The sequence below is a fragment of the Clupea harengus genome, chromosome 5 (assembly GCF_900700415.2).
Source record: "Clupea harengus chromosome 5, Ch_v2.0.2, whole genome shotgun sequence".
NCBI lineage: Eukaryota > Metazoa > Chordata > Actinopteri > Clupeiformes > Clupeidae > Clupea > Clupea harengus.
Window position 1 is genome coordinate 1,584,035 of NC_045156.1, and position 144,179 is coordinate 1,728,213.

The 144,179-nt window shown below is 42.4% G+C and overlaps 1 protein-coding gene across 1 annotated transcript; it reads left to right on the plus strand.

The window, feature by feature from the left end:
• Positions 1 to 36,484: 36,484 nt before the first annotated feature.
• On the plus strand, positions 36,485 to 107,825 carry LOC105909955 (contactin-4). Its single transcript, XM_031567255.2, has 23 exons — positions 36,485 to 37,499; positions 82,062 to 82,221; positions 84,673 to 84,799; positions 84,924 to 85,093; positions 86,534 to 86,629; positions 89,780 to 89,983; positions 91,158 to 91,260; positions 91,897 to 92,081; positions 92,801 to 92,943; positions 93,135 to 93,264; positions 93,390 to 93,540; positions 95,684 to 95,811; positions 96,605 to 96,777; positions 98,105 to 98,222; positions 98,664 to 98,822; positions 99,197 to 99,346; positions 100,299 to 100,369; positions 101,035 to 101,269; positions 101,418 to 101,533; positions 102,452 to 102,632; positions 103,288 to 103,400; positions 104,922 to 105,090; positions 105,570 to 107,825. Exons 2-23 carry the CDS (start codon positions 82,161 to 82,163, stop codon positions 105,659 to 105,661), a joined length of 3,075 nt encoding a protein of 1,024 aa, XP_031423115.1. The 5' UTR covers positions 36,485 to 37,499; positions 82,062 to 82,160; the 3' UTR covers positions 105,662 to 107,825.
• The last annotated feature ends 36,354 nt before the right edge of the window (positions 107,826 to 144,179 follow it).

A 144,179-nucleotide genomic window follows, 5' to 3' on the forward strand; every position in this document is an offset into this window, starting at 1 on the left:
CTGATTCATCTCTTGTGTTTGTGGTACATTTATAATATTTTCTCCTCCGTTCTTCTCCCTTCTCTTCAGCTGAATGACAAGGACAGTCAGCACCAGATCGGAGTGTTTACTATGTATTCCCAGCAAAGGGACATGGAAGAGCGCACCTCTGATTGAGAGGCCTGCTGTTTGTCGGCTTAATAATGACACCAGTCACTTTGACGGATTCCGCTCAGACCCTGTACCCTCTGTCACAGATGTTAAATTCCGCTTCTGGTCTTCAGGGACTTATAAGACAAAATGGCACATTGCTTATTCCAGCCCCTCTGTGTCACAGTGCTTGGACAGTTGATTTTGCCAGTGTCAGTGCTCTCCATCACCCAGCAATATAGCGACCAGATGTGCTGCTTGACATCATTCTTACATGATAGGCTCATCCTCTAGTGTCATTAGAAAGCAAATAGATTGCTCACATGATGTATTTTGTAGAAAAGCATACTGATATTCAAAGCACTACAACTTACCATACAACACAAAGGTCTGTAACATGGAGCACTTCTGCATGTTTGGTATGCATGATGCATGTTTGGTTCATCATGATACAGATTCACATCAATACCCAATAATGAGATCATTTATAACCAATGTGACTGCAAGGTGCTGATATGCACTCATATAATACCATGAACATCCAAGCCTTATGGTATTGTGTGATCTGTTTTCCATATCAGTTGACAGTTCTGTAGCTCAGAAAATGTAAGGTAAGTGTTTTCTGTTGAAGCCCTTGATCTAAGTCATTGACAGTGTGACAAAACACATCATAATTTATTCACCACCATGTTCCCAGCCCCTTATATCACCCCAATCCAGCTTCATCCACCCTGTGTCTCCTTCAACTGAATATCTCTGTTAAGCTCTGTTAGAGAAAAAACATTTCTTTACTCTATCCAACAAGCTCCACCCATACAACAGTGTAATTTCTGTCACTCATACGGTAATGAATCCAGATCCACCCAGAAACAGATGTTGTACTGGACTCTGGACTGGACTGGACTGGACTGTCTACATACTGTAAACCTGGTGACAAAGGAAGGGGCCATTGCACATACGCAGCTGACAGACAGGGATAGAGCAGAACCACTGCAAGCCTCTTCGCCACTGTGTGGACTCAGGCACTGCTGTAAAACATGCAACCACATTTGCTTGTCTAAAATTGTTTGCTTTCAGCGACTGCCAAGCAGAGGATGAAATGACTCCTGACAAAGGAATCCTTGAGGGAAAAAAACGAGGCAAATAAATGAAACATGACAAATCTCTCATTGGCAGGCTTAGGTGAGAAGAAAAGAGGAAGACGATAACCAAAGTCAACATGATAGAAACAAATTCCAAGGAATCATCAAAATGTTTTCTTTTGATAAAGTGAAAGGTGAGGCCCAAAACTGTTTCAGCAGAAGAGTTTTTTACAAATGTATACAGTAAAGAAAATGTGCAACTTCAGTCCTTATATGTACTTAATCTATGTAATGTAAAGAAGCTCCTATCCTGTGTATAATTGGTTTCAAAGTTTCATCATAGCATGATGGCAGGTAATTATGTTGCCTACGTGTAGCGTCATGGAGTTAAGGGGTCATTTTGGTAAAGTAATCCATCCATTGGGAAGGATTATTCTTTTATCCTGTCCAAAATTGCTTTCCCTGTGGCAAAGAAAACATCACCAATTTGCAGCAGCATGGATTTGTAATCCAGGTGTTCAAGAATCCAGAGAGTCAGATCTTCACAACAGTGTGATGATGTCTGAAAACCAAGCTTTCCTTCCTCTGTGCTGAACTCTTTCATTTCTTGCCAGCTCAATTTCAGACCATTTAGACAGCTACTACTAACGGATGAAATCAGATGAAATTCAATTTCATTACAAGAAATGAGAACCCAGATGTAGGGGATGGTGATAATGTAACCAGTGGCTCTGTATGTTTGGTATCTGTTGTTGTAATCAGGGCCATTTAACATGACAATATATCCAATATTGTACAATCTAAACATCATAAAAAAAAAAGAAGTATTCTTATTATGACTGCCACTGCTCCGGAGGGTGGTCATATAGTATTTGTTCTGTTCTGTATTTTTTTTTTTGGTCAACAGTTTCATATCCTGGCATATCTGGAATGATTGTAGCATCTCATGGCTGACACGGAATATAAGGTTTGTGTCCTGAAAGTGGGGTAGGCTCAAAGCTTGACAACTATTTCATCAAAAATTATGATATTTTTATGTGGTGCTACACCACAAATTAGTCATAATGAGATGATGTCTCCTCGATGCCAACATGCCCCTAGTGAATTATGTTCAATGCAAAAACTCCAGCACTTCACTAGCCAATATCTTGAGTCATTAATGATCCCCTGGCGACCTAGTAGGCTACCGTAAACAACAATCTTCTGACAGCTTGGGGAATTGCAACCGTTGAATTAACATTTTCGGGAAGGGCAAGGGGTAGTGGGCACACATTCACTACATTGATATCAGAGTAAGCCCTTGGTGTCCCTGTACTTCTCTCAGGATTGTTTAATGTCTATGTTAAGCCATTTCATATCATCATCCTCAAGTGGTTGTGATCACTTTGAGCGCAAGACTGTCTTGTGAGCTGATTTTGAGAAATTAAACTTTGCTTAAGGCTATGCAGCAAACAGTTTATTGGTTGCTATGGCTGTCTAGTTGCTATGCTAGATAACTCGCTAACTAAGGACACTTTTAAATAACCTTAAGTGGTTTAAATGGCAGAGTTCCATTTGCATGATTAGCTGATGTTACAGTCTCCTCAATTTAACTTGTAAAATTATAATAGGTGCCACTGTTAATGGCTAGAGCTAGAGATACCCATCATATGATAGGTAAAAAGCTACAATAGGTAGAAACCCTCGTGGTGTCTGTGCAGCTTCATATTTACTACATATTAAAATTAAGACGTATTACATGCCCTAGTGTAGCAGGAAGGGTTCATTTTAGTCCACCAGTCCGCTCGTCTGTGGCAAATTCTGTTTTTGTCGGGTCCTCGTTCCCGGCTGTCGGGCCGTTTCCTGATGCACTTGCCAGAGTTGGATCATCGTATGTTCATTATACACTGCGTGCAGATATATTCGGGTCCTTGCTCTGTGTATGATTGTCTGTTTTGTCCAGCTAGTTACTCGCCCACTCATTATACCCTGTATTGTTTTAGCTAATCCCTGAGCCGCCCCGCGTTCTGTCCCCATTGATGCTCGGTAGGCCACTTTTGTTTCTTTTTATATTTGTTAGTGACCTTTGAGTTTGTTGCTGTAACTGTCTTGCACCTCCTGTAGGAATTGGCCTGGGCTGGTTGTGGTGGCGGACATTGCTGCTGTTTTGCTTCTCGTCCTTCCTAGCAGCGCCTACTTCAATTGCCAGTGGGTGACTGGGTTCGTGGTGGGGTCACCATAACATCTCCATTAATCCAGCTTCTGCCTACTAGTGCTGCTGCTAATGTGCGTTTGATTGTCTGCATGTGCGTATCTTGTTTTGTCAGCCACTGACTCACTGGTTTAGTGGACTTTATGCACTACATTACGTTTTCTCTCCTTGTTTGCTTTTCTGTTTGCTATTTATTGTTGCTGTTTTGTTAGTTGCTTTGCATTTATTTTCTGCATAACTAATATCTTTCTTAATTTTCTACTGCATGCTTTGGCAACTGGGCCTAAATTTGTTTGATTTTGTTTGTTTTGCTTTCAATATCCTTCTGCTGGGTGCCCAGGGTCAGATGTCTTATGTCCTATGGTGGGTTATCTGTGCACTGAAGGTGCACTGTAGTCAGTACAGGGCCTTTGCTATGTCCAAAATGGTGTCATTGTTCATTCTGTCACTTTATGTGACACTCATATTACACACTGCTGTGTGGTACATCAAGTTTAGCACAGCACATTCTGTTAGAACACATTGGCACCCATCTCCCTCCACATACACCAGTACACAACATTGGTATATGACCACAGACATACAGACTACTGAGAGTGACCATATTGAATTTATTATGACAAGTAGACAAGAGATGAGAGAAGAATATTCATATTCAGTTTTATTTGTTGAAGCAAATCATTTCCCGTAATCAACATATTTGTTGAGATGATAGCTGAAGGACAGCTGTGAGAGCAGATGCCTCAGAAATGTCTTCAGCAAAAAATATTTCCTAGTAGTTATACAGCCCATACTGTAACAGCTAGTACTTTATTCTCATCTTGGTAACATCAGACAGCAAATCACGATTGACCTCTGAAAAATAACTAATTAGATAAACGGAGAAAACATAAAATCATGACACAGTGGTCAATTTTGATGTGAATATTTATTTAGGTATTTAAAGGGTACTATTTGTGTCTTTGTAGAGGTTCACAGTGTCGTGTCTTCACTCGTGGCAGCTTTGACCATTAAGAATGTTTGCGTCTTGTTACAATGCCCCAGTTGTCGTAGATTCGTGCATCAGGAGACAAAAATCTAATACAGGTCGCATAACTTGCTTATCTGCTTTCATGCGGTTTCATTCTTTCACCCAGGCCCATGCCCAGTTTTCAAGCAATTGATGACAAGGGTGGATTTACTGCATACTCAGACAACTTCCATACTTTGATACTTCATAACCTCACGTCGATGAGTTTTAGTGGTGAAATGAAAGCAGAAAATCCAGCTTCACTTTACTGTAATATTCAAAGTAACACTGAACGTGTGAAACTCCACTATGACAAAAACTTCGGAGGGAGAGAAATAGAAATCTTCGAGAGGCTAACATTTCCTCATGGTGAATGTAACGTCTGTGGTCCGGGTAAATGTTACCTCTGTCATGTAGCAGTTCATGACAATGGAAAAATTGCATCTTTTGTATTTTTGTAGGTAAGCTCATTTTTATAAATGTTTTATTTTTATATAATTCATTTTGATGGCAGATGGTCATGTGAAGGAGAAATAACCACACCTGTTGTCCCATGTTATCATTTTGTCCTTTGGTTTTAGGTTGTATCTTTTTTTAAGTAATGATGAAAACACATCAATAAAAAAAAATGTCATCGTCATAACAGGAAGCAATGCACCTAAACCCCGATCGTCAGAGACGAACCAGTCTGTGCTCTGTGCTCCAGATATCGGTTGGCTCTTTGAGCGAAGCCTTTCAAAAATCTTACGGCCATACATCCATAATGGATGAATTTGCAAATAGGTTTGACTTTCTCTATCACGTCTTCGAGAAATTGTAGAGCCTTCATTACTAGGCGAGTTACTCTTAACCAATCCATTAGGCCTTCTATCTGCATGTCCCGGGCCTGAATGAGTAAAACGTTGGCCTCACCTGTCTTTATATGCAAGGGGAGGAGTCGATCAAAACCCCGCCCCCCCCCAGAATCTCGATTCTAAAATCGAGAAAAAAAAAAAACCTACAAACAATGCAAGGCTTAGCCGTACAAATTACCTCAGTACATACCTGTCAAGCTGACTGAAATCCCGCCCACGCACACACACACAGAAACAGGTTCGGCCATAGAGACAAGTTGTTCAGTGATGAAGGTGCTTACCTACTGAATATTGAAATGCCTTTGACTAATATGACACTCTTCTGTGTTAACCCTTCAACACTTTAATACCTCAGTCACATATTTGTTACATGAGTTTTTGAGACGTCTACGTCATGATCAATACTTTCCTGAAAAACCTGTTGTATGCAATCTGACAGATGTCTTCTGCCCTATGGTGGATTATCCGTGCACTGAAGGTGCACTGTAGTCAGTACAGGGCCTTTGCTATGTCCAAAATGGTGTCATTGTTCATTCTGTCACTTTATGCGACACTCATATTACACACTGCTGTGTGGTACATCAAGTTTAGCACAGCACATTCTGTTAGAACACAATGGCACCCATCTCCCTCCACATACACCAGTACACAACACTGGTATATGACCACAGACATACAGACTACTGAGAGTGACCATATTGAATTTATTATGACAAGTAGACAAGAGATGAGAGAAGAATATTCATATTCAGTTTTATTTGTTGAAGCAAATAATTTCCCGTAATCAACATATTTGTTGAGATGATAGCTGAAGGACAGCTGTGAGAGCAGATCCCTCCATGAAATGTCAGCAATTAAGCATGGGAATTTATGGCCTCTGGGTTTCTGTTGATAACAGTGAAGAATCATTCATTTCTTCACTTGTCTACCACAGGCATCCACATCCAGCTGCTGTTGCAGCACTAGACGTTCTGCAGTGGCTTGGTCAGAAAAGAGTCCAAACTTCAATCATATCTTCATAATGAAAAACCATCTGTCACTATGGTCTTCAGAATGCGCCATCCCATTCAGTTGAATATGTTCAATTGAAATAGAAATACTGAGAGTAGGGGCCAAAAAACAGCAATATTTCTTTAGTGTTTGTCACGAACACAGCACCGATATCCATAAAAATAAAATATAAGAAAGCCTAAGCCTAATATACAAAAACAAACAGTGCCCTTAACTTTAAAGTATCCACTATGCACATGCAATTAGTTTCTAAATGATTGGTTTCTTGCAGTAAGTGGTTCTTTTTGATAACATGTTAATGACAGTACAGAGTGTTACAATTGATAATGGACACTGTTTGACCGGTTTGATTGCATTTTTTATGTGATCAAATACTGTTTTCTTCTTTTCGAACCACAGTATGTGCTGACGTTCAGTGGATAACATAACGTCTCCATCTAAATTCTCTTTCACAGATGGAAGATATACTTCAGTAATGCCATTTTAAATGCCCTCTGTGAAGTCAGTAAACTGGTCTATAACAAATGCCTTAAATAATAGCTTACTGGTTTAATGCATTCACATGTAAAGCTGTGTTAATGTTTTAGGCACTGTGAAAATTGCTGTAATGTAAGGATACTTTAAGAAATAATGAATGTGAATCATTTTCACTTTTCAAATAACTTACATTTTTAGGTACTTGGCAGGTAGGTTGTTTAAGCTATCCGTAAAATTGGACTGTTTTGGAGGGTGGGAAAAAGAAGTAATTGTTTTAGAAGATCCATATTAAGACATGTATGAAGGTTGCTTAAGATATGGGAAAAGGTTGTTATGGTCATATGAGACCAAAACAGAGCATTTTGGCTAACCCTCAAAGCACTGCATGTGGCGTAAATCTATCACTGCCAATGCCTCAACAAACACCATCTCCATCATGAAATATGGCAGTGGTAACATCATGCTGTGGGGATATTTCTCTTCTGCAATATCGGGTAAACCTTTTAGAATAGATATAACAAGAAAGCCTCTTGCAGTCTGTTGTTAAACTAAGCCTTGAGAGATATATTACCTACCAGTTACCAATTACCCAAGACACAAGTTCTAAAGCAACACTTGTGTGGCTCAAAAACAGTAAAGTGAATATTCTAAAATGGCTCAGGCAAAGCCCTGATCAAAATCCTACTGACAATATATGGCACTACAGTACAGGACCATCATCCCATCAACCTAGCTGATCAATACTGAATATTCTAAGAAGAATGGGGAAAGAACATTGCAGAACAATGTGAAAAGCTGGTACTGCCTCACTGCAAAAGTAGAGGGTTGAATACTTAGGGAAGCAGAATATTTAGTTTTTTTAATTCATTTCTTTTAAATTTGTAATACCTTTCAGCCTTTAGAAATATACAACAGTATAAGTGTTAACAATGAAAATACGGATTGGGAAAACATGTGAAAAGATCTTTTGTAATTGTGAAAATGGTAATGACTTTCACAGGGGTTGAAAAAAACTAAAGTGCCTAAAACCTTTTCACAGTACTGACAACAAGCATGTCTTTTATCACTTTCAAACTAGCGCATACCAGCAGAAAGGCTCCATACTCAGATAGTGAAACCATACAAGAAAGAGAGAGTGGATCCTAGTTGGGTCAGACCATCAGCCCACAGTTTTATTGTTTTTACACAAACTAAAACGGTATGGAAGTCTGTAGTGAAGTTACTAGTAGAACAACCAACCAAGGCTCCCACCCAGAAAATCAACAGCTCAGTTCAGACCCTTTGCCTGATTATGTGTGTTTGGCAGTTACCTCAGTCAGACAGTATCTCCTATGGCTGGGCCTCATGACGAGTGGTGGCTGGCTCTGAATGTTTCTGGGAAGAGTGAGATTTACAACACTGGCCAGTCCAAATCAGAGAGCTGCGTTCCACCGCTGTGAGGTTCTGTCCTCTCTCCGTGTCTGAGTGTGCTAACTGCCCTCTCCTAGAATGCTGCTAATCTGTCTCCCTCCGCCACAGCCTCCCTCCCTCCCTCCTTCCATCCACTGACACGTCCGCTCGCTCAAAAAAATGATGATTCAAAACCTGCGTAATTTGGTTCAGAGCACTGGGGCCCTATTCAGAATAATTACTCACGCAGCAGAAGCCCAGACAGCTTAAAAATAACTCATTGTACTGTGACAACGATAGGCTGACGTATCATGAAATACAAACAAGGCATGCAGCTTATCTAAAAATGCCAATTTAATAGACTGTTAATGTGCTGGGCATCCACAGGCTCATCACAGGGAGAGCATTACCTAAAAGAGAAGTCATGAAGCCATTTTTTGAGGGGGCGTCTAATAGCCTATCTCCATACTGCAATGCAATTTTGTTGTGTTATTTCAGTTTACGATTATTTTGTGAACCTGAGTGGAAGAACTAATCTGAGAAATAGAACCAAAATTTGAATGTAAATTAAGTCTTTTGACAAGGCCCCAGAAATGGAGGGGTAGCACAGTGCTGCATTTCAATGACAGAGAAACTCTACCCAACATTTTATGGGGCCATATCAATATTCCTGTTCTGTAAGTCTTGGAGTTTTAGACAACGAGCTCCCCGAGCCGCTTTGGGTTTTGACAAATGGCGGTACGGCCCAGGCTCTGTATGTCGGAGCATCAAAACTGTGACAAATGGAGCTCTGCCTGGTGATTACAAAGGCCAGTCAATAGTGCTGGTGCTGCCACGGCCTCATACAGACAAGTCCATACAGCGGCCATTCGTCTTATTCATGGCCTGATTAAACTGTTGAAAACATCATGGGGGAATTGTTGAATAGCGCAAGTCGTCACCGACGCCAGACGGACTTCCCATTTGTTCTCCACTCACGTGGTGCTCGCTGTGGAGCGTCTGTCTGTTCAGTCGTCTGGTGTGAACTTCCAGACCTGTCAACAAAACGTCACAGCACTCTCTGATACAGTTAATGTTGTAATTTATGGTTGGACTTGTGCTATTATTTACATCTGCAGTTGAATGTTTAATTTTTTTTTTTAAATGGTTCAGTGTCTTTAATCGATGGACATTATGTCTGACAGCATTGGTTATAAAATCAATCCTAAATGAAAAATGAGGGGAGCAAGAGATATGACCCTCCATATAATCTCATCACATCAGCACATGAGGACATGTTGCGATTGATGACTGGAAGTTTTCTGAGGAATAAAAAGAACTATAAAAAACAAGTTCATGACTTACATTGCACATAGATTTTTTGCGTTTGAAAGTGAAAGTAATTAATTGACATATGCAACTGTCATTGTTTCAATTCTGCATTTTCTGACATTGTTGTTGTCATATAATCATCTTCATCACCGTCATTGTCATCATCATCATCATCATCAAAATAGTATAATCTGTAATCCTCTAAAGCTCCTAGGTGTCTCTTAAAACCAAAAGAAATAGCTCTCTTACTTCACAAGCAACAGGCTCCATTCACAAGACACTGGCATGTGCAGAATCCTACTGATAATGAATCAGACATACTTTTATCCACCAGTGTGTCACTAAACTCTAATATTTCCCTCAACTTGTAAATGTAACCAAGATCCAAGCAAGGACCAGGGTCTTCCCTGTGCTCCAGTGTAAATATATTTTTGTCTTTTGTTCTCTTGCCAGTTGCTTCTACATTAACAAGTCAATGTAGTTCCGGAAAACAGTCAGATGCCACAGCAAAGTTCGAGAGTTCCCACTGGTCTTTGCCTTGTGCCCTCAGTGTGTGCGTGTAACTGTAACTGATCCAGAGAAGTCATGTGTCCTTGTAAGTCATGTGTCCTTGTAAGTCATGTGTCCCTGTAAGTCATGTGTCCCTGTAAGTCATGTGTCCTTGTAAGTCATGTGTCCCTGTAAGTCATGTGTCCTTGTAAGTCATGTTTCTCTGTAAGTCAAGCCAGTGGATCCACGTCCAACAGAGAGGTTCACAGCTAGCAATAGTATTAAGTGCAAAACATTAATGATTCCTCTGTGTAACATTCCCCCATCTTTTGTGTACAAAAACGCGCATTAATTAACCATTACAAATTGTTTCCATTTGTATCAGCATTAGTAGTGTTAGTATACACAGTACAGTGTGTGTGGTCTTGCAAATGACACCCAGCTTATAACTTTTTTTCTACTCAAAGACCTGAGTGTCTGTTAACAAGTATATTCAGGACCGCATTAGGGCATGACTACTTTGGGTGAAACTACACACAGCATTCCTCCTCAGTGACAGTGGACATGTATATTGTGTAGGGGTGCCCAATCACTGACATGAGTATGCTGGCCATCTAATTGTCAGGTCATCTGACCCCACAAGGTTGCTGTGGTGTGATTTTGAATCGGTTCTCTAATGCAAAGTTTGTGCTGTATAATTATCTGCAGTTTGCGCTTGTGAGCCTGTAAACACAGTACAGGACCTCAGTCACACAAGGGAGAGCATTTCTGGATTAAAATGACCTCGCTTGGGCTTTGGTAAGTGTGCCACTTAAAGCTATCAGGCAATGTATGAGAGAGCTCTGTGATTATATGAACTTAATGAATGAATCGGTGCAGACCGCCGCTAAATCAATATTTCTCTTTATTGGGACGATTAAGGCACAAAGTGTGGGCTGAAACCTTTATAACACAGGAACCATTAAAGCATCATCTCTCCAATTATCCTGGCCTTTTTTCCAATGTGTGAGGTCAGGTGGGTCTTTTAGTGCTTTAACATGATGTGGATTACATTAATTTAATAGACACTACAGGGAATATTCCCTTGGTATTGTAACTGACTTTGTATTGGGCACAGAGAGAAGCTCAGATATAGGACATGTCAGCACAGGCACTACCTCAAGCCACTAAAAATGATCAATGGTTTCAGGGGCTCGGGTTAATGATTTCATCTTTCATGCTAATTTTTTCTTTTTTTTTTACTGAAGAAGCGTGACTTCTTGTTCTCCTTCTGCTATAAACACTGTGAGTCCTGGGAATCTCACTAGCTATCTTTATGGCTGAGCAGTAGTTTTCCTTTGGCCATTCAGGATTTTAGTTTTACAGGAAACTATGCATTCCTCTACCTTCAAGCTATAGTCCGAGAAATGTAAAAGTTAGCAATTTTGTTCATCTTATTTGCTCATAATAAAAGTATGTTACTTATAGAGTAATAATTAATTTCATATAGATTAATACTTTATTTCATATCACCTGTATCGTGATCAGGCCTAACACACAGCCGGGTCAAATGTGTCAGTGGAGGTGCAGATCTCAACTCCCACAGTAGCTTTTATATGTCATTGCTCACAGTTACTTCAATGTCATTCAATTATGAGCAAAACAGAATGGAATGATTCAAATAATTGAGTAATTGAAAGCATTCCATATACGTAGAAATGAAGCTCCCTCAAGCAAAAGTGATATGTGATCATGTCAGAATGCGCTGAACATGCAGGTACAGTTCTAATTATTTAAATATAAATGCTTTTTTATTATATACTTTATAAGGGTTAAACATTATAGAGGGGTCAAAAACTCATTGAGGTATTTTAGCACATGTATATACTGATAGCAGGAAATACAGCATTTTTGGAAAATAATTGCAAAGACAATTACAAATTTGCCTCAGGACAAAGAATACATTGAACTCAAACCATTGTTTTACTAATGCTTGTTTTAGAATACATTATAATGAAGAGTGTATTCACCAGATAATCAGTGCCTGTTGGTTTTGTGAACTGAGGTTAATTAGAATCCAACTTTAGAAAAAAATGCAATTTGCCACGGAAATAATGATAGAACTGTGAGGTGAAGCCATGGAGAAACAAAATACACATACACTTTTTTTCACACACCACTCTACTAATGTAGCAGAGATATGGTCTTGGAGTGTGGAGAACACAGTTAGTGTGTAATTTACATGTTACTAGTGGTGTCCAGAGACTTCATTATCTGTTTATGTAACTGTATCTGTTCAACCAACAAAATTATCTGTCTTTGTATCTGTATTCACATAGAAGACCAGAAGTGGTTCAAACCAGAAGTCAAGTTAAATTGGGCAAATGTAGTTTCTAAACTAACATTCACTGGCAGTGCAGTTGTTGTGCCTTCAAAGCATCGCATTGATTTGATGTTGGTATATAATTAATTATGAAAGATATTTCCACATCCTACACTTTTCATCTCTCTCTCTTTTTTATTTTTAACTAAACTAAATTGTATGAACTGTCTCCTCATCTCGTAATTCATATGTCTCGTTATTCATATGTCTCATTATTCATATTCTTCATTATAAGCTTCTGTCAGTTAATACAATACAACTGTAACTTCGATCACTTTGATTTTATAAAGCAACTAAATACAAGGAAATATTGGAACAGGTGCTAAGAATGATAACCTACTTGCGTTTGTATCTTAAAGAGTTATCTGATGGTCTCATACTATTTGGAAGTGAATAACTGCGTGGTTTTTTCTATGCTTTCTAATGAGGAACGCTTTCTGAGACATACAGTATAGACTATTCATTTAGATTCTCACTATTTCATGTTGAGGACGATGAGATACTTTTTACAGCAAGTAATGGAGGACTACATCTTCCACGATCCTATAACATTTTATGACTGTGTTGGGTTAACAACAAAATGTAATGCAAGCAGAAGGTTTCTAAAAGGGTTGGAACTCGCACTGGCATAGAACACAATACAATGCAATATCCGGACTGATTGAATGTGATTACATACAATGGTGTTTGTTGAGGAATGAGATCAACACTTCTCATCAGGCACTCTGTCACTGCATTAAAGCTGTTCTAAATTAAATCTGTCAAAGTGAAGTATTGCATGTGTATATCCACTTTATCAGTTGTTTTTCAAATTATTTCGGTCCAAACATACGCATGAAGCCTTTCTCTGTGGATCATGCAGGGCCTTCCCCGGGTTCCTGCATGGGCTTATCGCTTCCGTGCCACTCCCAGCCGATTTGCCTTTTGCCACTTATCAATCCCACAGCAATCACAGCTGGGACTAAATTAATCATTCATAACAGCTCACGGAGTGATTTCGCCGAACTCCTCATCATAATGCAGGGTTCCCGTGAAGGGGACTCGGGAATGCTACCCTCGATCCGTTTCTTTTAATAACCGAACTGAACCTTACTGCGGCTGCCGTAAAGAGTGAAGATCTACGGCTCTGGGTTTAATAAAGCTGTGGTCATTAGGGTGAGCTGAGGGGTGTGAGGAAAATGCCCGAGCGAGATTGCACATTCTGATGAAATCAACTTGTAGGAAAAGGCCTGTGGCTTTCTGTAAGAGGCCCATGCGTACTTGCAGGACATGCAGCAGTGCAAAGGTCCCTCTGTATTTCTGCTTTATTATGTTTTGAAAATGTAGAGGAGAGATAAAAGAAAGCTGTTATTTCTCTTTAATTCAAGCACCTTTTGAGCTACTGTTTTGCAAGTGCTGACAGTGAGGTAGAGAATAGGGAATTACCTTTTCCAGAATTTTCAAATGAGAAGCAAATGTTTTATTCAGACTATTCAGGCTGTAACTGCTATTTACACATACACAGTGCACACGTATTTTGTGATGCCAGCAAGGTCACCAAATCAGCCGAATAACTGTGCTTCACATTCATTTCCCCACATTTGCTATGCTATTCATGAATACTTTATCCTTCTGTGGCTTTTGTTGTTTTTGATGATGTTTGTGTTCAATCGAAAGAATATTCACTGCATAACTGCATGCAATAATGGATCTTTCATTTTGTCTTTCAAATTTAAAATGTTCAAACATACTGCAACATAACAATGCCAAACATGCTATTCATGTAACAAAAAAACACACATACTGACAAAAAAACTAAACAAAACACAAAAACTCAAAAGCCAACGCAACAGCACACAGCATAATCGGTCACCACATCTCCCCCTCCCCTCAACACACAATCTAAAAATCCCCTCAATTGATAAATCTCAGGAAGCTACCCCACATGTCAGTGAATTTGGACACAGAATCCTGAAGGTTTGGCTAGCATTAACTAATATGAGGCTGTACACACCATGGGTTTGGTCCAGTCCTTATGACAAGGCATGCTTGGGTTTTTTCCAAGTCCTTAGTATAATCCTGGCCGCGTTAAGGAAGCCTGCAAGGGCTAACCCACGCGGTGCCTTAGTTTTCCCTGCTGGTCGGACAGATTTGTCTCAAAGAAGGCAAAGACGTGGTGAGCTTGGTAAAGGCTGATCCAACCACTCCTCAACTACCCCAACTACTCGGGTCCAAAAAAGGGTAAACCCAGTCCCACATGAGATATAGAAAAGTACCCATGACTTGAATTGGACCTACCAGTTTAAGTCTGACTGGAGTGCAATAGTATATATGAATTATTTAATAATGAATACATTTGCTTTTGATATCCCATGTTACGGCCAATGTTCTCCCAGACCTCTTGTTCAAGACTAGGTCCCTTTGTCATGGTATCCTCAGATTCTCACTTTTACCATGCAGAGCATTTGAGGCCATATTATAAAATACAGAAGATGATTGCACCACATTAGGAAGCTTTAAGAACCTTTGCAAGACACTTTCATCCTGTCCTGTGTTGTAACCCATACACTGTACACAACTCCGTAATTGGAGGTATGATAAAGTCCCCTTTATCATTTAGATTATATCAATCCCTTAGCCTGATAGGAGTAGAACACTTCATCCTCAATTAGATCAGCAATTGTAGCTATACCCTTAAGGTGCCATGCCCTCCAGCAAACTGTTTTCTTCCCTATCTTAATTGCAGGGTTTTCCCATATAGATAAGTAACCTTGTTTATTTTGAGACAGACCAAACATTTTATGGACTTTGTTCCAAACCTCCCATGAGTGCTGAAGTATTGGATTAATATCTCCTTCTGGACAGAACTGTGACGGTTTTTGAGACAGAGCATCTATAAATCTAAAAGCGCCCTCTCTATTTCCATCCAACCCAGATGTGAACCACTCCCTGACCAGTGTTTGCATAGTTGAACCAATTCAAAGGCAGTATTGTATAGTACTTTATTCGGCCAGGCCTCTTCTCTCTCTGGTGGGAAACAGCTTAATCAGACTAATTCAGGGTTTCTTCCCATTTCACAGGTAATCCATAACTGCCTTGATATATTGCTTAAGCACTGACACAGGAGAATTTTAAAGAATCATCACAGAGATATAGTTTATCTTTGAAGATACCATCAAGAGTATTTGTTTTTCCCCACAGAGATAGATTAGGCATTTTCCACTTGGCAAAAATAGTCATACCATTCTACAGCACTGGATTTATATTTATTTTTAACAATCTCCTGGAAGTCTGTAGTCGATCATATACCCAGATATTTCCCCCCTGATTGTAGACATTTAAATGTAAATGCACCAGTGACAGCAGGGGAGAAACCCATGAACACTGGCATTACCTCTGATTTTTGCCATTTGGTTTTGTAACCCGAAATCTCAAAAATGTCTACGACACCTGGAATAGAGGAAGCTGAGTTGGATAGTAACAACAAAATGTAATCCACGTACATGAACAGTCTATGCTCCCTACCTCCCGCCAGCACTCCCTTAATTTCTCAAATCCACCTCTGATGGAAACTGCCAGTGGTTCCATAAACAGAGTAAAGAGCAACGGAGGACAGAGGATCCCCCTGCCTAGTCTCACGTCCCAGATTATAGAAGGAGAATGGAATGCCATTTGTAAGAACCACTGCCTTCGGTGCTGAATATAGTACCTTAACCCATTTAATAAACAGCGCCCCAAAGCCAAAAGCCTGCAAAGTATACATCAGATATCCCCACTCCACCTTATCAAACGCTTTCATGGCATCACGAGAGAAAGCAGCGACTGGAACATCTTTACAATTGAACCACATAAGATGAAGCATAGGCGCCCAAGGTTGTCAGCTGATGATCTACCTTTAATAAAACCAGTCTGTTCATCGTTTTTAACTTGTGGTACAACTTTCTCCAGTCTTATTGCTAATATGTAGTCAATATTTTGCAATCTATGTTTTCCTAATTGGCCGAAAGCTACTTGGCTCATAGGGGATCTTGTCTTTTTCATCAATACATTGATTACTGCATCATTGAATGTTGGGGGTTGCTCTCCCTGTCCCTCCGCCAGCACCTCTTTATAAACCTCAGTCAGTCTAGGTGCTACTATGTCAATGTTTATTTTATAATATTTGGCTGGAAAACCATCTAAATCTGGTGATTTACCGGACTTCACTGACAATATAGCCTCCCTAACTTCAGACTCAACTAGAGGTGCATCCAACATCTACACCTGGGCCAGGGACACCACAGGATGATCAATTTTTGAAAGAAAATAAATCCTTATATTTGCCACCATCTATGACTCTGACCCACACAAATTCTCATAAACGTGTTGATTTTCACAGTGCTGGAATATGTGCAAAAACATATTCTGAACCACAGTGATAGACAAACCATTTTGGGGTCATTGAGGTAATTCTCTAAGGTCTTAGGTATGCTATAAGCATAAAAGCTCTTAATCACTCAATTTATATGAACCAGTCAATGGCCATCTAACATTTATGACCCTGTCATTGAAGTATCAAACGGTATCAATGGGGGGGCTAATGGCCTTGATCCATGCATATGCAGAGGGCAGCAGTTAACACCCCCCCCAATCATACAACAACACGATGCCAAGACAGACATCAATACTTCAGTTCTCTCCATATCCCCATTTACACGCGCACAAGTGGACATGTAGGCTATCTCCTTTGCATACTTGTCAAGTTAACATGACTGAAATCCGTCAGGTCAGTGATTGAAATCCGTGAAAATCCATGCAATCCGAGACAACTCGTGCAAGCTTATTACATCATAAATAGATGTTCCCCTCATAGAGATAAGAAGTTGCTCAGTGATGGTGAAGATGCTTACCATGGTGCTTACCCGCTGAATATGGAAACAGCATTGACTAGTATGACTGCCACACAGGCGTAGTGAGCCGCACAGTGCGAACACGGCAGTGTCTCTCGTGCATTCTATTGGACTTTTAATTATTGTGAAAGGCTGTCAGATTAAATAAGATCTGTAAGATTCAGTGTCATGTACATGAGACATGAAAAATGTTGAAAATCTGTGAGTCTCACGGACACAAGATTTGACAGATATGCCCTCGATGGAATTCCATATACCATCTATTTCCAAATGGCAGGATATGCCTCAAAAATAAATGAATTCTATTATGAATGAAGTGTGAAGTGTGTGAAGATTGGATTCGAGGTTACAGACCAAACTGATCTCACTGTTGTCTGCATCACTAACGACGCATCCAACCTCAGGGGGACCTGACTCGTCCTATCATTAATTGCTGGAATTAAGAAGCACCTTTTTGTTTCAGTTGTCTTGCCAACAGTTTGCCAGATTTCTCCTCACTTCCACAGAAGCTTGTTTTTAACCTAAAGAGGGTGTATTAGTCCCTTCTTATTGTATATCTCATATAACTGATTTTCTTTTATCAAGTACAACTAAATTCAGCTTCTAATGCACTAATATTGCTTTCTGAGCTTTGTGAGATTTCTGATAACTCAACCACTTCTGCTTTTTATAGGATTCTGGAATCCGTTAATACTCCATCTAATCATCTTTATGCATTTAGCCATTATGCATTCATACCTAATGTTGTGTAGAATCTAGTCGTGAGTGTGCCTGCATGAGAAGAAAGCGCCCAGGTCCATCACCTGTGCGGTGCATATCACATAAACCCCTGCTTTAAACAAACCATAACAAACAATAGGATGATCCCTACAAATGAGCCCCTTGTGCCCCCATCCCGTTCCATCAGCTTTCCCTTTTGAAGTGCCCAAAAGACATCCCCAGCTGCACATGGCCCGTGAGACGTAACAACCAGAAATCCCTCCACAATCCGCCAACCCTTGTTAGATACATGTCACCCCCATGTCCTAAATTTGTAACTACAACCAAACATCTTACTCAAACATAGCTAGAGCCAATTCATCATTCAAGCGTCATACTGTATGTGAATACTCTCAAATACGCTGTTCTTGTAAACATCAGAGAAAAGGAAAGAAAAATTACACGTTTTTGCGTGCAATGTGCATACATAAGTACCTAAGCTATAGGCCATATTCACAACCTCTGTCATCGCAACTAACTTGGTTGTGTCTGCACTGCCCTGCACACTCCGTGCCCACACACATAACTCAGCAATGACATTAATAACCCAGTCCAGTTCGAAACTCAAATATCCATTCAGGTCCTGACCTCGTGATCATGTTCGTGTGTCCCTTCCGTGGGTCTGACACCACAGAAAAAAAGAACTGTTCATCAAACACTGACATTGTTTGTGACCCTTGCCTTCCATTCTAGCTTTGACTGGAACCAGCCTCTGTTGACTCGATCCTTGAAGCTTATATTCTCGCCCTTCCATGTAAACCACAGCAAGCCAGGGTATTCTAACGTGAAGAGAACATCCAGATTACGCAACTTCTTCCTGACCTCAGTGAACTGTCTCCTCGTGTCTGCAACCTCCTGTGTCATGTCAGGAAACAGGGAAAGTTTAGAACCATTCCATTGGATCCTTCCACCTTCACAAGCCTTCGCCCCCACTGCAGACAAGATGCTTTCATTTTCCAAAGAACTATGAAAGCGGATGATGACCAGACGAGGCAAAATACCTCTGCTGGCATTTCAGTCAAAGATCAGAGCACCATCTGCAGCTCTGCTAGCTTCGGCTAGATCCACTCCCACAGCCTCGGAGAAAAAATGCTTTGTGCGCTCCAGAGGATTGACTATATTTTTTCTTTCAGCCCAAAGAGCTGTACATGGAGACACCTTTTTCTATTAGCCATATCTATCACAGCCTCCCGAAGCTCTAAACACTCTTTAGCAGCTGCTTCAGGCGTCTGTTCTCATCTTCCAATTCAGAGATCCGAGTCTCAGCCTAGACAAGTCATTGAAAAATGGCTGCCATTTTCATTTTATCCTGAGTAGTCTTGACACTGGTCACATCCGATTGCAGAGTTGATAAGGTGCCACTAAATTGAGCCACACCCCACTGTAGTGCAGCCTGCAATTCAGCAAACCCAGGTGGTGCCATATCTCGTACAGGTTGGTCCTTTTCAGCTGCCCTGGATGAAGCTCCTCTCGCCATGCTAGCATAGCTAACCCCTTGCTTAGCAGCTCTTGTTTTTTAGTTAGTTGGCCTACTTGCAGTTGTCATACTGAGAATCCACTAAACTAATAAGCGTTCAGTCAATTAGAGTCATTCACAGCATAATTATGGATACATTCGGGGGTTTGTGTAGAGCAACGTGGTTTGACATCCATCTTGTTCAGCGGTCCCAGATGGAAATGTTTGATGAAATTCAAAGAGCCAACCTGAAATGTATGGATCATGGAATTACTCTGTGAAACACTGAAGAAGGGTTTTGAGTTCTGTTTTAACAGCGTCTACCTGACAAGAGGCGTTTTATATGGCTGTAGCATTTTACACAATGACAAGTGATAGAAATGTACCTTTCAAACAGGGTATTGATAGAGTATCTGCTAAAAGTAATGGATGACAAAATTGTGTGTGACTTCAATGAAACACAGTTAACTTTCATTAACAGCACACTGCTTTCAACTTCTCTTCTTCGTTTAACTGTCAGAGAACATGATCAGCCCACATCCCACCATTTGTCATACCACCATTTCAAGATCAATAAAATGTTTGTTCAAGCAAACAAGATGTTTGCTGAGCGAGAGGTGAGGTGTTGTTTATTCAAAATATGCACCAAAGATATATTTTTCCACGGACTAAAGAGACATAATAATCACTCTGATCAATATTGCTTTATGGGTTAGCCAAGTCATAAATACAGAATAATCACTAAAAAGTTTTGTAGCTGCAAGAAGAAGAAAAAAATTGTCAGAGGGTGGAAGTTGCTCTTTGGCAGTCTGACAGCATTTTTATGGGAATACATTCATTATGTCCTGGAGAGATGCTGCAAAAAAACAAAACAAACAATGCCTTGAAACAAATCCAACAATTCATTATCAGAACAATAGTACCCGTGTTCCCCTAAGGTGGCATTTCTCATTTTTCTTATCTTTTGTACCTCAAAGATTGTCACGTCTGAGAACAAAGCGCCGCTCCTCTTCAGGATGGATTCACGCGTCTCCCGAGACGAAGCCTGCGCTAAGTATTGAACAGTCCAATAACTATGACTTTGAGCCGCGTCTGCAGCAACACCTTCAGCTGAGGCGTATTCACTTGAAAAGGCTGCGGCTGAGGGACAACACACTCCTTTATTTTACTCTCTGTTGGGCATCCGTGTGCTTTATCACGCGCTAAGTGCCCGGGCTTTGAGAAACACTTCGGCGGAGGAGGGAAAAGAAGAGCGCCGCACGTCATGCTCATTTGACAGACGTAATTACATAGCGCACAGAGCATGGAGATTGATGTGGGATTTCGAGCTACTGCTCAACTCGTCAGAGAGGAGAGGCGCATGCCATGGACATGCTCTAATTCAGATGCACTTTCTGATGTGAATGTTGTTCCAGGTAGCACTCATCGAGCTGGCTAGTGAGACTAGCTCAGCTAATTTGGGTTGAACCTGTGGCTACTGTCATCAGAGGAATTTACAGACCTCTTGTCATTCTCACTGCATAGCTGGGTGCCATCATGTACCTGCCCAGAGGCTGGATTGTGGTCTGCCAACCCAATTCCCTTAAGGGCAGCTTAACAAATGGGAAACTACTTATCTTTGACATGCATCCATCATAATTAACCACTGTATCTCAACAGTCCATTGTTTTGGTTAAAAAAAATGTGGTCTTAATGATTAACCATTACATTCAACAGAATCTCAATCTCAGTAGAATGTCAATCTCAAACATATCTTTACAGTACATAGTCTGTGACTCATGACACGCAGTACCAGTGCATATCTCACAAATATAAAATTAACAATCTTTACAATACAAACTGAATGAGTAGACTACCATAATAATACTATTATTACTAAAGTAATATGGTGGCATTATACCTCTACTTTAATTGTACCTAGAACACCATGCTACATTTTTCAAAGGCTTATGCTGGTCTGGGATATTTTCTGTGTATCTGCTGTCATTCACCTAGCCTTTAAAAAAAAAAAAAAAAGTTGTAAAGGTTAGGTTTGGTAAACTCATTGCTAGAAGGTGGGAAATGCGAAACAATGTGACAGGCGGAGGTCTCCCACAGCACAACCCTTTGATCTGCATTTGACTGCTTCCTATTTGACTTTTTTCAAAAACAACCTTGGCAGGTAGTGGATCATTTTATTTTTACAATGTTCACAGCCTGTGCTCCACTAACTGCAACAACATTCTTTTTTTTCTGACCCGGAGAGAGAGCCATTTTTGGACCAGTGTCATTGCTGAGGATGGTGGAAAATGTAAGAGGGAAAAGGTTTAGAGAGGAGGAGAGATGGCTGGACCTTGAGACACATGGAGGATGGAGTTTAGAGGAAGGCTTTGAAACTGTAACACATGTAAAACATTAGGAACATACTGGCCAAAAACAGCTGCTTACATTCATATATCTTCAAGGCCTGAACATATGTCAAAATCTACATCTATGCACAATTCAATCGTATACCTTTATATAATATAATTTATAAAAATATGTAACTTATCTGATGCCGAGCTTATTCAGGTTCTGTGTACTAAGGAGGATTAGACTTTTCCTTTTCAGACAAGAACAAGAAAAACAACAACAACAACAACCACAACAGAAAGTTCCAAATATAACAGACTGCACTGCTGATAACGTGGGTGCGGAGCACATATCCGGCTTTCAGTTATCTCTCTTGACAATTCAAGTGACAATTACACACAGGGTACTGAAACCGGGGCAGGGGGGGAATAAAATGACCAAGGATACCAGGCCTCTAAATGAGAATCCTGACACTGAGCTGCCCTAGGTCACTTCAGGCAATGATTTGCCAAAGACCACTTAAACAGCCTGTGGTTCAGTTTCATTCTGTGAGAAAAAAAATATGTTGCTACCGACTGTCTTGTTGATGAGAGATGCTGTGCTCATCCTCAAGGTAACATATTAAAAGAGCACCATCTGAGAAGATATAGCTCAGGCAGGGACAACATCAGTACTTTACACAGAATGGGAGCACTCAGACAATTGTCAAGATTGCCAGATTGTGCATCTGTGAACTCAACAAAGTTAATAAAGGTTGGATTCTGTAAGTAAACCTTAAGCCCACAAGATAACTTGTATATGTGAATAACACACCTTGGTAGATCATTCATGGATTATCAAGATTAGTAGAACTATCTGGAGCAAGATTCCACAATACCAGATATTTACGTCATGGGTCACACTAACATAGGGCACAATACACTGTTCAAGTGAGGGCGGATTCCCCTAAAAGAGTTACCAATGTTCTATTCATTTGTATGCTATGCCAAAAGTGCTATGAGGGTTTATAGAAGCGCTGGAATCCTATGATGACACTGACATCATTAAAGCAGTTTTTTTTTAAAGTTCTTGTAGATCTTGCCACCATCATTTATGTAAAAAGTGTTCATATTGTATGGAAGTATAGCTTACCCATGGAAGTTGTCATGGAAGTGCTGGCAGCCACTGTGAGCCAGTATACACTCCCCACACATTGCCAGTAGGTAGGGAAACAATTGGAGAACCTGCTGGGGCCAAGCTTTACAGTACCGTGTTCTGTGGTTACAGTGTGACTACACAAAGAAGTAGAGTTGTACAGTCTAACAACTGAACTAACAGTGAGTAACAGCACACATTTAACAATGCATTGATATCATATACTTATATGTACCCGAACGCCAACCTTAGTATGTTTAAACTGTACGTCATAGTGTAATTACTATGTAATAAGAGTGCTGTTACATAAAATTAGGTTAACCAAGCTGGCTCTAATTTGAACACTGTAGAAGGCCTTGATTGTTAATGAACCCATTTGAACATTATTGGCCAGAACAACAAGGTTACCACGCCTGGACACTGGAACTGTGCTGTAAATCGGTGGGTTGACTACTTCACACATTATAGACTACTCTACCCCTCACACCGTTATCACTTCTTCCGTGATGCGCCACCTTCGACAGTGCTGGTTAGACTGAGCTGTTGATGAGCCTGACCCAAGTCCTTCATTTTGAAATATCAAATAATTTGAGAAGTACACAGCTATAGAGAAATGATAGTAAGATTTAGATGTTTACAAAGCATCTTTAATATCATGACAGTGTAAAATGGTTCATATCAAAGAGGCATAGCCTATTTCATACATGCTCATATCAATCATGAAATCTTAATAAAATCCTTTAATAAAAAGTTTAAAATCAATAGTTATTAGGCAAATCATAGGCCCTTGAAGGTACAAATGTGTGTATTTTACTTGAATGTGAGACTGGCTATTCATATAGTCATACATCTCAAAAATAAGTAGCACGAAACATGAGGCCAAGCAAAAATAGGGCGGAAATACACAAATAGACCCCAGCAGTTAGCTCAGCTGGTACATAGAACCTTGCACATTTGAACACTTTTCAGAACTGTGCTTTTGCCTTTTACTCAAGTATTTTCTAGCCTTTTACTTTGCAACATATGCCAAAATGCCATTTATACCTTAGTTACAACTAGGCTATCAGCTATGCATTTTGCCTGCATTGACTGAAATGAGCTGTCACGTGTGTGTGTGGTTTATAATGTAAAAGCAAAAACGATGATGTTTACATGAGGAGACTCATAATCTCAGACAATCACATCAATAGGCTATGAAAGCACATGTTCATTATGTTGTAAGGAAATATGTAAGACAGAAATGAAAGTCAGACAAATTTAAGCATCAATTCTTTATTTAAGAAAAAAGAAAAAACTTTGGTGCAGTAAAACGAAACTGTTGAATGTCTATGTCACACCTACTCTGTGACAAGTGACAAGACAAGTGTCTTCAGATGGGAGGTTTGAAGGACAACACTCAACTGTTCAAGCATTGGGTTCTGTAAAGCACTACCGTTAATAAATAAATAACCGTGAAGTGAAGTAAACTGGACTGCAGTCCTTCGCCACCAGGACCACTGAGGCTCTGGGGTTTTAGATGCACAAATAATACATCTATATTTACTTTATACTTTTATATATACATATAATACAATATGTTTTTACTGATATAGTACTGGCATTGTACATATCATACCATTTATTCTCATGTTATACTTTTTACTTGATTAGGGATAATGGACGACAACATTCAAGTAACAAATGCAAGGTCAAGGTGGGAATGTGGCACAATTTAAAATTCAATACAACTATGGTATAATGCACTTTTCGTATAAAACACATAGAAATTACAATGAACAAATTAACATAATGTAAGTGTAGCAACATTGGCGAGTAATGGACTTCACGGCATCTGGATGGCCGAAAATGATGTGCTTTGTGTCATGGGGTGGATAATTCCTTCCTATCTGAATGCCATGTTGTTATTTCATTGGAAGCACAGACCTATGCAATGCATACAAAGTTAATTTGGGGTAATAGCACCAACCTATTTCATATTCCTTTGCAATTAATTGGGCTAGTGTGGCTAACACACTGACTTAGTAGCTTAAATGACTGTACTCTTTAGCCCCCCCCCCCCCACACACACACCAATTAACCACGGCCTCACAAATGAAACCACTGTAAGCCGCACATATTTGACCACATTTAATTGGCCTTGAGTTGGTCATCAATTCTTGTAAGGAAGGAAATGAAGAGATATAATTAGCGTAGCCTCAACCCTGTGCATCCCAAGCTTCATTATGGCCCTCATTACTGTTCTGCACACAACTCCCATCCAAGCAGCAAGATCCTTTCCTTTGGTTGCTTCACTAGTTTCCCCCTCTCCTCGTACATCAAAGCCACAAACAATTTGATTCATCATGAGGAGAAATCAGCCTTAATGGCTGTCCCTAATAGATTTTGTCATAGCTTCTCTCAGGTCGCTATGGATGTTGTGCTCAAAATGAAAAGAAAGTAATGAAAGTAAGAAAAAAAAAAACAAGGTAGGCCAGGCGTGTTTATGTATACAGCACAACTAATACATGCTACATGAGTGCAATGACATTTAAAACAAGAACTCAACAGAACTTTAAAACAGTTAAAGATAAACCAAGCAATAGAGCAATACCAGCTATAGAAATATGATTTTGTTCTGTAACAGAAACTTAAAAGGCAATTAGACATCCAAGGCTCAAAGTTATTCTCTCAGAAGGGCATCCTCCTCTTCCATCACTTCAGAAGCAGGGCCTGAGCCATCCTCAGTTTGGGACTAGTCCCCAACAGTGACAGCAGGAGTGGCGCACCGTTCGCCCATGACGAAAATTAATGAGACATGCATTGGTAATGAGATTACAAAGCTGTAGTGGGGAAGCCAGAAAGGAAGATTACCAGGAACATGCTGTCACAGACCCTCCTCCTTTGAGAGGGCTGAAGAGACACACCTGTGTGCCTCCATCAACAACACGAGCGCACACACTCAGGCACACACACACACACACACGCATACAGGCACACGCATACAGGCACACACACATACACATACGGATGTGTGTGCTCATGCACACAGTCACACACACATACAGGCACACACACATACACTGGTGCCAGTGAGGACAGAACCGTGGCAGGTGTGTCCTCATTTGGAGAGTTGGTGGCAGGAAAGGCCATTTGTCGCAGCTGTTCTGATATCTCCTAGGGGTATTTCCACGGAGAGTGCATATGGGCTGGAAAAGCAGTGTCACCCTTTTATATCATTCATCAAACGCGTAAATTTCACACACACGCACCAACAAGCACACCCGGGCCAGGTCCCCAGAGAACAGCAACCAAACATGAGAGTAGTTTTTGAGTGATATTTTGCATTCATAGGCATTCTGAGGCAGTCCAATCCAACCATATTTGCACAGCTACAATTTAAACCGTCTCTTTGAATTTCACTGGAAAGGTAATTTCAGAATGTAAATTTGATGACATTTTCAATGTCTTCTATTCAGGTGTCCATTCAGAGGAAGTGCTTTGGAATCTGCCTGGAAACCCTTTGAAAATAATTTCTCTCAAGAAGTAAAAAGAAAAAGAAAGTATTTTAGGTAACCAGTTTTAGCAGCATTAATTTGACATTCTGATGACCTGTTTTTATAACTTATGGATATATGTATGTAATATTGTGATTTCTATATTCGGTTTTGTGTTTATTCCTCTGTGTGTGTGTGTGTGTGTGTGTGTGTGTGTGTATGTGTGCGTCTGTGTATACCTGCGTGGGTATGAATAGAATGCTGGCCTATTTGTAGTGGTCTTGCTCTGTGCTTTATTGTTTCCAACACCTGCCCAGGGACTGCAGATGGAAATTAGCTAGTGGCTAAATCTGGTTCAAAGCATCTTTCCTCTTTTTTGAGATTAATGTATTTTGTATATGGTCCCTGATATAAATAAATTAATTGGTGGTACATATGGGCAGCAGCATGATACTGACCTCCAGTTTTATCTAGTCAATTACACCACCCACACCTGGAGGAATATACACATGTAAAACTGTCACAATGTGATCCACACAGATCATTTAAATACCCCTTTGGGCCGGGAGCTTACATAATTAAAAATGTGTCGTACTGGTTGGTAGAGTAATTGATATTAAGTCAAACACAGGCGTAAGGGGGTGGAGTTAAGGAAGGGGCGGAAATAAGTCGCCGTTTGATAACATGGACAGCACCTTCAGAAGAAGTTACAGAAACCTCTGCCTGTCCATGGACTGGTCCTCTGCAGTCTGATGTTTGCCTGCTCCAGCCATCTGTCCCTAACAGCAGCATTTGCCTCCTTTAAACCATTCATCTGCACAGCAACCTTCTTTTAGAAAACTAGTCTTTTAGTTGACTTCCCACTCAGAAATGACACAAGGGCAAAATGTTTTAAAGTCTAGCCATCCTTGCCTTGACCACAATATTGAATAGGAAATATGGACCATGAAGGAGAACTCACAAAGGGTCACAGCTTTTAGACTTCCAGCTTTTTCAGACCTCCAAAAATGTACCAGGAGTCTTTTGAAAATACAGTCTTTCATTATACGGCATTCAAATCCTTGCAAATGGCTTACCCAAATGGAACCCTCCCAAAAGCACCATAGTATTGTATCACATCTTAACTGATGAAATACCAACTTTTGCAAATTTTCTCTGAAATGGTTCATGTTTTAGGAAACATTCCCTAGAGAGGTCCAGTCTTCTCCAAAATCTTCTTTATACATTTCTGAATAAGCAACTAATTGAGTAAGTGCTTATTTAAACTGTGCATTGAAATGTGAAAAAAAAAACTCATAACCTCAGGCTGTCTAAAAATAGGAGAGTCTCATAAGGCATCAAACCTTAATTGTATTTGTGTCATGTTTCTGCATTGTGAATGAACACTTAGTTGGTCTTGCATTTTAACTGACAAAATATTTGATTCAGTGCAGCAACTGCTGATCCACCACATCAGTGGCATTAAGCCGCCTGTGGCACCATTCCTAAATGACCCAGGCCTTAAAACAGCATACTGTGCTGCTAGGAGGGAAGAAAAGGATTCATCGCTTGCATCGAGGGGTGCACCTGGCAGGAAATTCTGTTCAAATATCCTGGGGCACTCAAACGTGGTCACGCTTTCATGTGGTGGCCCCAGTGTATTCTGTGTAAACAAAATAGATACACCACCGCCAACATCCTACAGGGTTGACAAAGAACATGATAACTGATGGAATATGGGAAGATCATTCCTAATTATTGAGTGGTTGTGGATGTATAGCTTTTAAGTTGTCAGAGTATTGGAGAGTAGTAAAGGAATATTGGATTATTCTACTGGATCCAAACTATGTTAGTTTTTCATCAACTGCAGATGTGTGTGGTATGTGTCTGACAATTTGTGCTTTTATATAGATTGGACATTCTTGATGTCGGCTTTTAGTTGCATTACACAGTAGCACATCATTTCTTAACAGCTTTGACATTTGTATACTTTCAAAGTGCCCTATAGAGACTTTCCTATTCATTGGTATACTTTCAAGCTCCATGCGCAACCTTGAAATGTGAACTTTTGAACATAATTACATTAAATTACGTACTTCTGTAAATTACATGCTTCCAACCAATAAAGTATGGAGGAAGTTGACTATATTTTCTGTTACTCCATTTTCAACCTCATATTGTCAGGTAATGAATTCAGCAAATCCAGACATTAGGGTGGCTGAGGGTTAACATTGACATCACTGGACACACGGCACTCAACTGGCAAACTAGTGAAACCTTCATCCATTGCTAGTGAAGTTGGTTTGGAGTGTATTATCACATATATGAAAATCAGGTTTAATGTACTCCTCACATTAAGCAAATAAAGGTATTCAGTTGAAACTAATATTCCTGAAGCCATCAGGATTGACCTGGAATGTGCTGAGAAAGAAAAAAACGAAAATAAACAGACAAAAACATATTATAAACTCCGGGCCCCCCTTCTAGTTTTTCTCAAAACAAACATGGCAATAACTGATTAAGGATCAGTTTGCTTAAAGTCACCTACTTGCCATTCCTCCTTCCCTTGACTTCTTCTGCCTTGTTGTGCAAAATCAGCTGTGCACAGAGCTTTAGCTACGCTGTTCTTTTTTCTTCTGTTTCGAATTCCTCTTCTCTTGCACTCTAAGTAGCACTTTTCCTCTGATTTATCTGAACGAGGTGACCCAGTTCAGCATACCCTGCACACACACACACACGCACACACACACACACACACACACACGCACACGCACACGCACACGCACACACACACACACACACACACACACACACACACACACACAGGTTAAGTTTTCCAGACTGTCTGGTTTAATCAGACTGCAGACCTCCGAGGTGTCCATGATTTGTGCCCTTTGTTACTGAAATCATAGTCACCATTGAGCCATGATTGATGACGCACCTTTCAACGAAAGAAGGATTCTAATCAGGAAGAAATTAATAACTGACAATTTGACTCTTTAAGAGATGGCATAAGGCACATTGTTGCCTTGTCTGTGAACAATAGAATTTCATTTCATGACAAGGCCATTCAAAAAGAAAAAAGAAAAACATCAGAGAAGACCACTGTTTTAAGAAACATTTTCCTTCTGACCGTCTGTGTTAACCTAGAGCAAATAAGCAGACTGGCAAGGGTGACATGTTCAGTTTTGGCTGCTTGCTTTTAGTTTGCAACTAGGCCACTGAGGAGGTACACAATAGCAGAGGAGAATAGATACCCATCAGCGTAATACCTTTGCTCCAAAAACATAACAGGCTTTCAAAGGGGGAATTTTCAAATGCTCGGTTATTACTCCACTGTGTCTACCTGTAAATGTTCTGGATCAGGAAGACAAGGTAGGAAGAAAAGGGAGAAGGGAGGCTTTGATGAGCACATTCATTAAAAATTTTTGAAGTGCTATATTTATTTTTAGACAAGCCTAAACCATAGTTTTTATTCAAAATGATTGTCAATGAAATGTGTTGCATTCAGGTCAAAATTACAATTTTACCCAGTTGGCCTGTTGCGGAGTGAATAGTTTGCCTGCTGACAAAAGCAATGTGTTAGGCCTTCTGTGTGCTCATCAATTGAGGTAACTTGACAGTTGTGTCCTTTGCCCCACTTCAGTGGCTGCACTCTAAATCAGCTGTTGTGTAAACCCGTTTCTTTACATTGGCTGTTAAACTTTGTTAATTTATCGTTCTGTTTAACAGCACTGTTAGCATTTAAAGGTCATATGGTGAAATGCTCAGTGAGCCCAGAATGTTTGAAATTATGCTGGCACTGACTATGGCTACAAAAGCGGAACTCATGCGCCTCTATGCTAGCCCTACACGGAGCGTTATTAACCGGTATTTGATTCCAACCGGTTCAGAAAAGATTGTTTTAAGGTGGAATACAAGACCAGAAACGTTAAAATACTGATTCTGCTCAGAAAAAAACCTATTGATATGAATTCTGGTTTGAAGCCATTGTGGTGACCTTCACAAATGACATCACACAGAGGTGCGCCACCCACGATCAATATTTTATTCGTCAGCACTTTGCATAAAGCGATTACAATGTCTCATATTGTGGGGAGAGAGAATAGCAACTGTGCTTTCTTCTGCTTTGCTTGTCTGCTTTGTCTGTCACCCAGACCTTTAGGGTCTGTTCAAATATGAATGAACAGCACACACTCTGTAAATAACTGCCGGGCCCAGCACTGGGGGTTATTTGGAATGTAGAAAACCTGCTGTCACACTTTGATTATCTATGTATCTGCCTTGAGCTTTCGACTGCAGTGCTGTACAATCTGGCAGGAGTCAACTCATTATCACTCGTGTGAATACTGGCCAGGTCCCCGGAGTCAGTCAGCTAGAGGTTCATTTTGCAAACAGACATGTGGGTTGCTTTCTGTTTAGTTTACTCAGTGCAACAATGCCTTCTTCAAACCTCCTGTGCAGTTTTGCACATTTTTGAATATTTCATGGCCATTCAGACGGTGGAAGATGTTAACAACATATGGCCATCACTGCACGCCTTGGATGACATACCAATCTTCTTAACATTGTTTACCCCCACTATGTAATTGTAGTTAGGCACCTGAACAAGTGAAGAGTGTAAGATGGGTAACTCATTTACCAAAGACATTCTGTGGACAGTGAGTTATAAGCCTTGAGCTTTAATTATTCTGTGGCTCACTCTTTTAACAATAGCCTAGAAGGGGACTCCCCCGTGGGCGAAGAGCACAAGCAGATACGAGAGTTTCTGCCATCAATCAGAATGCCACTCGCTTGGTGTTTTACTGTGTACGCGCTCTACCCCAAGCTCCAGCCCATGTCTTCTTAATTGTCTGTCTTGGTGCTGATATTAGGCTATTGCCCCTTGCCCACAGTGAATACTTGATTCTAGTAAATTAGGCTGACCTAACTTGTATTCCTGCTTGTCGTTCAGTCAGACCCCATCTCTCTCTCTCTGTCTGTCTGTCTCTCTTTCTTTCTGGCTGGAAGTCTATTTTTTGCCACACATCAATTTTTCAATGGAAGCCATTTGTCCTTGGGAGCGCTGTCATCTCAGGACCAGAATGGCAGCCATCTCACTTCTCACCTCATCTGATATCTTCCCCTGCGCTGTAAGATAACCTCTAACCTCTCACCTTCCCAACCCCCACAACTGAAATAAGTGTTAAACATTCTCAGTAGCCGATTTATCAAGAAGTTTTCAAATCCAACACACTTTTGAGTGATTGGCTGTAAGATGTGGGAGTACACACACTGGCACTGTTTGTAATGTGCGTTTTAAGAGCTTTCACAGTTGCCTGTCACTTTGAGGCTCAGGAGAAATTGGTGGAGTACGCTGAGCAGTATGGTGTGAACACAAACCAGCATCTTTAAATGCCATATAACCTAAATCTGCATGCACATTTGGGAAGGAACAAAAGACAGAGGTATCAAGCCAAACACCCCTCCCCCAAACTCCCCAGCCTCTAGCAAAAGTGAGTGTACAACCTGGGCTGGCTCTCCTGATTTGCAATGCACTATGGAAATCAAACGCTATGGCACTAAGACAGAGCAGGTCTTCCCAGATGGCGATGTCCTTTACTGAGGGCTCCGTGTAATGAAGAATTGAAATTCGGCTTGCGGAGCCGCGAGTCTGCTATTCCCAAGACTCAGCACTGGGATCAGTCCAGGATGCAGTGGCTAATGAGCTCCCATCTCCCCCCCTCTGTCATGCTGGGACTTCTAGCTGTGTGTCTAGCCCTCCCTCCAGCTTTAACCACCCACGTTTCATCAAAGGATGAGACAGGGGAAGTGGGAGTCCAGTCCCTCGGAGCAGGCAGAGAGCCTCAGCTTCTCGGATACATGCCATGGACTGTTCACACACTAACCCAACTGTGCCTTCTGGACACAAATCAGACAACGTGTTGAAGCATTAAAAGGAAGGGCAAAGATGACAGTTTGCTTGAAATCAGCTTAGTTGCTGAATTGATTAAAAAATAAATCCTTGTAGAGAGTGAACTCATTATTGCTTGTTCTTTCATGAGTCCTGCCACCTTTTACACGCTTCATAATATTATACTTCACATAATCACAGCTATTAAAAAACTATTAATGGAGAAATTTTCTAAGTTTTTATAAAAAAGATAATGATTGTTCTAAGGTTTAATGAACTCCTCATAAATAATTCAATATCTAACAGAATAAACAAACATTTTAGGCATATTGTGACATAAATAAATAAATACAAAAGCAAAGAAAAATGTAGCTATTAGGATGAAATTTTGCTGATCTTTCTCTCTCTCTTCCTCTGAAGCCACTGTGACTGGGACAGGAGCTGCACATCTGTGACCAAAACCAGAACCGCTGTTGTTCATTAGCCATGCACCTTTAAGCCAACTTTATCACATTTAATTACTTACAGCCAGATTCTTTTTTCAAGCTCCATTACCGACACCGCAATGAAAACTTTAATGGAGCTGAAAGTGGAGTTTCTTATCTCCTCACAGCAATCTTGAGTCAGGGCTGTGTTAAATTGAGTGGGCACAGTCAGGAGGGGGCTCTCAGAAGAAATGGTCTTACCTGCTATTCTCCTCTCTCAGATTCCTTGTATGCATGGCCACAGTCGGTGTCCACAGAAGGAGGATAGCATTTCAAATGTTTGATGAAAAATAATGAAGTGACCGCGTGCCAGGTTCTGAGGACATGGCATTCAGTGCACGCTCCGGTGCAGCGGGAGGCTGTGTGGGAAGGGTTTCATCCAGTTGAAATGATCGATGTGCAGTTTTGTATCACTTTCCCAAATTACACAGAAGTCTGAGTATTTAGCACGACCTCAACATAATCCATAGACTTTAAATATTTCTAATAGCTCCAACTCTCATCACTGACATTGCACATAATCTAATGGTTCTGGTGTGCTGGAGTTTTAACTATTACTGGTTTTAAGATTATTATGTAACCATATTGCGTGTATATAGTGCACTTACCTACACATGTGCTATGTCAAAAGTGCCTGTTTTACAATAGTAATGTTGACAGTTCCATAGTCAGACATTGTTTGACTTAGTAAGCAGTAAAATAGCCTAATCAACAACAGTAGCTTTAATGTATGTAATTGTATGTGCTCTTGCCCTGATTATTCAAAGATGTACAAAATGTACAAATGTCCTCATCAACTGACTGTTGTTTTGTACCAGTTTGAAAAAGAAAGATAAAGCCCTCATATGCTTATCCCCGAGCTCACTTTATCTGTGACCTGTCAGGTAGTTGACTATAGTGTAGTACTACTAGTAATACTATAGGTGTTCATTCAGTCACCCTCAACACTGGGTCAAGGACCACAGTGCACTTCCTCGATCCTTAGGTTCCACACTCAGGGGAGACCAACAGGGGGAAGGCAAGGCAGCTATCAGCAGCAAATAGCAATTTAGAGACATTCTAGAGACAAACTTTTGCTCAAGGCAATGGAAATAATAAATGTTTCCTACCAAAATGTATTTTCGTGTGTGTGTGTGTGCGTGTGTGTGTTTTTGGCACACACACAAAGTACAATGAGTGCATGATTGGCTCAACAGAAGGTGACTTGATTAGCTGTAGTTCCATCTAATCTCACCTCCTAATGAGATTTGTATGCACGGTATTACTGCTACAGAGATTTGATTATTGCATTAACACATTCTTTGAATTCGCTTGTTTGAGCAAGTCGTGAGGATGTAGTAATGGTGGTCCGCTGCGATGGAAGAGCTCAATCTGTACCTGCTTTATCACACTGGCTCTGCAGGTGTCTCGGGTCCCCAGTGGGCCAATTCTGTTGCAGCCGCTCATAAATTACACAGGAAGTCTGGTATGTCACTTATTTCAGGAGGGTCAGCGACTGATTGAAAGGAGCAGATAAAAAAAGCTTGCTGTCTGTTCACAATGCTGAGCTTGTTTCCTGGAACAGGCTGATTTCTGCGCTTGAGTAAAAGGAACAAGATATTTTCATTTCTTGTCTTTATTTAAATTAGCCCTTCCTAAATATATATTCCTGTTAATTCCAGGAAGTGGAAGTAGAGACAAAAAATAAGAACAAAATGGCTTTGTGCATTAGTCGGTTAGTTATCCGCTAAATATCTGCACGGATAGAAATGGAAATGTGTGTTTCATTATGACACACTCACTAAAAAGACAAAACATATCATAGCAATTTTAGACTTACAGATATTTCCTTTTGGGAGGTTGAGCTTGTAATTTCATGCTGCCTCTTGCACCATTGAAGCTGGCTCTCTTTTTTGTAATCTTTGTATGAGAATTATTACAATGAAAATATCACATCTGCTTTTGTTGGTTGCTTATACCATTTTTGAACAGCAACTCAGTAAGAAAAGTAGTAAATAATGAATACAAAAAAAATGAAAACACACAGATCACAAAGGCCTCTGTAATGTACAATACTCTGCTGATAAATACTTAAGTGAGGATAGTCCAGGAGGTCTGTTATTACAGTGCTGCTTTATAATGTCCACTTTTGGCAGGCATTCTGTGCACAGAGCGAGCTCCTCTTACACAAGTCCCGCCGTCGCTTTTTAGGCTAGCACAGTCAATTTTATCCAAAAATGTCTGGAGTCTTAAGTAAGTGTCAATATAATTTCAAACAATATATTGTTACCGGGATATACAGCTCTTGCACAGGTTGTTCAATATGAGAGAGGAAGTCTGCAGTGTGACACTCCTCGTCCCTCTGGATTCAGTGGTAATTACTGGAAATGAATACTTTAATTATGTCTACAATGATGATGATGACTCCAGATTTGTCTATGTTCTAGTTTATATTGCTAGATCCTGAGCATATTCTTAGCTGTTATTGAAAATGAGATCTACTCTTGACACACACTTTCTATTTTGGGTTCATGGGCTGTCACAGAGAAGTGTGTGCTATTGATACGTCGGCACTAGGTAGGCCTACAGGGTGATATATTCAGGGACAGGTCCTAATGTAAATGGTGCTTCAGTCAGTATAAGAAGAGCTTCCGTCTGTGCCGGCAAAACGTCTTATTACACTAATTATTTCGTCATAAAGATAAATTAGGAATAAATGTGGGTGCAAATAGTGTGTGCATGTACATCCTCCCCTGACAACGCTTCACCTCAGGTATTTAATTCATCAGTGTGAGCTATTTCATATCAATAATAACCCAGCTTTACACAGGTCCACCATAACATTCCTATGGCGTTGTAATGTGAATTGCCAAATTTGAGTTCAGATAGCTATTGAAAAAAGAAAATGTGATCTCCAACAAGTCATTGCATCCATCGCTCAGTGATGTTACCATCGTCATCCTAACCTAACCATAACCCCCAAACAAAGTAGCTCTCAATTTCTTACAGTGCCATGCTCATCACCGCATGCTAATTTTGGCTCCAGCATTGACTACATCATGTGTGTTAATATAAGGGTTGAGTGAGTATCAATGGAAATGTCACGTATTAACATCTGTTTACACCATCTGGATTTTCTGAGCCTTACACCCTCAGTGTATCGTGACGGTAATTTCATATGACCAGTTCCAACCAGACCCACTGCATAGTGGTGGGTTATATGATCATCACCACATCAAGTGAGAGAATGAGCAAGAATTAAGTTCAATTAAGAGAGAGAACGAGATATTTTCCAAGAAAAGTGTGTTGTCTTGAATGATTAGGTTCCTGGCAACAATAGACTAAAAGGTTTGTTGTATGTTTTATTCTGTGTGAAAATGTAAAGCACTATAGTTTGTGGATGTCATGGCTATACACTATGTTGTGAGGCAGCAACCTATCTAGTTGTAGTGGTGTAGCTTGTTGTAGTGATATCTTATGGCTGATTTGTTCGAAACTGGGTTAATTTGTAATGGCTTCTATATACCATTACGAAAGAGCCTACAAAATTCTGATTGTCAAAGACTGGTCATTCACACAGGAATGTACTGGCTGCTGAATTTTGATTGGCCATTGGTGGCCATTTTGTTGATGTCAGCAAATGTAGCCAAGTATAGGCAAACCAAATTTCTAAATTGTAGCTTAAGCGGTTCCTGGGATACTGAAATGTGTCAGTTGCAGCGCCTCCTATGGACGAAATTTCACAGAATTTGGCATGCGTCCAAAGAATGTGGTTGTGATGCAGGGTGTGACATTTAGTGAACTTTTGACCTTTACATCACAAGAAATTGGCTAGTGAAGTGCTAGATTTTTGCTTTGAACACTATTCATTAGGTGGCGCCACTCCACACATGAATTATTATGAGTCAGTGTAGTGCGCCTCCTAGAGTCCAGCTTGCCATAAAAATCTAATTTTTGGCAAAACATTTTTTTTCGAGCTATTGCCCAAAAAGTGCTTTGACCCTACCCCACTTCAGGAGGTGCTAGCACGAAGGGAACCACACACCTAGGGACCAAGCTTTCTGTTCAATATCAGTCATGTGGGGCTCCAACCATACCACGTTTCATGTATATTGGTGAAGTCTAAGTATATGATTTAGTCGACTGAAAAAAAAAGTGGAAAAAAGGTAGAAGAAGAAGAAGGGGAGGACAGAGAAAAAAGACTTAGACAAACACTACATGACCGCCTGCGGGCATCTGCGTCTTAAAAACATCACAAGGCTTTTTTTCATGAAAAGCAGATGCTGGTATGTATTTAAGAATTCATGAAAAGGATGTGGATTTCATCAGACACCTCAGCATATGAAATATTTAAGCAAAGACAGAGAAACTTCCTTTAATACATCTATCATGTCATTTATCTCGAGATAAAATATGACAATTCTCAGAAGTTAAAGATTCAGAGCAAAGCATCAGATTATTAACTTCTCCAGGATCATTCCCATTTGTTGTACAAGCCTGCCACTGACGTCAACACCATAGGTTAATTTCATACCTCCATCTCATTCACAGCAATAAACTGAGTCTCCACAAACCCACCAACCTGATGAAGTCAGTTTCATTCATTTTTTCATAAGATGATACTGTGGAGATACATGTGTATCTTGGATGATAAAGATTGTGTGCAGCACGGAGGAGGAGGGATTTGCCGCCTGACTCTTATGCAGTAAACCAGACATTGGTTTTGCATCACAGTACTCGTGCATCAAGCGCCCCTGTACCACGTACCCACGGACAATCGCCTTATAACACTTTCACAGTCTCTTCGGAGGAAACGTACAGTGTTTGCTCGATTTAAGGTAAGACTTCCTGTCAGTTAAATGCTGATGTGGGTGACATTTACACTGTATCTGCAACTGGACTCTTAGTTAGCGATCATTTGAAAATTGATCAACGTGTGCAAGAGCAAGTACCTATCCTAACTCTGACTTGATAGACATGCTGTTGCTTTGTGGCCACTAGCCCGATGTCATCACGCATTGTAAGCCCCTGTAAGCCTGAAAGTAAATTTGAGATATGTTTACATGTCAGTAAAAAAATTGACATTTGTGTCCCGCACCTGTTTTCCCACGTAGCTTAATGCGCGCGCCACATTCCAGGTACGATTCAACCACTCCAATATGTTGTTACAATTCCTCCGGTATGCGTAGCAGTTACTTTTGTTTTTTTAGGGGAAGCTGTGAGGACACAAACTTCGAGTCGGTAATAATTACTTTGTGCAAATATCCCCCTCAACATGTCATCTGTTTTGCTGTGAAGGTGACTCGTACAGAGATGTTCAAATACTATGGTTGTTACTACAGCTGCTTGCAGTAGCATTTTATGATATTAATAGTGTATTCAGAATTTTCTATGTGTCTGTTGCATGGAGGAATATTCGACCATGATTTATTCGCTGTTTTTAATAATGGTACTCTGTCTTAAGGGTGTTTGCATCATCAGGTAGGCTGCCTCTGGGTGGACGCACGGGAAAGCGCCTCCTTAAGTGGTAGCAGTGCTTTCAAGTATATGCCTGTGATCCGTTGATGGTTATCTGAGTTGCAAATATGAGATGCCAGAATGTTTCATCATGGTGTTCAGTTATATTTTTATATTTTTAAAAAGTAGTGTGTGTGTGTGACCAGGTTTCCGAGTGTGTGTGTGGGTGGGTGTGTGTCTCTCTGTGTGTATGGACATTACATATTTTCTGTATATCCCCTAATTAAACAGTCGCCGTTCCTCAAGGAATTCGGATGCATATTATAATCAGCAACATGAACAAAACTTTACAGTCCAATTAATTTATTAGAATCCCTAAAACAATTATTTGTGCTATACCAACAGCACAGGCTATTATTCTACAACATTGTCTTCAGACACCAAAGTAATTTCAGGTGTGATACATATTTTATCATTGCCTCATCATTGTCTCTCTCCTTTGACTTACTGCAGCAGCAAGATGATAGACTTTTGGTTGGTTGTGGCTTAATTTCCAAAGCACTGACTTTATAAACCCGCCACGTCTGCCATGTCGATCGCTCTCAGGAGGGTGATCTAGTGAATACATACGGCCTGGTCTCTCTCTGCATACCTATTGCAGATGAAGGGGGGGGGGGGGGGGGGGGGGAGGAAATTAAAACAGATGTCAAATTATTTTGGCTCCTGGTACTTGCATTGAATTGGTGATGAGGAGCATTACGAAGTCATCATTTCTTTCCCCTGCCTTCTTTCCTTAGTCACGAAAACACACGTTCAGTTTTCTCATGTCTACTCTGCTTCACTCTGTATTATCAGTCTTCTGTAAATTTAACTGTAAGTAACTGCAGAGTTGAGTGAATTTGTTTGAAACGGCTTTTACACTAATTCCTTTGCTGTCCAGTTGATTTTAAATCCTCGCTTATTTTTTTTTCTGGTCAGCTCAGAAATACCTGATACCTTATCACCCCCATTGCGTGATCCTCAAATCCCTGTAGCTTTAATCCTTGACTGGTCATGCGTGTCATTCATTATGATAAAAATAATCTCACACATAGACATTAATGAAAGGTGCATACTGAAGCATAACATCCGTAGTCGGTACAATTAAGGTACAACCAGAACTTCTTGCAATATGGACTAAATATAATGAAGTAGACATCACAGCTGACCCATAAAATTAGAGGTGAAAAAGAGTTTAATGATATGTTTCTGTACCTCTGGAATGCAATGTTTTAAGGGGCAGGGAAACCTGCTGTGTTTGTATGAAATTAGTGGGAAGCTGGTTTTATGACCACTACCCCTTGCGGTGAGTATCATTGCCTTCTCAAACTAATGGGGTGCTGGTATAATGATCAGTTTCAAGAACCATTTAGATGTACAATGTAACCTGTGGTAGGCCATTGATAAGCTGATGTGCCAGTTAATGTAATTTCTTAAATTGACCAGTCATGCCAATCATAAACTTAGCTGTGTAATACTTTATTTGAATGCACTAGTTCCATAGTACTGTGTGTAAATGAGCAAATACGTGGTTCATCTGTTTCATTTTCTCTTTTTTTCACTAGACCAATTGTAGTGTAGCAACAACCTTCTGTGTATGTTTGGCATGCTGTAAAAGCTTCCTATCCAAAATACCATGTATTAACATGCATGTAGTCTTCGTTATTATTAGATTTTACTGCAGACATATCAGCTGCAAAGTTACCTCTCCAGTACACACATACAGCACTTATTTCTGCTTCAGTCTGTGTGGTCTGCGATCCCAACATTTGTTGTAGTGTCCAGACGGCTTGAGATTTCTCTAAGTGATATTGTGCAACTCCTGGACTTGTGGCCAAGGATGCAGCGCTCCATTGTATAGGGCATGGCTCTGAAAAGCTGAGGCCTAATCTTCTCTCCGTGATGGAGATAACAGTGATGAATAGAGCAGGTGGTGTGGTTTAACATCCCCAGGCTCAGTGTTGTTGAATGGGGTCAGAGCGCTGATATCAGTGGAGTAGTTTATCTAGCCTCTTCCCCCCACCCAGAAACATGTACAGTTCTTACAGTCACAGATCAGAAGTGGATCGATGCCCATAGTTCCAGTGACTTCTTTGGTGTGGGCATTGTGGTTGATATGGCACTTAAGTTGGGCGTGAAGCAGTACTGTCAGCTGACTTGTGTTTAAAGGGAAGTGTACCTGACATCTATAAAGGTTATCTTGGACCTGCTGAAACAGGGGCTCAAGGAAAAGAAAGAGTATATAAAGCCCTCATCTACCCTTCATTTAGAAAAGTGTCTTAGTGGAGAGTCATGTTAGCCTACATTACTTGGCTTTAATCAACTAATTACTTTTGCACTTACTCTTTTGTTGAACTGTTTGAACAACAAATGCTATTGTGATCTGAGATGATTAATGAAACTCGTCCGGATGGATTTATTATCGAGGGTCCCCTATTAATAAGTGTCATTTTATTCTCCACAGTCATAGTAAATGTGTTGAGCTAATACTGTGTTTTGCTATGGGCTAACTCTACAGCATACCAAGGGAGCATTCATACCGATGAAAATGTACATCTGCATTGTAGGCCAACTATAAGTTGCTTGGGATAAATGCATTTACTAAATGAATAAATCTCTACTGAAATTATATTTTATTGTGTTCAAAAGTAAGCTCCAAGAAAGACCAATTCTGTATAAACTTGGTACAGTAAAACCAGAGATCTGTCCAAAGGAGACTAAAAAGGGGACAGACAAGACCTCATCGAGGACAAATGGAAGTGGGTCAACTGCTTAGAGGGTACAGCTAACCATACTGCCACTGATACTGTAGTTTATACCAAGCCAATTTGCTGCCATTGTTTTCTGCAATTCAGAAATATTGTGTTCCCCTAATTTCAAGTCTCCACAATCACAGCTAATAAAAGGTGATAAGTCATGCGTTAGTCTTCAATATCTCAATATTTAATATCAATGTTTAAATGGTTTGGGGAAATCTTTGATAACTAGCCAGATATAAATGTAACACTGACATATATAGACTGTACGTAAAAATATAGACTGTTATTTATGTTTTGTGTTAAACCAAAGATTCTAGAGTTTAAATGAAATAGTTTGGGAAAATCTCTGATAAGCAGCCAGATCCATTGGTCTACAGCTGGTAGAGCGAGTATTTGGTAGTATCTATAGCCAGAGACACACCAAACCAGATATACTGAACTGCCTATCCGAGTGATCTCTCCCACCGATGGGCTCGGCCAGTGATTCAACATGTTCAATCATCTGAAAATCCGCTGATAGGGGTCTGACTAGTGCCAATGCTGCGGGGCACACCATAAAAACTAGGGGTCGTAGACGCCACTCATGACACGTCAACTCACTGACAACTGACAGTCTTAGGCTCAGAAAGATCACAACCACTTCTGGATTAGGATAAATGACTCCAAAAGACCCATAACCACTCCAGAGAGAATTAATGGGCAATGTCCCATGAGTCTCTAATCGACTTCAACAGGGCAAGGTCTGGTCTACATAAATCCTCTCTGATGGTTTGGATGGCTCAGTTTCCTGCTCGTCATATTGCCCTCTACTCCCTGGAGACACACATGACTAAAGATGACATGGGAAAGGGGTTTCTTGTGGTACTAGTGTTAAAACAGACTCCTTGGATTAGCTTTTTGTGTGTATTTGAGTGCATTCAATAGGTGTAGTAATTGTTAAGGAATGTCTAATAGATAAGCGTAAAAAGAAGCGTGGGCATTCTTCTCAGACAAGCCAAAGTCCCGTATAACGTCTCTGGACAAGCACACCACAAAGTACGTTATAGGAGAAAGTAATGCTGATGTAGGAAAGCCTGGCATGTGCAAATATCAATCACAAACAGAATGAGCACACTGTCTACCAGTGTGACGGACCAAGCCTCAGCTTACCGTCAAAATGTGGGTTTGGCCGAAAAGCTCAGAGACAGAGTAAGGGTTCAAAGATAAATTCTTTAATATTCTTCAAAATTATACAGGAGACCTGCTAAGCCCCTACATCAGCAGAGGACAAATATCAGCAGTCTCCGGAATGTAACCTGCTATGCCTCTAAATATGTAGAGGACAATATTCAGCAGTCTAAATACAAAACCCTGCTTAGCCTATAAATCAGTAGAAGACAACATTCAGCAGTTTAAATCTCTAAAAATACAATTAAACAATGGACAATAATCAGCAGTCAAAAGGTCTACATGGAGGCACATACCTGACAAGACAAGACTAACCAAACTAGACAGGACAATGAACGTATATACGAGGTGGCCAGCACCATTTCTAATGCCTGGCTTAGACTGATACGTTGTTTGACGGATGCCTGACGGATGATGGAGGGCGTAGGAGACGTTTATAATGAGATTGACAGGTCGACAAACAATTACATTTTTCAACTTTCGGCGCAAGCAACGCAGCGCAACTGAACGCAACTGAGCCACAATTAAGTTCGGCAACGCATGACATCACCCCATTCAAAGTGAATGGGGATCCGTCAACATTGACGGATCAACGCATCCGTCTGAGGCAGCCGTAAAGAAAGGGGTAGACACAAAAATCAAACAATACACAGATGATCAATCAATCAATTCAATCTTATATAGCGCTTCTCTATATACCCGAAGTCGCTTTACAGAGTCCAGAGTCCAGTCCAGTCATTCATACACAGTGGTGGTAAGCTACCTCAGTAGCCACAGCTGCCCTGGGGCAGACTGACAGAAGCGTGACTGCCAATCAGCGCCAACGGCCCCTCTGACCACCACCAACATTCATTCAAATTCATACGATGCAATGCAATGCATGTCTTTATGATGGTGGGTACCCGGAGTAAACCCACGCAGGCACGGGGAGAAGTCCACACAGAAAGGACCTGGAACGAGCTGGAACGACAGTGCTAACCACTGAGCCACCGTGCTGCCCAGTGAGATGAGATGAGACAGACCCTGAAACACAAACATGATATTTCTCAGTGTGCTAAAACAAAGAAATAACTATCTGACAAATAAACACATTTTCCCAGTATGTAAAAAAACACCTTATATTACTCTAACCTAAAATTAGAGTAATTAAGATGGAACCAAAATAAATGTTCCGTGTTTCCGGCGGGTACTTCCTTGTGTCGGACCGACCATCTAGCTGAGGCCACAAGCTGGTAATCCAGATATCTTTTTTCAGTGACCCACAGTTGGTGCACCAACCATGTCCACTTAAATAAATGGGTTTGAACTTTCTTGAAGTTCATGTTATCAGTTGTATGTTTGTTTATGTGTGCGTGTGTGTGCATACCATGTGTGTTTGTGTGTGCATACCATGTGTGCTTGTGTGTGCATACCATGTGTGCTTGTGTGTGCATACCATGTGTGCTTGTGTGCGCTAGTGGTTGCTAATATGGGGCAGGAGTGTGCTGTTCCTGTGCAGTCGCACCACGACCATCACAACCAGCATTGTAGAAAATGGTCTGTTGCACTATTTAAGTGATCAGAAAAAGGCAATCCATATGGAATTATGTTCATAAAAAGACATAGACAGCAGCTAGTATTTTCTCCAGCCTATAAAAACATCAGCAACCTATGATTTCACTGCCAGTCCAATGACTTTGCAATGTTCCTCTTACAATGTTTATGATTTTGGTAGCTCACTAGATCAGGGCTCTCAAGTTTTGAAGACAGGCAAGAGTGACATACCCCCCCGACCACGCCCCCATTCTGCCCGCCCCGCCCCTGCCGTATGCCCACATACCCCCCCCCCCCCCCCCCCCCCCCCCCCCCCCCCAATATTATTATTAGTGTTTTGTTGTTGTTAATAATAATTTGTTTTTTACCTGACATCTTTGAAAGACAGATGCAATGATGAATGCATCCATGGCCAGGATATTTATAACATGATAGTATGCCTAATGAGCTCGCATTCACAACTTCACCAGGCGTGAAGAAGCCTCGGAATCTAAATAGAATGTTCAAGCAAACACATTTACAAAAAATTATGCCCATAACATCATTGAATATTATGGGCTGCCTAATATTCGTTCGAATTATAGGCTATATATATTTTTAATAGGCCTACTCGAATTTATTATAGCCTATTAACGAAGTTCGGAGTCAAAGCTATAGTGAAAAGGCAGGCTGTAGCCTAAAACTGTGTTGGCTACAAACACTCATTAAAAACTGATGCTAATTATCTGGGAAATATTCTCTAACTGCAGTCAAGTTGTCATTGCTTGTGTCAAACCATTGTGAATTTGTTGTAACATTAAAACAGGAGACGACTTACTCTTTGTAGAAGACTGATGCTCGGAGCTCCAGTGGTTTCCTCAGGTGAACGAAAACTTTCGGAAGATCAATCGCGCGCAATTCCAGGATGCTTTATTTTCATTGGTTGCTGGATTAAATCTTACCCAGATACAACAGATACAAAAGATACGTTTTTTTCTGATTGGCTATTGTGTAGCCCATTTCTTTTTTTTGATTGGCTGATAAGTGGCACCTCACGGCAGAACTCCAGGGGATTCGGGGAGAAGTGTTTGATTCCTCCATGGTGAGGGCAGCGCGGCCAGGTCATGTTTGCGCGCTGCGGCACATTAAATAGTCTAAAGTTTTTTTCAGCGTGAGAAATACCATGTGTGGCGGGAGTGCGTGACTAAAGACCGAAATGAGTGACTGTCACGCTCAATGCGTGACACTTGAGAGCCCTGCTAGATGTAGGTGTAAGGTGTGACAAAATGGCAAAATGACAAAATGGTAGTCTCTAGTGTTAGCTAGCTGGATAATGTTACACCCCTGACTAGTAATTTTAGCTATGTAGCTAGTTTAGCTAAGCAAAGTCCAATAACCCTATGGCCTGTGGCATTGAGATAATGCCTCCAATTAGTTAGCCTGCTATGTAGCTAAAAATGTAATTCATTTTATAGCACACTTCCCTAAGACTTGTGCCTTGGAAAGCATGTAACATCATACAAATGGGCATAATAAGTAGGCTTGGCTATGACATTAGGAAGGTAATGGTACAGGTCTGTGAGTCAACACACCTCTTCAGCTGGGTGGGATGTGCAGGATGAGACTGCTGGAGGTGAATGTCTCAGCAAGCTGTAGAAAATACTTAGCAGCAGCGAGACCATAAGACAGACACAGAGTACATGCTATACCTGGCCTGCATGTTAGTCAGTGACATAATTCCACTGCCTGCTTCTATGCAGTAGTCTACACTGACCTATTTATTTGCATAGAGATGTTTATGTTACATGCATCATGCTGATGACTGCCTATTGCTTTTCCCAACCAAAATACAGCAGTATATCAAAAGCAACCTGGGAAAAGTTGTCAAAACATTTTATACAACTGTCAGCAATGTGCAGACCAGTAACAACTTTTAAGAACTGCTGTCAGTATATGTCCTTGCCCTGTTTGACATAAAAAAGATATCACTGTTGTAGCTAATTATAGATTTGCCTTTGAAAGACAAAGACTATGTGTCCACAATGTCATTACACCAAAATATCTGTGTGTGTGTGTGTGTGTGTGTGTGTGAGTGTGTGTTGTTATTTCCGTTGTTCTTTCCTAGATTATCTTTTGTGACCAAATTTTTTTTATTTGAGTATAGTATCTCAAACTCAAAACTATTCCGTGAATCATACTTTCTCAGTTCAGTTTGGATTTTGCACAAACTTATCTGCAGACACGTGAGCTTAGCTTAGCTTAGTACATAGCTTAGCACATACTGATGAATAGAACCAACTCCAAGTAGTCAGCAGATTGTCAACTGTCTTTGAAGAAATGGAAAGGTGGCTTGAAGGACATGAGGCTGGCCAGTGGGGTGCAGAATGCTGACAGTGAATTGCCCTTAAGCCTCTAATGACAAAAGAGTGAGGCTGAGATGATGACGAGTTATGACACGACAGGTAGCACTTTCTATTTTTCCTCGGAGAGTGCCACTGGAGATCTTTAGGAACAGATTGCCATATTAAAGTTGTATGTAGGGTACTTGCAAAGGAGTTCCTTACTCAAAGCTGTTTAAATTCCTGTTGAGCCACTTAAACCACCATGCAGTTTTTGAATACACTAGAGCACAGTTTCATGTTTTTGTCATTTTTAATTTGCTTTTCTCAGCAGATTTAGTCTCCATGCCTCATTGAATGGATGGATTATGTATCCTTCATTAGGCAATGTTTTGACATTTATGTCCATGTCCATGTCATCTCAAACACAATTTATGCACAAGTGGGTAGCAGTAATCATTTCTTTTGGGATACAGGGTTATTCATAATGCTTCACAACCCCAATGTATTGTACTGTTGTGGCATGTTTCCAATAAAAATATTTTTTTCAGTTCACATTTTTTCAGTTCAATGTGGATTGAGATTTTGATTAACTTTACAATAGCAGGCAAACATGGCATGAACTTTGAAGGAGATATCTTGCATAGTAGACAGGGCTTTGTGTAAACTACTGCTTTTTTCAATGAACAATATGTAACTTGTGATTTGGACCTGTCGCCAGAAAGGAGCCCTTTACAACAATGGTGAAAATCAGTGAGAATGAGGATTTCGGAACTGTGATACAACTCTGTCCACAGCTACCTGTCATTGTCCTTGTCCTCACTTTCACTCTTTTTTTTCTCTCTCTCTTACTTTTTCTCTTTTTGTCTGTTTCCCTCCCCCCAACCAATTCTCATTTTTGTTCTTTTCTCTCCCAGACACTTCCTGTAATGTTTCCCCTGTCTCTTTATGGTATCATATAGATATACAAAAGTAGATTTCACATGAAATTACAAATGTTTCTATTACACTGCTCTCTGCAAAATAAATCATTACCATAAACCTTGTCGGAAACCCACAGCTACCTTTTGTCATGAAAGAGCCTAAACATTTCCAGTAAGTTCATGAAATGGGTAACTGCAGTTTAAAAATGCATTCAATACGCTTTCCCCGCACATCAGAGGTCACAAAACACAACGTTTGACAGCGCATTTCTGATTTGCTTTTTCATGTTCATATCAAATGCAGTTGTCAGCAAGTGCATATATTGTGTGGGTTTGTGGTTTACAATGTCTGCAGAGACGTTCAAATGTTATACACGTATTCCATTCTTCTGTATGCAACAGCTAGCAATTTACAAGATGATTTTGAGAAAACTCCAGGGGTTTAAAGCAAGATGCTGAAGGGATTATAGCTCAGGAATAAGGTGGGAGCTGAGCTTAGCCGTCTTTGAACAAATCCTCCAGTGCACAAGAGTTAGCAACCTGAAGAGGGTAGGGAGTGATTAGGCCACCAGTTTGGACTGACTCGAACAAAATGCATAGATTTGGCGAGAGAAAGGGCTTTTTTTCCCCGCTCTGATGTAGTGCGTCAGACCAAATATGACCCACTTTGCAGATAGTGTTTCTCTCAGTGGGGTGGCGTCAAACATTTCCAAAGCAAAAGTGAATCTCATCTTGAGTGAGCAGAGACCTCCTCTGACAGTGTATGCCATTTTACTTATTAATTTATTCTTGTCTGAGAGGGGTCTTAATGGTTTCAATTAGCGTGTTCTTTCATTTCCTTCTTTAGAATCTGCATAACAGATGGCTCTACTTTCTCCATGAAAACATGAAGACATTTGTTTAGTTTGTAGCATGTTTTAATGTCTTCAGGTCAAACGAGCTGAACTTTTTTTTTAATCCGTAGAGAATTTCTTTCTCACCATAACTTTCATCTGAAAATTAAAGGGAAACTGCATTTCGTTGCTTTTTTAAAGTTCATTGATAATGTACGGTATAATGCAATCAAGTATATGTAACTCTTTCAGAGATCAGATATATATTTTTAGCCAGGTTGACTAACTACATAGTACTAATGCAATTTCCCTGTGACAATGAAAGGTTCAAATATAGTACATACTTATTTATACTGCTCTAGTTTGTCATTAGAAGTGCAGAAAAACTGTTATGTACACAGCTACTGTATATAAGGTGATGGAATCTCTGTAAGCACGCTTAAGTTGAAGAAGGGACCGGAGAGTTGAAGTCAGGTTTCTGGAGTTTATTTTCAGCGCGGAGACCCCCTCTCAGCTTGGTGCTCAGAGCAAGGCCTACCTGATAGCAGAATGTGTAGGCATTTATACATTTCAGTCAGGTAGAATACAATAGCAGAGGGGATGACCACACCCTTTAGGTGAGAGGAAGGGGGAGACAGTGGGGTGAGGGGCTCACCTATGGGGGGAGGGGGTGATACCATGAACACAAAGGGTCTTAGCAGGAAGGAGCCTATCTGGGGGGGGAAGCCACTTGTACATCCAAAATGAGTTGCAGATACAACATATGGAGTTAATGTCTTACAACAACAGAATAGCAATATTTCCAGTTCCATCAGTCCCCTATATGAGCATTTATATGCTCACACAATAACCACCATGCAACAGCCAATCAGAGCAGGAAACATCAATATATGTTAAAGATACAAATGATACAGAACAACAGTAGAATAGCTATTTTGCAGTTCCATCAGTCCCCTATATGAGCATTTATATGCTCACACAAGAACCACCATGCAACAACAAATCAGGCCAGGAAAACATCAATATGCGGTTCCATCAGTCCCCTTTATGAGCATTTCTATGCTCACACAAGAATTATCATATAAACACCCAGAACCCATATGCAGAGTCCTTCTGCCATGTATGTGAGTATTCTAGGTGGGTAGTCTCTACCATGACAAGAAGTGCTGAATCAGGAACACCAAGCATGTGGATGGCCGGTTGAAGAGTACAGGTGTCCATTGTGGCCATAGGGTTGTCAATAGTCCTTTAGTTTAGGGTGAGTGTGTGTATCTCTGGGGAAAGGTGGACAGTCCATCACCTCAGCCTGAGCCCACCGCTCCAGGAGGCCAAAAAGCCCCAGGACACACAGAGACAGGGAGGTGTTAGATGCGGTGTGTTGGTGGCAGCTGATGCTGTTTCCCCTTGCTCCTGTTGGGCAGGGGAGGGGTAATCTTCTCCTCTGAATAGACGGGAAGTGTTGGGTGATCTCAGGGTCCGAATTCTTGGCTGCGGGTACTTATCAAATCTCACATGAGAAACCAAACACAGTATGAGGGGGGGGGGGGGGGAGAACATTCAAGCATTAAAGCATTTGACTGTGAGAGAGGGGGAGGGGGGGTGTTTGGTAACAGGAATGTGCAAGAGTACTTGACAACAATCAAGGCACACGGCTTGGGCAAACTTACAGGGATAAGGGTGGAACAAACAAAGACAAAAGGCACAAACTTCGATAAAATAAAATAAAATTGTGTAAGCACTAAAGGCACAAACTTCGATAAAATAAAATAAAATTGTGTAAGCACTAAAGGCACAAACTTCAACAAAATAAAAGGTTAACATACAATAGTGTAAGCACTGTCAGTAGATAAGTCACAAAGAGCCTTCAACTCCCCCTATATGATAGCTTGGATTCTATCACCATTGAAAAGTATATACAGGGTAAAGCAAGGCATTGTCAGACTTAAATCATACCAGACAATAAACAAAACAAAGTCAGTGGTCAAAAGTATGTCCTGGTATATTCTCACTCAGTCAGTGAGTGGAATTGAGTCGTGTTAAGTCCATTCATACAACGGCTGCCCAGGCAATACACACATACACGCATTCGTTCGCTCAGGAAACGCATTGACTGACTCGAGGGGAAACAAAGACAAGGTAAATTAATTTAGGTTACACACGTATGCAACACACAACACAAAGAGTTAGCAGATGTCTGCCTCCTCACTATTCAATGGTGTGATTTGACTATCAGACAGCGGCTGGTCACTTGAACAACGAGCATGGGGATGCTTTTTATTTAAAAGGGGCTTCCCAACCTATCGTGGGCCCAGCTAATGTGAATCATTTCTTTTACGTTTCTCCGAAAAGGCATCTTATTTCCATGTACCTTAAACATATACACCCAGGACGAAGACTTTGTTCCATTAATATGCTTACAATTACTCGTAATTGTAACACAACATACAATGATCTTATCTCGGAGTAATAAATCATGTAGGCCCATCTTATAAGTCTTCACTCCTGCTAACTGGCTAAAGTTTGATCATTTCAGCCATGGGCCAGATAGTGCTGTTTGAGCATGCGCAGTCGCTACTGATAGTCAAAGTTGCCCATTTAAGAACACAGGACAACACAGATCGACGCACATAGGCTTACACAATGAACATAAAACACAGAACATAAAACACATATCACGCCGAAACAAACCTCAGAAACTGACTCTTCCTGGTCCCTTTAATGAACAATAGAGTCAATTGTAGTGAACGGGACTATTCTATGTGCAGAAAGTTTTCAACTGAGCTCTCTAAACTGCGGCCAGCTTGAACTACGAGTTTAAATGCCTTTGACGGCAATTTTAAAACCCCACGCTATGATCAAGATTACCCTTACCACGCACCTCAACCCAACCCATTGCAATTATTACAGTTTACTCGGATATCGAATCAAACCGCCTCGCTCTGATAAGCAAATTCCTGCACCGGCACGATGGCTCGGTCAGCTAATATTGCGAATTTGAAAACGTCTTTCACCCTGTAAAAATTCAACGCTGGAAGTATGTGCGCTGGACCTCAAGTAATTTATCCAACGTTTGTTCACAGCCTACACCCTTATGTACTTTGGTCAAAACAATTCTGCACATAGAATGGGCGTAAATAGCTTACCTGTCCCGTTCACAATGTATGAAGCGTCGGCTCGGATTCTCTGCTGATTTGGAGAGATGAAACTCCGGCTCGAAGGACCATGATGGAATCTCTGTAAGCACGCTTAAGTTGAAGAAGGGACCGGAGAGTTGAAGTCAGGTTTCTGGAGTTTATTTTCAGCGCGGAGACCCCCTCTCAGCTTGGTGCTCAGAGCAAGGCCTACCTGATAGCAGAATGTGTAGGCATTTATACATTTCAGTCAGGTAGAATACAATAGCAGAGGGGATGACCACACCCTTTAGGTGAGAGGAAGGGGGAGACAGTGGGGTGAGGGGCTCACCTATGGGGGGAGGGGGTGATACCATGAACACAAAGGGTCTTAGCAGGAAGGAGCCTATCTGGGGGGGGAAGCCACTTGTACATCCAAAATGAGTTGCAGATACAACATATGGAGTTAATGTCTTACAACAACAGAATAGCAATATTTCCAGTTCCATCAAAGGTATCTTTCTTCAGGCAATTTGGTTGCTATGTCATTATATTTCATAATTGTCTGGTCTAATTCCAACTCTGGCACTTACAGACAATCATGATGACATTGGTATTCAACAGACTAGTGCAGCAGTTTTGTTGAGGCTTTTAGCTGTGGCGTCTTTTTAGGGTAGTGCGATGAGAAGTAGTGCTTAGACTTGTTAAATGTATACTTGGCGGAGACACTGCAAACTACTCTCCTGAGAGTGGAGGCTGTGCTGATTCGGTTCCAGTTCCCCTCACATTGCCTTTGTCACCCTCTCTTAAATAGTGTTGTGTGTTGTGTATAATACACAAATGCATGTGTGTCATATCACCACTTCGTGACCATCCCTTTTTAGGTGTACCTCCACATTTAGTTGGCTGCTTCACATGGAAAAGGTGTGACAGTCAAATGAAGGCCTTCAGGCTACTATTATTTCACTGCGGCAGATAATGACATTTTTTTTGTGCTTGCACCTTTACATAAAAACTGATTAGCATGCTCGATGTGCAATGTAAATAGATGTACAATATGAATATACATGTCCATAAAAACATCCCAGTGTGCTGTAAGTGATTGAGCACTGTTCCCACACTGTCCATGGATTTACTGCCATGTTTAGCTGTGCCAAGATATCTCATCAATATTCAACCTAGAGAGTAAATCAGGAGGCTCTGAGCGTAGCATTTGGATAATTATTTCTTTACATGGTCTTTAACATGCAGTTAAGTGGAATCCAAACATGTAGTCTTTGATGAGGTAATGTCATACATCAATTTCCCGCTGAAAATGTACCATGAAATGTTTCTTCTCATAAAAGCTACTGACCAGTCATGCTTATTATGGATAATTGCAAAGTAATTACCTATGTTCAAAACAGATAGAAACCTTCATGGCTATCTTAAAAATCTTCTAAAAGTTATCCTTCTCACAGAGTCTGCAAGCCACAACTCTGTCTTGTTAGAGTGCTTGAGGAAGAATGTCAGTGCTGTTGGGTGATATTTTTTTTTATGTCAAGGTTAATTCATATAACCTCTTTGGTTTTTGCAATCATCCTCCGTAGATACATTAACATCACATTGACTCGGGACGCAATGTCAAAGCTGTGCTCAGAGCTCCGCGGTGGCAATGTAACTGGATGTAATTTAGGCAGATCCCACAGGAACAGTCTGATATTACTTTCTTCATTTGCTCTCACAAATGGGTTTGAGTTTCAGATTTGCCATAGTGGACCTGGCTCTGAGTGGCTGATATTCCTATAGACAGGACAGATTAGACAAGCTACTGTTTAACCAGACTGCCATACTTTTGGGTATAATACTCTGTCTCCTGAAAACATGAGGTCATACCTGTCATTATATGAGAAGTCTCTCAATGTCTTTCTGTATGTACATTCATGTTAGATTTTTCCTTCCCGTTTTCAGAGTTGTGGCTTGCAGACTCTGTGAGAAGGATAACTTTTAGAATATTTTTAAGATAGCCATGAAGGTTTCTATCAGTTTTGAACATAGGTAATTACTTTACAATTATCCATAATAAGCATGACTGGTCAGTAGCTTTTATGAGAGTTTTCAGTTGTATCATATAGTTTTTCAGGAAAGCGTGAATTAGGGGTGTAACAAAAAGAGTACAATGAACCGTACTGTATTAGCAGGGACTAAAGTTAGGGTTAGCTTTAGATCATATACATGGATTAGTGGCTCCAGTATTATCAGCAACACTACATGCATGTACCAGTCTATGAAATGGAACACATAGTGCTCTTTTACATAAAGTGTACCTGAGCTCAACTTAAGTACATCCATACTGCATTGGCAGTGGTTGTTATGATGTAGCTTACTGGAAAGCTCTGTATCAGGACAGTATTGAACTGAAAAAAATTGACAGACTGAAGTATCTAGTATTATGAAGCTGCAGGCATTTAAAACATTCATCCAAATGCATCCTCCCTCTTTGCCTGCTCTGTTTTCTCTGGGAAACTGAATATAACCGTTGAAAAGGGATTGGAAGCCTATTGGGTGAAAACATGGATTTTCTGTAATGAACAAACACATTAGGACATAATTGCCACATTTCCGCAATGGGGTAAAACTCCAGTGTCTGGGGAGAAGCTTCCATCTCTGAAGCTTGACCGGTGCTGTGGTTTAAATTACCTCAGTTTAGTTCTGGAGTGGTCACAGGGCCGAATCAGGGCTGAACTAAATACAACGCAGTAATGAAATTGGAGAAATTTAAAAACAGATTGGTAGCACTAGTTTAGGTTGCCTAGCAACGGAATTAGCTTTGTTAGTATTTGTAAAGAAAAACAAGACATAAATCAAAACCTCACAAAAGAATCAAGTGCACCGTTCCAACAATTTAATGACATTAATTGATTTGAATGATGTTTTAATTTCTTTGACGTGTACTCACACAACCGTTGCTAAGCACTGTTTAGAAGTTATTAGCATTGATGTTCTCTGTTAGTCAATGTCCCCGATATAGCAACTCCTTATGGAAACAGGAGACTTGGGCTATTCACCGATGCTTAAGTCAGAGGTAAAGCATCGACCTGGCCCCAGTCTTTAGTGTAAAAAGGCCAAACACGCCACTTTAGTAATGACATTTTGAAAAAAGCGTTATATTGTTTGGTTATAGAAGATTATAAATTTTCTGTGGATAATGAGATTTTTTCGGTCAAGCCAGGTGCACTTGCATAAAAAGATGCAAGCTCTTTTCCTGACAGCGATAGCACTGCCCGAAATACAGATGAGTGTGTACATCCTGTTGTGGCAGAGCAAGAATTGGTGTGAAGTCAGCAGCATGATTAATTCATCTCGCACTAAATTGATTTGTAATTAGATGCTTTCCTGACAAGTTTCCTGCTCTTGCAACAAACAGGAATTTACCAATTTAGATGCAATCTGAACTCGTCTCCCAAATACCTGTACATCTGAATGCAGCGTACTTTGAAATGGTTGCTCACACTCTATGTGTACCTTTGTACATGCAAGTGTGTGTGTGTGTGTGTGTGTGTGTGTGTGTGTGTGTGCATGTGTGTGTGTGCGCATGTGTGTGTGTGTGTGTGTGTGCGCTTGTGTGTGTGTGTTTGTGTGTGTGCGCGCATGTGTGTGTGTGTGTGTGTGTGTGTGTGTGTGTGTATGTGTGTGTGTTCATGTGCGCGCATGTGTGTGTGTGTGTGTGTGTGTGCGCTTGTGTGTGTGTGTGTGTGTGTGTGTGTGTGTGTATGTGTGTGTGTTCATGTGTGTGTATGTGTGTGTGTGTGCATGTGTGTGTGTGTGTGTGTGTATGTATGTGTCCTTAGGTTGGTCTTGATCTGTCACAGGGGTGTCAGTGTAGCTTGTCTCTGGTTTTCCCCTTTGCCCTTTGCCCCGTGCCACTTACTCTGGTGTTGAGGGGCAAGGATGCTTTCTGCCCTGGCCCATCCATCAGCAGCTCCGACGGCCACCATCAGGCGTCACCATGCCCTGTTACCAGGCGCTGTGTACAGTACATCCAGGACAACTTGGGCCTGCATGCTGTGAAAAACAACTCCTGACACGTATGATTATTCTACAGCTTTAAACTGTCTTTTCCCATTACACTTGGGCAATGGTGATTGATTTAGCTTCATCTTCAGGGCCACACTGTGCTCCTCCTTCACCCCGACTGCAGATTGTTTATGTTTGTGTCTGATTTGGGGGAGACTTGCTATGCACATATTCGTCAATAATGGCTTTGCATATATGGAGAGCCCTTGAGAAAAGGCTTTTGAAGTAGCTCGATGACTCCGAGGTCTTCTGCCTCAAAACCGGCTTCATTTCATAGCTTCTCCTCACTGATTGTGCATTGTACTTTCATTGCTGGGGTGGGGGCCTCTTTATATCGTTCGTGCCAAAAGCAAAATTGCTTTTAACTACACTAGACATTTTCTTGCTTTGGTCTCTTAATAGAAAACATGTCCTGAAGACACCAAAGTAATCCTGAGGATCTACAGCCCTGCCATACCTATCTCAACATGTATTAATCATTAGTTGGACTTATTTTGGTTAAGAAAAGGGAAATGTACTCTGTATTCTGGGAGGGACTGTAATGGAATTCCACAGATTTCTGTCTTTCATTATGTTTTCAGGTTCTCACATATGCGTGTGTGTCTGTGTGTGTGTGTGTGTGTGAGAGAGAGAGAGAGAGAGAGAGAGAGAGAGAGAGAGAGAGAGAGTAGCGTAGCTTGTTTGAGTATCAGTATAGTGTGTGTGTGTTTGTGTGTGTTTATCAGTATAGTGTGTGTGTGTGTGTGTGTATCAGTATAGTGTGTGTGTGTGTGTATGAGTAGCGTAGCTTGTGTGATTATCAGTACAGTGTGTGGTGCTGTGAGCATCCTCTCTGCACAGGTGACTTTGACTTTTTGAACCACACTCACTGATTGACCTCTGTTGATTGATGGCTAAGTGTTTGCTTGATGAGTGACTGCTGGGTGCGGGACCTTGTCAGCTCCAGGACGGGGGCCCAGGATATTCCAGCACTGATGGTTCCACGGCCTCCATCCTTTGGAGGATGGATTGTCTATGAGCACAGGGTCCTGGGGAGATGTGGTCCATGCATGCCATTGGGGGATGGAGACGATGATTCATTTTCGGCATCACTTCACCCAGTATGATCTCATTACTTTTTGCAAGGGACAGTTGGCCAGATGGGAGCCCTTTCTCTCTCTCTGTCTCTCTCTGTCTCTCTCTCTCTCTCTCTCTCTCTCTCTCTCTCTCTCTCTCTCTCTCTCTCTCTTTCTTTCTCTCTCTGTGTCCCTGAGAGACATGTCTTATGGGATGTGTGAAGCTGAGACACTCATCATACGCTTCTGTGGTCCTCCTCGGCCACTTGTGGAAGTTGAGTAGTATGGCCTGCGATACACCGGAATGAAATGTTCCTTGTGATCTTGATAGTGTCTTTCCGTGGCCTCCTCATGGGATTGTAATGAAACTCTTACTGTCAAGCTGATAAGCTGAGACAATTTTTTTTTTGGGGGGAGGGGGGGTCGGGGGTGTATTTGAATAACTAACAGTAACTTAGATTTACAATTAGTTAGATTTAGAGTTTCATATGGTGGCCCTGAGCTCACACCTGAGAGAAAACATCATCAATTTGACAATTTGATGATGCAATTTGGCCCCCATGTAAAAAAAAATGTATGGTGTATGTGGTTTGAGGGAGAACATGGTCCCTAAAAAGTCAAGCTCATGCGGCCCGTAATTTTATCAATATATAATCAATAACAAGTAAGTCTTTGGCTTATAAAAGCAAGTTCAGTTTAGAGCATGTTTACCTTTAAATTAGGTGACCCTCTGAAGAGAAATAGATCATATTTATTTATTGTACATGATATAAACATTTGTAGCACAATTCATGTGGCCAGTTGTGTTGGTGTGTTTGGTTTAAACTGTGACTGATGAGCGTCTCTTTGGTGAAATAGTGCATATAGTTCCTGTTTGTGCTCAAGAGGTGCTCATGTTTCTTAAATAATAGAGTGGAACGATGAACATGAAATTTCTGATCTTAAAGATGCTGCAGTGCAGGTATTGTACCACTTTATTTACTGCCTTACCTTGATGGTGAAATACACATAACTACAAGATACAAACTTGTATATTTGAATCTTGTTGACAGTTTTTGATGATCATGTTGTTACCAGGATGTCCCTTGTAAGAAATTTGAAGTCACCTACAATAATGTTTAGAATTACAATAGATTCGAAATCGTAGTTATACTTTCCTTATTTGTAAAATGTTTTTAAATTCATCTTGCACGATACCTAACGGGTACTTACCCTGTAATTAGCGGGCTGTAAGTGTTAACTCAATGTATTCATAGATGTTAGGTAGTCATTTATTTTTAATTGCTTATTAATGAAAGCCTACACACACATATGTTGATTTTGTGTAAGAGTAACACAAAAGTTTGTCATGAAATGTTAAATAAATGCTGTGTTATATAATTTAACAAAAGTAACGTGTTAGAATTAACACAAACTTTGTTGTCCTTATCTAATAAATACAAATGTGTTTATTTTTACAAACACATCTGTCAAAGTGTCAGATTAATGGGGAAGGTGATGCAGATTTGTTTTTTTTTTACCTTCATGTTGTTTGTCTGTGAAAAGATACATCACCTAATTCTTCATATCAGCCTGGGATCGCCGTAATAATCCACAACCTGTCTCCCTTACAAGACCATTGGCTTTGATTTACTGTCATCGTCCTTGGCCATTTACTTATTTCTTGTGTTACAAATCTGCACGTTTTGTTGTTTAAATATGCATTATGTATTTTATGGCTCACATAAAATACTCATAAGCAAAAAAGTCTGTCCTTTACTGCACAGCTAAAGTCATCCATAAAAAGGTTATTACTTCCCTCCCTGCTGTTAAAGTCTGTATAGTGGCATAGGTGTCTCGACTTCCCTGAGCAGATGGCACAAAGGAGTTTACACCCTGAATTGGCAATGATAGCAGAGAAAAACACCAAATATTCAGAATACGTGTGTGTGTGTGTGTGTGTGTGTGTGTGTGTGTGTGTGTGTGTGTGTGTGTGTGTGTGTGTGTGTGTGTGTGTGTGTGTTGGGAGGCTGACCACGTAGATCTTAAGTCTAAACATGCCTTGTACAGTCCATTCTTGTTGTATTCAGGGTTGAGCCAGTGAAGCAATCCTTTGGAGAATCCATTTTCTCTCAGTCACAGAATGTGCACCTACTGTGGCCACTCCCTGGGGTTCAAGATACCAATGATAAATTATTAATAGGTGGGGTTGCATTTGAGAATACAGCGCTGTTCACATCACACACATGTGACTCCTGTGTAACTGCTTGTCACTTTGCATAATGCATAAGATCCAGGAGAGTTTTCATTCCGCCTCAGAGGCAGGAAATTATCCACACAGACACACTGAGATAGGCCCACATGCACAGCATGCTTTCCCATTGAGAGCCAGGACGTCTCAGGAGATGCAGGATTCAATTATCTACAGATGCCTCAAGAATTCTGATTGGGCTTTCATTGGTTTTATGTCGTTTTTGTACCAGCACTAGTCTGTAAGATGTGTGAGTTGAGGTGTTGTTGATCTAAATTGTTTTTATAAATTGTATTTGTTGTTTTTTAGAGCTGGTTACATCTTTAGAGCTGGTATCTGTTCAGTCGGGTAAATGTAGATCCACTGAATATGGGTAGCTCTTGTTTTGGGTAGCCCACTTCTCATATGAGGGATACTAATAGCCTTATGGTCATAATAAGTCATAATGAGTGTCTTATGGTCACATTAGTGGATATGTTAGACGGGCTATTTAATGGTATTTTATGGTTTTGTTGATGTTAGTAGAGTGTTTACCACAGGCTACCCAAATAAAGTGTCAAGAAGAAAGCCTCTGCTTTGTAGCTTCTGCAGTGAGTGTGCTTTAGGTCAAGAACACATTATCAGTACTGAAAGCTAAAACTCGCTCATTTTTATTTGGTGTCATTATCATAACAGGGCTGAACAGTCTGGAAAAGTATAGTTTCAGATGGAATTCAGACTAATTGTGAATGTATTTAATTCTGGTGTTTCATGTGACAGACGCAGACTAATTGAAGCTTCCCCACATCTCATGCCCAAGTCTGATAATTAAGGGAAATAGCAATGACATTAGGGACTATGGCTATGTGTGGTTATGACTCCTTCATCCAGATCATGGGTTAAAGCACTGAGAGGGCTGATACACGCTAGTTACTTCGATGCTCTTTCTTCCCAAGCTAACTGAGTTATGTTTATGACTGCGTCCCCTGAATCCCTGGCCCGGGCTTAAGTGGAGGAGTGGGCATGATCCGTGACCTTGTTGGACTCGATCAGCCAGATGGTTAAGCGAAGTAAACACACGGAGGGTCAGGGCACACCAAGACCTTGACCACATGGCGCCATGCACACAGACACGCGCCAATGATGTATGACCGGGGAAGGTACATTTTTGTGGAGCTGAAAAGTCGGAGGACAGCCTGTGCTGTCTCCCCCTCGACTTTGACACTCAGCCTTGGACATTCACAGTCAACCCTGTGTCTGTGCAATGGTTTAAAAAAAAAGTTACTAATAAAAGTTACTAGCGAAAAAGTTGCCAGCCACACATTAACTCTTAGCATGGCATGTGGGATGGTGTAAATAGATACAGGCTTCTTTCAATGCGAGACCTGGTGTTGATGCAAGCTGTCAGAGAAGTTCCCAGCAGGTGCCAGCTGAATCTGACTGCTGTGAAATACCTAGGCAAATGTCCCAGTCACAACATGGCGTTCCCAGTAGAGGGCTGCCTGGCCTGCCATCAGCACAGATAGATGGACATAGGAGCCAGTGGTCATGATGAGCCCATGGTCCAGCTGGACAGGTTCCTCGCTGCCCTCCTAAGAACGGAGCTGTGTCGCGTTACAGATAAAGCTGGGGTGCTCGGAGCTTGTAGAACAGAGGGGTTCGTACTCTGGAGTTGGGGATAAATAGACCGCGGTGCCTCTGTGGCGGCAGATTTGACTTTATATTTATATTACATCCTATCTGCCTCTCACTGCCCGTGTGTGTGCTGGATTAAATTATAAGACCTGGCCTCACATTAATCAAATTCAAATCAGTATCGCTCTGACCGGCCCGCCTAAGCTGCTCAATCTTCAGTCATGCTTATCTTAATATAGACAGATGAACTCACAAGTCGGTTTTTGCATATTCTGAAGCCATTAAAATCATAATTCCCGAATCCACAATGCCATCAATTTCAATCTTTACATTAAATGAGTTGAGTATGTTTGCAAACAGCAGTGCATTAATGTATAATCAGCGTATGCTGGTTAATAGACAACATTTGCAATTAAGATGCTTAGTAATCACAATTTTATTTACGTATTCTATTATAGAGGCATACTGACTAGTGTGTTATGACTAAATAGTAATATTTATATGTAAACATTGGCATATCACTAATAGTAAGGCTGCAGTGTTGTGGGTGTAATTGCCAGTGATCTGGATGCAATTACTGCTGTTGCTACTACTCATATTATAGGATTAACTGAAATGCCTGATGAACTTATTCTCCCCTGGGGTGTTTTTTGAAGATGTTTCTCAGAAACATACCATGAGGTTATTTCCACTTACCATCTCACAGTCTCAGAGTCATGTGTAAACAAAATTGAATCTAAATAGTATATTATTATAGTATATATAGAAACATCTCTCTCTCTCGCTCTCTCAGTTGGATTATTTTGTGAGGGTGTACTCACTGGTTATGTGAGTACCCTGATGCATATCATTCATTACATGCTAATAATGCAGCCCATGTGAAGACCACATTATTATTGATGGGCTTTTATCAGGATATTTGCAGAACTACAACACAAGTTCCATTAACACTAACAACTCTTAACACGTAATTTATACGTCTGTAATGTGATTGAATATTCAATAGTGAAATCTCTCACAAGGGAATTGAATGAATATTTTTATGTAGCCTGTAATATTGTGCTGCAATGTTTTTAGGTCATGCTTTGTATTTAATTGTGACAGTGTTTTTACAGTGTAACTCTACTAATAAGCACAATGTAACAAAATGTGTAAAAATGTTAACCGACCCATTGATGCTTTATACTCACACTACACATAAACACACAGTTTAAAACGTCTCGGTTACTTACGTAACCTCGCTTCTGATCTGTCAGCGCGCGCTCCTGGGCCCGCCCCCCAGGAGTCCTATAATCTTATTACGCGCCCTCAGAACTGCCTCGGAAAGAAACTGAGCAAGACAATCAATCCAAGGTAACACTGTACACGCCAACTTTGTTATATCTGGTTCCGAGGTTACGTAAGTAACCGAGACGTTCCTTATCGCAGTTTACTGCGATATAACAGTATGGGACCCTATACATTCCCGCGTGATAATACAGTGGCAGCCAATCACACACACCAGCTTATTGAAGCCTTTGCCCTCATAGAGGTTCATACGGCCGCTGGCGGTGAACATATTAACAGGGCAACCTTCATCATAGGCGGCGAGGATCGTGATCCTGCGCCTGTAGGAAACCACCCTGGAGTGTTTCATGTGCAACAAACATGTAGACATCGATGAACACACTTATCATATACATCGTTCTCAGGTCAGGGGATTCAGAGATCGCTTGCCTGCAGAACACCATGAATTTAATAGGGCCACCTTTATCATAGGCGACAGGGATCCGTGATCCCGCGCCCGTAGGAAAACCCTGGGATGTTTCATGTTCAACATAACATGTAGACACTAATGAACACACTTATCATATATATCGTTCTCAGGCCAGGGGATTCAGAGATCGCTTGCCCGCAGAACGCTATGAAGAAAACTAGGTTCAGCCACATCTAACATATATAATCTAATGAAAGTGTGGCGAGAACTCCAGCTTGCAGCTTTGCAAATATCTTCCACTGAGACGCCCTTTAGTAAGGCCCAGGAAGACGAGACCCCCCGCGTAGAGTGCGCATGCAACTTCTCCGGGGGATCTAAAGACAAGCTCTTATAAGACAACACGATAGCCTCTACTATCCAACGGGAGAGGCTCGGTTTTGATAGAGGTCTGCCTTTTGCGCGTGCACCGAAGCACACGAATAGCTCATCTGACTGTCTGAAAGCTCTAGTGCGCGCTGCGTAACAGCGGAGAGCGCGCACTGGACAGAGCTTATTCAAACGTTCCTCCTCTGCCGACGCAAAAGGAGGAGGCGAGAAAACTGCTAATTCAATCACCTGATTGCGGAATGGGGTTACCACCACTTTAGGTGTGTAAGCAGCATTAGGTCGCATAACCACTCTGTCACCAGCGATCGAAAACTGAAGGCACGATGGACTGACTGACAGGGCTTGCATGTCACCAACGTGTTTTGCTGACGTTAACGCCAGCAGCAGCGCGGTCTTTAAAGAGACAAACTTTATGTCCACTGTCTCCAGGGGCTCGAACGGAGGCCCTGTGAGAGCACGTAACACCACTAGCAGATCCCAAGAGGGTATGAGGTGTCTCTCTGGCACCCTGAGCCGTCTCACCCCCGCCATAAAGCGTGACGCTAGCGGGTGACTGCCAGGAGAACTGCCATTAATGCCTGCTTGGCAGGCTGAGATGGCAGCCATGTACACTTTGAGAGTGGAAGCCGCCTTCCCCTCATCAAACAACTGCTGCAGGAATTCTAGAATAACGCCCAGCGCGCAGTTAATGGGGTCATGCTGACACGCAGCACACCACCGCTCAAAACTGCGCCACTTCAGCGTATACAGAGCCCGCGTCGACACAGCTCGGGCACTCTGTATTGTAGCCACCACTGCATCCGACAAGCCTGACGCTATGAGCCTGCACCTCTCAGGTGCCAGGCTCTGAGACGCCACCACTCCGGATGGGGGTGCCACACTGTCCTGTGCGCCTGCGTTAGGAGGTCTCTCCGCAGAGGCAGCTCCCAAGGCTGCTGCACTGACATATTGACTAGATCTGCCGCCCACGGCTGATTGGGCCAGTGGGGGGCTATCAATATCAATTCTCTGTCCTCGTCCGCCACCCTGCACAGCACTTGCTGGAGGAGCGGGATCGGGGGAAAAGCATATAGGCGTAGAGCTGGCTACTGGTGGCCCAGCGCGTCTATGCCTAGTGGGGGGTTGTCGCCCCCTAGCGAGAACCAGAGCGGGCAGCAGGTGTTCTGCCTGTTTGCGAACAGGTCCACCTGCGCCCTGAAAAAACGCACCCAGATCTGTTCTATCACTTGTGGGTGAAGACACCAGTCTGCTGCTCGAGGATCGCCCCTCGATAACAGGTCCGCAGCGTAGTTGAGGTGACCTGATATATGAACTGCCCTGAGGGAAGGACGTGCCTCGCTGCCCACAGGCGTGGCGAGAAACCAGGGGGTTCTCCAGATCGCCAGGGCTTTCCTGCATCTGGAGGACACCCCTACTCTGCGATGCCTGTCTGTGACTGCGTTGAGCCTCATAGACAGGTACCATATTTGGAATGGCCGCATACGCAGCATCCCCAACGGGAGCGCTATGACGGCTGACGCCATCATTCCTAACAGGCGTTGGCAGCACAGCGACGAGACTGACTGTCCCAGTCGGAACTGACGCACGCATGTTTTTATGGCATTTATTCGGTCTTGAGACAGCCTGACCTCCATGGAGGAGGAGTCTAGAATCATGCTTAAAAAATGCGTAATTTGCCTCGGGCACAAAACGCTTTTTTCTCTGCTTATCACAAAGCCCAGTCGATACAGGTGCGCCACCACTAGATGGCCGTCCTGCAGCGCTGCAGCCTCTGAATGCGAAGCAACTAACCAGTCGCCCAACAATTGTATATGCGTAAGCCGCGTAGACGTAACGGAGCGATGGCTGCTTCTACGCACTCTTTGAATAGTGCGTTGAATTGGTACGCTATTCCTCCGAACGCAAACCTCAGATATCTCCGATGTCTGTGGTGGAGCGGAATGTGGAAATAAGCGTCTTTTAAGTCTATCGTGATAAACCAATCGTTTGGCCTTATAAACTGCACAAGCCTGCGTGGGGTCAACATTCTGAACCGTAGTGGCATGAGTGCTTTGTTTAACACACGTAGATCTAACATTGGCCGATAATTCCCGTCCCTTTTGGGAACGAGGAAGTAACGGCTGTAGAAGTCTGCAGTGTCCTCCTCGGGAGGAACCCTGCTTATTGCCTCTTTTCTGAGCAGGGAGACTATCTCTTCCCGTAGGAAGTGAGACTGTTCTCGCTGCACCACAGATTGTATCACTCCGCTGAATGGCGGAGGGGAACGGGCGAATTGCAGCACGTAACCCCTTGTGATCGTCTTTAGCACCCATGGTGACACTGCGCATGCGCGCCAACTCGCCACACAACCAGGGAGGTTGTGCTTTGAGTTGAATTTGTCGGGGACTAACCCGCTCATGGTCAATGAGTCTAAGCCTAGATCTACACCCACTCCGCCTAGGGAGGGAGACGAGATCTGGGGCTGCCCCCTCATGTTTTTGAGAAAACAAATGTGGGGGTGCGATTGCACTGTGTGCATCGCGGAGGGAGTTGCACAAGCATGCCTGGGCACTGCACCATCTGGGACAGGAGTTAGGACATATGATTGTGGTGCTTGTCATGATTTCCACATGTGAGCGACGGGCTGATTTCTGTGGAGGCGGTGTGGGCTCCACCGATCCCCCCTGTGTGACGAGTGGCTGTCACGATCAGGAAGCCTGAGGTCTCCCTCTGCCTCGCCTGGGCAGGGCGCGCAGCTGGTTGCTGTGCTGCAGGCTGCGCTGGAGGGTGGAAGGGGTGTCTCTGCCAGCCTCGCCCGGTGGACACCTTTGCTGGAGGCGCTGGCGAGCGGAACCTGCTTCTCTTCTGGCCCGGTGCGGGTGTGGTGTGTCCTGAGGAGGACGTTTCACCCGTGCCACTAGAGCGAGGCATCCAAGCCTGGAATACCTCTCTGCTCTTCTGCTGTTCTTCGAACTTGGCAGCCATTGTGACCACTGCCTCCCCGAAGGCACCCTGGACAGAGACCGGGGCGTCGAGGAGTGGTGCTTTTTCTCTGTCTGACAGCTTAGCCAGTGATAGCCACAGAGACCTCTGGGTAGCCACCGCGGCACCCATCACCCTCCCCAGTGCCTGTGACGTGCACCGAGTTAGTCTGAGCGACAGATCCGTCGCGCGACGGAGTTCTGCCACAGACGGGGGATCTTCCCCCAGCGACAAGGCAAGCTCAGTCAGGAGCTTTGCCTGGTAGCGCTGTAGCAATGCAGCCGTATTGGTTGTGCAGGCAGCCTGCCCTGCAGCCAAGTAGGACTTCTCTGCCAGCTGAGCCTGGTGTCTGCCCACCCGTGTGGGCAGGAGAGGCTTCTGGCCGAGACGCATCGTGGGGGAGGCGGGCGAGAGGTAGCCCGCTACTGCATCCTCCACCTGAGGAAAAGAGAGGTAGCCCCTCTCCTTAGCCATGTGGAGCTGCATGTAGGGCGCGAACCCCGGCACCGGGGCTCGGCCCGAGTAGGGTATCGCCCATGTCGCCTGCAGTTCCTCGTGCACCTCCTCGAAAAAGGGGATGCAGGTGGGAACTGACGCGGCGGAGCCAGCATAAAACTCCCCGTCCAGCAGCGAGGACCGCACGCTGGGAGGGGGAGGGAGAGGGAGCCCGAGGCAGCTGGCTGCTCTCAGCGCAACCTCGTGGAGTTGCTGGCCCAGGATCCGAGACGAGGTAGGAGGTGTATCCACCCGCATCCTAACGTCTCGGCTTGTCTGCATTACCTCCACGATTGAGCTGTGCTCATCGGAGAAGTCTAGCAGACTATCATCATCCAGGCTGATGTCCAGCTCGAGTTCAGGCTGGACACCGCTTGGCTGAAGCTCCTCAGCCTCGCTGCCCGCAGCCCCAGGGCTGACAGGCGGCGGAGACGGGGAGAGACCCGGGAGCAGAGCTGCAGCTGCAAGGCGACTGCTCACACTCACCAAGTCTAAGGCTGAAGACGCACTCATTCCTACGGGGGCGTTAGCCCCGGATGGAACCAGTGCAGTCTCCTCGGCGTCCTTGCGCTTCCAGAACGCAAGGCGCCTGGTAGCCTTAGCTAGCGGGAGGCTAGCACAGATGGAACAGACAGGGGCTTTGCCCGAAAGCGCGCCCTCTGCGTGGTCCCTGCCTAGGCAGGTCACGCACCAGGAGCGCGCGCTGACAGATCTCGCGGCCTTTCAGGCGTGAATAGATAAATGCTTCGATTTGTACCCCATGACTGACGTCATGTACCATACTGTTATATCGCAGTGAACTGCGATAAGGAACTGGGGTTATGCATGTCCAGTGGATCATTGAGTTGTTTTCTAAGATAATGACAATTAGTGTATTACACAGTATGTGTAGTGTAGTAATCTATCACCTCAAAATCAGTAATCAAAAACAATTATATAAGTGAATGCACAGGAAAACCGTTGATAATATATTAGTGGTTCATTCTCTCTATACCAGGAAAGAAACAGGTGTTTCATTCAACATTTTCTTTTACTCACTCATCATAGTGGATATTTCAATTGCCCACTTTAGGTCATGCTCACTCAGGCCGTACCATATCAATGGGTGGCACTCGCATGGTCCTTTTCATCAAGGGTGATCCCACTGCCTCCTCATTAGACAGTCTAGCAACTCTACTCTATCATTTTCATAGCATGGTTCCTGACATGGAAGACTTTTCTATAAAACTTTATTTGCATAGTCCGCCTACAGACTTTACAGATGATTTGCTGAAATTCAAAGTCAGTCTTTCTGTTCTTGTTCACTGAACATCACCTTAATCAAACCCAACCCCTAACCCTTACCTTAACCACACATTGCAGTTAACAGAGTTTCAGAAGATAGTTTGGTTATAATCTGAGCATCTGTAGATAGTCTATAGGGGACCATCCAAATAAAGTGTGACCTTTCTTCTACCTATCCCAGAGAATGTGGAATCCTGTGTTTGATTGTTGAATATCTCTGAAAAGTGTTTGCCAAAGACATATGATGAGGCTGGTAAACACTCTGTTAGCCTTCAGACGTGCTCAGTAGATTTCACTCACACATAACTTTTAGGACAAGTGTCTTTATTTCTGTGTGAATGTGTTCAAGCTTGGCTGTTGTGGAAAAGAAGATAAAGCTTCTGTTCTCATTCTAAGTCCATTTTTTCCCAGACATTTGAAAAATGGTGAATGCTGTATCTGTCTTTGAATGATAGTCTCTCTAGTGAAGTCTGGGTGCTGAGGAGAATATTTTTCACTTCTTTCAAGGCTTGAAACAAGGATCGTCCCCTCTTTACAGACTTAATTGAAATGTTCAAAAGTGATTCATTCCATATTTTAAATATTTATTTAAGTCTTTAAAAAAAGAAAACTTTGCATTTACTCAACTACTGTCAACAGCTCCCTACTAGTCTGAACCCTTTGTGAAAGTGCGTTTGTACTTTTTGGAGCCAAGTTTGTGGATTTCTTAGGGATTCTGGATATCTTCTAGACCAAGATGCACCCCCACACCTTTGTTCTACCCAACCTATCACTGTAGTCCAAGCTTTTGGCTGGCATCATTGAGTTAAAGCATGTAGCATCCTCTACTGAGTTACAGTCTGAGACTTACTGAAATGCAACTCTTGTTAGTCATGTCCACATTGGCACAGAGGCTTTTTTCACACCTCTGAAAAACAAGCTTAAGTATTTTTAGATTGATATTTAACTCTTTTATATCTGTCTCCAATCTCAATATACAATTGGAATCCTGTACTCATAGCTGCTGCCAAAGGCGAAAGAAAAAAGGATGGCAAAAACATCTAATCAGATAGATTAATAAAATGGATTGAATTAATTTGTCATCCCTTATGAAATACCTTGAATCACCATATCTCCACTGCGTTAAGTGCTGGTTTTGGTTGTGGTGTTCAGGGAAGAATTGTGTGGTTGGGTTAGACTGATACTGAGTGATCCATGATCTGAATGACTGTCCACACACCGCCAGTTCAGACAGCTCAGGTTGCCTCTTTCTGCCTCTGAATGGATTTGATAGCTAGTCTGTACTGAAAGCTCAAAGGAACAGCAAGTAGAGGCCAGTGATATTTATAGAGTGAGCTACAGACTGCTAGATGATTGAATATACTGGAGTGGTAAAAAATAAAGTTTCAAAGCTTCCTTCTTTCTCTCTCTCTCTTTCTCTCTCTCTCTCTCTCACACACACACACTCAAGCACACACACACACACTCACGCACACACACACACATGCACACACAAACACACACACACACAAACACACACACACACACACACACACACACACACACACACACACGCATGCACGCACACACACACACATGCATGCACGCACGCACACACACACACACAGGCACACACACACACACACACATACACACACACACACACAGACACAGACAAGCACAAACACATTCCCACTGCAACAATATCAGCCAGACTAAGAGGTGTAGGTTCTGTCCCTGCAGGGCATAAGTTTTCTAGGCAGTCAAACCAGGGTCATACACTTACATGGTAGCCATTAACTCAGCCACGTTTTAGATCCTCTGGAGTCTTAGACTCAGCCTCAGCTGTATTCGAAGAGGATAAATACTGGCACTTCTGACACATTTCCTGTCCATGTCCCTTTGTTATTGCTTTTGTTATAAATCATAGTTACATTCGGTGATTTTCAAAGGCAACTAGTTAATGCAAAAAGGAGCAGCTGTTCGAATTAAGAAAAGAAAGTAAAACCTCAAATGTTTGTTGACGTATCCCAATAAAAGGCAGTCTGGCTGGAATAGGGATGAGTCAGTGTAAGAAATCAGGCCAGTGGGAGTAAGGACTGCCTAATAGATGCTGGTTTAGGTTCGCTTTGAACAATTCACTGTTAACTAAATCATTTCTTTCTGGAACAAGACTGGGTTAGGTGCATCAGATGTTAAAAGTCGTTGACCTGAACGGTGTTGAATCTTACACGTCTTCTCTTCTTCTCTAAAAACTATTGTCTAACAGCACAAGTCATAGCCAACTGAAATTCAAGCAAACAGTTTTATTTGCGGTTGCTTTCTTTTCTGTACCAAACAATCAGATTGATGGTGAAATTGTGAAACCAATGTGAAATTCCATATATCATCACGCTATACAACAACGTACATGAATTGCCTCTGAACACATATGTATTGCGTAGTACACAGTAATTTAAAGACTCTTTAAGGCGCTGAGGTAATCCAAATGTATAGTGCTTATGTACATCTCAGTCACCTTGTCACTGAAGGAGACAAACGTACTCCTGTTGTCAGCAACATCTGCCTGCAAGTGCAACAGCAACAGCCCATGACACGTAAATATATTGGCGTTAACTCTTACTGTTGTAGCTCTCTCCTCAGAGAATACACAATCAGCAATCTCATCAGAACTGTCATTTCTTTTTGTTCTAATTAAGGGGCCTTCTTCACATACACGTAGATTGAATAATTCCCTCTAATCACTGACGTTACATGTTGGACGTGAAGGGTAAACAGTTTCCAGCATTGAGGTTTTCTGACAAGCCACATAAGCAGTTTGCTCAGGTATTGTTCCAGGTGCTTCCAAATTGCGTTTTCCATCTGTATGCTTCCAAGGTTTTGCCACTTGCTCTGCATCCGAGCTGTTCCATCTCAGTGAACTTTGCCTCTGAATTAATTGGGCTTGGTGTGAATGCCAGCAGTGTAGTAATAGTTCCGCAGAAGCTGTTGAGTGGGGGAGGGGGCAAGCCTGTGTAGATATTTGCTGTTCCTGTGTGTAGAATGTTATGTGCCATGGTTCCTTGTTTCGCTTTCATTTTAATTAAAGTCTTTCTGCAATGCTCAGTCAATGTATCCCTCCTGCTAAAGTATGTGGCTAGCTCCTGGTAGCTCATTAAGCTAGTATGGTATTCAGAAACTCCTGTGGAGACTCGTTAGCTCATTCCTGTCAAAAGCAGAAAGTTCAGTCACTATACATGTTACTTTTTAAGTTGATAGGATGTGTCTAAATTATTGCCCAAACTTCCAGGCAAGCATCCATTTCCTAGTGCCGTTGTTTCTTGTGTGTTTTCCACCATGTATGACGATTTCAGGATATTTTTCTCCCACCATAGCCTGCTGGTAGATTTTATATTCATGCCATTGATCACTTACTGTAGACCAGAACCAAAAGCTACAGCTTTACATAAAGTAATTGGATTGAGAAAGATTGTTTTCTTCTTTCGTGGGCTGTATCAATTCCTGGGTCTCTTAGAATGAACAAGGTAAATCTTATTGTCATTTCTATTATCTTTTATTGGCGGTATTATATCAAAGGTGCAGTTCACTTTCTGCGCTCTGTAATAGCATTCCAGGTTTACAACCCAGGCTGACCCATTGCACTTAGAAGACTGTTATCAACAAGCAACTTTATACCACTATATAGATGCATGTAGCAGCATAAAACAATTGAACAATTTGTCATACTAATAGCAATTAGCGAAGCGACTGGAAAATGTCCTTCTCACATTAAAGATCAATGACCATACACCTATTTTATACTACTTTGATAGTAACTTCAGTTCAATGAAGGGTTATCTCATTTCTAATGCTTTTCTGTGCAGCACATTCATTTTTCATCTTTGTGATATTTTAACTAAACAGATTTGTAAGATTTACGAAGGTGCTAGAGGCACCACGGTCTCTTTTCCACGGTGGCCATCGTCCCCTCTTAGAGGTACATTAGAGAAGGAACGATTAATAGTAATGTGATTACTACAGCTAATATTCTTAGCAATTGAAGACATGAGCATTAAGGGGTGGGGTTAAGATAAGGTAACATACGGTGGCAGTGATTTCAGTTCACATCACCGCTTCCCCCCTCGCCACATCCCTTTGGTTTCTGCTTTCAGCCCCAGCTGACTTCCCTTTTGTTGCACGACGTTCCAGCTGAGTTGCCTCTAAATGTTCCGGCGTAATCAGTCTTGGTTTCCGCCGGGGTTGATAAGGTTCTGCCAGCTTCATTACCGTCTGTCCCGAGCAGCAGACACCTTGTTCAGTGGTCTCCCCTAATGCTTTGCATACTAATCTCAGACCTGATAGGTCTCCAGGCAACAGTGTCTGTGTGTGTGCGTGTGTGTGTGTGTGTGTGTGTGCGTGAAGTCAGAGCCAGAGGTGGACTAGCAAGACTTCCTATGCAAGGCTTTTATGACAGTTGTGGTTAGGGGTGTGCAAGAATATCGTTTTTTCAATTAATCGTTTTCTTTTATTCGTATTCTCTGATTCGATATCGACCAATACAATGTGTGGATTGAACTTTTAGGCTGACGTGCTTGTTTTCCACGCTGAGATGTTTTGGCACATATTAGTAATCTGATTATTTAGAAACGTTTTATTGTTAGCAATCCTTTTCAGCCAAATGGTATGACTAGCCAAATGGTGGCTAGTAATTTTTTGGATGCTTTTTTTATAGACCAAGACACAGATCTGTGATGTTAATAATCACTGCTGGCAAATTAACACTGCATCAGAAATGGCTTGTGCACGTGTAACATTTCTCAGGGGGGGGGGGGGGGGGGGGGAGGGAGTGGAGGGGACCTGTGAGCGGTGCTTTTATGGGAAGAGGAGAGAGGAAGCGCAAATTAGGTGTTTGGAACACATCGTAACCATCCCCTCTGTACACGCAAGATAATGCCACAACAATCAAGGCCTCGCCTCGCTGTGACCGAGTGAGGGGAGTGTGGGGAGAGGGAGAGAGGCACAGGGCGAGCAGGAGGGGACTGAGCTCTTGCTGAGCCCATAAGGATTGGACACTGCCGAGGGCCTTACATGGTCTAAGTCAGAGTAAACCATGTCTTAATTGATGGCAAGGAGATCAAAGTTAAAGGGACTTGAGCAAGGATAAAGGGGCGAAGCGGAGATAAAGCGGCCCAGTGGAGTTCAGGGAGAGAGAGAGAGAGAGAGAAAGGGAGGTAGAGAGGCTCAGAGGAACTGTGAAAGAATGGCATGCTTCCCTCAAGCTGCAGAGACAATCCTTTTCTGTGGCCCCCATGCAAAATCCTTGCGTCGAACAAGTCAGGCCGCCCGGCGCTATTCGAGCAGGCAGAGTCGTGCAAATCGGCTCTCCCAGCTCTCTCTCTCTCTCTCTCTCTCTCTCTCTCACTCTCTTTCTTTCTTTCACACACACACACACACACACACACACACACACACACACACACACACACACACACACACACACTCTGTCTCTCAATTGCTGCATTTCTCCTTCATTTACAGTGTTGTCTTTCTCTCCTCCCCCCTTTCCTCTTTTGTCATCCATTGGTTTGAACAATTAACAACTCATTATTTCCTGTATTACACTTTATTTAAAATCTTCCGACTGATCAACACTAAACCTGCACTGTTCCACAAGAAAGGGCCAAAATTGATTTTGCCAGGTGGGGCTAGAGGCATCAGCGCGATTCTCTTCTCACTCAATCTGATAGCAAACTTGCACGGATCTCATGTGTTAATGAGCACCTTCCTCTTGAGCTCTGTGTTCCGGATGTCTCTCTCACCGGAGCCAGCCAAAGCCCTTCCTAATTGAGACCTTCGAGATTGAGCGTTTGCTCGGGGTACATAAGGCTGCCAGGCAACCATCACCCACTGGTCACTACGTTCACTTTTAAGTCAGCCCATGCAAGCCAGTGCTAAGCATGTGCTCGAAATTATTTATTTCTTCTTCGAAATGTTTTGTTGGGGTAAAACGCACTGACAAAGCATCTGTGCCATCGTTTGCCTCTGCATCTCGAATCACTCTCACGTTGGTAGATATTTGAACTACCCACAGCCATTAGAGAAGCGACAGCTGTTAAATGAGCTACATTGTTATTTTATGCATGAGGGAGTGTGGGAGGGATTTTTCAATCGTCTTGATTTGTGACCTTCATAAGCTATCTAATTTTCTCTTTTTTTGTAAACCTTCAAGCTCCAGCCATGGCACACTTGACCTTGGCCAATTTGAAACAAGAGCCTTTTGACTCTGACATAAATACCACCATCATAGCTCATTGATATTTCAACGCGTTGTGTGGAGACTCTCATTTCAGGATTACTCGAAGGTTAATGAATAGGTTACCAAAATGCATGTTTTGCATTAGGATGCTCCTTTTGTAGTGCATCAGGAAGCTATTTCATTGTTTAGTAAAGGGCTGTGGTACAATATGGCTAGGAGAAGTTGGCATTTGCTCTGCATGAAGTGAGCCAAGTTGTGAATATGATAGTGTCAACCTGATGTAGGTGAGAAGATGCTTTCATGTAACAGTTTTCATGTTATGTCAAATATTTCCATTAACCTGTTATTCAGGTCTCCAACAGTTGTGCAGACGAAATTGGTGCTAGTTATGTAAGCAGGCCAGGCAGTTCATATAGTATTGAATCAGCCCTCTGAGCTTGAAGAGGATGCTAAACTACGGGGATCATATCCCCCCTGGCATTTGTAGCTCTTCAGTGTCACACTGCTGCAGTTGAATGAAGGCAGAGGAAGTGTGTCTGGAAGGGGAAAAAAACCGAAAAAAGATTTTACATAGACAGAGCAAGATACTTCATGGCGATCCACTTCCTGGAACCCAGAGGGTGGGGGATAACCTCTTGTCCTTCTGTGGTTAGGCACATACATTTTGTCCCCAAGCCCTGATGATACATTGAGACAAATGTCAATGTTGTTCTACTTTAAAGAAAAACAAGTTTATTTAAGCTGTGCGCCTCATTTCTGAAGACTGATTGATACGTAGGCGCCTGCTTGACAATATATAACTGTCAGTCCATCAGAACTAGAAGCTTGCATAGGAAGCTCTGAAAAACTTGCTGTGTATGAAACATTAAATCCAATAAGAAAAGAATATCAGCGTTAATTTACTGAGACCCTTAAACCAGCTTTGAGTACCAGGTACTGTGTGATTACATTTGTGACCTCCATAACTATCATTAGCAGGCTAGCAAACATTACCTTGCTAACATTACACAAAATAAACACAATGAAAATATTGCTATGTCCATTTATTGATCTATAGACGAGCCCTGGGTAAGTCATATTCGACCTTTACCAATGACTATTCAAACGTTGAGTTTCGCGACACGCCCTTTTATGCAGACCAGAACTGCCACCCTTTGGCTCCCATAGACATGCATTGCCATGAAGTATCTTGCTCCGCCTATCTAAAATCTTTGAAAAAACTTGACATCAGCAGGATAGAGACATCACCTCTCTGCTTCTCAGTTTATGCCAGCATACCTTGACACACTCATTTTTGCGTTTGATGTCCTGTGCTGCAGAAGAGCCTCCAGCCCGCCCCGTTTCATTTGTCATCTCGTGCGAGCGTGTAGATAAAGGAGTGCTGATCGTGCCGACATTGACCTGTTTTGTGTGGCACTGGCGCTTTATCAAAGACCTGTCATGGGGAGCAGCGGTCACAGTTCATGCCTAACCTTTAGCCGAATTAGTCACTATATGACCCAGCCAAGATGATGGACTTTCTCCATCCCCCCCAGCAACCGCACCCCCCCCCCCCCCCCCCCCCCCCCTGAAATATCACCACTGTCCTCAGCATATATTCAGGTGAGTGACGGCTGCAATTCCCCGGTGAGACCACCCACCCGTCGGTGTTGACAGAAAATGGAGGAGCAGTGATGGCAGGGTGATGATGCCCGTGTTACAGCATCAGCAGTTTATAGCTCTGGAGTTTCGGGGAGGTGTTTTCATAACCCTCCTCCCTGAGCTCACATTCTCGTGTCTCAAGACATTGTCCCCGGGCAATCCATTACTCACAGCAAATAGCATTTTCACCTTAAATTACAAATAAAATGGGAAGATAATGCAACCTGAAGGTGTATTATACAGAAATATGCCCATATTAAAGAATGAGCGCCATGACTGTGACGCTTTAATGCTTCTCCCTCTTCATGCCTTTTATCAGGAGGGAAATTGCAGCACATTTTAGTTCGGCCCAAAATCCCTTACATTTCGTTTGGTGAATGGAGGAGCAATTCTCTTTCCAATCTATCACACGTATAAGGCCTGATCAATTGGAGAGGAAAGGGCTGATACAACACAGTTCAATATTTTGGGTGTTGTAATTTGATTCGTTGAATTATTCATGGGTGGCACTGTAATGAATGTAAAAAGAGTTTCCTTATCATTCATAATCTCTGGGTGGTGGAAATTCAATGCTCTGCTTTGGGCACTTAGTGGCTGAGGTCTCCGTGATACTCAAGCTTGCAGGAGAGAGAGGAAAGGAGTTCTTCCATAGCATTTGGGAACAAAGACTTAACAGATTTGACCTCTTACTCTGTGGTAAAGATCTAAGAATGTCCTTGGGAAATTGGCCATTGAATGTGATACAGTTAAAGTCAGTATTATTTCACATGAGAAAGTAGCAAGTATGTTTTGGTGAATAGCATTGATTTCATTAACTTCTATGATTTACTGTCACTTTACAGCATGATAAACGGGTGTGCTAATTGACATATTTTATTAATCTCTAACTAAAGCAGTAGTTCTGTACAGACAAAACATAGGTGAGTAACATAGGCAGGAGAGCATAGATGTGTAAGATTTACTGTAAAATTGTCAGTGGTTATCATTCATGTGTTTTATAGCAAATCAGTGTGAAGAAATCAATGCTTTTGCAGCATTTCAGCGCAGCATATTCCTATGAAAAACATAGTCCCTCAGATTTTAATGTCAAGGGCCTTAAAATAGAGCGGCCATTAGTATCTAGTATCATAAACTGTCCTCACACCAGCCACCAACACCCTCCTCTGCAGACAAAAAAGGATACAGATATGGGTGGTAATACGTTATTGATGGTGTTTATAGTATCCCACCGGGAGCTGTGTGCAATATCATTTTCTAGCTGCGAGCTGATATTGGCCATTGATTTGAGGAAGAGTCCACCAATCAGAAGTAGCATTATGCATGGTAATCAGCTGTGCCTTGTTGTGGTAAATCAGGTTAATTCAATAAACAGCGCCCTAACCCCCCTCCTGCTCTGGTAACATGCCTGTAAGGGGCTGTTTGGCCATTAAAAGAATGTTGCTACACCTACTGATGTATCAACTGAGCAATTTCCGGTTAGAGATACAAGCAACACTGGAATTTCACCATCTGGGATTTTTTTTAACATGTTTATATGACTACCATTGAGTTGGATCATGGGGTTTTAATATTTCTTTGCATTTTGGTGTTCACATATTATGCATATAATATGTGAAAGTATCCAAGGAAGCATCCTTGAGCCTTGAATAGTTTTTTTTTTTTTGCCTTTACTGTCTGAAAACCCTGAGCCTTGAATAGTTTATTTTTTTGCCTTTAAAGTCTGAAAACTCACATCTACATCTGGTTGATATTTCTGAACTGATGTTTCATAGAACAGGATAAGCATTGTGTGATTGACTGCATGCATGAAACTCAAGGCCAGTTCAGGCTAGCATGGCTCTGCCTACCTATTGCTCCCTGCATGGGCCGGTCTGAGGGGCCCACCAATCAGCGACCACTGGGGATAGTTAAGTGCAATGTCGTTAAAATTAGGCGTTTATTTGAAATGTAGTCACAACAATGACGCGAGCAGAAGTAGCAACGCTAGCAAACATTGAAAAAATGGAAGCCGGAGCAAGAACAATGTGTAATATTATTCATCAAGGGCAAAGACATTGTTGCCTTACTGCCAACAGGGTTTGGGAAAAGCCTTCTATAGCAGCTTGCATCGTTGGTTGCGAAGTACAAAGTATAGCAATTCCATAGTGGTCAATGCCGATTGGTTAGTGGATGGCCCAATGGTTTCAGAAATAACCTGAAGTCTACACCCATTAGGATGCAATGACTGGAAACAATCGCCAATGGAGCAAATTTGGGTCTGGTTATACCAGGCTAACTTCAGGCAGCTGTATATTTAGATTTGAAAAAAAAAATATGTAGAAAGCTATAAAAGTCTGCCCCTCTGAAAATGGAATTACAGTGAATACTATTGTGGGGTATTTGATGAAAAATATCAGGCCTTGTGTTTGTGTGCAAATACTGCTTTTATACTCCGATCATAGGCTTTAGGAAATTATAATGGGATGCTTTCATTTGTTATTGGCGCGCAACAAATATTTGCATGCATTTGCAAATATGCAATATTTTTCTGTCAACAGTGCAGCGTTCAGTAGAGATTTCAAAATGTCTAAACATTTGCTCTTCATTTCTTCAATCTTCATGTTAATAAGATGATCACAGAGGGACCATTTGTAAAAGAGCTACAGAGGCTGCTTTATTCTAGAGGCAGGGTTTTAAGGCAAGAATGGGGTAAGCAGCACTTGCATTAGAACAACTAGTATCACAATACGCTCAATACACTCAATAATATGTTAACTTGAATATCTTACCACAACAATGAAGCACTACAGGAAATCAGACCACAAACTTAAGCCTCTGACAATCCTCATCCTAAAGACTTCTGTACTATTAAAAAGCAAAGTGCCAAACGTGGCCGTAGTGACTTGTAGTAGTGATTATTATTTATTTCTACCTAGTCATTTACGCTGTCAAAAGGTTACAGCCCTGTGGCACAGTTAAGATTGTGTATTGTGTGAATCGAGTATGTGGAAATTATGACCTGCAGCTACTGATGACATTGATTTATCAAAGTGTAACATAATGTCACAGAATTCACTTTTCCGATGTGTATTTCATGGGTCTTTTATGTAAGGGGAGATTGTGAGCCTTTATAGATTCTAGTTTGGCATAGGCTAACCTGGGTGTGTTACAGACCCTTCCACATATGGTGAATATTACTGTAATGTGTGCTTGCAAAGGTCACATGTGATTGTCTAGGCTGATTAAGCCACGTGATTGGCTTTATTCTAGCAGTAGCATGAGATGGTTGGCTAAAGTAACCATGTAGAATGTCCTACACATTGCCAGTCATTCATCACTGAAACTGAGATTCTTGCTTCTAACTGATAGGTGGGAAGTCACTGTTTAACTTGTCATGCATTTAACGGAAATTCCAATTCAATGGACATGTAATGATTATTAGTTATCACTGGTATTAAATGGTGTTCATGGCAGAGTCCAGTGACACTTCAGCTTGAAGAATAGGAGGAGAAAAAAAGAAGGAAAAGAAGAAAGAGGGGTGTAAATATTGATATCATATAAATATAATATACAATTATATAATTATAATTATTAGTGCTGTCAAAATGAACACGTTGATTTTTGTGATTGTATAAGAATGTCCTGCTCGTGACTTGTGAACATCCTATGTGAACTGGAAACATTGACCCCTCTGCTGAAGTGCACTGTGAAATGCAGAGAAATTACAGTACATTAAGGAAAAACACTGTTAACTGAAATAATGTATCCAGGTTAATTGATGCTGGGAGAAACGATTCACTCAAATTCAAATGTAGGGAGCCCTAAGGGCTGACCGGGACTGAGCTTGGAGAATATTTTGTGTTGAAATGAGACTGGCTGTGTGACTTTTTTATTAGATCACAATATTGATAAGGAAAAGTGGAACATTATGGCAGCCTAAATGAAAACGATGCAGCTTTATATGTGCAAGTTCCTGTTTTGGTATTTCAGTGCTTAAGCAGTGACACTGGGCCTGCATCTGTAATGCAAGTTGTTACAAAACGAAGGATAGACCCCATTATTGCAACCAGGCTGTGTTGTTTGAGGGTTTTTATTTTATAGCAGATAACCCTCCTCGTCCGCAACATTACACAAAACAAACGAAACGGGACGTAACCTTGCCACTAATCCTAACATCCTATAAATTATCCTCACGTGATAGTTCCTAGTGGAACCTGCCGTATGTGGATGAGTATGTGTGTGTCAGCTTGGCGGAGCCCCCAGAGAATGGTCACTCACCTGATGGCTTGGTCACACTCCCTGCCTGGCGCCTCTGTATCTGCAGGCACTAACTATGGCCAGCTCTAGCGTGTTGTTGTTGGTTCAGTACAGGTTTTGTGTGGTTGAGGGTCTAAATCCAAACAGTAATGCAACACAAAATGGTGGTCCAAATGCCAGGGGTTTTCCTCCAGACACATGTGGCATACACTGAAGAGTGAGACAATAGGTCTCTACTCCGGCAGAGGGCCTAACCTAATTGTGAGCCATGATGCCAGGGCAGGGGTGCTTTTACCAGCTCCGCCTGTAAGTCAGTGCTTTCCCTACCATGTGACATTACCTATCCTAACACAACTGTATGGGGCCGCTAACAGTCAGTGCTTTCCCCACCATGTGATATTACCTATCCTAACACAAGTGTATGGGGCCGCTAATAGTCAGTGCTTTCCCCACCATGTGATATTACCTATCCTAACACCTGGGGCAGCTAACAGTCAGCGCTCGCTTTTGAACAGAAAATGTTACAGAAGTACCTTTGTCAAGGCCAGTAGGTTTTTTTTGTTTGTTTTATGGCTGTTGCCTGCCAGCAGTTTCCCGGACCAAATGAATTGAAGCACAGCCTGCCACAGTGCCCTTGTCTCATACTTCAGATGTATGACCGCACGATGCTTATCATTAATTTGAAATGAAGCAAGCAATCTATCAATCCGAGAGCAGACACACACCAGCCCGCGTCAATATCAATACCAGATTGCCAAATATTCGGAGCTATCATCACATCTGAAGCCAATGGGAGAGCCGCATATTATCTATGCCACAGCATTATTAGGGATTATCCCTGACAGATCGCTTTGCTCGCAGGCACCATTAGCTCGAATTCATCGCACTTGGTATTTCCAGCACCTGCGACCACTGTCCGCTGGGCACAAGAATTATTACCATTGTATTTTTCCAGGGTATACAAATTAATCACGGGGATCATGAGCGACTGCTTTAAATTTCTGGACTGTGACCAAGAAAACGCGTCCGTCCCCAAGGATGCCCAAGGCCCCTGCATCATTAAAGCTGGAGCCCTGCTGACAGAGATGGAACTCCACTCCAATAACCTGACTCCCGCTGCATCTTGACACCTATAAGCAACGGCACTTTTAAGTGGCAGGTAGCCACGAAAGCCAGCACGCACCTTGAACGGGGATTTGATAGCTGTGGTTTGGTAAGGTTAAGTGTGAAAAGATGAAAGAAAGTTAATCTGGCCAAACAAAAAGAGAAGCAAACCAGGACAGCTGACTAGAGTGAACACAAATGAGTATCGATCATTTTAGCGCACGGGGACGTTAATGACTTAAAGGGTTCGGAGTCTTATTAGAACTAGCACTAAAATGGATCTCATCACCCCTACTTTAATCCCAGTGCCTTACAACATCTCATTTCGGAAGAGGTTTTCAGACAAGTAGACGAACTGATAGAAAGATGACATGACATTCTCAACTTTATTAAGAGTATCAGGGGGCTGTGGCATCAAATATGTATCATCCATCAATGCAACCATGCAGATAAATTCACTGTATCAGTTGGTAGATACTGTTTCAGCATCCGGTTTCTTTGTGCACAAAAAAACGATAGATCATTCCTCAAAGTCTCATCAGGAAACGCATCAACCAAATGTCCTGTTATTGACTCGTCTCCTATACCTGATTGAGACTCATCTTGGGGCTGTGGGCAGAATGACAAACAGAAAGGCAAGAGGTTAAAAAATGGAAACCGGATCAATAGCGATGACTGCCAAGACAGTGGAGCGAAGGTCAGAGTTCTCGGTCCCTCCGAAGCAGATGATGGAAGAACATAATCAATCTCATCTAATATGATCTCTCCCTCTATCTCCAGCATGACTCTTCCTCCGCCGCCTAGTATTTTTCTCCCTCCTTCCAACATCCATTTATTACCAGCAACACAGCCATATATCTGAGGGTGAATAAGGTGGCAGAGCAATATTTGTTATCTTTGAAAATATTTATCAAAGGCATTCTTGTCAAGTATTTTTTTGGCCCCCATTCATCCTCTCATCTCTGTTATGAAGAGGTTGAGTTTGATATCCCTGCATGCAGGATAGTAATCCCTCCGCTTAGAGTTAGATTATGACTTTGACAAGACAAATTTGAGCCCCCGTGAGAGTTCGTATTGAGCAGTTCCATTCCACTTTGCAGCTGTGATTGACTTGTTTGCTGCCTTTGAGTGATGTCCACTAATTTGCGAAGACATTCCTTCAAATAGAATTCAGGCTCAGTTACCCTGTTTTTTTTTTTATGCTGACAACGGTCTAATTGCAAAGCAATTATATCAGACCACAGAAAGTTTTTTGACTTTCTATCAAAAAGTTAAGGCCAGATTTTTTACAGGCACATTTGTGGTTGGCAGTCACACTTTGTCCACAGCTATAGTTACAGTAATAATCATAGAGCACCATCTGTCTGATCTACAGAGCTTACCAGGACAAACCTGTGAAATTCTGTTACGTGCAGTGTGTGAAAACATTTCAATTTTTTTCTCAGATTTCTGCCAGAATTCATCACTGTGCCCCACTGCTACTTAATGAACAGATTTTTGTTTCCTCTCTGTCTGCTGATAAGTAGCCCCTAATGTTCATCATATCTCATAATACCGTACCTTGGAGGTTCACAGTGGTTGCGTCCCCACTTCTAATGTGGAAGTGCAAAGCGGACATGGCATGGAACTGATCTGCTCTGAGGAGGAACTGAATTGATGGATTGCTCTACCCAGGCCCCTCAAGAGAGGCTTGCTAGATTTAATATGCCGTACTCCTCATTCTTTACCCTTAAGAAGTGCATCACCTCGCACAGTGAGCGCGGTAATCCCCCTGAATGATAAATGGCATGAGAAATGTGTGTGAAGGTTTGTAAATATATCATACATATTTTCCAGAGTAAACGTGTTGAACCAATGCTGTTAGAGAAATCCAAACATTGCCTTTGGCGGGATGGTTGTGTTCATATTCTGCTGCTGTGAGCCACAGACTGGTGGATGATATTGTTTTCTTCTTCTCTTCTCTCTCTCTCTCTCACACACACACTTTCTCTCTCTCCCTCTCCCTCTTGCCTTCGCTCGCTCCGGGGAGATATTGTAGTTGCAGAATGTATACACTAAATATCAGCTCCAGTGGATCAGCTGCAAGCTGCCCCTCAGGCACGCCATCATGGCTCCGCTTATTTGGATGAATGAATTATTAATGTCCCACTGACTTTCCTCAGGTTCCAGCTCCCTCTCTCCTACCAGCAGCCGTGAGTGTGGATTGCAAAGTCTGCTGCTAAGGCATTGGCACGTTTTTTATTATTATCTTACTTCCATTCTCTCTTTCTCTCTATCTCTCTCTCCAGTCAGCAGCCAAAAGAACGGCGTCGACGCAAGAACCACTTCACTTTAAAAAAAAAAAAGGCAGTTGGATGGGAACAAGAGAGACTCTTTGACCTTGGAAAATGAAGATGTTGTTGCCATGGGAACTGTTAATCCTTCTGTCACTCAAGGACTGTCTCGCAGGTAAGATGTCCCCTAAGTCGTCTTTGATATAACACACCTGATCTGCATGCGCCTAACCCCCGTAGGGGAAACAGGTCTTTTCATGCCCTTTTTCTCATTTCATCATGTTCTGGCTTTTTCAAAAAGAGCTCCGTGCTTTTGGCAGTTTGAATGCACACTCCTGTGGTACCATAGGCTTTCCATCAAACCTGTCACCTTTGGAATAATGCACATACATTATGCATAAAACACCTGCAATGGATGATGGCCTATATGTTGTCTACACTCGTGTTGGATGCAGATTGTTTTATGCTTTTGATTATCTTTGATTTAGTGGTTAATAGCAATAAGTTCCCCTAGTAAAGATTGTTCAGACTTTTAAGTGAGATTGATGTCACACCAACCCAACGGTGACAAGGACTCTCGTGTGTTAGAGCAATATTGGCAATTGCGGTATTTCTCTTCAAAGTGGTGCTCAAGCACCAAACTTTGGCTGAACATTTTCTGGTATGTTGCCACATGAATGAGCTTGTTGCCTTCTCATCACTCTTGGGCACTCATCGCCTTCAATTCTGGCGCATACTCACAAATTACCGACTTTGTTAACAACTGCTACTTGCCCCTCTCTGAGGTTATGGAACTACTCACAGCCGCAGACACAACCAGCCCTGTCTCTCTCAAGGCCATTATGATCATGTTCTTCTCCTGTGGTAGTCCTTAATGTGCTTGTCTTTTGACTACATTCATACATTTTGCATTTTGCATTCATGAAAATTGGGATACAGTGGAGGCTCTGACTGTTGTGAGCATTCAAGTGAGACTGAGTGAATACAATTGGGAAGATGACAAGCTCAGTCAGATGCCGAATATTGAGATGAAGTTTGGTGCTTGAGCATCAGTCACACCAAGATAGCTATAACTAGCCCCGATACTTTTTTAGTAAACCTCATAAACACTCATGTCTTTACACAATCTCTGACTATACCAGCTAAGAGAAGAAATCTGGCTAATCAGAAGCTATGCATCACACTCAGTCTCAGTTTTGAGTGAACAGTTGCAGTCTGAGCACATGATTACAGAGTCATTTGCATTCTTTCCACAGGTGGTTCCTGATTGCATGGCTTTATATTCAAGCTGCTTATTATACTGGTGGAGTTGCATGTTATTATCCTTTCTTGCCTTTGTTACTATGTAAGACCTTTTTATTTTGCTGGCCCCAGGGGGTCCTGAGAGGCCAACCTGCACATCATGCAAATTCAGATTTCAATGTTACATTTATAGCAAAGGGTACATATACTAATGTACTGTGAGTGTAGCATGTGATTATCTTGGAGTTCATCATAGGTCAAATTCATTATGCGATCAGCACCAGGGCTCCATGGAAAAAAAAATAATTGTACATGCACAAACTGGCTTTGCATACATATTTAATAGTCCAAATACATGTTGTTTTGGAAATAACCAGCTCAAAGGTGACTTGGATTCTTTACATTTGGTGTAATGTCACGTGAAAGACATCATGTCCCTAGTCGCATGGCCCCACTTGAAATGGATCATTAATTGACTTCATTTAAAGGACATACAGAGGGAGAGCTCCTACGCCCCGGCTCCTATGGAGCGGAAAGAGAAAAGGGAGGCCCTCACCTTAGGCAAACCGCTCTCCCACTTTCATTACACTGATGATGCGGGAGGGAGCACTTCTCTTTGTCCTCGTCAAGGTGAGAGACCTGTAAAAACGCATATCATCTGCCACACGGGAGGGAACGGCCCATTTGCAAGCGGCGAGAAGCAAGAGAGGGGGGGGGGGCATGAGGGAAAAGACCCACTTTGTCACAACGGCGAAGACGATTAGCTCGGAGGGGCCGTGTTTATCCATTTAAGACATGATACATTTCACCAGAGTAATTATCCTAACGCGAGGTAATTACACCGCTGGATCAGCGCTTTAGTTCCCGCTTACCAAAACAACAGACCTGACATGGCTGCCACGCTCGTTATGACTCTGCCAGGAAGAGGGTGGCATGTTAATTCCAGTAGGATACCAAGAGGAGAAGGAAAGGCTGTGACTGCGTGGATTTGCCTAGCGTGCTCCATAGAGTGAGCTAATAAGCACAGTGAGCTATCTGTAATCTGCTAATTACCCCCCTCGCTACTGCAAAGCTGTGGGTTTGTCTGAATGCAGCATTCTTGTCGTAATCTCCTCTTCTACAGAGTTCACACAAGTACAAAGACTGATTTCAGCTTCCTTTGAGGAAGATAAATGCCCTAAAATGTTCTATAATAAGGTAATCATGATCATCATAATTATTGTTACTGTGGTTGTAGTTGCTGATATTGTTTGGCAAGTGGAGAGTTTAAAAGTGAAGCACCAACATTTCCACATACCTAGCAATGTGTCTTCATGTCGTCCTGAATATGGATGTTGCTGTTACATGGATCTAACTGTATAACTATGCTGTGCTCCTCCACCAGAGAGAAATATCCGGCATGGGCCTGTCTTCACTCAAGAGCCCAGTGATGGCATTTTCCCTTTAAACTCTGAAGACAACAAGGTATTCATTAACTGCAAAGCTAAAGGCAACCCCCCTCCACATTACAGGTGAGGAGCTTTTTCATTAACTCACCTGAGCTACACACAACTGATCACTTATCAGTGCAAATCATTTTATGGAGAAGTGTGAATTGACTGTAAGAGGTTGTTGTGTAATTGTAACTCCCTCCAGATGGAAGTTCAATGGTCAAGAAATTGATATGGACTCCAACTACAACCTTGTGGAAGGAAACTTGTTGATCAAGAGACCACAGGCCAGCCAGCATGGAGGCATTTATCAGTGCATAGCCACCAATGCAATCGGAACCATCGTCAGCCGAGAAGCCAGAGTGCAGTTTGCATGTAAACAACATTTTAATCACCAATACATCTCTATCATTCTTTTTCGTCCAGTGAACAAAGCTCTTAAGGAGGGAGAGTGTTACATTGCCTGTAACTGCCTACATAGACTGTAAATTCCTACAGCTTTGAAATGTTAGGCCACCTTTAGTTGTTGTAGTTTCTTTCAAAGCATGTCTGTTTATGGTGTATAGTGCCATTATCCTCTGATCTAAGCATTGCCCCAATACCTGTCTCACAGAATGAAATTATGCTTATAGGCATACTTTATTACCTGAATGCAAGCTCAGATAGCACATGTTTAGCAGAAATGTCTGGAGGGGTTTTGTTCAACTTCTGCTCAATGTTTTTCGCTTCCCTACAGATTAGATCTTACAGGTCTGTCATTGCCCAAGCCCTCAAGGAAAGCATCAACCAATCAATAGGGTTTATGAAATGATATATGTTCAGCACAGAAAGCAGCCATGTTTGAATGAGATAAAGATATATCCTATTTGAAATGTACTATCATAGTTTTTAAAAATCAGGTGACAATTTCTGTCTGGTTTAATGTTTACAATTGTCAAACAAACAAACATACTTTATATAGGCTGCTACCTAAAAGTTTGAAACTTATATATGCTTTTGCAAAATGTCATAAAAAGGAAACAGCTCAAATATATATATTTATATATATATATCTCATGCAGTATTTATCTTTGAAACTTGATAATGTCTTACCGTAGAGTGTCCAATTGTTATTATTATTATTATTATTATGGTTTTTATTATTAATAATAATCATAAACATTTTATTTAAAAGGTCACCTTACATCACCTAAGATCAATACATCAACACATACCATAGTCAACAATAACACAAAAAATAGTCAACAATAAATATACTATAGTCAACAATAACACATACCATAGTCAACAATAACACATACAATAGTCAACAATAACACATACCATAGTCAACAATAACACATACAATAGTCAACAATAAATATACTATAGTCAACAATAACACATACAATAGTCAACAATAAAACACACAATATGCAACGGAGCATAACTCAGCAATGAGTTAAATCGGTATCTTAAATGTAAAAGTCATTGAAGACTCCCAGTATGCATTATATCCTAATGTATGACCACATGAAATGCTGTATAATTATCCTGCCCTAGACAGAGGGTGCCAATATTATTTCACGCTTAGCCATGCCGCATGTGCGATTAAGACGCTTACTTAGCCGGCTGAATGAAATGACGGATGACTTTATTGTGGGGCTGATATTTGCCGGGTCCTCCCGTGGGATCCGTGTGGTATTTCTAAAGGTTCTGGTCCCGAGCTGGGGGGGGGGGACGACACATCCTCTGCCGGACTTGGCTCTGCAGCGGTGCCAGGCTCCTAATAAAAAGTAATGGAAGACCTTTTGTGTGTGCTTTGCATCCTCCCAGTCCTGCAGCCGTTCAGCAGCAAGCCGAGGAAAACCGTGTCGGTGAGAGAAGGTCAGGCCGTTGTTCTCTTGTGTGGTCCGCCCCCTCATTTTGGAGGTAAGGTTCACTAAGTTCAGTCACTCGCCTGCCTCCCCGCCCGTCCGCCTGTGTCTCCTCCCCCTCTCTGCCAGTCACCTTTTTTAACAGGGGCTGCCGAATTTAACTTCTGTCAGATTGCTCTGGCCGTCCATAGTCACTCCTTGTTAAGTGCTAGGTGTCTTGTTGTTAAGTTCAAGTAGATTCTGCGAGTGAACAGGAGTGTGTGATAATCTTGCATGTGGCGACCAGAGATTCAGTGCACTTCACAAATGCTGTTGCGATTCTGTCTTTCCTGTTAAAGATAAAAAACCTTTGCCTTCTCATTGAAGACATTCAGGAGGCTGTGTTCCTTCCTCCAGACTATTTTAAGTTGACTGAGGGACTCGCCCTTTTTTTCCTTTCCATGAGTTACTGCATTTGTTCTTGCTTCAAAGTGTCCAAGCTCTATTTTTCCAGAGCGGGCCCTGTGTTCTTGCCGTGCAATATGAATATACTGTATGTGTAATTGTGTGTGTGTGTGTGTGGGTGTGTGTGTGTGGGTTAAAATTAAAGGGCAGGTATTGGGTGGCTTGTGCTGGTTTATCCTCCTCCCTCAGCAGTGTGGCTGCTCAGTGTCTGGGCGCAGCTGATTAGCCGCTCCTCAAAGTGGCCTGCGCTCTCACCGCCACACCACACCACCCGCGCAATTTCACGCCAGCACCCCGCCATTTCTCCTACTCTCTGTGTCCCCTGCCCAGCCTGTGGTCACCTGGAAGCCAGCATCTCTCTGTCTCTCCCTCTCTCCCTCCCTCCCTCACACTCTCTCTACCTCTTTCTGTTCCTGCACTGCATGTCTTCATCCTTTTCTTCTCCTTTTTTTCATGGATATGTGTTAGATGTGAAATGGGATTAGGCCTGGGTGCATTTCAAGGTCATGCAGGTTTGAAACAGTCATCAGGTCAGTGAATAAACCACAGCTTCCCTGGTGTTTGTTTTTAGAGTCGTGGATAGTCATCACCTCAACAAGCTAGGTGAGTGTTTAAAGCAAAAAGGTGCATTCATGGAAGTGACAGAATCTTCTGGAAGCTCAAAAGCTTCTTTGCCGTGTAGTGTTTTCTGTCCACCGTAAATAGAGTGCCTGGGCATGCTTGGGTTGAAAGCCAGCTGGTAGTGAGTAGTAAACCGATGATGTGTGGGTGCCTTCATCTGAGGAAAGAACCGGAGGAAGAAACGAGCAGGAAGAGGAGAAAAGAAAGACAGATCCATTCAGTGTGCGGTGGAATGAGCCCGGTTCAGTGCTGATATCTTGTCTGAAGATTTAAGACGATATGCCCGGCAGTCCTTTGGTGCGTGGGGACTCCAGCCTCTTGGAGCAGAGGGGGGCCTTCGCAGTCCCCCCTCACACCACACACACCTCTCACACCTCTCACACCCCTCACACTAATCATGAGAGGCCTGTCACTCTGCCATGACTTGCCCTCTAATGCTTTTAATGCACTGCTTTTCTCTCCAGACAGACGGCTGCTGCTCTTCACTCTCTGCCCAGGCGAGAGAAAGGGCGAGAGAAAAAAAGAAAGAAAGAGAGTGGCTTTAGGATATAATGCGTTTCTGATCACTGCCAGTACCCTGGTCTACCCTTCCCCAGCCCCTGCCAGCTTCACACACACACACACACACACACACACACACACACACACACACACACACACACACACACACACACACACACGCACACACACACATGCCTCGCCCCTCTAATAAGCGCTCCTTAATTTGGCATTGATGTTTGCAGACCCCGCTGCTCCTCGTTCCTTTTCTGTCTCATTAAGAGCAGCCGCCACGAGAAAAGGGCTGTCAGGGCTAAAGGGACACGGCCCCGATCGCGATAACATTTCATGACATCTCAAATTACTCCGCGGTCTGTGTGATCGGGGGATGTCAATGGAAGTTGGCCATCAACTATCAAAGAGAGGCGGCGGAATTAAAAAAATCAATCCTTCTTAGCATGTGTGGCTGTCTGTGTGTGTGTGCCTGTGTGCTTGGCGGGGCATAATTTTTCTTCTTGTGTAACGTCACCGTGGAACCGTAATGGTAAACTGTCTGTGTTGCTGGTGTTTGTATATTAGAGTGTAGTGTAATCATGTTTGCCAGGTCCATTATCATCCAGCTCTTGGCAAAATCACCAAACCGTTATGGGATTTGAAATAGCAGTCTTGTATTATCATGCTCAGTGTGAGATGGCTGCCTTACATGTGTATTTATGATTATGTGCTATACTGATGTCATGCGTGTGGTGAATGAGCCTATGTTAATAGACTGTCAATTGTTCCAAATTATAATTCCATCCAGGGCTCTTGGCGTGAGCAGGATTGCTTGAAGTAAATTCAATATGGAAATATTATTCATTGAGGAGTATTCGGCTCTGTCGAAGCATAATCGCTAATGTTTGCTGTTTGCTGTGCAAATGTTTGTGACTGTCACCTGGTGTCTTCTGAATGATTAAAACCAGTAATAGCTTCTATTGCTGAAGTGCAAACGCAGTGAACACAACACAAGCCTGCTTTTGTGAGTCTGTATTCCTCTTAAGGCTCTACCACTAACAAACCCCCCCCCCAATGCGCTATAGGCAAGGAAACACAATGACACAGATAGGGCAAAGAAAGCGCTGAAACCTCAAAGGCAATGACACCAGCATGCATCGTTAATCACTGAAGTGGCGAAAAATAAATGAGCACTTTTTACAATTATACCTAACCGGAGAAACACAGCATGCAGAGGATGTAGTTTAAATAAGGCCTTGGTGTTGGGAATGGGGAGACGTACCGTGTAGGGAGTTTCTATGGCTTCCGATGAATCATGGCAATCTGTTTCTGTTGGTCTCTGTGGGCTTGCTTTCCACCTTTGCCAGGGCTTTGTGTTCTTGCCGTGTTCTTTCACCTTGTGCTGAAACACACTTTGCCTGCCTTTGTTATCTTTGCTCAGACTGGGCAGATGGGTTTTTGTGTATGTTTTCTATACATCTGATGAAATAAAAAATATACTGACCTAAGGGTTAGCGCTAGACTTTCATTGCTTTTCATACATAAGGTTAACATAACAAAGACATCTTTACAACCAATGTGTGTATAGCCCTCTCTGAATGTCTGATATTTGTATGTTTGTCTGTAAATGTCTGTACGTGACCCCCAGATATTAAATACTCGTGGATCTTCAATGGCCAGCCGGGATTCCTGATCCGTGACAACCGGCGCTTCGTGTCACAGCGGACGGGGAACCTGTACATCGCCAAGGTGGAGGCGTCGGACGTGGGCAACTACACATGCGTGGTGAGGAACGTGATGAACAACGCCACCGTGTACAGCTCACCAACCCCCGTGGTCCTGCGCTCGGACGGTGAGCCCACCTCGGCCGACACGCACCTTGCCCTAGTCGCAGTGAGCTGGCCTGTGCTGCCGCAGCAGTGACTGGGAGGAGGAGGAGGAGGAGGAGGAGGAGGAGGAGGAGGAGGGAGAGAGTGGGGGAGTGGGGCTTCAGACAGCAGGGAGGCATGGAGTGTGACGCCGTTTGTTTAGCCCCGGCTCTGTGGCACGGAGCTTATGTGTGCTCACTGCCTCTCAGCTGCACCAGTGAGCTCTGAGGGACAGAGGCACATACACACAGAGAGGCACATACACATAGAGAGGCACACACACGCCCGCACACACGCACGCACGCACGCACGCACGCACGCACGCACGCACACACACACACACACACACCATACATATATACAGTATACACACGCACACACACACACACGCACACATACCATACATACACACACACACACACACACACACACACACACACACACACACATACCATACATACACACACTCACACACACACACATACCATACACACACACACACACACACATACCATACATACACACACTCACACACACACAGATACTGTATCTGCCAATGCATTTACATATAAGCTTGCTAACACAAACATGTGGCTATACAATGAAATCCCTTTACTCTCTCACTTATAAAACACACACACACACGCATACATACACACACAGCTAGAGTATATAAAAGAAATGAACACATGCACAAATCCACTGATAAGCACACATAGACACTGTGCATTTGTACCTAAAGAAACACACATAGAGACACACACCCACACACATATGGTCACACAGACATAGCAGCAGTAACATATGCAAGCTCACGCAAAACACCAGAAGGCCCATAAGATAGCACCAGTGCTTGTTTAATGTTCCTTGTCCCTTTACTCATGGGCATAATGTGCATTTTGGAGTATGTAGATGCCCCTGTGTGCACAAACAACAACTGCGCAGAAGAACTGCTCATTAGCGTGCCAGTTATCATTTTATGTTGTCGCCACAGGAATGAAGACATGAGAAATTCCAGTGGTCAGACAACTTATTCATCAGATCACAAATCATAGAAATGCTTGTCATGCTCTGCTCTTTTTGTTTATCTCTCTGTCTGTCTCTTTGTTTGTTTGTTTGTTTGTTTGTTCATGTATTTATTTATGTTGGCAACTGCAGCTGTGATGGGGGAGTACGAGCCAAAGATTGAAGTCCAGTTTGCAGAAAGCGTCCAGGTTGCCAAGGGATCCTCGGTCAAGCTGGAATGTTTCGCCTTAGGAAAGTAAGCCTCGCTTTCTGGCACCATGAGAACCTGGGCTCGGGAGAACAGGGCTGGTAGACCCCGCTGGGGATTATCACAGTCGGCATGCAGTATATCAGCGAGGTCTATTTGTGGAAAATGTGAATGCGCCCGTCACTGCTGGAGACATGGAAGGGGAAAATGTGTAAACATTAGCTGGTTAAATAATGGAAAGTAGGGTATGACAGCAATGTAAAGCAATCCTGGGTGCTTTGAAGGAACATGGGGAATTATTCATAGCATGATGATGTAGTCAGAGGCGCAGGTGAAAGGCCCCTCTGTGCGGGTGCCCAGAGTATTGACTGATTTCAAAACGTGGCAGGCACTGAACACCTCTTTCTACAGTGGAACTGACAGGCATGGTTTGTTCATTGGGTTTAACCCAGAATAGACACGGATCGTTGCGCACGTTTGATTTTCGTCCTGCTTTTAAGCAAACGTGGCGAACTGCCTTAAGCAAGTCTCACTGTTCTAAATTCAATTAACTAAATGTGCGTCTTCATCGATTTTATTGACGTATTGTTTTTTTTGTTCTTTTGTGCGTTGCAAATGTGGTGTACACAATGGCGCTTGTTCGGCGGCTTGGCTTTGGTGACCTTGCTGATTGACTCGCCTCAGTCCGGTGCCTTCCATCTCGTGGCGACGCGCAGATGGGAGCCCCCTCCCTGGCAAGATCAAAATCAACCACTCCAACGGGGTCCTGGAGATCCCATATTTCCGCCCGGAGGATGCTGGCCTGTACGAGTGTGTCGCCGAGAATGCCAGAGGACGAAACGTGGCCAGAGGACAACTCATTTTTGACAGTACGATAAGATGACATATTTTAAAAATACTATGATGATAATGTGTTATGCAATATTCAGTCTTTTAGATTGTCTATGAGAATGAAATGAGCGATTAGAGGTGTCTGAATATTAATTAAGGGCAAAAAAATGAATTTTATTAACATTGGGTATAGTGTCTGTTTTGTGTTGATTTCTTTGTTGCACAGATAGCTGTCACAATCACAGTGGGGAGATCAATAAGTGCTGTTTTAATTAAATGAGTGTTGATGGAATATCCTGTAAATAGTAGCAACCACTGAACTGTCGCTACTGGATGGATTTATTGTATTCCAGTCTTAGTCTAATTAAAATAGCTAGAGCACAAATCGTAAAGTGTGCATTTTGCCAGAACTAAGACAGGGTATTATAAAGACAGGATAATCTGGAATTAATTTGTACCAATTAACCTTTCAGTGATGTGGTTTTGAAGAGGCGAGAATGTTGCTTTCTAGTTGGAATGCTATTAGAGAACAAATATGACACAGCTGCCTCAGGAATTGGGGCAAAACCCATCTCAAGATGCTTCCAAACGAGCAGAGTGTTAGTAATGACATTTGAGTACACGGCAGTAGAAACTCAAAACAGGTGCTGTCATTTTGGTAGCATGTTTGCTGATGAGAATTTAAACTGGGCTGTTTTCCCTCTGTTGTCGCCGCCGTTGGCTGACCTTCTAACAAAAGTTGTGTGACGTCTGACAGATGTTGAGCATCTGCACTGGGCACAGACTCTGAGAGACGCACACGTGGCCATTGAGGCCAGCCTGCAGTGGGAATGCCGTGCAAATGGCAAACCCAGGCCCACATACAAATGGCTCAAGAATGGGGAACCAGTCGCAACTGAGGTGAGGCCACTGCGTGCTCTGGACTTTAAACACCTGCAGCCACATGTACTGAAAAACCCTGTCCACAACTTAGTATCATACTGTTTTAGAGTCAACATATAGAAGACCAATGACTAATCTTTTCATAAACATGAAGTTGCTATCTGACTGGGCCATTGAATGAACTATTGATATTATTGTTGTATTACCAGGATAGGGTACGAGTGGAGGGCGGCAGATTATCCATCTCCAACATCAACGTGATGGACGCCGGGATGTACCAGTGCGCAGCCATGAACCAGCACGGGGTCATTTATGCCAGCGCTGAGCTCAAAGTTGTGGGTAAGCAAAAGTAACAACAACAACAACAAACACAGCATGAGTGGGCCAGGAATGAGTGATCTGTGTATACAGGGATGGGGCAATAATCAAACACGAAGTGATTGAGAGCTGGTTTCATTTGGCAGCCTCTCCGCCTGACTTCTCCAGGAACCCGGTGAAGAAATCGACACTGATCCAGCGCGGAGGGGAGGCCATCATCGAGTGCCGCCCCCACGCGTCCCCCCGAGCCTCCTACTTCTGGCGCAAGGGCGGCGACTTCCTGAAAAACACTAAGAGGTACCGCCGGCACACTTGCAAGCACTCTAATGGATGAAGCGATAGCCATGTGATGACCACATTTTGTCTCACCTCATTCCTGAGGTCAAAATGAAGCTGCCGCAGACACTGAACACTAGAGCTCCAGCCCTCCCTGCCCTGTAAGTTCATGGCTTGGCCAGATCCCGTAACAGATTAGTAATTCATCATCAGTGCTGATCCTTGCCTAGAGCATATGAGGTAAAGCAGAATCTCCTAATCGTGAGCTTGTTAGTTACAGATGATAGCTGCCGCACTTGAGCAGGGGGGGTGGGGGTGGGGGGGGGACCCTGGCAGGCAGGAGCAGGCAGAGCAGACAGGCACGAGAGCATGACCAGCCCCACCGCAGCCCTGCTGAAGCGGAGCTGCCCTCACACGTCATGATTAACGTACGGCGTCCGTGGCACAAGTCAAAGCAGAGGCATGTGCGATTGAGGGAAAGAGGAGGGCTTGCGGCAGGTGGGGTGTCAGGAGGGAGGTGTAAATCTTCACTCACACCCCCAGGATGTTTCGCTCAGATTCTTTATTTTTAATTTTGTGTGTCAGGGGTGCTGTCGGGTGGTGGTTGGTGTAGGGTGGGCGGGGGTGTGAACTTCAAACAGCCTAGGCGTCTGCAAGTACTTTGCCTCAGCATGGCCTCCAGCTTTAGGTATGGGGTGGGGGGGGTTCGCCTCTGATCGATACACACTGCCACATCTCCACGGCCTTTCCGTAATTCACTGGACCTGCCCCAACACGCGCAAAGGAGCATTGATTAGTTATCATATTCCATGGGGCGGTAACGGCGAGAAGGAGACGAGACAAAGACTGCAAGAGAGCGAGAGAGAGAGAGAGGGAGAGAAAAAAGTGATTACACAGCCTCTGTGCTCCGATGAGAATATAAATGCAAAGCACGGAACAGAACTGGGCGACCGTTTCCCTCCCCTTCCAAAAGCAGATAGTTCTGTACTTTTTTTATTATTATTATTATTATTTGTTTTGCAGCTCATTGGCCCATGGGTCATGTTCTCTGTGCTCTTCTGTCACTCAGAGTTTGATGTATAGTCAATAAATCAGTACAAAAGCGCTGTGTGCAAGACATGCTCGGCGAGGCCCGGGCTGCGGCTGCGGTGAATGCATATTAATGCTTAAGAGCTGCAGAAAAATTGTTTGATTTCTCAGCAAGCGCCTCTCACCGAGCGCCTGTTTGATTTTCGCAGCCAGAAGGTCACGCTAGCTGTGAGGGGCACTGGATCATTTATATATGGGGCTCATGTTTGGGTATGGGCTCATCGTTTCAGGTTCCGCTTCTGTTCATCGCCAGGCGGTGGCTACACGGGCAGAAAGAAAATGGAATGCTGAATACGTCCCATGGTTTTTTTTGTGATTATTTTTTTTTCAGTATGCATCCCTCGTTCATCTGAATGTTGTGTTAAGGTCTTGCGGAGGGACTTGGAGTCACAAATGAGAGACAGTTCACTCTGGTTGATGCGAAGTGTTACGGTGCGTTTGTCATAGTTGGATCGGTGTCCTTTGCGTTTAGTATCGCCCGTCATATGCTCTCTGCCACCATCCGACTAAAGATCCCCTCGATTGACTCGCAATCCACACTGTCATTCACGGGATGCCTCCGCTCTACAGTCATACCCCTCTTTATTACCTTTTGGAAATGGCCTTTAGTGTGGTGATAACATCTCACACATGTCTCAAAATGATAAGGACGGTGGTAAAGATTCAGTCCTCCGTGAATCTCCCTAGTGTAGTATCTATCCATCCTCCTCTCCTGTCCTTCTTGGTCTGAAACTTCTCTTAATGCAGGATACCTATTTATGATGACTCTTCAGCACAATTCATTTTCTTGAATTCAGATAATGTCCCTACATTTTCCATTTTCCATTCTCTTTCTCTCTCCCCCTCTCTCTGTCTGAAATGCATCCAACATAATTTGATGAAGTATTAATTTTAGATAACAGCAACACAGTCACAGGAGTCAGAGCAACACACCCTTTTTTTTTTTTTTTTTGAACGGTGAAAAATGCACTACTTTCCTTTGCCTGCCTCACAGAGAGACTAATCCCACAGTGATCTGGCGTGGCTCACTGATGCTTAGACTATTCCGATAACAGATTTCCTTTTCCCTTATCAGGCGCACCATCCTGGAGGACGGAACTCTCCGCATCGCCAACGTTAGCAAATCAGATGGAGGCCGATACACCTGTGTCGCCCGAAACCCTTTTGGAACAGCCAGCAGCACTGGCACGCTGGTCGTGAAAGGTACTAACATAGCTTTAAGAGTCGCTAAAGTTGTGGAGGGATGGAAGAAAAGGGAAGAAGGAAAAAAACTGAAAATACTAACCCAAGCATGAAATTGATAATGAAATATATAGTTGTTTTATGTTCCTGCTGGTTTGACAGAAGCATAACTCATCCCGGGTTTTGTCAGCTCTGAGTTATTGGTCACAGTGACGGCGGTGGCGGTTGTTGTGGTGGTGGTGGTGGGGATGGTGGGGTGGGGAGGGGGGGGAGGGGGGATTCCCTGGCATCTGTAGTGTAGAGGGGAGAAATGTTCTCTACCTTCCCCAAGTCATACATCACATGCTTAATTAAAAATGTGCTGTTGTTGCAGTTTCCTGATTTTGCTGGTTTAATAACTGATGCTTATACATATGCATTTTTTCCTCTCTTAGCTGGCATACTGGTTCCATTAGGGTGAATTATTCAGTTACGAGACCGTATCAATAAAACATTTATTTTCTTCCTCCACAAAATGTGTTAATTAAATTTGAGTCATTTAAGGCCATTTTCAAGTGATCAGGTTGGAGCTGTACAGACTGTGAGTGAGGTATGGACAGTATTACAGACCAGAGGTCACATAACCAGATTGATAATGTCATCTTTCTTTTCCTGAGAGAGCACGGTATTGATTGAGAGAGATCACTTTCATCATTATTATTATTTCTGGATGTATAGAGTGGCTGTAAGTGAATGGACACGTTCCATCATTTCACCGTATTTGACTTAATAAATGGTCCATTAGACATGCTTTTGCTTCATTCTTTATTTAAAGAGCCAACCAAGATCACAGCACCACCCCTGAGCATGGATGCCACAGTGGGAGAGAGCATCGTGCTCCCCTGTGTAATCTCCACCGACTCCACACTGGAGCCCACCTTCAAGTGGTTCTTCAACGGCAAGCTCCTAGATTTCAACAGGCAGGATCACTTTGAGATGATCGGTGCGGTACGTGCATGTGCTCCCTGCACGACCCTGTGTGTTTGTGTGTGTGTGTGTGTGTGTGTGTGTGTGTGTGTGTGTGTGTGCTCCTCTGCTGTGGTGAGGCGCTGGGGGGTGTGAAGAGAAGTGTGTGTGTGTGGTTGGGGGGGGTGTAGACATCAGTTTCTTTTGAGAAACAGAGAAAAGCCGCTACTCTGTAAAAAAGCCCCCTCCAACAAACTTTATTGCTGAAAACAGTGCAGTCCCCCGGGCATCAACACGAGGTCAGAGAGATAACAGTTCAAAGGCATCGGGCCACCTCAGGGACGTTTTTCAGACCTGACAAAAATCCTTGGGGGACTCAAACATTGTCTGCTACGTATTGTTTGCCACATTATCATTGTGTGAGCAATCTCTCTCTCCCCCATCCCTTCTTCTCTCTCTCCTTCTCTTTGCCCTTCTCTCTCTCTCTCTCTCTCTATCTCTCCTTCTCTCTCTCCATCTCTTTTTGTCTCTCTCTCTTCTACTGCAGTTTCAAAATGACTCTCTGCAGTTTCACTCAGGGCCTAAACCCTGCAGGGACCTGAGGAGTGAGTTACCTGGTTGCTAAGCAAACAGAGAATCACAAATCTGCCTGATTATAAGATTTACCCCGGTAGTCTTCTGAGCACACAGAGACGCAGCAACTATTTGCCGGGGACTGACATTTCCTTTTGCCTCGCCTCAGTCTCTCTGCATTCTGAAAGCCTTTTTTTTTTAGTATATGGAGGTAGCAAAACAACATTGCTCACCTCTCTATCTGTCTCTCTTTCTCTGTGCCTGCCACGGGTGTGGAAGGCTGACATCTCATTAGCCAGCAGTGAGAAAGAGAGAGAGAGAGAGCAAGAGAGAGAGAGGATCATTACCTTTGGTGCAGGCAGATTCTCAGGCCGGTTCAGCTCAGCTGTTTTTTGACTGACACGTCTAGTTTTTTTCCCACTTGGGGTCGGAGAATACTTTATATGGCTACCAGCCTCAGGGGCATCCTTACTTTTCCCTCAGGGAAGTAGGCTAGTCATTGTCTTCACCCAAACAGGTCATCTCCATCAGCACAGGGCAGGGGAAAGCTGCAGATGGGGGCAATTAGGTTACTGTGTGATTTAGGTTTCGAGGTTGACTGTTCTCTCCCTTATACGTCGCTTTGGACAAAAGCGTCTGCTAAATGACTAAATGTAAATGTAAATGTAAATGACAAAGCGCATACTTATTTTTTCATGTATTTACAATCCAGATTGCCATATATATATATATATATATATACTGCCATATATATTTATTTGGCCGTGTGAAACTCTGTGTCTGTTTTGTTCAGCAGGGCTCTGCTGGCGACCTGATGATCAGGAATATTCAGCTGAAGCACTCGGGAAAATATGTCTGCATGGTGCACACTCTGGTGGATAGTGTGTCTGCTGCTGCTGACCTACTTGTGCGAGGTACGGACTTCAACTTCGTCGTGCTGATACTTGGTATTCCTCCCTCACTGCACACTTCATCAAATAGTGTGTTTGTGGTGGGAAAAAAATGGTGGAAATGAAAAAAAAAAATGGAAGAGCTCAGTACAATTCCAGCGCGTTTCTTTGTATGACCCAGAAAGTCAAGCTCCTTCCGCTCACTTTTCCTTTTTTCAAAGCATCTGAAATCAATCCATTAGTTTTGCACCTCACGTTCTCGGGATACCTTTTGTGTTGGCCGTCATCAGCTGAACGATCTCCAGCTCGCCTCATGAATATGAAGCCCTCTGGTCCTTTGTTGCGGGTGGGATGGGGCCCGGCTTGCTTTGTGTGTTCTGTCACAGCCCTGTCACCTGCCCTTTTCTGTCTGACGACTGCAGTCTTTGAGTCCTCCTGTCCCGTCCTTTTATCTCTCTTCATCAGGGTCCCCTGGCGCTCCCGAGGGCGTGGCTGTGGGTGAGATCACCGACACGACCGCCCAGCTCTCCTGGGTCCCGGGGTCTGACCACCACAGTCCCATCACCAACTACATTGTCCAGGCAAGGAATCCTTTCTCCATAGGTTGGCAGGCAGTCAAAACAGGTACAATACCTCTGACTCTAAGCACTTTTACATCAACCTCTTATGTGAAACTGTAGCAACACGGTATTTAAATGAAAGGGAAGCTTTTCAAGCGCAGTCCTCAGTACCATGAATCACATTATGGCTTGATATTACCTAATATGGGACAGGGCATTGTCATCTATGCAAAATGCTTGAATTGTGACTGCATATCACTTTCTAATTATCTTCCTTTATCCCTGAAGAAGTCTGTAATGTGACATTGGATGACAGTAACCCAAGTGTGCATGATAATACACATCTCTGGAACGTGCTCTGCATTTCGAATGGCTTGTAACTGTACAACTGAGCAATGATGTTTTTTTTTTTTTCATTCAAACCTCTTTAAATCCCAGTTCCTGCTGCTGTGCCTGGCCAGATGTTGCATGCCACAGTGGTGGACCTGAACCCCTTCGTGGATTATGAATTCAGGGTGGTGGCAATTAACAATGTGGGCGTCGGGGAGCCCAGCGCACCGTCCAGGCCAATTCGCACCAAAGCTGCAGGTAACATTGAGTTTGGCACTCTATTCTCCAACCTGGTGAATACATCATTCACACTGCCTGAATGTCACTTACACCCCTAATTAGTTTAAATGGCATGTAATGCACCTCATGATGGATTTCAGTCATTTGAAATCCAGTTTCCATGTCAATCTCACCCGCTGTTTGTTTTTTTCTGTCCGTTTCTGATTGCCCACTAATTTCCAAACAATTAGGAAGTAATTAAAATGCAAACAGTATGGAATCATATTTAAAATGACAGGAGACAACGCTCTAACTTTTCTGAATCAAGGAAAAGATGTTGTGACATCCTTATAATGTAAGCTCTGAGGTATAATACCCTAATACCCTTCTCCACGTCTGCATGGGCTGTAATACATTTGGGGGAAGTGTTGCAGCTCTTCAGCGCTCAAATGCAGTGCACATCAGCATGCAGACAAGCCCGCTGTGATAAATTCATGTCTGCATTGACGGGAAGTGTGAGAAACACCCACACCACACCAAGGCGGTGCTTTGGAAAGTGTCTATTTTAGGGAGGCTTTAGAGAGTGCATCCGCCTTGATCACTGAATCAAGAGAGAGAGTGGCTTTGGCTTTTTTTTTAAGTGTGTGTGTGTGTGTGTGTGTGTGTGTGTGTGTGTGTGTGTGTATGTGTGTCCTACTCGTAGAGTGATAGTGCAGTCCCATCCATGTAAAAGTCCAGTCTAAACAGTCACATGTAAAACAGAGCACAAATGAGTCTCAACAACACTCAAAAACAATAACAAAAAAAACAAAAAGAAAAAATGAATTCTACCTTGTGATGGTGGCTTGTCTGAAAGTGTTTGTTGATGGTTTCCTGATCCTCTGGGCTGCCTTTCAGGCATAAAGCACACTCATCATGGTGCCAGCGTTCTGAAAGTAGACACCATTTTAACACTGCGCCGTTTGGTCTTTCTCTTTCGTCTTAAATCCAGTGCCAGAGACGGCCCCAACCAGCGTGAGTGGCGGAGGAGGGAACCGTGGAGAACTGGTTATAGTATGGGAGGTAAGTGGATCTCTCTCCACTTTTGACGTTTCAAAACGTCTTCATTGCAGGCATCGTGGCTGTGTGTGTGGTTTTTTGCAGCCGTCTTGACTTTGAATTGAGTCTTGACAGAATCCCTCTGTGGTCACACAGTTTTTAATTTAAACGAGTTTTAATTAAAAGCGAGGCTGTCGTCTTCATTTTGCGCCTGAGTAGAATCACTCCCCTGGTACGCGAATCGAAATGAAGATGCATTAATGTTGCAAATTTGATATGTGCGGGTGTGAGAAATCATTTCAGGCATTTCTAGGGAGCTTTTTAGAGCAATGCAGTCTATCGTGCTGGATTTCCTTGTCTACATGTCATTCGTTTTAAGAGTTTGGGTGAATGGCGTTTCATTTTAGATGCACAGGCTTAATCTAATGTCAGGCGTTGGGGAGATTAGTCGGATGGTTGATTGACAGCAAAACACTTTGCACTTTCAAAGTTTATTTACTTTAAATTCAGGTTCATATGGAAAGCCATGCTCAGTATTCTTCACGCACACTTGTCAGATTCATGTAACATGTGATGCACCAGGCTGACACTCGACATGAAAGCGTGGCAGCCCTGTTCCTTTGACCAAAGCTTCATAAACAGATAAAGACCTTATGGTTTAGCATATTTTCCCTTTGATCTCCTCACAGCCTATCCCCGAAGAGCACCAGAATGGAGAGGGATTTGGCTACGTTGTGGCATTTCGACCCGTCGGCAAGTCGACCTGGAAACAAGCCGTGATGGCCTCCGCCGAGGCCTCCAAGTACACTTTTAAGAACGACAGCCTGCCGCCCCTTGGTCGGTACGCGGTGAAAGTCGGCGTCTACAACAACATGGGCGAGGGGCCATTCAGTGACGTGGCCTTCATTTATTCCGCAGAAGAGGGTGAGTAAACAGCTCCCATGGAACAGTGCCCCTCTGTGCTGTTTCTATGAGTGCCCCATGCGAGAAACAGAAATAGAGTTGGCTTCTTAGTTGTAAACCTGAGAGTTCATATCTGAATCCACCTCATCCTCCACATGACTGCTTTCAGAGCCTTCAATTGCCCCTTCGAAAGTGTGGGCACGTACCCTGTCTGCCTCGGAAATCCAGGTTTACTGGGAGCCTGTGCCGGAGAGAGACAGCAGTGGGAAGATCTTTGGTTACGAGGTAATGACAAAAATGTATCAAATAGTTCTAGCATCAAGGTTTTTTTTTGGGGGGGGGGGGTTCATATAATCTCGCTTGAATATTTCTATTCAAAATGAAAAAAAGAAGAATGAAGAAAGAAAAGAAGAGAAGAGAACTGCAGATGGCAAGTTGTACAATTTCCTGCTCCGAACAAGAGCCTTTAGGGGAGCCCATTTTTCACGATGTAATCTGGAGAATGAAGAGGTCCACTCCACTCCCAGCTGCTCACGTGCACCCAGGGAGCACGGCGCCCAACACACCACTGCACCTTTATAAATCTCAGCTCTGATGTGTGAACATCGTACATCAACCACCGTCCCCAACACACGCATACTCAGACAACACACGCACGCACAAACACACACATACACACACACCCACACACACACACACACACACATTCACACCCACACATACTCATATACACACACAAAGACACACACGCAAACACACCTACACAAACACACGTACGCACTCAGAGATACACCAATGAACCCATACGTATATGCACACTCACACAAACACACACACACACACACACACACACACACACACACACACACACACACAGACCAGACACACACACAGACCTCTGCAGTGAGGTCGTCCCTCATTGAGGAAAGCTCTGTGGATGTGACCCGCTCCCCTCCTGACCCGGGGCTGCCTGAGCCTCCACACCAAGCCTGAGAAAGTCATCCACAGCCCCCGGTCACAAGATGGAGAATTACAATCAACGAGCACAAGTGCACACATTCTTCTCTTTCTCCCCCCTCTCTTTCTCTCTCACTCTCGCTCTCTCTTTCTCTTACACACACACACACACACACACACACACACAAACAGCATACCAATGCGACATTGAAAGGCGCGCATTGACCTCGGTGTCTTTGGTCCCAGGTTGTGTGGCGCGAGGAGGGGGTGTCGGCGAGTGAGGCGGCGCGCGCCAGGGTCATGGACACGGCGGCTAACATCACAGGGCTGAAGGGCAGCACGCTGTATCTCATCTCCGTCAGCGCCCACAACAGCGCCGGCACTGGACCTGCCAGCAGCCCCATCAATGTCACCACCAAGAAGCCACGTGAGTCAGCCTCCTTTGATTGGGTGGAGTCCAAGGTGATCCCCCCCCCCACCCCCACCCCCTCCCTCTCTCTCTTCCTCTCTCTGTCTCTGCGCAGCCCTGAATTACTTGTTTTTTTATACAGATGGTTTGATGGATATGTGTGTGTGTGTGTGTGTGTGTGTGTGTGTTTAAGTTTGAGGAATTATTGAGAAAACCAGGGCCTTGGCTAGTTGGCTGTTGATGATGTAGGAGGATTTTCGGTTAGTTCTTACTGATTTGAGGTGGGGGAGCAACTCAGTTCACCCACAGCTTATTAAAGCTGTTAACAGTTTCACACATCTCGCTACACTCAAATCTATAACTAAGCTGGTGTTCATGTTGTTCAGGTATTTTCTGAATGTGGTAAATTGCCAACACTTGTTCACTGTGTGAAGTGGTAGACCTTGTAAACAAGTTTAGGATCTCATATCTGCATTCTTTTAAAGATCTGAATTCCCAACAGTTCTGGTTCTTTTTCGCTTTTATACTCCTTTAACACTGAACAAGGTCTTCAATTCACAGTCAATTACTGGTAATGCAATACTGGAAACAGAAGAACAACAGTACTTCAAAGGTGTCCTTCTGAAATAAATATTTCATACCCCAATTTTACTGTTATGTTTTTTTTTTCCAGCACCGAGTCATCCTCCAGCAAATATAGAGTGGAACTTAACAAACTCGAAGATATTTTTGAACTGGGAACACGTGAAGGCCATGGACAATGAGTCAGATGTCACCGGTTACAAGGTGAGCCTGCCAGCGACAGAAGCAAGCTGAGACGTGAGCACATATGTCTGGGATAATCTCAGTGAACAAGTGAGTCATGCTCTGGCCATTGTCTTGTTCAGAATTCCCTGGTCACTCCCTTCGTCTTCACACATTCATGAAAGCGCTTTAATTAAGAGGAACTGCGTCAACAGCCACGTAATGCACAACAATGACAATCCATTGACTGACCCCAGCATACTGGGCAGATATCACAGGTCACTCCAGCAGTGCCTCGAGGTAAGAAGAGTGTGACGTTTTAGCTGCTGTATTCCACTGCATTATGCAACCCTGGGAAGTGGGGGGAGTTCAAGTAGTTATTTATTCATTCAGTCATGCCGAGAGTCGTCTTTACAAGTCACTAGCACATTCACATTGCTCTGTATGAGAGAGCAACGGAGTTGGTGTTAGTAGGCCAGTAGGGGACACCCTTTGCTCTTGACCAAGCCTATTACTGCTTCAGAAAATGAACATCAATCAGAGAAATTAAGCTATCATTATCAAGCCTTTCACTTCCCTTCTCTCCATTCAGAAGCTTCTAGATAGCTTTTCAGCTCTGTTCTTTTTTATTCTTTGTTTTATTTCCCCCTCAAGTCAAAAGCATAATTTTGTTCTTGGGGTTTTGTAGATATTCAGTCTTTTCAAGCCAGACACTGGCTGGCAGTAGAGTGACCTGCTGGATTTGAATCGGCCTCGAATTTTTGTGATACGTTGGGTATTAGCTCTGCAAAGACAGATTTTTTTTCTCCCCCCTCCTTTGCAAGCAGCTTTTGGAAGGCGTTGAAAATGAAATAAAAAGGACCCTGCTTTCATTTGGAGATTTAATTTGCCACAGAGCATTCTGCTTAATTGATGCCAGGCCTCCCTCAGAAGTCTGGGACTGGGGGGCTAAGGAAGCAGCTGGACATCTCTGATGGTCTCATCTCTTCCCTCTATCTTTCTCTCTCTCTCTCTGTCTCTCTCTTTCTCTCTCTCTCTCTCTCTCTCTCTCTCTCTCTCTCTCTCTCTCTCTCTCTCTCTCTCTCTCGGGCGAGGGCCGGCTCGCTGCTAGTTCAGGCTTGTGTCTGCACGAGCGCCACAGGGGAGGCAGAAACACCTCCAATCATCATTTGCAATTCATGCGACTCTCCGTGGAGGGCCTGCATAGTAACAGCTTCAAACGCTGTAACCTCTCTACCAACATGGCTGGATAATAAGACGCATGCTGTCTCTTGTTTGTATAGCCAGTGTACATTTATGAAAAAAGTTAGCCCCCTCACAATATTTTAACTTTTAAATATTGACCCTCGGTTTCATGGTTTTCTTTAGACATGATTTATCTTGTGGAAGAATTTCTGAAATCCGTAGCCGTTATTGTTGTATCTGAGAGTTCTTCATCCCAGCTGTTTTTTTCTCTGAGGGGACTGCGGCGTGCTGTGATGAAAGCCACAGAAGCTTGAAAAAAAAAAAAAAAAAAAGCATTCCTGCAGTAGCTTAACCCAACCCTCTCGCCTTCGTGTGTAGGTGGTGTATCGTCAGAATTGGCTCGGACGTGTCAGCATCGTTGAGACCAACCGGACTTCTGTGGAGCTGCAGCTGCCCTCGGGAGAGGACTACCTCATTGAAATCAGGTCACAGAGTGAAGGAGGCGAGGGAAGCAGCAGCGGCCCCATAAGGATACCAAAGATGTCCAGTAAGACTCGCTCAGACTTTATTTTCATTTTTTTTTCTCCCTCCCTGGTAGACTAAAGCAGAAACACATGTTGTGTTCTGAATTCAGGTAGGTAAGAGTTTGTCACATAATGGAGTAGTCATGCCACATCTTCTTCAGTTTTAATCAAATACCTTCTATCGGCAGATAGTGCTGTGCAGTTTATACAACAGGAAGTTATGGTCTAGCAATATTCATTCCATGAGTGGCAATGTTTGCTGTTACAGGACTACGAAGTGGCATTTGTAGAGTTGTTGTATCTTTTTGTAATAGTGAATATGCACAGCTGTGACTATGGTTGTCATTCAGCATTGCCGACCTTGTGCCATTGAACGAATCATACTTATGCCCATAATAGTGCATGTTCTTGTGATGTTGCTTAATTATGATATGCAACATGTGAGTGATTGATATTCTGGATATGTTCTGTTTTCTAATCACACTCTCTTGTTGATTTGCAGGTCTTAATTCAAAGGGACGTTTGAATGCAGACCTGAGGAAAATGTCAGACTTGTGTGCAATGATTTTTGTAGTGTCATGGCTGATTCTATAGACTTCTGGAGATTAGCATTTAGAGCAAGAACATTGGAATGCCTGTCCTCACATTGTGCAGGGCATACAGTAGGGGATAGGGAATTTATAGAACTCTTATGCTCTACAGAGCTTTATTGCCTTATACGTTCTATTTTTACTTCTTTGTCAACAAGTTTGACTTTCTAACAGTCAGCTTTTATGCAAAGGGAAAGATTTACTGACCTTGAAGCTTATCTGTGTTTCTTATTCTGAATGTAAGTGATAAATGTTTGAGTGCATTATTACATAGAACAGCTTAGGTTCATTTCTATGCTCATGGGTACCTCTTTCGGCAGTGTGTTTTTACTGCATAATTTATGAAAAGTGTCTCAATATGAAATTGAACAAGGGAGGGAATTATTCACTACATTCTCCAGTTACTTGTACTACTATGTAATCATAATGCATCATTAGAACCTATATAACCCCCCCCCCCAAACAGTGAAACTGTGGTATATACACAGTAGCAGCCTGCAGCCAACACACTGGCATACTGAATACATGACTCATGACTTCAAGGCCTGGCATTTTACAGCATTACAACAGAATATGCAGAACATTAAAGTTACATTAGACGCACCCGACAAGCTGTTCAGTTACTATGGTGTAACCCCCTTGATGATTCATGGAACCTAATGTCTGTGCATACATCATTCATATATCTGAGGCCTATTGGTTTCCCATCGCTGGGTGAGCATATAGTTTCTTGTTTTGGACAGTGGAATAGAATTCAGAACAGCCATGGCATTTCCTCCCACTGGGTTTTGGAAGGATTCTGCTGTGCTGTCAGTGGTCTGCCAAGACGTAATGCACACACCTACTACATCTTCTGGGGTTGAAAGCTGAATTGTGCTACTTCTTTTAACTTCAGAGATTCCTTCTCCGTGCCGCCTCGGGGAAGGGATGTTGATGTGACAAGAGGACCACAATTAACTATCAACACACTGCCTCTGAAGGTCAGAATTTATCAATGAAAAAAATTCACAAACATAGCAAACAGCATTGTTACACAGAGCACCTCTGGTGTGAGAAAGGTACTCAGCTCTGGCACCCAGAGGAATGCTGGTTCAGAATTCAGCCCCACTCCATGTTTGCTTGGAGTGGAAATTGGTCTTGTTCCTCACCCCCACCCCCCACAGGAGGGCTGGAGAGCTGGATGCCTCCCCGTCTCATCCTACCCCAGCCCATCACTCTGTGGTGTCAGCCACTGTCAGGCTGGCAGTGGAACAGGCACCTGGGTATAAACAGAGCCCTCTGCACCAGCCAATGAGGTCTCCGCCTGTTGAAACACTACAAGCGCTGGCAGTGTGCACTCACTTGGGATAACTTGTGTGAAGCCCTCCAATCACAGAGAGGCTGTGGTTGCCGTGACGAGACAGACATATAGAGCACATGACTTGCATAGGCAATCGTCTGCATATGGGAACATTAAATACAATTGTATACAAAACAAATGCTTAGCGTAAAGAATACTACATCATTCAAGTTACACAAATGATAATTGCCATTTTGCAGCTGTCATAGTACTTAAGAAGGCTTCTGACATTAGAAATACCTCATGATGAATGCCTGTGCCTCTTCCTGTTCGTGGTAAAAGCTTGTTTATGGATTTTTCTAACCATTAAAAAAATCATGTGCTCTTTTTTTTCAATGAATTGCAATGCATTCCTGCCCCAGCAGCTCTCTGTGTTCATTAACCTTTATCAGTAGCCTTTAGAATGTACCGGATGTTCCTCTAATTTATGCATGCTATTATTTTCGAGTCACATTGTCTTGAAATACAGCTACCATGCTCTGTGCTCTAATTACATGCTTGTTGAACCAGTATGAATAGACCGGGAGATTATCTGTAATAAGTGTGATTGTGTGTAGATTGTAGGGTTTAGTATGGGGTTCTGATTTCTTGTTCATAGTGCAGTGGCTTGTGCTCTTTGCATTTACGTTTCTTTTTTTAAATGTCATATTTTTGGTCTCACCATTTCTTACTGGCTGCTTTTGTTTGTGTTATTCAAGTGGTAGGTTTTTCAAGTGATTTAATACTGTGGTATTGAAATCAGAACAGATCTCTGTGAGATGCAAAACGAATAAAATTTCATATTGAAATGGTCATTTTGTCTCTACATTTTTATAGACACAGTTTTCATGAAAGTTGGTCAAATTTGATTCCAAAAGATTGGTTGTTATAAAACTCCTGCTGTAATTGTTTTAATCAGATTGTTTTACACACACAGAGACACACACACACACACACACTCACACAAAGGACATTAAAAACAGGAAATCATATTTATTCTCTGCGTTGACTGTGCACTATCCATCCCTGGAGAGGCTGTGCAATAACACCTCTTTATTAGGTATGATGGAGCAGTGTAGGGGGACTGTTCATATGCAAGAAAGTAAAACCCCCTGTCGATCAATATGGTTGCCTGGAGACCATTTCTTTGAAGTCTCAATACCGGTTGGTAATTACAAGTCCGATCTGAGAACACGCCACAATTACTGTGGCAATGCTGGAGAGATGTTGATTAAAAGTTGTACATGCACAAAGTGATTGCACGCTCAAGCTACCTGTGCCCCTTATCATAACAGGAGGGTTTAGTTCAAATGTACCATTTAACACGCACCACTGATTTTCAAGTACCTGCATTGCATAACATTGCCTATCCATATTTCATGCATTTGAAAGGGTAATTTGACAGATCATCACACCCAAGATTTCACGAGACGTGTGTGGCGATGCTGCCGTGGTTACGAGTGAACAAACAAAAAAAAAGACATCCCTCACAGACATTATTGTAACTCTCTATTTTTAAAAGTTTGGAGTGGGTGAAAAGTATAAAAGTAGGCTACAGTCGAGGCGTGAAATGAAGTTTCAGTGAAGGCTACACCATGGAGAAATCAACGCATCCTAGGCAGCCCACGGGGGAATAATCTTGTCAGGTTTGCTGACAGGTGAGTGCCGGAACATGGGTATTAATCCCCCGAGAACTGCTCCAGCTCACAGGTGTACCAAGGGATTTAACCGTAAATACCAGGCCGTCTGGAATGGGTGCAGTTGTAGGCGGCAAGAAAGTCTATTTAATGTCGTCAATGCATGTCATTCTGCCTCACGCTCAAATGGCATGCCTCAGATACTACACATGGCGTGTGAATACGAAGGAGGCAGAATATTACCCTGGATGACAACCTCCCCCCCCCTCTTCCCCGTGTGTGGTTTACCTGCAGATTTACTACCTGAATGGTGTTGGTTGGTGCGTCTGTTTACTCAGTCGTGTACAGTAAACATTAATGCTCTTATGTATGATGCTCTGTTGGTAACTGAAGGCACTACAACAATAACAGAGTACAACAACTGTGTGGGTGTCCAGAAGCATCTGTCACAGCCCCCCAGATCTGTTACAGAAAGCACTAAAGCATGATTAAATGGATGCAGGCAATTTAAAGCATACTGAAACTGAAAATAAGGCTCGCCCTGTAGTCATTTTGGTTCTAGAGGAATGTAGGGTTTGTAATTCAACTCATAACTTTAGAGAGAAACTGACTTGAGCCATACTATTTATCTCTTAAACCCAACACAACTCAATGCAAATTTATAATATGTAACATTGCTCTGACAATTTTGAACCTGTTATTTAAAATATTTGATAAAAATGCATATTTATTATGTGAGTAACTACTAGATCAAATACTGGTAAAGTCATTAAAAGTCATGCTGGCTGAATAGTGTTTGACCGTGCACTCATAATGACCATTTGATAACATATTAAAATCATGGTTTGAATGGTTGTTTATCTTAACCTACTGCTAATGAGTGTGTGTGTATCCTACCATCTGCATTGTAAAACTGTCTCTGTTCTGCTGTCATTGTGTGAGGAAGGTTTCCTCCGACAACGTGCAATAAAATACACTACTGTTGATCCGTCTGCAACTTCATACTTTGCTGTCAAAATCAAACTGTAGACCACATCATGCCAATTTGACTGAGCTATGTATGGCTTTGGATACCAGTTTAGAACAAATGTTGTAATGTTTTTTTTTTTTTGCAAGACATCTTTGATAGACAGCGTCAATCACTCAATTTCCCATTTGTTTTTAAAGCCAGACAGACCACAAACACTCACAACTGGATAAGAAGCAGATGAACAAAATGGCAGACAGATAAAGTCAAACAGGGGCCCAGACACTGTGACTCCCAGGCTAAATCATTTATAATCTGTGAAGATGCACCTTGGGCTACTTGGCCTGGCGGTTCACATGAAAAGCCAGGGCTCTCTGTCACCAAAGCTGCTCCCACGACTCTGGACGGACGGAGAGACCTAATCTTGAAAGTAAAGTAAACATGATTATGTATAGCTTTCCAGGCCTGCTGATTGAGAGCTGTCACAAGTCTCAGAGCCGTTTTTCATTTCAAGACATTTCATGGTAGCCAAGGTGGTTATGGATGAGGGAAACACTTCTGCACTGCTCAGGAGCTGCGTACACAACTCAGATGTTCTCACAAACATGTCTCTTCACATTGTACAAATAAGCACAATCAAAATATGTACTTGTTACTCAACTAGAACTATACAACTTCCACTTGCCACTTTAATTTCATTTATATCTTCTTCATGCTGTTTTCTTACTTTCCTTCTTAAATTCTTGTACCTTATTTATTATTTTTAAGTTGAGCAGGCACTTGAGCACAAGAAATGTCATTACTGATAAATGCCCTTTTTTTGAGTACATGACAATAAACTTGAAAACTTGAACTAGAAGGAAACAAAAAGGTGGAGATTTCTTGACTCATAGTTTGACTAACAAATTCCTGGATGTATATTCTGACTTGTTCAATACCGTGGACTTCTTTAAATCTGAGTGGTAGGCCGACTTTAGTTTTAGCGACTTAGACTTTTCATTCCACGTGGCTTTTTTCCTTTTTCCTGTCATTACTGTGCATTTTTGTTTCATTTCATTAAAATATGCCTTAAGTGCCTTAAATATGTGCCTTATGCCTTAAATATGTCTTAAGCTCTCTTGTTTGCAAATAACATTATACCAATGCAGCAATGAAAGTGTCGGCACAATTGTTATGACAGACAGTAGTCAAGAACAATTCATTATAACAAATAACATTATACCACCATAGGAATGAAAGTGGCAGCGCAGTTGTTTAGACAGGCAGGAACCATTCATCAAACACTAAGTCATACTGAGGCACTTCTAAGTATATAACTGAATAGACACACTATATTATTCAGTGTTATACCACATATCTGTTCTGAGCGGTAAGTATGTTTTTCGGATTCTTGCTTTCTTTTCTCTGCGTGTGCACATGCCTGCAGCAGATATAATCAACCACATCTATCATGGTATAATTGGAAAAAAGAGGTCAGGTATAGAGAAATAATATCACACAGTGAATAAGGTATGACATTAATCACATCCTTTCTCATGTTTGAAGTGTTGCATGCATAATAATGGTATGCAGGTGTCAGGGGCAGAGTTAAATCATGCATATTTACTGCCAATTATACGCTGGAATTTAGCAATCAAACATAAAGTAAAATTTACCAACCAAAGGCGTTGATTTAATCTTAACCCACATTCTTGAAATAATGGACTTTTTTTGGCTAACAGCCTGTTATTATCTCAGTATGTTAGGACTAAAATTCATTGTTGTGATATGATGTCACCATATGGAGTCTTTGTTTGTTTATACTTTGTCTTATATTGCCCTTTCTGTCCAGGTGTGCACCATCAATTGATAAAGCAGTGTCTTCTGAAAACACGGTAATTTGATACAAGATATATCAACTTACAGCATCACATTTCAGTTTTACATCGATGTAGAGACAGTAAATAATCAGGTAAACAGTAAATATTCAAAACAGGGCAAAAGTGGAAAACACATGGGCGATTGGAAAGTGAGTAATAACAGACAATGCTTGATTATGTATGGCGTGTATTATAAATAAAAACATATAAATTCGCACAAATTTTATATCAAAAGTAAAATGGCTAGTTGATCGGTGAGAGACTTCTACCATTGACTCCCTCTGCTCTATATTCCACACATAAGATAAGCTGACATTGTGCACTGCCAAAATCCTGATGCCACAACTCACTGACTTTGATGGTGTACTGTCTACAGTCACATCTCCCTCTCAAAAGTCACCAGCTTATCCACAGTGGCATTTGGTCCTGGGTTGTAAAGAAGTGAAAGACGTCCGCTACCTCAACTTCTCCCCCGTGCGTTTCAACTCATCTCCGTCACTAAACCTGATGACCCCTGCCACCACACGACAAGCATTGCTAAGATATCACATATCAAAACTTGCAAAATCAGCATCATTTTTTTTTCCGTCAACCTTTTCACCTCTGCAGACTCCCCGTCACATTGGGTCTCGTCCAAAAAATACGGTCGTGGATGGTCATCTCCAGAAGTATCAGAGTCAAGAACTCATAGGCAGCCATAATGTCACTGACATGAGACACCAGCATAGTGGACTTGTCCTATCCTGTGGGCATCGTCCTTATACATTTGCAGCTGCACACAGTGGCTTTCTCATTAGGATTAAAGAATTGAACCTGTGAACCACTGAACCTGTAGCTTGGCACTGGCAGACTTTTCTATCTGCCAAGCTCAGATTTTGCTGCCGGAGCTGTCTAAGCAGGGAGCTGCACTGAATCCCCTCTCTCATGGGAAAAAGATGTGGTGTCCACTGGATTCGCTTAGAGTTTCATTTACCAGCCTGCTCATCTAACGAGCATCCTGGAACTAAATCTGTCTCTGTCTCTGTCTCTTTTTGCTTTCCTTTACCGGTATACATTCACATTACACTCTTGCCTGTACTCTATGCACCTACAGTGTAGTGCCACTTGTGTGAGGTGATGTAGAAACTCAGGATTTTGGCACCTTGGCGGCTTCAGTGACTTTTCCTTTATCCACAGTTGCTTGGGTTTGCAATCTACCTAATTGTGCATCTGTGTAGATGAACGCATCTGCTAAATTAATGCATGTGAATGTAGCTCTGCTCAGCCTGGTGATCTCCTGTCAACTCAGTTTTCTATGCCGTGAGCAGAAGGCTGTTGTAATTCGGTAATTGTGATGTATGCATAATTAACAGCACCAATGAGCAACTTGAGAGCTTCTAGACCACAGTGAAAACGCTATGACATGACCAAGCCAGACAACTGACCCCTGGATTTATATCTCCCACTTTTGGCTACTGTGATGAGGCGGCTGCCATCAGTGTAGTCTTTAGGTAAGGGCCCCCCTTTCCTTCACATTAATGCTTATAATGAATCACATTTAAATTCAGATTGCTGTCATGTTCGCCCTGCCATTTGTGTGAAATCTGTATAGTATATTTTTGTAGAACTCCTTTGTAGTGCATTACTGTAAATCACAATTGCATTATGGGAGATTGTACATAAGTTAAACAGTAACGTACTGTAGCACTGATGTCACACATTGTGCTGGGTATCCCACTGTTGCATTGTCTAACTAGAAGGGTACTTGGAGAGTGCAGACCTCCGCTAAGGCCAGACGTCGTCTGTTGTATTTCGCAACGGGAAACTAAATGTGTGGATCCACCAAGTGATTCGGATCAGCCAAGTGATTCGGATCAGCCAAGTGATTTGGATCAGCTCCAAAATGTTATGAGTTCTTCATAGGCCCTTTCCACCAGTTTTGATGAAAATTGGGCTGGCAGTTTTTGGATGGTCCTGCTTACAAACAGACAAACAAGCCACACTGAAAATATAACCTCCTTGGCGGAGGTAAAAAATACAATCTTTTAGTGTGAAAAGCTTGCTGCTCTAGGGGGTTCAGGGCTCTATGAAGTGCCTTGGGACAATGTCAATATTTAATTGGAACTATATAAACTAATGCAATTGGTTTGATTGTAATACAAAAGCAGAAAAGGAGCAAAAATTACCGTTAAGTTGTTTAAGTTGATAAATCAGGTCAGAAGTCAGGACTTTTTTTATTTATCTGCTTGGACTCACGAATCATTTGCAAAGGTTTAGCAGCATAGCATTAAAAAGTGTGATAATTTATACTGATGCGCAATGCATACTAAGCTGTATGTCTGATTATGGTGCAGTACAGGTGGTTTTGAATGCCACATATGCCTTTAAATTAGCTTACATATCTAGGCACGGTACATGAAGAGACAAGGCTGTTCAGGTGCTAATGTGTTTACAGGTGTAAGCTGTGTAGAATTTACATCCATTTTCGTTTATGAAGTTAGCAGTCTATTTTATTTAACAAGTGAGAGTACAAGCAGCATACAGACTTAATCATTATGCATCTCTTAGGAATCAAAACCTTGACCTTGGTGGTGCTAATGCACTACTTTATCAACTGCCCTACCTGTTGAGCTACAGAATGACTTGCAGATTTCTATCCCAATACCCTCTCATGAATTTCAAAATTTGAAACAAAACAACAAGACGTTAAACGTTATTGAAAAGAGCACAAGAAAAGCTAAAAACAATTGCTGGAATATTCCTTAGCTAGACTTGCGAAGGGCCTCTGCAACATTTTCATTATTAAATGGCTTACTACATCAAAATGCTCTAAAATGTACAATTAATGAAAAATGATATAGCTTTTGTTTTTGATTATGAACATAAATGTGGGCTAACAGTGAATCTCTCTTTGTTTTAATTGATATTATAGAATTCATTTGAAAATGCTACTAAAAGTAGATGTGTCATATGTGATCACATGTGGGAATTCCTGTAGAGCAGAGAAACAACAACATCATCAGTTCAACACCTGCTGAAGAAAATGTTGCACTAGACCTAGACGTTTATATCTTCTTTCACAGTTTTACTTCCTGTATCATCATTCACAGCATCGCTTCTTACACCAGTCATTTCCCACAAAAATCATTAAAACCCACAAGCTTATCTCAGAAAAAAAGGCCTGGTTCCCCAAATGGATCATTTGATTTCCACATTGGTGCGTTCCCACTGAATAAGTTACATTTTCCCACAATGCAATAGTGATTTGCAGTAATTCCCTGAATATCAGTTCACCAGTACTACCACAGATCATAAAACCAATTTGGACAAATGATGTACCAGGAAATATTTAACAGTCCTGTTAAGAGAAGTTGTGAAGTGCTCCAGTGCCAATCCCAAATGCACTGGACAGAATGGATATAGCAAAACCAGAGATATACCAATATGGAGAAAAGTGTTTGAAATATTATAGTCTGATGGATGTAGTTACTTTTAAAGTTAACCAGCAAATGTGACTTTGCAGTTGTGCAGTTCCACACAATAACAGGGTTCAAGACTAATTTGTCAAACAGTTCAAACAGACAGCAGACTTGCAAAGATGTTGCATTGTAAATAAAAACACTCTGATTGATAACCTCTGCATTATCTTGAGTTAAATCAAGTGACTTATTGTTGACTTTGTTTTGGCCTTGTACTGGAAATAATATAAAACTTGTCTTTTATTTTACAGCAGGATTCTTGTTACTGTGAATACTATGCTGACAAAAAACTACAAAAGAACTATGTTACTGGCCAATAGCATTTTCCAGGAGATGTTTAACAGTGTGGATTTTCTTAGATTGATCTGCCAAGCCCTGTGTCAATTCAGCAGAGTTACTCCTTGAGAAGAGTTGTATTTTTGGAGGAAGCCAGGAAAAGGAACACAAGGGAAGTCCCATTGCTCGTGTGGGAATTCTCCCGCCTTTTTAGATGATGTGTAAGCAAACTGCTTCTGTTTGAAGAGGTGTGAGTGCAGATAAGAGATGCAGGTAAATTACAGGGAGTGAGCTCCCCTTCATCGGTTCATACTGGCACCTTGCATCCGAACTGATGTGTCTTTGTGGATTCGGAACTTTAAAGTATATCCATTCAGACTATTCAAGCGAGGGTAGATCTAAAATCTATGACACCGAAAGAAACAGGATGTCGTCACTAAGATGATGTGAAATTCTGCATAGCATTGTCTCACCTGGATAACAACAGTGATTCCACTATTACATATATGAGACAAATATGTCTTCGCCATCAGGTCAGATGACATACATTAAAAACGATATGGTAGCACAGTGACTTCTCTGTTCTTCAGATGGGTTGTTGCATGTGATAAACTTTTTGCTGCACTTCATTCACAATTATTCTGAGACTTCTGAAATAAACCCATGTTAGTTCCACACTTCAAGCCTCTTTGATTTTAAGCTTGCTCCACTGTCTGGATTGTCACTAATCCTCCTTTTTAATGGAAATCGTATAAGAACCTGCATGGTTTCAAAATCATTCTCAGCCTCAGACAGCTTATAATGAGCATAGCAAGCGTGGCATACCAGCATGACATGGCCCTCACCCACAGAAAAGGACCCAAAACAGCGGGTGTGGAACTGCTCGTGAATCAAGGTTGAACTCTCTGACCTTACTTTTTGTGAGAATGAAAATTGTTAATATTATTATTGTAATATTCTAATGTTATTATTGTTATTATTATTATTATTAATAATAATAATAATAACAAGTATTTTAATTATTGTTATTATTGTGGTTGTTGTTATTATTGTATTATTATGAAAGGATTCTAACATAGTTAGAAGACCATGGCATTGGTCAAGGGCAGCACTGTGTGAGTAGGAACAGTGTCCTGAGGGTATGAGACAAATGAGACCATTTGGCTAATAATGATAGTGTCTGCAAAATGGTGAATGAACATATCTCTCTGCTCTACAGGAGAAAGTAACACACACACACACACACACACAAGCTTGCATGCTTAGTGGAGAGTGGCTTTAAAAAGGGAGTTGAAGTGTGACAGATTCTCAAAAAAGCACTCTATGTGTCATGGGACGAACAAGACAGGATTCTTTTTTTTTTTTGTATTTCTCCTCATGCGTTTTTATATCAGTTACAGTCGGGGAGAATCCATGTGACACATTTGTGTTTCTCCCATCCTGCAGAGGTGCGGGTTGCGAAAGATGTCAGAAAGTGTCCGAGAGCAGACCCGAGCTGAGCTCTAAAGTGGGGATAAAGTGCAGTGATGGACAGACGATTGGCTGAGAATTAAAAAAAAGGACTAGGAGCCCTCCAGCCAGGCTGGAACAGTTGACAGCCAGACAGGCGGCAGACGGGCGGACGGGCGCGCTGGTGAGCTCCCTCTCCGCCCCTGCTGTGGCCATTACTCAGAGAGGAGACGGATGAATATGGAGGGCTTCTCCGAGAAGTAAGTCACACAGGCAGCTCATCACACTACTGAGTAATGCCTGCTCTGTGCCCACATCTTAGTCCATGGCCTAAAAAAAGGAAGCCAGAGATCGGCATTGTGTGTGGTGACAGGGTAGGATGGCCATGGAGTGACCTTATTTCACTGTGGTTTCTCTGGGGACTTAAATAAACTGAAGACTTAAACAGGCTGCAGTGTGTGGTATAAATACACATGCATGCAGGGGACTTTTTCTGCCTAGAGGTATACAAAATAATGTGCTAGATGAGATAGAATAATAAACCTTTGCAACAATGAGTACTACACGAGCAGAAAGATATGATGTTTAATTCTGGTGTCTCACTGAGCCCCCCCCCCCCCCTCTGGTTTAATACAGCAATGTTCAAATACAGTCACAACTGTGTGCAATAGTGATGGGCCCTCGTTGCATTACCATACAGAATTTGACAGTGTCGCTTTTCAGGAATAAACAGAAAAACAAGTTGTTCATGCTCTAAATGGATTATGCTGTCATTATATTATATTGACTTTCTCCACACTTCCATCAGCCCCTCTACTTTCCCATGACATTTAGAGGTTCCCCCAGAGGGTCTTAATGCAGTAGCTGTTACTTTATAGTGGGGAAAAGTCACAACCACAGACAGCTCATGTCAACAAATGTCTGTAATGTCACCGTTGGAATTAAATACAAGTCACTGAGGGCTGAGGCAGAGCGTGTTGCTTTAAAGATCGACTGGTTCTGAATATTCATGCAAAAGTTACACAGAAAGTTAGGAAAAATTATTTTGAAGACAATAAGCAATACATTAAGTACTGTAGCCTTGCATACATTAAGTAAAATACAATCGGTAAAACCTTGATGTTGCTTTAAGTGGGTTTATGGAAAGATTTTGCGATCAAACAATAAACGTTCCTTTTCAACATAACCCATAACCATACTGTATTTGTCATGACCTCACATCGCTCAATACGATATGAATAAAACACAAAATGGCTACAGATTTTTCCCCTCTACGTGCAGTGCAATTTGGTAAAGCCACTTGCATGTGCATTATCACTCTTATAATCAGAGTTGGAGCCTTTGGGTTGAAATGACAAATTACATAATTTCTTTGGAAAATGAAGAAGTAAAGGATACTTTTTGAGTGTTTACTTTCTCAGACACTAAGCCAAATGTCAGTTATGTGACATACAGTCCTCACAGTCCTCCTACAGTATTTTTAGAGTTTATTTTAGAACTGGTCTTGAATCAATCAAAGGCAAATCAACTCCATCAGCATACAGAAGGGAATAAATGCACAACTCAGAACACACAATTATGGGGCCCACAAGGAAACGAAGAGCCCCAGTGAAATGGTATGGCACGACAGATTTGAAGCTCTACTTGTCAGTGTAAGGTAAACTGACTCTATGAAGCCTTAAGAAATCATTTTGCACCTTCTGTGCAGCCTCACACCTGGAAGCAAGGGAAATATGAAGACAGCGTGGCCCCTGATCTCTGCTGTTTCCGTCTCCCACACAAACCAATTGAGGCTTGTAACAACAACGACTGTATGCTAAAATATTCAGAGACAGCCTCCAAGGCAAAGCATTCTTTATTAAAATAATCTTGTCAACACAACAACTGGCGGGTAAGTCTGAAAGGCTTTCACAATTGTAAGAATTATCTCGGATTGACACCTGGTTGCGCTTTGGTGGAGTCAGCCTTTTACAGTAAACTCTAGTCAGGCTTTACAGACATCATTCGAAGGAAACATCAAAATGCGCTACTTATTTATCTTGTGTTACCAGTGAAATCATGTGGCCAACCCTTTGTCAGCAGTGACTTTTATTTGAAAATTGGCATTATTTGATGTGTTGCAAAGACAACTGTATGGACAGATCCTTTCAACCTTGATAAATACTATCATTTTGTTCAGTATGACAAGAAACTGACTTTTCCATCAAGACCGGAAATTCAGGACAGCTATTGCCAGTGCATTTGATGGATCACTGCTCAATGCTACTAAATGAGATGCATAACTCTATCTCATCTCAACTCTAACATATTTGTTAATTAACCCCCAAGGGTCTGTGGCTAGATTCAGGCATTTTGCGGTTCTGACATGCCGTGATATTTTTGAACATTTAACCTTTTACATTTCACATTTATTTGTCTGAATTCTGCATAAGTTCAGGTACAATAATATGAGAGTAGTCTGCATGTCATATATGTATTTGTCTCTAAAATCTCTATGAAATAATCATATAATCATATTTTTACTGGTGCTGGAGTATGTGCAAAAACATATACTGAACCACACTGATGAACTGTTTTGGTCATTTGAGGTCATTCTCTAAGGTCTTAGGTATGCTATAAGCATAAAAGCTCTTAATCACTCAATTTGTTTGAACCAGTCAATGGCCATCTAACATTTATGACCCTGTCATTGAAGTATCAAACGGTATCAATGGGGGGGCTAATGGCCTTGATCCATGCATATGCAGAGGGCAGCTGTTAACACCCCTTCCCATCACACATCAATACAGAGCCAAGACAAAAGACAAAGCCAAGGGAATGTCTTTAGGAGAAGAGAAGACTACTATTTCACAGATGTGCATACTTGAACATCTTGCATACCTGAACTCATTTTAGGTACTTTTTAAACAGTAGTTTTATTTGTTAGTGTATTAATCGAAAGAAAAAGCCTTGAAGGTTTATGGAAATGCTATTATCACGTTAGTGTGATAAGATGAGAAGATTGGATTCGAGATTCCAATTGATCTCATTGCTCTCTGCGTCGCTGAAGATGCTGCCGACCTCAGGTTTTAAACTGCCTAATAAGTGTTTCATTGGCCAGCAGGATTCCAAATAAACCCATGCTTTGGCATTGGCACAGGTGCATGGAACCTATTACCAGCAGGTTTGCTCAGCCATATATCCAGATATGCTCATTGAAAGCTTGGGATGAATGATTTTACATGCACACATCTAATTTCAATCAACCTTCACTTTTCCTTTAAAAGTTTGCTTAACTACGCATTTACTTTTTTTTTTAAAGAACATACAGACCATATTACACAAATATAAATACAATAGACAACTATGTAAAACACACTGTATTCCATCAATGCTGAATTTCAAGTATAATTTTGTTGTTCGTTGGTCACTGGCAGCCATTGAGCTAGAAAGAGAATAGAAGGTGACTGAAGAGACCAGTGCGCACTATGACTCTCAAAATTAACTTGGCACAGTTTGTCTGAGAGGAATGGAGGTCTTTGAAGGTGCACTCCTCAGTGTTTTTCAATTGTCACTCTACGAGGAAGTCTCTCTCTTTCTCTCTTTAGTGTGGGTTTGTGGCCTTAAATTACTTTCTTCACCTCTGAAACTACGGACGAATAAATTGCAAGTAAATGATTTCTAGTTTATTTATGTGTCAGTCAAACCGTATGCGTAGATCCAGCTATCTGGATGAAAATTCAAAGCAACGCTCACTAGCTATTAGGTTATGCTGATAGGTCATCACAATCAGGAGTCATGAGTTAGGATCTCAAAGTGAAGTATGCAGTCTGCTTTTTGCCCCAGAGGACCTGCAAGGTTCACACTGAAATGGAAACAGTTCTACAAGGAAGATTCCAGTTGCCAGCATTTCAAATGGTATTCTCAGTAAGTTTGGAGGCAGAGTTCTAAGGCAAGCTCCCGTGGGGAAAAATAAACTTTCTGTGTCTTTTCCCAAAGGACATTTAAACGCTGCTTACCATTTGGACTCTATCATTTCGCTCTGGCAGTCGCTGGGGCACCACCTCCTTCCCTATCACCTCATTCCTTTCCTCCCAGCAGGAAATACAGTTGGGGTGTTTGCCGAGAGAGTCATTGTTAGATTCCCTGTGAGACGTTTCAGGACCCTGGACAGAGACATGTCCAAATACGTTTTTCTAGCTCGCTGATTCAAAACATGAACTCATGAAAGGAAAAGAAAGTATGGGCACCCGATCAAAGTTTGAGTGTTGAAATATACCCATAAACTAACTCGCATTGTTCTCATTCTTATCAATTTGTTTGACTTTTTAAATTAGAAAATGCAATATTTCAAGCCATTCCTTTAGAAACCAAAGAACAAATATGCAATTATATGGTTGACTGCCGTTACACTAAGAGCAATAAAAGAGATTCTGTTTTCCTGAGATTTTCAACTTCAGTAGATTTAACAAAGCAATTCAAGATCCACAGTTGTACTGTAAGTAATGGCAGAAGCTGAAATTGCATACAATGCAGTTTCATGTGGCCTTATTTTCACAAGTTAAAATGCATGAGGACAACAGAAGCATGACACATCACAAAGAAAGTCTTTCACTGAAGTGAGGAAACAAAACAAAATCATGTTTATCATGTTACCAAATCATCTGACAATTTTGTATCATGTATGATTGTATTTCATACATGAATACAATTTAGGCTACATAATGGTGTTAATATCACTGATATTGTAGCATAAAAACGTATTGAAACAAAGCCAATGTTCCTCTAAATAACACAGTTTAAAGGCAATTGTTTGGACTGTTGGGGTTGCAAGAGGCTAGAGGTGGATCCCTTAAGAGAACAAACTAATTGCTTGGGACTCCACAAGTGATTGATGGCATGTTCTTTGAAACTTGGCATCTTGTTTTCATCATTAGTCAAAGTGGGATTGGAATGTACACAAACATACACACACACACACACACACACAGAGAGTCAGCCATACACACGCATAACTCATATGTGTGCATGTGTGTGTGTGTGTGTGTTTGTGTGTTTTCGTGTGTGTGCATGTGAGTGCTGGAATAAGGAATACATTCATACACTCATTCACATGCACGTACACACAGCGCAAATAGAGAAGTGATTTACAATAAACCCTATATTCCCAACCCAGTCATTTCCTTTATGGAGAGGTAAGCTAATTTGTTCCTCTATTTCTCATGTTCAGATCTGTGCCTCATTTCTAGACTGCCTGGGCAAGAAAATTGTGTTTAATGGAGTGTGCGGCCCCGGGCATTGACCTCAATTAATGTTACTGTCCTCAGTGGCTGAATTGTGCCCAACCTCTGGTGACCGCAAACACTGTAAAATCTGCCATGTGTCTTGTTCTTCTCTACTTATGATGACATATCTAGGAAAGCATCGAACTTATTTTTCATATTTCCTTTCCTCCTCTGTGTAAACACCACACAGTGGAGTGTACTCTCTTACTTACAAAAGTAAGTTACATTACAGAAAACATTACAGAAGTCCATCTGGTGTGCTGTTGTGTTCGATGAAAACAAGAACAAAAAAAGAGATTAAACTAGCTGATTGAAGTGGGCTTGAGGCAAACAGGTTGTAGGGGATCTGAATCACGTTTCCTTTGAGAAATGTAAATCCTATTTACATTGATGATAGAGTATGCCTGCTACAGAGCTCAGCTAAGAATATCTCATCCAAGAGTACTGGCTGCTTGCCAGCAGTTCACCAACCTGACCTCCCAACTGCAGCTAATCAGCGAGCTGCCACTGAAGTCCTTGAGACAAAACAAGAGACCAAGTCAACAAGTGAAGGGAATGCAGTTTTACAGATAGAGATTCATGAGCTTGGATCTTCACTGAAGACAACAGTTGGCCCCACTCTAATCTATTTTTTAAAGCACATCATTTACAATGCTGTTATTAGATGCCAGCAAAACAGTGTTCTCGTAAAAGTGGAGGCTAGGCGCTTTAATATCTCTTGGTAGATCTCAAGATGGAATCGGGAAAACAAACAATCTTCGCTGACATTTAACTGACATGTGTTCCGGGAGGACGGGAGTCTGAGGAGAGTGAGGGGCTGGGTGGCCAGAAGAGTGAGCTTGCCTCTCATACTTGATGAAGATAGATGATAGCTGCAGAGCGGGCCTCACCCCGTGGATCAAACATAAAGAAATGTGACATTGACAAATGGCCGGACCAAAACGTGTCTTTTGATTGAGTAGTTCTGGATTAGTTTCATCATCCCGAAGTCAGCCCTGCTGGACACATTTTCTTCTTTTTTTTTTCTTTTGGCGCTTTAATCAAAAAGCATTCTAATTTCCTCAATTCAAACATGAGAAATGAGGAAAATTTGACATCAAGTTTAATTTATTAAAGTTCTCCTACACGATTCATTAACCCAAAAAGTTATCAAAACATTATCAGTGTTACTATTCTAGATAACCATGAATGCAGGTTTGCAATAGAATATTACAGACTATACTAAGGTTGGATGTTTGAAACGTCCTCATTGGTTCACTATCCATACATTCCGATTTCCTGTATTTATATTGAAATCTAAGAGAGCAAAGGGGAAAATAGTTACACCTTTTTTTCCAGCATGTTCTGACTTGTTGGGTTACAATCAGAAACAGCCGAGCCTGACAGTGTTCTTGCAGGCTACAGTAGAGCGGTCGTCTGGCGAGAGAGTAAATGCTCTTGAAGCTTCACTGAGCAAATATATCCAACCAAGTCACAGCTATTTTGTTCAAGGAAATACAGTCTGTGGCCTGCTGACAAATCAGAGGGGGAAAAAAATGTGGGCAAGAATTGGAGTGTGATGCTTGCTACGTCTCTTGATAGAAATGGAGTCCAATTTATAACTGAGAAATGCTTCATCTGAGCAACACGCAGGGGCTCACCCACGGAGACGCTCCCTGCCACTGTGTTTCCCTTGAGATGCTGTCAGTATTTACGTGTTCCCCCATGGGAGCTTCAGCATCGAAACGCTGAAGAAGACGTGTTAACACCGCACACGTTGATTCCACAGCACACTCTGAGTGCACGTGGCTTCGAGCAGCTATAGAAATCTGAGTTGTTGCGTGTGTGCAGTGTTCAATTAGATCCTTGAGCTCCATATTGTGGATTCAGTTTTTTTTTTTGACAACGAATGGCTCTGGCAGCACTGTAATTCAGGGAGCTTCAAGCAGGCTCTTAGGGGCATTTACAAGTCAGTGTCCACTGAAGGTAAAGATGTGATGGTGTGCATCACGGAACTGATGCTTCCTGACAGGTGAATCGCTAAGACATTTATGAGACAATGGCCAGCGACAGAGTCAATTCTTGGAAAGGAATGGAAAGCCGGCTTATATTATTCACACAAACATCCCCGTCCCTGCCATATCCAGCCATGCTGCAATTTCCCGCAGTAAAAATTCCTCTTAAATATTTTATTAATTATTATTTTTGGTTTTTATTTTTTTATTTTTTCTCACAAATCAATACTTCAAACCCTGAGAGAGGGAGAGAGAGGGCGAGAGAGGGAGAGATTTCAGAGCTGACAAGAAACAGAGGAGTGAATGATAAAAGGACAGCCCTGCTGTGCCTTTGTTCTTGGAGAGGACCGGGAGTGTGTTGGAGGGGAGAGAGTGGGTGTGTGAGTGTGGTAGAGGAGCTGCAGTGCTTGGGCCGGCCCGTTGGTCGGTCGGGGGAAACAGGCGGAGGCTGCTGCTGTGCCTTGGGCAGCGAGCACATGGCGGCGGGGGCGCTCAGCATGCTCAGAAGCAGACGGCCGCGCCGCCGCACCGCTCCCGCGCTCAGCCTCGATGACCGGTCCACCTGCTCGGCCGACATGTCTCCCATTCAGATGGTCAAGTACGTGTGTTTCTGTGTGAATGTGTGTTTGTTGGTGTGTGTGTGTAACACAGAGGGAGGCAGGGAGGGAGCGAGAGAGCCCTGCAACTTCTATCGCAGTTTAAAAAATAAGCCTTTCTCATATGAAATAAAAAGGTATTTTTAGGATGCCTTTATAAACTATTCTAATCCTGTGGTTTTGTTTTTATCCTTGTAATTTTCTGCATTAATATAAATGAATGATCTCATTACTACCGGTTAAACATGCATCCATTACAGAGGTCGTTGATTATAGGAGATTAATCACCAATTTGGCATAATTATCACCTAATTTCATAGCAATCAGACACAGTAAGATCTGATCCATGTCCGTGTGCTAAGAAACGTTAATGGGAACATAATCATTATTGTTATCTTTTATTCCGTAATAATCAAACACAGAACCCGCACCGTCATCCTCATTGTGTCCCACTGATGCAGGATGCAGGCTTTTCTTTGGCATGCTGTGTCTCTATTTGATGAGGGCTTTTTTTATTCCTGCAGACCAGGGGACTGCAGAGGCAACCATTTGGGCTTGTGACTATCAGAGCTTATTGTCGGAGAGCTTAGACTGACACCCAGGGAGCCATCAAACTCACAGCCTGAGTGTGTCCTGCTTGAATAGTGATTGTGTGGCTCAAAACAGGCGGCGCAGCACCACACTATCTGGAGCGTGGCCCGCCGACGGTCTTCTCTCTCTCTCTGCGTGCAATAAGAGGGCGTTCTGGCACGCCTTTGCATCTTAACAGGGCAGTATTGTTGTTTTGTCATATCACCGTATGGTGTAATGCCAGGCGCGGGGCGGGGGTTGGGTGGGTCCAGGGGGGGGGGGGTGTTGGAGTGGGTTTGTTAGCCTTGTGTAACCTGCACCTCTGAGGGTGTCTTGTGGGTGGTGTCGACTCCTCTTTATGTCTGAGTGTTGGAGGTAGGAGAGCTGCTGTCTGAATGAAAGACTGGGGCACTGGGGTTTATAAATAAAATTGACAGCAAGCACCCTGCTGAACCATGACTGGAATGTTTAAAGGGTGGCAAAGCTTTTGAGCGAGACTGGGAAGCAGTCTTTTCTCTCTCTCTCTCTCTCTCTCTCTCTCTCTCTCTCTCTCTCTCTCTCTCCCTCTTTCTCTCTCTCTCTCTCTCGCTCCTATCTTCCTTCTCTCTCTCTTTCTCACCCCCTCTCTCCTTCAGAGGCTGCTGGATGCATTGTCTCATCACAAGGCATAAATATTGAAAGGCTAGGTGGGCTCTGGTGTTCGAGGCTCTGTGTTTGGGACTGTGGGTACGGTGGGAAGGGAGATAGGATAACATTTCATGAGGCAATGTCAGAGCAGAGACAGCCAGCAGGGAGAGAGCAATTTCCTTACAGGCTCTATTACCTTATGCCGGCCCATATTTGGTCATATTCTGAATCCCGAGAAACTGAAAGCACTCACAGCTGAAATAACCAGAATATTCCACGGCTCCTGCAATAAATTAAATAACACATGGAGGGAATGCGGGCGTATCTGCAGGGGGTGTTTTTTTTTTTTTTTTGGAGTGTTGAAGAAAGAATGAACAAACCAGACAAGCTGAAAATGCTGCCTCAACAGAAAGCACATATCAAAGGACAACCCATTCAAGTCGCAGCTCCACAGCATGTGTGACTGATGACCTCATAGAAAGCAACTAATGGTGGTGTCAGAGATTCTTGATGTAAGCGTGAGGAAAATCACTTGGGGCAATCAATATTTATCAGATTGTGGCATCACCTTGAGACCCAATGTGAAATGTGAGGGTGTCCATATGATCAAGCACATATTGAATCTGCTGTTGATGCACTATCCCCAGACATCTTCTCTCTCCAAAGGTGAGTGGGCTGCATGCTGCATATTTTTTCACACACACACACACACACACACACACACACACACACACACACACACACACACACACACACACACACACACACACACACACACACACACACACACACACATACTCACATACATACATACATACATACATATATACACACGCACATACGCACACATACACAGACACACACACACACGAACGCACACACACACACACACACACACACACACACACATACTCACATACATACATACATACATACACACGCACATACGCACACATACACAGACACACACACAGACACACACACACACACACACACACACACACACACACACACACACACACACACACACACACACACACACACACACATACACCATATGGGTGCCACACAAAGAAGATATTACCTTGTCTTCTGTGGTAATAAATCTGAAGACATTAGGAATTTAACCTTTGTTTTGAACTTGACTCTTGGCCTTGCCATTGTATTGTGACACCTACAGGTCATGGGAGAACATTCATCGAACCTGAACGGCAAGTGTATTATAGAATGCCAGCACCCAGACCTGCCCTGCAGCACCCCCATTATCCCTCCTCACATACACAGTCACATCCAGCAACCATACACCTATGCACACACACACACACACACACACACACACACACACACACACACACACACACACACACACACACACACACACACACACACAGGCTTTCTCTTACACACACATACACACTTACACACACACAGATATTCTGTCTGTCTGTCTGATCTTTCACTTCTGCTTTCCAAGTCTTTCCTTTTTCACAGCTTTATCCCTCCTCTGAAGATTTGGAGGATTTCCAAGTGATCCAGTTAGTCTGTCTGCTTGATCTTATAATCTCGCATGTCTAAAAGATTATTTGCATCAATGTGTCTCCAATATCTACAAAGTTTTTAAACAATACTTTGTCTGTGACTGCCCATTAAATCAATTACTAACCATTTGCTGTCAGTAGTTTAGAATTAAGACTGGCTACCTGTTTCTCAGATGACATGCCTCACCTGAGCCTTTCTAAGGCACACCATCTGAATGTTTGACGGACCCTCAGAGAAAAGAGGCCGTCGACTATCTTCTCTGTTTGCGCAAAGGCCACCTGTGTGCACAGCAAGCTGTGGCAATGGCCTCTATCCACGAACTATGCTAGATCGTTTTGGTGGATTACATTCTCTTCATTTGTTTGGATACCACCAGTAACAGAACGAAACTGAAAACTGAACCGATCTGCTGGCGGTGGTCTGGCAGCTCGAGGCATAAGCCACTGGGCAGACTGAGCAATGCAAGCCACCAGGTAAATGAGCTTCATTCCAGACTCGCCAAGCTCACACACACACACACACACTCATCTACAGTCACTAGGGCTGGCTGTCACCTACAGATAGTTTGATAGACTTTAACACTGTTTTTCTTTTCATTTATGAGAGACCCATGCAAAAATGTTGTGTTTTCTTCAGTGACACTGATTAATGATAACAGATTAACACCTTGCTTCTCTACATGATTCTTACAGCCTGTGGATTAAAGCTGTTATATTTGAATAAAAACAACTTGCTAAAACAAACACTACCCTTTTGATGCAATAGAAAAAGTCACATAATAATACATGTATTGTAAAGGTATCATGAACTAATTTTTGTATGTAAAATTGCAAGACAGTGAGTGACAGGGAAAATAACAACACTGTATGTTGCGAATTGCCTTCCTTTGAATAAATTTTTTTTGTACTGTTTTTACACCAGATGACAAAACTTAGTCAGAAAGTGAGGGCAAGGGCAAGGGCAAGTAACTAAACAGGTTTTCATAGAGCCTAAACACCAATGTGACAGTGAGCTACCAGTGCAGCTCTATCACAGCAAAAAGGCAAAAAGTCATCCCCAACTCCACAAGAAGAATGACCAAAGAGAGTGTCAAAAGCCATCCACCTCAGCAGGAAATGGCCAGTCATTGGGTGCTGTTTAAGACGGACAGGAACATAAAGGATCGTTCGCGTGTAAGAATGAGCCCGTTGACAACTGTCACTCTAGTGATAGTCAAACACTGATTACACAAGACCATACCAGGTATTTCCGTATCCTTTTCACAAACTAGATGCATGACATACTTCAAGTCAGGGCATCTGATCTGGGGTAGCCTTTGACCGAACTGGGTATGTGCGAAGGGCCCCAAATTAATTTCACTATGGAACATAATGTAATGTGTCGGGGGTGGACAAGTGGAGCTACCCAGCTGGGCACGGGGAAAGAGACTGCTGCTTATGTCTGTTTCATAGCAACCTGATTGGTTGTAAGCAGCTACATATTTTGGCCTGCTAGGACAGTGGTTCTCAAAGTGGGGGGACACTCTCCCGTGGGGGCGCGATGTCACAGACGGAGAAAAAGAAAACGTTGCCAACCCGTCACTGGTTAGTGAAAGCTCCCTCCGTGGCGAAATGCAAGGGGCTGGACTGACACAAACAAATCAAATACACAGTTTCGCTTCTGATCCACCAATTAAAACGGAGAGTTATCATTTCAACGCGAGTTGCACCTACGCTTCCGTGTATAAAAGAAACCGCAGGCATGGTAAGCGCTCACCCTCACTGAGATGACACCCTGCAGAGTTTGTGCGATCTCTCTCGTTTCCTCAATCATTCATATATTCATTGCTTTATAAACAGTCTTTTTAAAGACTCACTCCTTCCTTACTAATAGATTACCTTCCTGCACTTGCAGTAGGCTATTCGTAGCCTATTCTAAAGAGTAATTTGCTAAATGTCGCAACCACGCACAGATCGAGGATGACCTGAGGCTATGTTTATCAAACATTGCACCAAGAATTGAGGACCTTTGCAAGGCAAAGCAGGCTCATGTCTCACATTGACAGACCTGCAAGATTTTTGAAAAAGATAACAAGAGGCCCATAATAATAATAGTAGCCTAATGATAGCAATAATAACACTAATTATTATTATGATAATAATAATAATAATAATAATAATAATAATAACAATTGGTCGATTATCATTAATTATAGTAGTAATAATATAATGACGGTGATAATAATGATGATTATAATAATAAGAAAGCATGCAGGCTCACATAGCTGCTAATAATAGAAGCCTACTAATAGGCGTACTACTATTGATAATAATAATAATAATAACAAAATTATTATTATTAATAATAATAATAATAATTATTATTATTATAATAATAAATAGTAGTAATGGTTATAATAATTGTCTGTATGGGCCCAACAATAACAATAGCCTTACCTTGACCAAAGGTATGACCATAGGCCCATCAATAACAATATGCTCTCTATCTATCTATCTATCTATCTATCTATCTATCTATGGTGGTGTAGTTGAGGGCGGTGGCGGGGGGCGGCGGGGGGGTGGAGGGGCCCCAACTACACCTAACCAGCTTTGGGGGGGTCCAGCTTGCAAAAGTTTGAGAACCCCTGTGCTAGGGTAAAGGATGAAGGGAGTTCCCAGCATGCATCAGGTGTTGTTGCCGTTCCGCTGTTATTATACAGGTTGTGTATCCCTTTTTGTGTCTTGTAGTGGTGTATATGATTATGTCTGTGTTGTATTGACTAATTCCAGTGTATTAGTGTATTAGTTATTAGTGTATTAGTTAATGATTATTTGCCCAACGTGAATGTGATCATCAGTGACAATGGAGTAGTTCCCCTCCCATCCCTGGTAATATTCAACTCTTCTAGTGATAACTTCTTGTTTATAAATCTTGAAACCAAGTGTGATTGCAGCCTAAAACTTCTCAGCCTGCATTCTCATTGTGTGTATAGTGAAATGAATAGTTTTGAGTTTTGAGAGTGCTCCTGAGCTAATGTAGAGTATAGCAAATATTAGTAACTAACACGTGTGTTTCCGCATGGACATATTATAGCTAAAGTCTGCTACCTAGCTTGCACATCCATAGTGTCACCCATGGCTGATCATGCTGTCGGTAAACTACAGTAATTATAAATGTAATGTTAGTTCAGTTGTAAGAAACACTGTTGCTAATTGGCAATGCTCTGTGTTCTGCTTACCAAAATGGAAATTGATTTGTATGGACATTTTAACCCACACTGCAGTTCAGTTTAGTAAAATCTCATTAGTGTGTTTTAATTGCTTCAAAATTACTTAATCGTCTGTGGAACAATATTTTCAACATTCTCTATTTGTAACATAAATGATTGCTTCATTTAAAGCTTGGTGAATGTTAAATGTCACTGACTGCAACTGCCACTTACTGTAATGCTAATATATCCACCTATTAATACATTCTAAAGAAAAGTACATGAAAATGCAGGCTATTATATACTGTATCTTTGCAAACGATCTGTTAAAATTCTCAAATAACATTTAATAAAAATGTATTATAGCAACTGCTCTGACAATATATTCTTTGTGAAAATCACACAGTTATTTAAGGAGAACATGCCTTTTTCCAAGGCGGTTATTCTTAGCTTTTTAGCTCTTCACCTTCTCATGAGTGAAAGTGTTCGCTCTGAAAACCATCGTCTCATTTCCTGAAACCCTAGAGGCCACTGGGCCTGTCTCGGCTGCCCCCGACTACTTCTTGGGACTCTGTTTCCCTCTGTGTCTCTAGGGGTCGACACCATTCCAGCTCACTGCACTATTTTTCTCGTCTCCGTGGTTCCTCCCAAGCACCCTGTCATCTGATTAGTACATTCCAAGTGTCATAGCCCACTTATTATTATACTCTGCCAGCTACAGCGTCATGCTCCAATAAGTCCTCCGAGGGAAGTGGAGGTTCTTATGCATTTTAACGACCTGCGGTCAGTTTTGATGATTGCTTTTGGAGGGAAGAAAAGAAAATAGTACAGGATCTGGAAATTAAAAAAAAAAAAAAAGTGAGAAATGGAGAGAAAAAAACAAGTGTAACAATTGCAGGTTACTGTATGAGAGGTTGGGTTTTATCATACACAAACACTGAAAGGCAGTGAGTGAGCATTGAAGACATTGAGTAATCTGGATGATTGACAAAGTATCATCGCTGAGATGGTATAGTCTTTCAATAAAAGGGTAATTGTATCCATGCCTCCTAGTGTGTTTAAATCATCGCAATAACTCAGGACACATAGCATGGTTCTTTAGACCAAGGCACAGCACTTAAAATGTCACAATTGCGTTGTTGGAGAAGCCCTTTCCCAAAAGAAAGCAAGACAAACAACATGGGGGTGGGGGTGGGGAGTGGAGGAGGAATGAAAATGGATAAACAACCACATGGTGAACACAGGTTGCGTTGTATGTCCTCCTTTTCCCAAAAGTCGTTTTAGTGAAATATTGAAGTAATCTCCTGTTTCTTTTTTTTAAATTTTTTTTTTTAAGTTTGACTCTATAAAATCGGTAGATGACATTGGAGCGGGGACTCTAATGATCCCCTTACAATAGCTTGGTCTCTTCAGGGACCTGATTAAGTGAGCAGAGAGATCCCTCTCCGTGTTCTCCACTCGCACGGCTCCTAATGAAGAGGAGCTGGACTGGGCTGATGTCAGAGCCTCCCACTTCACCACCAGCCCCAGCCCCAGCCCCACCCTCTCCCTCTCTCTCTCTCTCTATCTCTCTCTCTGTGCACCTGAAATAAATGACATGCAGGTGCTGAGAACACCGACAAAGATTTGTCAGCTGTCATATCAATGATTCGCCTTCCTGCTTTCGTGTCAAAGAATGCGGGAGAAAGAATGAAACGCAGCTAATGATGATGAACTATTCCCCTCCGCCTGACGCACTTCTGTCTAGAATAAACTTTTTAAGCACTGTGTAGTAGAATACAATAGGAAGTGGGGCAATTGTGAACCGTCTTGAGGGAATGCGATGGAATAATATCGTGAAAGCTGTGTTGTACAGTGTTAGGCCTATATATGTCAGGGAGCTGAATAGCATAGAAAGTAAATGGTAGAAAATATGAACCTGTAAGTGTCATGTCATGGGTTCCAATAATTAATGTTAACTCAAACAGTTAATAGTTTTAATTTCATCTTCCCAAATAAACCAGAAAATTAACCCACAGTGCTAATTCACACTCCAGGCTGCCTTTAAGACTTATATAGAAATGTTCTTGCCGTCTAAAACGGACTGTACTGTACACACACACACACACACAGACACACACACACACAGACACACACACACACACACACACACACACACACACACACACACACACACACACAGTGGGCCACCATCTTTAGTTCCTCATATGAATGACTCTCCTTCCATCTGAGCAATGGTCACACGTGTCACTTCTGGCAAAGTGTTTGTGGGAAACCATCATCTTCCCATCCTGCCCTTCTCAGCCACCCTCCCCTTTCCCCTCGCCTCGTAATATCTCCAGCCATTATATCGGTGCCCGGGCTCCTGCACTGAGCTGATACCTGCGCGCCTCGGCTGGGTTCAGCCTCTGATTGCACTCCCCTGACGGGCTCTGCCTCATTGACTGTCAGACAGTCCATTGTCAGGAGCATCATCATAAATCCCTTCCGTGGGCCCTGACACCTCCTCCATCAGCTGCAGGCTCTAGCTCCACCACCTCCGTCGCCGCCTGCCAGGCCTCTGCCGCTGTCGCCCTAGGCACATCTCAGCGGCAGTCTGTGCTGCAGCTAGTCTGTGTCACTGACCTGTAATTAAGATTCCCTCTATTCTTTTTTTTTTTTTACGGATAGTGGGAAAGCCGTGTGTAAAGGCATCCCTGACAACAGCATGCCATAGTATTCTGGCCCTCATTATGGTGGAGAGGCCAGTAATTACTGCCCACCAGGGAGATTATCTGAGTGAATCAACCATCCAGGGAAGAGCTGGGACATTTATGCGGAGCCTTACCTGTGAACTGTGAAGGTTCCATACCATGAGGACTAGTTTGGGTTCAAACTATTTTATTATTCATACAGAGGAGTTTCTGTGTTTTTTATACGAATTTTTCGCCAACTTCATTGGCACTGTGATTGACAGGTCTATTATGTGGCTGAGACAGAGAGTATTAAACAGTAATTGTAGACTGAACTATGGTTTTAAGTAGAAACAGATAAACATGGTGACTGACAAATTTGACATGTCTGTGAGTGTGGGTGGGAGTGTGTGTGTGTGTGTGTGTGTGTGTGTGTGTGTGTGTGTGTGTGTGTGTGTGTGTGAGTGTGTGTGTGTGTGTGTGTGTGAGTGTGTGTGTGTGTGTGTGTGTGTGTGTGTGTGTGAGTGTGTGTGTGTGTGTGTGTGAGTGTGTGTGTGTGTGTGTGTGAGTGTGTGTGTGTGTGTGTGTGTGTGTGTGTGAGTGTGTGTGTGTGTGTGTGTGTGTGTGTGTGTGAGTGTGTGTGTGTGTGTGTGTGTGTGTGTGTGTGTGAGTGTGTGTGTGTGTGTGTGTGTGTGTGTGTGTGTGAGTGTGTGTGTGTGTGTGTGTGTGTGTGTGTGAGTGTGTGTGTGTGTGTGTGTGAGTGTGTGTGTGTGTGTGTGTGTGTGTGTGTGAGTGTGTGTGTGTGTGTGTGTGTGTGTGAGTGTGTGTGTGTGTGTGTGTGTGTGTGTGTGTGTGTGTGTGTGTGTGTGTGTGTGTGTGTGTGAGTGTGTGTGAGTGTGAGATCCAGAACTTTCTTTCATATGCTACTGTAATGGCATCTAACTTCAACATAAATTTAAAGAATGTTCAGTTTAATGAATTGGGTAATAGGATTGAAACGTTTAGCCAGTTTTATGGAAGGTGCTTGAACTCTGCGATGTGAAACACCCGAAGTGACATAAATCTACCCTTCTGAAGATAATTGTGTGGGAGTGGGAGAAAGACATGACTTATGGGACTCCTGCAAAATATAATTTTTTTTAAGAATTAACAACACATTTAAAATGTGTATGAAATATAAATAATGAAATCTTTATAAATTTACAACATAATAATACTTTGTCACTGGCCAAAAAATGGCCGGGGTGATTTTAAAATGAAAATCCACACCTACTCATGTCAACACCCAACTGACCACATTAAATGTGATATCTGACATATTCACCATTCATTTTCACTGATAAAACTGAAAGTATTACAATATTGGACATTCATTTTAAAGGGAGACAACAACAGACACAGCAAATATAACAGATTATTTGAAAAAATAAAACACACGGAGCACAGATGTGATCATTTTTAAAGGTTAAAACATGAGGGTATGGCATGTCAAACAAGCTAACTGTACCAAATGGACCTTTCCCTGGTGACTAAGGCTGTGACTGACATCACTGGTGGCATTAATGTAAACCTCATGCCTCGGGTTCCTTGTGGGCTTTCCTACCAAACAAACAGGCTATGAAACATAGGGCTGTCTGGTGACTAACACCATGACTAACTCCACTGGTGCCTTCACTTTGCACACACTGCCACCGGTTCCCTGAGGGTCTCTTACTAAGACACCAATCCTATACGCAGCCCCACCGGCACCAATGAAGCAAGCTAAGTACTACCATGACCTGGGGCCATACTGAAGGTTCAGAGCTCCTGCTTTTGAATGGCTAACACCATTAAATACAACCAAGGTATCAAAACCATATAGCACCCATGACAGATGCATATGTTTCTCGTCAATAGGTGTTATTCAGTGAGCTAACTGTTTTGTTACCTTTTTGAGGCTCAACAGTATGGCCTATCCACTATCCAAGGATCTCTAAAACCTGCATCTAAATCTGCTTTTTTAGTCCTCACTTTTTGCTACAGTACATTGTTCTTAGCATTTAGCCAGAATGCCGTTTAAGACCAGTGTTAAGGAACCTTTCGTATTTTAATATTTGCTTTTTTCATGACGACACAGATTTATTTCTAACACTGCTAGCTCAACGAATGCTTTAACAGGCCCACCGCAGAGCAATGTCGATGTTTGGGTTGGCATTGCCTCATGTTCTTTTTGCAAAGTGTGAAAACCTCTTTTGTTAACACTCCCTCGTCCCTCGTGTGAATTTAGTCTGCATAATCTAATAATACACATCCACAAATAGCAGAATCATGGGAAAGCATAAAAACAAACAAATGTTGGGGTCATGTAGAAGTCTGCAACCCAATGACAACAGACAGAGTACAGCTCCAGATTTCAGTCACAAACTGAGGGGTCATGGCTTATGAGACAGCCACTGGTTCATCCTTATATTCCCTTTAACCCCCATAGCCAGTGATCAAACAGTGTGATAAAAGGCATTAAGAGAAGCCTGCCATTTCTGTTTCCAACTCTTTGTAGTTACCCAACTCCTCTGTACACCTACTGTGACTGGCTGCTCCCCTCTGTTTTGCCGTTGATTAACAAGCGCCAGCGCGTTGGTCTCTGCAATTACAGGCAGCTCAGACAGCTGAAACAGCAAACCAGTATGCTACCTCTTTATCTTTCCCTCAGGTGTCTGCGCCTCCTATTACGGCGGCCGGCGTGGAAAACAAAAGATTGCAACAGTGCGGTGAAAGCCTACATAGCTCATTTTTTTTCTCCTAGTTTGTGACAAGACCCAGGCAGCCAGTTAGCCAATGTGGAGGCCAGCAGTGTGTGTGTGTGTGTGTGTGTGTATCTGTGTTTGTAGATGAAAAATTGCTGTGTGCAGAGTTATAGTGCAGCGGTATGGAAAAAGAATTATAATTGGACTAACAACAAAAGGGTGAATGCATTGCAACTCTCACAAAGGTCTCCCGTTACAACCCAAAGCATACATTATCCCAAACAAAGGATTTCCTAAACAACACATGATGTAGCATTACTTAGGAAAACATATACTTAACATAAACAGTGTCAGTGAACCATGTCCTAGCCTTGGGTGTCTCTATCCTAGACATGCTGGTGTGTGGGGGATGTAGCATGCTGGTGTGTGGGGGATGTGAAGGATTGATAAGTGTGAAGCGCTAATTCAGTTTTTCTGCTATACATTAAAAACTTGCTAGTAAAAATGTCTGGTCATAATGCTCATACAAAACATCCTTAATTTAAACCGCTTATTGACAGCCTAAAATGGTGCAACTTCCTCTGAAGTGAAAACTGTATGAGCAGCCGCACCTCTCACGGATGCCAAGTGCACATTGTGAAGTGTAGTGATGATGGTGCTCTGTGGTAACAGGGGTATAACATTTGCCCCAGTAGGCAAAGTGCTTATGTATGAGTTCAGCGACTGAGCTACACTGGTTGAGCTACAAAAGTTTCACATTTGTTGAGTAAAATACATTCTTTCCAGACCAGCAAGATATAATTCAAGCAGAAACCCTGATATTTGTATATACAGTATGTATATATATATACAGTATATATATAGGATTGGCCCCTGAAGCTATTGCTACTCAACCGAGGATTGCTGCCGTGGCAATGGAAGCACCTAAGCAAAGATAAAGCTGCCCTGCTACAACGGAGAAGTCCAGCTAGCAGCCAGGTTTAACGCCTGGTCGGCAAAGGAGACGGGGGTCGAGGTAACTCTGATGATGCCCAGGAAAGGCTAGGCACTTGTCGCAGGAATGACAAGGAGAGCCTGGACGTCAGGGCAATTTGAAGGGTGCTATCACTGCAAGGAACCACGCGCATGCCATCGCTCCGGCACCAGTGCCCCACAAACCAGCACCTCAGCCACTGATATGTGACCAGCTGAGGCTCTGCTGGCTAGTTTAACCCTGTGGACTTATTTAGACTGTGACTTGAAAGGTACCTCCTGCCAGGCCCTGGTGGACACAAGGTCCACTATCTCCTTGGTTTTTCCCGGAATGCAGCCTGGAATATGTGAGCTGAGACCACAGGGATGGAAACCAACCACACTCTGTGTAGCCATGGTCACGGGACAGCAAGCACAGACGCAAGGGAAGAAGTCACTATAGGTGGCGGTTGCTAGTAAAGCAGTTCACCACCTGTTCTGGCTGGCCTACATCCAGAACCTTTGCATCATTGGGCTGGATCTGTTGGCAAGTTGGGGGACTATGGTGGATGTGTCCGGAGCCAGGCTGGGTACTGAAGCCGTGGCACTCCACACCGCTGGCAGAGGGGGACCGTCAGCCAGGAAGCTCTCCGCGCCACTGCCCCCTGCTCCTTAGTAGCCTCCACGTCAACAGAGTCGCCGCAATCTGAGGGGAGTTGCTGCTGTGCCACTGACAGCCCAAAGGGTCTTCCACGCTGTGACTGCTGGTTCCAGAGCCCTCTACATCGATGACACCCACCCCAGAAACACTTCCACATCACAGAATTATCACCATGATGGCCGTCTCCATGCAGATTCTTTGTCCTAACAGCCGAGTGAGGAAGACAGGTGCCGGCATTGTTAGCACAGTGCAGACTCTTGGGGGCCATCATGACATCCTGCTGGTGCCTTGCCACCTGAATTCCAGACTCCTCCAGCTGGTCCAGGGCTCGGTGAGGGGGGCCTCCACCGAATCACCAGCACGGTCCGTGTGGGTCGTGTGCCATGTTGTAATGCATGTGTGGTAGTCTTGTGTCAGTTAGTTACAAATAATGTGCTGGAAACAGATATTTCTATAGTCAGCTCCATGATTCACATGTTTCTTTAAATCAATTCATATCATTGTGGATGTGGATGATAAAAATGCTCTTTCTGTTTGCAACATAGGACTTTAATTGGTCTTTTCATTTACTACACATTATTGAAAAGTGATTACTACAGTCTGTAGTTTCCCCTACCGAGTAAGCGCACAGCAGGCAGAGGGCTGAGAGCTGACCGTTCCCAGCTACGACCCTGGGGGACTCTCGCATCAAGGAGGAGTGGTCCTGTGCAGGAGCTAGTGAGACAAAAGCCTGGTTTGGCAGCTGGGTTTCTTTCAAAGCCCCACAACCTATACATCAAAATGAACCTTAGAACCTGTAGTTTGTAGGTGTTCCTTCATTTAAAACTCTTGTTGAATTTTTTTTTTTAATTCATTGTATTTCAGTCAATATTCATCCGTTTAAGATGAAACATGCTGTACGTATCAGCAGGGAATCACCCATCACAATAATTTACAATTAGTGCAGCAGTCCACAGCGTCTTGTCCTGCTTTCTTCGTAAGGTTGTGGAACTGCCAGTCCACAGTTGATAAGTTTTATTTCTGCTTTGGCCACAAAGTTATCCCTTCACTTGCTTGCCCTGACTGAAACGTGGATAAGGCCGGAAAAACACTGCCACCCCTGCAGCGCTGTCAGGTAATTATGCCTTTTCCCCACACCTCTCGTTTATCTGGTGGAGTAGAGTAGGTGGAACAGGCTTTTAGTCTCCAACAACTAGAAATTCACACAGCTGCTCCCTGTGCACAGCTATGACTTGTTTGAATATCATGGCTTCTTGACAACCATTCCTTTCAAATTATACCTGATGATTATTTATCATCCACAAGGACAACTTGGCAGCTTTGTGGATGAGCTGGACATTCTGCCGTCTGCACTTCCAGTGGATAATTGTCCATTACCAGTCCTTGGTGATATGAATATTCATATGGACAATTCTCATTAAGCAGACTTCTTGTCCTTATTTGACCCGTTTAATCTCAAATGTGTTCACAGCCCTCATGTGCATAAGGCTGGTGAGGATCTAGATCCTCAGATCTCATACTGTTGTGTAATCTTACTAGAGAAAAGCTAATGTGCATTCCTTTACATGTATCTGACCATCCCTTTATTAGATTTTCTGTGCGTCACCTGGAACATCCTACTGTTCCTCCTCCTGTGGCTTTGCTTCGTCGTAACCTCAGAAGGCTCTCAAGCGATGAGTTCTCCTCCTTGGTCGCATCTACTCTACGTACTCTGAGTTCATTCTCATCACTAGAGGTTAGTGACGCTATAGAAAACTCTTTGCTCCACACTGAGCTCTTGTCTGGATAATGTATGCTCTCTAAGACCTGTTTGATTGAAACTCCATCACCCCAGGCTTACTAATACTATAGGAATACTAAGTAGGAGCTGCTGAGAGAAAATGGCATAAATCCAGAGATGCCAATGATCTTGGTAGCTATCATTCTCTGCAGGGGCGGGAATTTGACTACACCCCATGCAAAGCAAAGTACCAGGCCGCTAACCCTATTCTTTTTACCATCACACTCATGATCATTGTGTATCAGTACGCTACATTAATATATTATTGTAGTAGCTTGTAATGTTCTGGTGTACCTGCAAATGGCACTAATGATCTTTGTCATTGCCTGTGTCACACAGGCTACTGTGTTATGTTCATGGATATATTATTACGTCAGTGTAGCCTGTTTTGCTGTACAGTGTGTGCACTTTCCCTACCTTATGTGGCATGACCATCTTCCTCTCTATGCTGTCCGAACTGGGAATTTCAGGGGAAGCACACAGGTGGTTTAAATCGTACCATATTGGGTTTTAATTCAGTGTGTCTTGGCAGAGAAAAGCGTTAAAATCTTACCACCTCTCCACTGGTGTACCTCAGGGATTAGTACTTGGACCTCTACTATTCTGTATTGACACCACTTCCTTAGGTGAGATCATCTGTTCCCATGGGTTCTCTTATCACTCTTATTCAGATTATACTCAATTGAACTTGTTCTTTCCCGCGGATGACTCGACAATGTCGGCTAAAATTTCTGCATGCCTCAGTGATATATCAGTTTGGGTGAGGGGATTGTCACCTTCTGCTCAGTCTTTCTAAAAAACAAGCTCCTGGTATTCCCAGCCAATCCAGCTATCCCACAAAATATTAACATTCAACTTGATTCATCTCCATTGACCCCAACTAAAACGGCATGAAACTTTGGGGTTATGATTGATGACCAACTCAATTTCTCTGAGCATTAGCTTCTGTCTCAAGGTTCTTTCAGTTCACACTCTATAACATTCGGAGGGTCAGACCTTATTTTACACAATATGTTATACAACTTCTTGTGTAGGCCCTGGTTATATCTAAACTAGACTGTTGCAATGCAATTGTAACTGGCCTGCCTGCATGCGTGGTGAAACCATTGCAGATGATTCAGAATATGGAGGCGCATTTGGTCTATGATCAGCCAAAGTTGACACATGTAACTCATCTACTAGTCACCTTCACCTACTGGTTCCCTGTAGCTGCTAGGATGAAATTGAAATCTCTCACTCTCACGTATAGGACAGCCACTGAATCGGCACCACCCTATTTAAATACTATGATTCAGCTCTATTCCCCTCTCAACCACTTCACTCCTCCAATGAGTGTCTGTTGTCCTTGCCCTCTCTCCCCAGCAATACATCAATGGTGAGAATGAGCTACATTGTGCTGTCCATTCCAGTGACACCCTTGGTACTTCCAAAAGGCATTTAAAAACTCACCTTTTTAAACAGCATTTGTCTAATTAGTTAATTTGTTTGAGGCAGATTTGATATGTTATACATTATTTTTTAAATATATTCATGGTTTTGGTATTATTATCAGCATTATGTTATTGTTGTTGTTGCTGTAATAATTTATGGTTTGAATTTTTTTTATTATTCAAACTTAATTGCATTATGCTTATTGCTTCATTTTCTCATTGTCGTTTTAGTCTTTTTTATCTTAATGTTTGTAAGTTGCTTTTGACAAAAGCATCTGCTTAAATACCTTCACTTTAACTTTAACTATAAAACAAACTGTGTAAATGTTATGTCTTTGTGTGTCTGTTATTACATTGCGTCTATCTATTATTTTGAACAGGCTATAGGCTATGAAATTGTCCTTTCTAAATAAGGCCCATCAAGTGATACATGCTCGACCCTTCCATACTCCACATAGGAAGAAATCGTGTGTATGAAAATATATTTTACACACCTTCCCATAATGTACTGCAAGAATGATGTTGTGTTACTTTATAACAAATACTACAACATGTAGAATTTCTGTCTTTGAAATGCTTTCCATCTAATCCAATTATGATGTACCTTTTGGCTGTGATTGTAGTTATTATGCCAATTTAATTTAATGCTACTTTTCTGATGGCCCAGAGTGCTGACCTTTTTAAGAGATAATGTGATTGATGATGTGGCTGCCACAGCTTTAAGGATAGAAGTATTTTGTGGGTAGTGGTTTAGTATGGCAGCCAAAGGTTTGTTCTTGTTAAATTAAAATGCAGCTATGACTGATGTACAATATCACACCAGACATCTGACTGAGTCTTTTCTCCAGGCTATATGGACATTGGATACTTTCAACATAAAACATCCAATGCGTTTATTAACACTGTTAAAATGTCTGCTAAATCTGTGGTTGGACACTTTAGGTTTGTCACCATGAAAAACTGGCCAGATGAGCCATTCATTTGAATTTTGAAAAGAAAATGACTTAACGAAAGCTGATAACATTTGATAAAATACAGTATGATGGCTTTGGGGTATAGTTAATACAAGAGATTATTCATGATACAGACTCAATGGAAATACAGAGTGAATGTGTAGGCCTCTGTAAGTACAATGTGCATGTACAAGCATGTTTTTAAGTGTGCCATTGTGTATCTATACTGGGAAAGTTAGTTTGGTGTCTGTACTTCATTTTTATGTTTAAGGATATTAAGATTATCCTGTACTGATCCCAGATGTTATCTCTGGCAGTTTAATCAACTTTCAACTTAATATGATCCTGGCTTTTACTTGATGGCACATACCTGTGTTTGGAGAGAAAAAAGTCAGTATTTAATATCTTATTCATTAAGTTGGAGTATAACATCTTGACAAATTAATTCTGATCAAGGACCAATTTCCCTTCAGTCTGAATACCAATCAATAGCCACACCTTCACATTTTTTTGTGGGTTTTATTAATTTGTATCATTTTTTCATACCGTAGTCTTTCCATGAAACACTTTTGCAATACATATTTTATAAACCTTTATTATATGTTAGTCTATAGATGATGGAATTAAATAGAGCTACAAAAAGAAAGATTCAGTGAATAGTGAGAAACTCAGCTGCTCGCAAGATCACAGACCATGGATCAACAACAGGTGGAACTACAATTTACCAATCACCAAGCCTTTTTAGACTTCGCCTTGTTGACATACTGATGAGGCACCTTGGGATATTGCCAGACAGTTTTCTGGTCAAGACAGCATTTGTGCATTTGGATTCCCTGTCAGTTTCACATGGACAGATTGACAACCCTTTTCCACCCAGCACCTGTGAGCACTGATTTCCAGCCCAAAAACAAAACCTTTCTCAGCGATATAGAACATTTTATATAGTGAAACATTGTTGTATTTTAGGATGCATTTCAGATGAAAACACCATCTGTGATACTACGTTATAACAGAACTCTATTCTAGCTCTGAAGTTAGTTGTTGATGGAATGCCGGCCTGATGGGCAGAGTCTGTTTATTCTGCGTATTCTATGCAACAGATCTGAAGCGCACAATGGGGAGAGAGAAGGAGGGATGATTGGAAGATATTGTCCATAGTGTGTCCCTTCTGTGTTGGCTTTGTGTCCCCTTGTTTTCAAAGGCGGCGATGTATCCTCAGTCTTCCAGCATCACTCCTTGCTCTGTTCTCTCATCACATGTAGCGGTGGCTGGCCGGACACGGCACTCCCACAGCAAAATCCTCTCCAAGCAAAAAAACTCAAAGTCTTCTGTATAGCATCACATTCAGTTCACATTCAGTTGTAGGAAGGTAGAAAACACAACGTAACATAATGGGTGTGTTTGGGGGTCTGGTTCAAGGTAAAAGGCGGGGCATATTAGGTATGAAAGGTCTGAAGGTCTGGCTGACCTTTTGAATGTTAATGAACGTGGCGTCTCAATATGCAAAGACTTTGTCGCTAGTTTACTTAATTTACATATCATACATTATCTTAGGGGAAGGATTCACATGAGTTGAAAGTATATGAAAAACACTAACATTTTTAATATGTTAGCACTGTCATATAAAACAATGGGACGAAAGCAAAACCCACTCACCTCATCTGACTTGGAAGGCACGGGTTGACTTAACGGTGGTTCTCCCCTGATGTTTGCACATGCGTGCCCTGCCCATCATAAATACCTGTCTCAATGCAGTAAATACACTCCACACAACCACTTGTGTATTCTTGAGTTTTCCTATCGCATTGAAATGCGGGGCCTGTAGAGGGGGCGGGGGTGTATTGGAGTGTATCTCTGGCAGGTGTGCCCAGGGAGGTGCCGACCATGCAGGAGGGCACTGGTGCAAAGATGAGCCACACTGCTGGACATAAGATGGTCAGAACAGGGTCCCCGCCATCGCTCCCGGGGCAAGATAAGGGCATATCTCTTCAGACCAGATGGACTGGTAATTTAAGATACGCACTGACAGGTCAGAAAAACAGATTTATCACCCGCTGACATTCATTCACTTACAGTAAGTTGGAAAAATGGAAATTCTTTCTTTTTAAAATGTTTATGAACATGCACATACACACACATTACATACTAGAGCATCTGGACCTAAATTAAGTGCAAATTTAAAACATTTGGCACGGAATAAAACTTGGCAGACCAATTACACTGGTCAGCCAACAATTCAAGTCTTAGAAACGTTCTGTTCCCCGAAAGCGTTGCTGCGTCTGCAACTACTGTATATTATTTAAAAGAGAGTGATTGAAAATGTAATGTCGCATCTCAGAAAAGCCTTTGGAAAATGCAGCCTAGTGCTACTCCTTACATATTATTAAACGCAGTGGTAGTTGATCTAAACCTTCACTTGTTTGTATCGTGCACAGCTATTTAACATTGACCAGTCCACCAAGAAGGCCGTTATAATACAATCTGTTAAACAAACACAGCGTTCAGCAACAAATAGGAACCTCAAAAATGAATGCAAGACAAAGACCCAGACATTTTAAGATTGTCATCTTTTTGGAGAGACAATTTGACAACATTCATCTTGCTTTAAGAA

Coding starts and splice junctions, on each gene's coding strand:
- LOC105909955 (XM_031567255.2), top strand. CDS start 82,161: ATGAAGATGTTGTTGCCATGGGAACTGTTAATCCTTCTGTCACTCAAG. Junction 98,823..99,196: donor TTGGCAGGCAGTCAAAACAG/GTACAATACCTC, acceptor TTTAAATCCCAG/TTCCTGCTGCTGTGCCTGGC. Junction 101,534..102,451: donor GGAAGATCTTTGGTTACGAG/GTAATGACAAAA, acceptor CTTTGGTCCCAG/GTTGTGTGGCGCGAGGAGGG.